Source organism: Hermetia illucens, chromosome 4, assembly GCF_905115235.1.
Source record: "Hermetia illucens chromosome 4, iHerIll2.2.curated.20191125, whole genome shotgun sequence".
NCBI lineage: Eukaryota > Metazoa > Arthropoda > Insecta > Diptera > Stratiomyidae > Hermetia > Hermetia illucens.
This window is the reverse complement of record NC_051852.1, coordinates 160,607,530-160,751,708: the sequence shown is the minus strand read 5'-3', so window position 1 is coordinate 160,751,708 and position 144,179 is coordinate 160,607,530. Positions and strand designations below refer to the sequence as shown.

At 41.7% G+C, this 144,179-nt stretch overlaps 8 protein-coding genes across 11 annotated transcripts in view; 4 read left to right on the top strand and 4 right to left on the bottom strand.

Moving 5' to 3' along the window:
* The window catches only part of LOC119655496 (ubiquitin carboxyl-terminal hydrolase calypso), an 8,811-nt gene extending 3,057 nt beyond the window's left edge, over positions 1-5,754 (bottom strand). The window contains exons 1-3 of the mRNA XM_038061398.1: positions 4,969-5,754; positions 4,760-4,901; positions 4,658-4,678 (exon numbers count right to left, since the gene is read on the bottom strand). Of these exons, the coding sequence (XP_037917326.1) occupies positions 4,658-4,678; positions 4,760-4,901; positions 4,969-5,669 (864 nt within the window). The 5' untranslated portion in view covers positions 5,670-5,754. The remainder of the gene's footprint in view (positions 1-4,657; positions 4,679-4,759; positions 4,902-4,968) is intronic.
* Positions 5,755-5,985: 231 nt separating this feature from the next.
* On the top strand, positions 5,986-6,620 carry LOC119654559 (28S ribosomal protein S36, mitochondrial). Of its 2 annotated transcripts, none has more exons than XM_038060007.1 (2): positions 5,986-6,286; positions 6,361-6,620. In XM_038060007.1, the coding sequence occupies exons 1-2, from the start codon at positions 6,134-6,136 to the stop codon at positions 6,481-6,483; spliced, it is 276 nt and encodes a 91-aa protein (XP_037915935.1). In that variant the 5' UTR covers positions 5,986-6,133; the 3' UTR covers positions 6,484-6,620. The 2 variants fall into 2 exon arrangements, with proteins under 2 accessions (XP_037915935.1, XP_037915936.1); XM_038060008.1 differs by having other exon boundaries at positions 5,992-6,256.
* Positions 6,621-15,347: 8,727 nt separating this feature from the next.
* Positions 15,348-37,976, bottom strand: LOC119653514 (clustered mitochondria protein homolog). The gene is made up of 7 exons (XM_038058181.1): positions 37,532-37,976; positions 24,645-27,153; positions 23,747-24,578; positions 23,566-23,691; positions 23,289-23,504; positions 23,010-23,221; positions 15,348-17,143 (listed from the first exon to the last, which is right to left on the bottom strand). The coding sequence occupies exons 1-7, from the start codon at positions 37,671-37,673 to the stop codon at positions 16,897-16,899; spliced, it is 4,284 nt and encodes a 1,427-aa protein (XP_037914109.1). The 5' UTR covers positions 37,674-37,976; the 3' UTR covers positions 15,348-16,896.
* Positions 37,977-38,018: 42 nt separating this feature from the next.
* On the top strand, positions 38,019-39,391 carry LOC119653515 (PRKR-interacting protein 1 homolog). The gene is made up of 2 exons (XM_038058182.1): positions 38,019-38,557; positions 38,719-39,391. Exons 1-2 carry the CDS (start codon positions 38,420-38,422, stop codon positions 39,334-39,336), a joined length of 756 nt encoding a protein of 251 aa, XP_037914110.1. The 5' UTR covers positions 38,019-38,419; the 3' UTR covers positions 39,337-39,391.
* Positions 39,392-50,464: 11,073 nt separating this feature from the next.
* Positions 50,465-110,858, bottom strand: LOC119654399 (lissencephaly-1 homolog). Of its 3 annotated transcripts, none has more exons than XM_038059780.1 (9): positions 110,708-110,858; positions 60,893-60,988; positions 60,536-60,836; positions 60,314-60,470; positions 60,055-60,232; positions 59,859-59,994; positions 59,637-59,792; positions 59,379-59,574; positions 50,465-50,708 (listed from the first exon to the last, which is right to left on the bottom strand). In XM_038059780.1, the coding sequence occupies exons 2-9, from the start codon at positions 60,928-60,930 to the stop codon at positions 50,635-50,637; spliced, it is 1,236 nt and encodes a 411-aa protein (XP_037915708.1). In that variant the 5' UTR covers positions 60,931-60,988; positions 110,708-110,858; the 3' UTR covers positions 50,465-50,634. The 3 variants fall into 3 exon arrangements, with proteins under 3 accessions (XP_037915708.1, XP_037915710.1, XP_037915709.1); XM_038059782.1 differs by lacking the exon at positions 110,708-110,858 and adding an exon at positions 97,218-97,419; XM_038059781.1 differs by lacking the exon at positions 110,708-110,858 and adding an exon at positions 96,996-97,154.
* On the bottom strand, positions 68,436-68,932 carry LOC119654400. The gene is made up of 2 exons (XM_038059783.1): positions 68,523-68,932; positions 68,436-68,456 (listed from the first exon to the last, which is right to left on the bottom strand). Exons 1-2 carry the CDS (start codon positions 68,836-68,838, stop codon positions 68,443-68,445), a joined length of 330 nt encoding a protein of 109 aa, XP_037915711.1. The 5' UTR covers positions 68,839-68,932; the 3' UTR covers positions 68,436-68,442.
* Positions 110,859-111,183: 325 nt separating the features above from the next.
* LOC119656018 (spermatogenesis-associated protein 5-like protein 1) lies at positions 111,184-142,150 on the top strand. Its single transcript, XM_038062270.1, has 6 exons — positions 111,184-112,107; positions 139,733-139,953; positions 140,021-140,278; positions 141,133-141,301; positions 141,364-141,564; positions 141,620-142,150. Exons 1-6 carry the CDS (start codon positions 111,204-111,206, stop codon positions 142,132-142,134), a joined length of 2,268 nt encoding a protein of 755 aa, XP_037918198.1. The 5' UTR covers positions 111,184-111,203; the 3' UTR covers positions 142,135-142,150.
* Positions 123,704-124,188, top strand: LOC119656019 (chymotrypsin inhibitor Ani s 6-like). The gene is made up of 2 exons (XM_038062271.1): positions 123,704-123,870; positions 123,942-124,188. Exons 1-2 carry the CDS (start codon positions 123,798-123,800, stop codon positions 124,130-124,132), a joined length of 264 nt encoding a protein of 87 aa, XP_037918199.1. The 5' UTR covers positions 123,704-123,797; the 3' UTR covers positions 124,133-124,188.
* Positions 142,151-144,179: the final 2,029 nt, after the last annotated feature.

The following is a 144,179-nucleotide window of genomic DNA, read 5'->3' as shown; positions in this document are numbered from 1 at the left end:
TTGAACAGAAAGCACGGTGAGATTGATTACTTCCTTACCCAACTTCTAAGTGGGCATGGAGGTTTTCAGTCTTACTTGCACAGGGTTGGGAGGGCGCGATTTGCTGATTGTGTGTTCTGCAATAGAGTGGCGGATGACGCTGAACACACCTTTTTCTCTTGCGAGAGGTGGGACGGCCTCCGCCAGCAGCTTTATGCAGACACAGGGGAGCTCTCTCCAGACAACATTGTCAGAGAGATGCTGAAGAACGCTGGCAGTTGGAATCGTATTGCGCAATATGTTCGGGCTCTTCTTACTACGAAGAAGAACAGCAACTCCCTTCCTCCCCTCCCCTCCCGTTGGTGAAAGGAATTCCCTGACTTGAAAGCTCCCAAAGTCGGGAGAGCAGGAGGGCTAGCCCGAAGTAATGTGTCAAACGGTTCCAGGCTAGTTCTCTGATGACAGGGAGGTGTTTAGTTGGTAGTCCGCCAGCGTGCTGTTGCGGGAGTCCAACACTCTGTGCGTAAACGCATTCACCTACCCTACTCCCAAAAAAAAGGGCTAGGAAGCAAGGTTACGCAGCAAAGTAGGAACTGAAATCGTCTGCGCGTAGGCAGATTATTTGCAAAAGTCCAGTGTGGCGATAATGTAGGGAGAAATCACAATTCCAGCAATATATTGTAAAAAAATTCCAAGAGGAATGATGATGTCAATCGTCCTATAAGAGACTGCAAATGGGGAAGAGGGGGCGGATCCCGCATCCTATGCAATACGCAGGGTGATGTGACTCAGTTTGAAGGGGTCCGCAAGCTACAAAGGTTTATGCTCATGCCACAGCTTTCATTAGTGACTGCTATCTGCATGAAAACTAGCAAGTATTGACTCCTTGAGGAATCCATGTAATTCAAAAAATTGTTTATAGATTGCTTAATGACAATTCTTATATTTTTCATTAAAAGATTTGCCCGATTTTAGCTCCTACTTTTCTGCGTCACACTACGTCTCAACTTGCGTCCGGCCTAGCATGCATCTCAAATTGCGCGCCACAGGAATTAAAAAGGCAATCAAAGGAATAAAATCGTACAATAGGACCTGACGATATAGCAGCTGAGATCTGGAAAGCGAAGAGCGAAGATGTCACGACATCCACGGGTGCACAGTCACACTTTAGAGCAGAATATGGTGGGTAACGAAGTTTCATAGTCGCCCGGCCAGAATAAAATTATCCATTTTCGAAAATAGCCAGCAAAACTGTATGCCTTTGTGAAGGAGCGTGTTACAAAAATTTTGCACTTTTGATATTCATATAATGTGTGACCTACCTACTGCCATTTCCGTCCACCTATTACATCGCATGCGAGTGCCAAGCCTGTGCATCGACCAACTTCTCAATTTGAGATAGTGTCAGGCCAGCGTACTCCGATGATACGACGCAAACACGTAATGACGAAAGGGCTACTACTTATAGCAACACAGAAAGAACACTTTCGACTTCCCTAGTGCCCTTGAGGCGACCCAATCGTCTGCCATCTTAGGAGGGTGGACCCATGACCTAGCCCGCAATGCATTTTCCGCTCTCCTTTAATGTGTGATCTATCCACTGCCACGTCCGCCTTCCGATTGCAATACGTATGAGGGCGTTTGAAATAGTATTAGCTTCATGATGATATGACGCTGACAGGTGGGGTTCACTTTAAATCTGCTACTCCCATACAGCAACACAGAAAGAACACTAGCGCAGAACAGCTTCAACTTAATCTTGATATTGAGGTAACTACATTTCCACATTTTATATAGGGTAGCGAAAGCGAATCCAGCATTGTTAATGGCTCGCACAACATCTAAACAGCGCTTACTAGACATACAAGTTGATCGAGACTTTCGATACTCCGCCCATTAATGCAGATAGGGAGAGCGCGATGACCCGTCAGGCTGAGAACCTTGGTTTTGTTTGTGTTTATCTTTAGTCCAACTTTATTTGCCTCTCTTTCCAAATCCAGAACCATTTGGCCAAGGTCCATGACCGCGGGAGAAAGAAAACAGATGTCATTAACGTGGTCGAGGCGTTTAAGGAAAGATGTCATCATCCATTGAATTCCTCCACGTCCTCCGGGCAAGCCAGCATGAAGAACATCACCGATAACAAGAAGAAATAATGTTGGGGACAGGATACAACCCTGGCGGACTCGGCTTTGGACCTCAAAATCCTCCGAGATTTTACCTCGGTGCAGCAGGGGCATTTTGCGCCATCACATATCGCACTGATAATAGCTATTAGTTTCTCCGGAATGCCCCTCCTATGTAGAACCTTTCAGATATACTCCCCGTTAACACTATCGAAAGCTTTCTCGAAATCGATGAAGAGCAGGTGCAGCGTAGATCTAAATTCCGCGGGTGTTGATGTGGTCGATGCAGTAGGATCCGGAGCGGAAACCAGCCTGCTGTCTATCGATCAAGCTTTCGAAATGTTCTTTGATGCGTTCCAGGATTATTTTAGCTATTGTCTTTGCGACGGCAGAAAGCACACAGATACCCCTCCAATTGTCAGAGGATCCTTTTTTGGCATCTTAACGATCATCCCCTTCTCCACTTTCTGGGAAAGGTTTCGGATTCCCACTCTTTGAAAAAGGTCTCGGATTCCGAAAATTTCCGTAGGAGTGGAAGCAGGAGATCTGCAGTAACTGCATGTGCAGCAATAAATAACTCTGCAGGGAGACCGTCAAACCCACCGGGTTTATTCGATTTGAGTGCATTGATGGCCGAAATGATTTCTCTTTTGCTTGGAGGAACAGTCTGTTTCCGCATGTTACGGTGACTAGCCATTTCATTCACAAGAGGAGGAACCTCACCGGATGTAATACCGTTGTGGTGAAGTGTTCTTTCCACCTTTTTGTTGTTGATTATCGTGGATGAGAAGCCGTTGACGTATCGAAAGATTTACGAACATATGTAAGCTCTTTTGTGACGCGGTAGAGTTCTGAAACCATTGTGATCTGCGACATCTTCCGCTACCCTACGCTGAAGTTTTCGGGACGCTCGGTAATGGAGTTCTAGGGCGTCACGCCCGCCAACGCTCACAGCGATCGGAATTTTCCATGACTCCGCAGTCAGCCAGATCGTATGACGCCCCTTCGGGACGTGGCCGAAGATCTGTGCTGCACCCAAGAATAGAGCATTTTTGATGGCGGCTCAATGCTCATCGATATTCTCAGGCGTGTCACTCAGTAGATCTGCCGTCCGATCAGCAAGATAACTCTAACACTGTCGAGCGGCAGCTGGGTCGTACAAGCGGACGATGTTGAACTTAGGGGGTCACAGCACCCCAACCCTGCGAGAAATGACAAACGCAACATGAAAGCGAACGTAGGCGACCATCAGATGGTCATCCCTTTCAAGGCCGATGTCAGCGCCTCTCTTGTTACGCACATCCAGAAGACAATTCCTAAATCTACTGCTGATCGCAAAGTAGTGGATGTGATTGCCCGTATGGCGTCGGTCAGTTAAAATCCAATGGTCTTATCGCAGGCTCTGTTCTCGAACAATGTGCCACCAATGGCGAGGCGGTGGAAATTGCAGAAATCCATGAACCTCCCACCATTACCGTCACGGTCGCCCTTCTTCCCCATCACATGTCCCAGCAAAATGTTGTCGCACCTTGGCATTCAGATCACCCATCACGATCGCAATGTCACCTTTAGGAAGCCTCCCTTGAACTACGTTTAATTGTTCGTAGAGAGCGTTCTTCCCCACTACATCCGAAGTCTCTGTTGGTGCGTAGCCTTTTACAACTGTGATGCTCCTTAGCTTGGACCGAAACCTTGCAGTTGGGAGTCTATCAGACACCGCTCCATTATCTTACTTCGCTTAGACCCAGAATGTCCAGTTGGAAGCTGGAATTCCCGTTCAAGATGGAGAAAGCGAGCATTCTAAAGACCCTCGCTACCTTTGTCGAGGAGCGTGTGCATATTCCGGAAATCAATCATAGTGCGTTCTCGATAGCCAAAGGTCGTTGCCGTGGGGTCTTTCCCTATCCGAGGCACTGTTGACATTTGCCTTTAGTTGCCTCTTACGTCAAGCAGTGCATACTGTCACGCCGGATCAAACTCCGGCTAACTGCTCTTTGCTGATGATTTTTTCCTAACGTCCCACACCGAAGGTGATCTGGAGCAATGTTGAATTGTGCTATGAAATTACTTCACAAACCAATGCAACTTGAATGAAGTGGCATTCTCTGTGATTAATGCGCCAACAAATGTCAAATTATCCCCCCTGTTGCCCTCTGTTATTCTGAATGCTGGGTGACTGCCAAAAACAATGAACGCCGACTCACGGTAATGGAAACCAAAACTTTACGACGGATCCGTGGCGTAACGCGCCGCAATCTCATTCGAAATGAGGCATCTGCGTTCGACATGGATTTGCGTCCATCGTGGAAAACTTGCAAGAGAGGTGTCCTCGATGATATGGTCAAGTAATTCGAAACGGAACGAAACGATCCAAAGGTCGACAGAACAGAGATTTGAGAGCCTCTCGCCTCAATCCGGACCAAGCCTATAATCCAAGATAATAGCGAATTCGAACTAGAAGAGCCGATCTCGCTATTGGACGCAGCAAAGACCAAGGAAGCAGAATAAGGCACACATATCACGGGAATATCTACTTCAAAATTTCCACTTACCACATTTTCTGATGATTCTTCCTGCAAAGCAAAAATTTTCCATTATTCGATTATTCACCAGTTATTTCTTCCAGAATTCAGAAAACGAAAATCAAAACAAACCTTTTTCTTTGCGTCCGGGCCCTTATCAGTCTTGAGCAATTTTTCCAACGTTGCCGACACAATGGCTTTGTTAGTTCGGAGCATTTTGAGTTTGTGCGTGATAGCAATTCGTCGATCAGGGACAACTGCCATGAGGTTAAACCTGCGAATTGTTTAATCATATTGAAAAATCACTGTCATCATAAATATTTGATCTACAAAAGTCTCACCTTATATCCTGTTCCCCTGTCGAAATGCCCAGTCTCTCCGTCATTACTCTGCGGAACTTATCGGTCCAATCTTCCTTTTCATCCCAAGGACCGTGGTCCATTGGGAACGGCTTTAAACCATCCAATTCAAACAGGTGACCGTTGATTGGCACAAAACTAACAAAGTGGAATGCTTCCCCTGTGAATCTGCCAGTGCTCACTCCACTGCTCTTGTCCAAACGGCGTCTTGCTTGTGGCATTGCGTGGGAATTATGTGCGCAGGCTAACTCTGGGGTGTTCCCGATCGCCCAACCCTTATTTTCAGGACACATCCCCTTCGTGTGTACCTTGAGCCGACCAAGTGTCTCCCCCAAGTGTAAGTCCGCACAGTTCAGGAGCACCGAGAGCAAGGCATGAGTGGCACAGCTGTTTGGAACGACTTGTTGTGCGAAGAATATGCTACTGACCGCCTCCTCATCCTTCACGAAAATCTCGGTTGTATCAACGATTTTGCGACGAGCACGGCGTTCCTCTATCCACCGGAAGAGGAATATAAATCCATAAACTGGTCCTTCAAGAGATTTTTGAAGGTCGTAGATTTCCTCAACTTGTACACCTTTCACGCCGAAATCTTCCAGTAGCAAAGTGAACAATCCTGGATCACTTTCAAGCTCAAGCCAACCTTCGGTTAAGCGATTTATATCTACCGGCATTTTTGTCATTAAATTTCACTATTTTACTTATTAGATCAGGAAATGACAATAAATGCCGATAACAACCACCCTTCGCGCAATACAAAACAATTATTGACAGATGAATTGTACACAAATGTGAAGTTGTTTGCAGTTAACTTTGCTTATATAAACTTCGAAAAATGTAATGATCTGTTTTATTCTATTTTTTGAAAGAACTGAAATGAAGCAGTGAAACCTCTTTTCACTATTGCTATAAAATAGTCAAATAAAACGATAAACATACTTGAAAGAATCAGCTATGGATAGTCAGGTGCAATTCACTTTCTCCAATTCTTTCTATTTCCGAAATTTCGAAATTCAGTTCTGCTGCAGATGTCAAAAACTTCAGTAGTGATTTGACGAGGATTTTGCATGTGAACGATATTCCGAATATTCGACCTAAACTTCTGATTAGACAACTAGAAGGCAGTTGTTTACTCTTATAAGATAACATGGTTTTTATAACCGCTCTTCGACAGGCCTCCAAGCGAGTGCCCATGATAAAATTCCGTAAAGGAGGTCCGGTTATGTCAGCATCCGCTGGTTCACAACCTCAAGCAGCTGGATCGCCTGCGGTGAGTTCACAAGCTACTGCCCCCCATCCTGTAAGCTCTCTCCTGCATTGCTTCGGCAGAGAAGGAATTGATCAGTTTTGAATTGACAATTAATGGTTTTTCAGCATGCTGGTGGCTCAATACCTGGAGTAGCAATTGAAGACTGGCAACTACCACCTCGTTACCAAAGGAAACCGATTGATCCTGTCGAAATGGAATATATTAACAACGGCGGCCCGCCGGCCTAAGATAAACAAACTAATTGCTGCGTTATTTTTAAGCAGTAATACTTCATTGTATGCTAGTATGTAAATGATGCTCATATCCTTAATAAAATTATGCTGCTGCCTTGTTATCTAGTCACGGCACCGTTTGTATTACAAAAGATCAAGCCTGGAATTGCTTAAACCCACACCTGAGATATCTGTAGTTATTTAGATAATTGTGGCTCCAACAAACAAGTCTTTAAAAATAATCTTGAATTAGCTTTCCATGAAGTCTACAACATAAATTTCATTAACCGGAACAGGATTCAGTTAAAACTAAACCTAAGGATGGGAATATGCTACATATTTTCCGCCCGGTCGATTAATTAAGGAGTCCAAGGAGGTGCTCTTCCGAAAACATATTAGTTACGTAACAAGTCTTATGAGCTAAACAAATCCAAAGTACGCTACGAACAGATAATTTTCGTGATAAGAAACTCATCTTCAGTTGTACGTCGGTAACCATATGAAGACCTGGATGCTAAAGGTCGTTGGTTTCGGAAGGAGAATAAAAAATAAGAGTATAAATGAATACATTTTAACGTGGCTTAATCATCACCGGAGCAACGGAACGGAAGAATGCCGCATACCGAGTAATGTTGCATTCTCAAAGAACGCGGGCACGCGCAGAGACTTATCACGAACTCCGTCGAGCGGAGAAGCGACTTCACAGACGGAAAAAGGAAGCCTGGGAGAACCAACAAGTCTGTGAACTAGAAAAGTACAGGGAGCAACCGCACCAGGCGCGCAAGTTTTACCAACAAGTCAGCAGGATGAAGCCTTATACACCTCGATGCTCATCCTGCCGAGACAAGGAGGGAAATCTGATTTCCGACAGAATGGGCATATTAGAGCGATGGGTTGAGTACTTTGATGAGCTACTGAACAACCAGAACATCGGCGAGTTGGAGGTCCCGCCAACTGAAGACGACGGACAAATACTGTCACCACCAAGTTTAGGAGAAACAGTCCGTGCAATTCATCGGCTAAAAAATCATAAGTCGCCAGGTGCTGGTGGAATTACAGCCGAATTGGTTAAATATGGAGGCGACCAGTTACACCAAGTGGTACATCAACTTGTGCTCAAGGTATGGGACAGCGAATCAATGCCTGACGATTGGCAACGAGGCATAATCTGTCTCATACATAAAAAGGGAGATATCACACAGTGCAGCAATTATAGAGGTATCACGTTGCTGAGTACCATCTATAAGATATTCTCCACTATCTTGCTAGGCCGGATAGCCCCATACGCTCAGAACATCATTGGCCCATACCAAAGAGGCTTCACTCCAGGCAAATCAGCAACAGATCAGATTTTCTCTCTGCGGTAAGCGATGGAAAAACTGTTGGAATATGGACAACAGTTGCACTATCTGTTCATCGACTTTAAAGCCGCCTATGATAGCATAGCCAGGGTAAAACTGTACACGGCCATGAGAGAATTCGGTATCCCCACGAAATTAATAAGACTGACTAGGCTGACCCTGACCAATGTGCGAGGCCAGATAAAAGCAGCAGGATCACTCTCAAGACCATTCGACATCAACAACGGTCTACGACAAGGGGATGCGCTATCATGCGTCCCCTTTAACCTGGCCCTCGAGAAAGTGATCCGTGATGCTGAGGTGAATGCAAGAGGTACGATCCTCTTCAAGTCCACCCAACTACTGGCCTATGCTGACGATATCGACATCATGGGAAGAACCATCCGAGAAGTACAAATTGCCTTCATCCAGATCGAGCAGGCGACAATTGGCGTGAGATCTTGGGCTGCACATCAATGAAGGCAAGACAAAATAGATGGTGGCAACGTCAGCACCGAAGACGAATCAACCAACAACATCAAACCGCACTGGTCAAACACGAAGAAGAATAAGGATAGGAGAATACAACTTTGAGACCGTTGATAATTTCTCCTATCTAGGGTCGAAAATCACAACCGATAACAGTTACGATGATGAAATCTGCGCGCGGTTGTTGTCAGCCAACAGAGCCTATTTCAGCTTACAAAGACTGTTCCGCTCGAAACGTCTCACCATAGGGTCAAAGCTCTTACTGTACAAGACTATGATCTTGCCAGTCCTCATGTATTCCTCGGAAACTTGGGTTCTTAGCAAGAAAAATTGTGAACTCTTGGCCGCATTCGAGAGAAGAATCCTCCGAAGAATTTTTGGCCCCCTACATGAGGATGGACGATTCCGTAGCCTACACAATGACGAAATCTATGAGCGATACCATGACCGTCCGGTTGTGGATAAAATCCGGCTCAATAGGTTACGGTGGGCGGGTCACTTAATCCGTATGGATGAGGATGATCCCACCCGGAAAGTCTATAAGGGCAATATCTATGGTAGGAAAAGAAAACGAGGCAGACCCTGCCTAAGATGGAGCGATGGCGTGGGCCAGGACGCCAGACAGCTTTTAGGGATATCGAATTGGTGGAGCTCGGCGCAAAACCGGGATGTCTGGAGTTCCTTATTAAGGCAGGCCTAGACCGGACACCGGTTGTTGCGCCGTTGATGATGATGATAATCATCACCGATAATATATACTGGCTCGAAATGGAACTACTAATTTGTACAGAATATAAAGATCCGAAAAACCAAGATTGGAATTAAATAATGATGATTGATCTGCGCTATTTTCAACTAGACTAGAGCTACTGACGTCGACGCTTCACGGTTGTGAATTCTGGTCAAATGGTAATGTGCACCGCAGGGTTTTAACGATTGGCACTCACGAAGAAGTAATAAAATCTGGGAATCGATTCCTGAATTAACACCAACAACTCTGCTACCAAATCTCATTTCTACCTTCACTTGGTCATTGGAAATTCTTTCCCAATGAATGATTACAGACACAAAAGAAAGGAGGCAAGTGTCCTATGTCTAAAAACCAGACAAACTTTGCCAACTGGTCCTCCAGGTTAGGGATTGGTGTAGCGACAACCTTACCCGGAAAAAATGGAACTACAGAACAACTAGCTGGTACGCTATACCAACATCAGGCTCATGTCACCGTATTGCAAGGAATCTGCTGGACTGGTTTCATGAAGAAGAGCGACTATACCATATATTGTAGTTACCACTCAGTAAACCATGTACTCCGAGTAAGTTTTCTAGTCAGCTAAAAAGTGCATTTTGCTGTTATAGACTTTGAAAACATAAGCAAAGGCCTAAGCCCTGTGTGGATTCATGGAAAATTTTGAAGGATCACTTTCATTAATGTTCATACCCCTACAGAAGAGACTGCAGAGTCGGAACATTCCCCGACTTTCTTTACCTTTTATGAGGCAGTGAAATGAACCCTCGAAGAATGCTTCAGGTATGGTGTCAAAACTATTCTTGGAGATTTCAAACGCCCAATTAGGTAGTGAACTTCTATTTAGGCGATACGTCGGCTCCCATAGCTTACATAAAATTACCAATAACAACGGACTGCGGACCCCCATTATGATGAATGCCACATAATAATGGATTTGTTCCGGACAAAATAAAGTTAAAAGCAAAGCAAGAAGTATTCTTGTCAGGAAAACTCAAAAACGGAAGCATTTTCTTTTTAAAATAGAACTTAAATTTTTTCTTCATTTTATAACAGTATATAATTAACAAAAACTATATTATTCAATCTTCAAAGTTTTATAAAAAAGAAACCAATAAACGGTGCGGATCCTGTATTTCAAGGAGGATAAAATAAAATGCAAAATAAGAAATAATCTGTTATGTGTTCCCTTACTTTTTATCACCTTTGCTAGTCTTTTTGGAACACCGCTAACTATTTTTTAGGGTAGCTCCAGGTATTTTTAACCTTTCTTCTTGCATGCTTCTCCAGAAGGAATCCAGATTCACATGTGCCTCTAATGCATTTCTGTTATCTAGAATGATCCACAGATGCTCAATCGGATTCAAATCTGGTAATAAAGCACGTTACTCTAAACGCTACTCTAAACGGCATTGAACCGTTTTCGATAAAAAGCTGTTTTGCAATTTTACTCGTGTGCTTGAAATCATTATAAAACATACAGGGTGCGGCAGCATAACTTCCTTTTTTAAAATGCGCGCCACTCACTTAGTTGATGTCATAGCGGAGCGCTGGTGGACTCGTTCAAGAGGGGATACTGTAAAGTTTTGTCCCGACACAGTTCAGTCGCCATCATGCGTTGGAATAGTGAGGAGCGTGCCTTTGCCGTTGAGGTTTACTTTTCAAGCGGATGTTCGGTTATTGCAACACAGCGTGCATTTCGGCTAACAAACAAAACATGCGCTACTGGGCTGACACCAACCCTCGATAATTGCATCAAAATCCTTTGCATTCACCCAAAGTCACAGTGTGGTGTGCAATTTCCTCAGCTGGAATTATTGGTCCCTGGTTTTTTGAAGAAAATGAGGTTACAGTGACAGTGAATTCGGACCGGTATGTAAACATGCTACAGAATTTTTTTTCCCACGGCTAGAAAATTTGGATTTGGGGGACACTTGGTTCCAACCAGACAGTGCAACAGCACACACTTCAAGAGCATCGATGGCTGTTTTGAGGGAACACTTTCCGGAGCGCCTTATCTCAATTAGAGGCGATTTGGAATAGCCGGCACGCTCTCCCGATCTGTCCCCTTGTGATTTTTTTCTATGGGGTTTTTTGAAATCCCGTGTTTATGTGAACCGTCCAAGAAGCCTAGAAGATTTGAAGACCAACATCCAAGAAGAAATTGCCAACATAACACCTGCTATGCTAACAAGAGTCATGACAAACACAAAGACAACAAAGAAATCGGTTTACGCAATGTATGGAGAATGGAGGACGTCACCTAACAGATTTGATCTTCAAAACAATGTAAATAAAAACTTTAGACATGGACCTACATTATAAAAAATAAATAAATATTTTCCGATGCATACAATAGTTTTTATTGAGTTTTGAAAAAGGAAGTTATGCTGCCGCACCCTGTATATCACCCAAGCACAAGTCATCTGCACTTTTCGCGAGTTTTTTTTCTAAAATATTTATATAATGCGCTCTTGCCATTTTTTAATTAATTTTCGCTGTCCGACTCCTACGGCAGAGAAGCATCCCCATACTATTAGGGAACCGCAACCGTGTTTAACCGTAGCTATAATATTTCTGGTTTTTAGCCTCTGGGAACGCTCACACTAAACTCGATTACATTTTTTTTTAATGTTTCAACTCAAATTTTGATTCATCCGACCAAATTATTCCACACCAAAACGATTCGGGCATGTTAATATATTTTTTGCAAATGAGTGTCGTTTCCTAATGATTGCACGCAGTAGAGGCTTCTTTTTAGAAAAATAACTCCTCATTCCTGCTTCAACTACTCTTTTCTCAACTGTATATGACGAAATGTACAAATTATCTATCAACATTTTTCGGTCATCCACTCCAGTGGTTTTCCGCTTTCGGCCACACAATTTCTTAAAACTTTAGGTTGTTCTATGTAATTTATATTTTTTGCCTATTTTTCTTGTACCAGAAATGAAAATTTTATATTTCGCTGCCAATTCTTTGTATCTCTGGCCACCAGCGCGATTATTTACAAATCTTTCATTGATAACTTTATTCGTATGGTCACAGACATATTTGATTTTAGCCGCATGGAAGTGGGAACGTTTGGTTCGATGGTGATTGAATGCTACCAATAGAATTGTTTTGGGGGGTTGTTTGCAATTTGTACACATATATGTACATATTTACAAACTTGTTGGCTAAACATTTGTCTGTCTGATGTCTGTTACAGGCACAGAAGACGCAGAATATGTCTTTGTTTCAAGTATTTTCTCTTAAAAAAAAACAATTCTTGAGGCTTGAAAATATCTTTCGAGTTTATATGTACATACTTTTTTATCTACACCTACAACGCCTTTTAATTTCCTTATTAGATATTCAGTGCGACTCCACCACACATACGTACAACACGATTAGACCATTGAGATTATTACCCTGGTTTGACTCAGGCACTCATTCACAGTCGATTGGTGGCCGACGTCAAATCATGATACAGATCCTATTGCCACCAGGCAGATTTGAATCGGGACCTTCCCTACGACAGCCTTGTGCTCTAACCATTCGCTATCCAAGCGAATATTAACATTTCAATACAAAAAAAGTCGTATTCACACTTGGAAATACTCGTACTAATCCAACAGAATTCGTATTCATACTCGTTAATACGAAAACGTTTGTATTCACTTTTGGACGTGAAAATACGGCCGTATTCGTATTCACTTATGTAAATACCAAAATATTCGTATTAATAGAAAATCATCATACGAATTTGTTCGTATTCATATTTACGAATACAAATATGCCCAACACTGGCTGTAGGCCGAATTTACAAAATGTTTAGGCGGCTGTTTTTGGAGACCTGGTTATTCGGTGAGGATTGGCAAAATAGACTGAAATGGATTGTTGATGGACTAAAGATTATCCTTGGTGGCCGGAGTTGGTCTAGAGAAGAGAACTAACCCGAAAACTTAAAAAGTTGGCGAAACAGACCATGAATATCCGCTGGCAGATACTGAAGCTCCATTGGAGTGCTCGGTCAACACGCCTCTGTGCTAGCCACGCTCGGGAATGTGGAGGTTCCTTTGAGCGTTACGATCCCTCACGTGTCATTATTCAAAATTCACGTGTTGTACCAGTACGTGGGTCCTCACCGGATCTTGAAGATAACTACACAAATATAGGAATTCGCGTAAGCCTGACGATTTACACCAAAACGCGATTTGAAAAATGAAAATAAAAAAAACGGCGGAGTTCCACGACGGATTAGTCTTGATCCCTGTTCCTTCTGCCTCAGATGGTTATTGAGCCGCGGCCTCTGACGTTCCCTCCTTTTCTTGACATCCTGCGGTCATGATTCTAGAGGATGTCCCTAATGTGTTAGAGTTTCTCGGGGTTAAGGAGGAGGGGAAAAGAAGGAAGTCCTCAAATTGAGTAAAGAGTTAATACATTATATTGAAGCGTGAGAAAATATGAGAAGTACAATCATGCAGAAAATAATATAAAGTAGAAATATTTATTTAATATAGCCAACATCCAAAGAAATGGAATAAAAAGAAAGTAGGTTAAATAAAATAAAGGAATAAAATTAAAATAGAAAGAATAGAAAGAACCACTTCAAAACGAAAGAAAGAAAATAAATATCGCAATAAAGAAAAATATCAAAATAAAACCCTCACCCAGAGCTCTGGTGATCACGTAATTTTGTTATCATAAATATTTCCCAAAGATCTCAAAACGTTGCTTGTTTCTTTTTTACAAATCAAAAATAAACATAATAAAAGAAAGAAAATCATATAGTCCTTAGAAAATGTACACGCTAATTCACTTTTGATTTACGTGTTTGTCTATACCCAGCTCGAGAATTCCGACACTTTATCTACGTCTCTGATTACTGTCGTAGTTCTTCTGAAGGTTTATACTCGTCTTTGATTTGGAATTATTTTCTAAATTTTCTTTTTTTAAACAAAGTGCACTTGAGCCACGGTTTATCCCAATGCGGTATTAGATTGACCGAATAGAATCCTAGATAGAATTGGCCTCTCACTTGGACTTAGACTTTCTTGGCCACCTCCTCCAGGCCGCCTGAGCGACACACTGAACAATCACGGTAGAACTCAATTTGACTACTTCCATAATGCTGCTATAGAAGTTTTTCAAATCTTCCTGCTCTTCACCCGTATATATCCATGCGACTCATTGCCGTACGAAACACCAAACATCTTGACACCAGGCTGGCGTAAGGCCTCAATTCTCCCTGATAAGTGAATTCTCCTGGGATCACCGAGGAACTTTCTTTTTTCGCACTTCCAACAATCGACCAGATAACAAATCCGCCTTTTTGTCACTCACAATTCCTTGTCTAACAAATCATTTTCAAGCGAAACTGACGCAGGAAAGAACTCAATACTGTAAGTGCCCTTTTAGCGGTTCCAGTTTTCCATTCGACCTAGACAAAATTTTGTACTTTCATCACGCTCGGTGGCTAACTTTGCAAATTTTCCGGCTATCACATTCACACAATTTAGAGAAAACCGCACGAAACAATGAATTATGGAAAATCCGACGAGCTACAATTTTTTTCAACAAATTCTCCTTCCGTTCGATGTGATACCGTTGTCAAAACTCCGTCCTCCTTGTTCTTTTCTTCTCCCTGCCCATCAGCCAGCCCCGCTAAACACGGTTTTGAACTTCTGGAGTTCATTGTGCCAGCAACATGCGCAGCAGCGTTGGTGGATGCGACAGATCATTCCCCACTGTCACGATCAATTGGCCCGAAAGCATTCAATAATGTGCAATATGCGGCGAATTTTAAGGTAATTGTACACTATAGAATGCATTATTTGAGCAAATTAATCCCGAACAAGGCGAATGAAATTCCGTACCCATCGTAAAGCGGCGGCCACTACAGAATATATGTAGCCTATAATCTTCAATTACGAAATGAAGTAGAACGACCTTCAAAGTGAGATAATATTATAATCTACTGACAATCGTCCCTAATAATTGCACCCACAAAAGGATCTGTTAGGTAGGAATAGTGGACTGTATGTAGGTTGGCTTGGAGGGCAAGGAAAATACCGGTATAAACTTAAAAACTTAGTTTATTAAAACAAAATTAACAGCTACGGAAAAAATGCTTTAGGCCGGTGGTATGGCGGAGAGAAAAAGAAAAAAATGCCTGTCTCTTCGGAGAGTTGGCATAGCGTTAAGTAAACTCACGGCGCAGCGAGCGCCTTCCGGCGATCATCGCGCCACAAGGAAGCGCGAGTCTGATTCAAATTGAAATATGCGCAAACAGGATCATAGAAGAATAAAACACAATATTTCACAACTAGTGATTTTCTTCAATTTTTTATTAATAAAATCTAAATGCTATCTACATTTGCAACAACTACATAATATTCTATATTGACTACATGATTTTTTTCCATCGTTCAATAACGATTCGTAATCATTATTGTTCACTTTACAAAACTTCATCCCAACACACTCTTATCATTTGCAATTCGAATAACTCTTTCATTTGGTTTTTTTTTCTTGATATTATTGATGTATGGTAGGTTTGGATACAAAAAAAATGATATTTGTATGTATATATATATGATGAACACTATTAGGCTCATCAATATTCGCTTTAACATGTATAATAAAAAACAAGAAACAACAAAAATATACGTTCAAGTATTATGTGGTAAATGTGCATTTGACTCACTTAAGCCTATTTTCGGTAGTCATTGAGCCTTGGTTATAGGGCCCTTGCTGCAAAAGAAGTCAAACTTGTGAAATTCGCTAAGTAGTGTAAAATAAAAATTACAATAGTACGTATGCACTGTTATGTGAGCGTCAAGGTTGATCAATTTCATAATATAAAAGGATTCTATTTCTGACAACTTATTAGATTGGTTATATTTCCATTATAAAGAGAGAGGGATAGCGTAAACTTATTCTTTTTTGTGGATTTGAGAAAGTTGGACCATTCTAAGCATTACGAACCCATCATTCACAAGAACAACTGCAAGAGGACCCAGAAAGTGGAGGCAGTTTAGATCCAGTCGCAGCCTGCTTCAGTGAAAAAATGGGCCACTTTAAAACCATGAACTTACTCCCATGTGATCATAACAGCCAAAAACAATAGACAATCAGGCTATTATGCTGTAAATAAATTCAAGGAATTGCTTGCGAAATGGTTTTGGTGATTCAATGTGGGTACTAAACCTAACGATACGGTCGTATGACTATAGGAAAAAATGAGAGATGGCACTAGAAATACAACTACTAACAATAAGTTGATTACAAATAGATAAATTTATCACATAATCATATTTTGGATCAACTGTAACAAGGCCTGACACTGCTGCAAGAAATTTTCTCTTGTGGAAGAATATCTCATCACAAGCGTTTTATTGCACTGTTTTTGTAAAAAAAATTCTGTGGATTAACCTAAATCCTTCACAATTGCCTGCATTTGTTTCGAAACCTTTAAATCTTACGCCTGAACAAATTTTCAAATTATTTATTATGCCCAGCTGTATACGTACATTTTGTAATCTTCAAAAAGAGGCACATTTATTGTTTTCGTTAGCACACATGAGCTTCATTTTACGACGATGCACAATTCTGACAATTTCATTATGATTTCTTATTTATGCCATTTACTTTTTTTTAAACTAAATTTATTACTTAACATGACTTTAAAAAGATAATGCAAACGATGATTTTTTTTTCGTAATAATACACAATAGATAACATTTCATCACTCGCCCTCTTTTCTCTACGACGGAAAATTTTTTTTTGTATGTTCAAATAGTGCCAGCACCTATTGTGTATTTTTATGAAATTCTAGTCTACTGGCTTCTGACAAGGTTGCGGTATTCAACTTGCGGCTGTGGCTGTTTCAATGGGCTGGGGCTGCTCTTTCAAGGAACTTCCAATTGCCTCCAATTTACTTGTTCCGTTGGTTGCTACTTTTTCGGTGTTGTTGTTTGGATTTGCGTCAGTCTTTTTGTCCACCGAATCTGGGGTTGCGGCAGTTTCGTCGCCGTTTTCTGTTGGATTGTTATTGCTGCCATCTTTTTGGTGTTTTTCAATTTCGTTTCTTAGCTTAGCAATATCCTTAGGACTGAAATTGTAAACCAATTTTGATTAGTTTTGAAGGTGTGTTGATACCATACAATATTGAGGGGGTCGAATACTTCCGGGGTTTCAAAAAATCTATTTTTTTTGTTATGCACATTTTGGTGTTATCAGAAATGAAGGATGAAATATTTGTGAAATATCCTTTCCTTCGTAAAGATACATGGAACTTGAAATGTGGCTATCTTGGGACTTTTCGAACGCATTAGCGGCACGCCACATTCCATTCTTTCAGGCCCGTTTTCCGGTATAAATCTTTTCCTAGAAGGACTTAACCTTCGACTGTTGACAAACCAAAAACAACGAAGAAGTGGAGCTCTACGACTTTGCCGATTAAAATGTAAGTTTCTCCAATCAGATTTTGTGCCAATATTTATCCTTAAACGCGATTTACCAAAAGCTGCATTTCTTAACTTTACGGTATGATAGCTATTGAAAACATTTGAAGAATTTGATAAATTGGTCTTTCCGTTATTCAGTGGATATGTTGAACCCTGTTTGATAAGGGCGTGTACGATGAAACTTGTTGTTGCAAACTGTTAGAAGGATAGTTCATATATGAGTAAGTTGCGAGCCCTTCTTCTATCATGCTTTGCAAAGGAAGGACACACTGGTGCGGTGTTTGCATCCGAAAAGACCGAAAATCAGTTCAATTTAATGAGACCCACTACAAAGCTAATAGAGCGAAAGCGAGAAGAAAGGACAAGATAGGAAATTTATTCGGGAGTTTGATAAACATCACCTGAGCTTGTTCGTATCACAAGAAACAGACTTGTCGAAGCGGGTACCATAATATTAGAGCTCTTTCTTAAATGTTTTCCGTACAATTATGAAAATAATAACCAAATTCACAAATGAATGATTTTTGCTTTCTGCGTAGGTATAGGGAACTCAAGGTGTGATCTTCGTGATATGCCGAAGAATATCATCCCAATTCTGGTCGTTTGTGAAAGTCCGATGACAGTTGACAGTTGAAAATGTCTCTGAAGATTTGTTGACGACAAGATTTGGAATGCTTTCTACTTTAGCCTTGATTTCTGGTGGCTTTTTGCATCTTAAAAGCTTCAGTTTTCTCGCCAGGATTGCTCTTTTTCCTCGCTTTTCACATTCAAAGGCCAGCTGGACTTTATCGATGATGTCCTCTATAGTTCCTTTCTGTCCTGAAGAACCTTTATCTAGTAGGAGGTGAATACTATAATATATGCTTTTAGCGTAAGGTTAGAAAGTTTTTTATAACAATCATTGATGCTGTTCCTTAGAAGAAGTTTTTCTATTATTATTTTTTGGCGATTAGGCCCGGGTAGTTGCGGGTTGACTTTGGTTTAGCGGCTTTTTGGAGTAACGTCGTATTTAACGCAAAGTTTCCAAGGGAAGAAATCATCATCGACATTGAAACTGCTATAAAATACGAAAAGGAAAAGGAGGAGATACGAATATCAATAGTGAGATAATAGAAAAGCAGTAGAAAGGAAGGTAAGGAGCATGGAAGAAATAATTGAACAGCAAACCTGTTTATTACCCCCAAGCCGACAAAGGAAACAAAATAGTGATTATGAACAGAAATGTATATAAATGTATTGCCTACATTTTCGTTAACATCGACTTGAATGCTTTTAAAATTTAACAAAGTAGCGCATCCTATCAAAAATCGGCAACCGCAATGTGTTGGTTTACACAGAATAACATTGTCTTCTTAGACTGGTCGACCCAGTCCCAAAATCTGAACCTCATTGAACACCCTTAGAGTATTTTAAGGCGCAAAGGAAAGGAGCATAGCATTATATCTGAAACAGTGTTTAAAAACATTTAAATTCAAGAATGGAACGCCACATGCGCGGAGTAATGTGTGAAGCTGATACGGAATGCAAGGTTAGATAATTAAGTAATGAGACTGATTTTATTGCCACGCTTGTGGTAAACCTGCAACCTTTAAATTTCCTTCCCCTTCTCCGGCATCCTTCCCCTCTCCATTGATATATTCACCATCGCTCTAGCTTGTTTAGTTCACCTGCTGTGTCGTGTTAAGTAGACGTGTGTTGGTGATGCTCGTCACAAAAATGGAGAAATGAAATCTAGAGCAACGCGTCGCAATAAAATTTTGCGCCAAATTGGGTGAAACATCTTCGGAAACGTACGCTAAAATTGTAAAACTGCATGGTGATAGTGCTCTTAGTCGTGCCCAGGTGTTCCGATGGCATAAAGAGTTTAAGGAAGGGCGTGAAAGCGTGGAAGACAAGGCGCGAAGTGGGAGACTAGTCGAGGTGCGGACTGACGCGAATGCTCAGCGTGTGCGCGCTCTAATTCGTGAAGATTGGCGTTTAGCAGTTCGAATGTTGGCCTCGGAACTGGGTATGGACCGTGAAACAGTCAGAAAAATTTTAACAGGCGATTTCGGGATGAAAAAGTTGTGCGCGAAGATGGTCCCAAAGAACCTTTCTGAGTAGCAAAAGCAGCATCGAATGAATGTCGCAGAAGACTGTTTGGAACAAGTGGAAAACGATCCCACCCTGCTTGATCGAGTTATTACAGGCGATGAGAGCTGGTTTTTCCAATACGACCCGGAAACAAAACGCCAAAACTCACAATGATTGTCTCCGCGCACTCCCCGCCCGAAAAAAGCTCGCATGAGCAAATCGAAGGTGAAAGCGGTGATTATCTCCTTTTTTGGTAGCCGTGGAATCGTCCACAAAGAATTTGTTCCACTAGGGCAAACCGTAAATCAAGTCTACTATCGCCAAGTAGATTGCGAAAACGAGTCAACAGGATGCGCCCAGACATCGCTCGTAACTGGATCCTTCATCATGACAACGGGCCGTGCCACACCGCCCTCAGCATGTCTCAGTATTTAGCCTCTAAAGGGATCGCCGTGTTGCAACAGCCGCCTTATTCGCCCGATGTCACCCTATTACTTCTTTTTGTTCCCGAGAACAAAATCGATGGTCAAAGGATCCCATTTTCGGACATCCAAGCCACCGTAACGAGGGACGTCGAAGCGTTCCAGAAATGTTATGAAGAGTGGAAAACGCGCTGGAATTGCTGTATAGCTGCCCAAGGGGACTACTTTGACTTTGATTTTGACGGGGATGGCAGAGTTGTAGAATGATTTTTAAATATATGGTTTTTATGGAATAAGTCTCATTACTTAATTGCCAAACCTCGTATAATAAAAAAAATAGTTGCTGTAATAAGGGCCAGGACACTAGAAGAGTGTTGTTCGACTGGTTTGCACTGATTGCCGTGATACTCTGAAAGTAAAAAAAATCCAACTTCCTTATAATCAATGAAGGTTTATTTAAACCCGTATACGTATTTCGGCAGCCACTTGCTGTTGTGTACCGCTGAATTCATTGACTATAAGGAAATTGGCATGTTTCTACTTGTACCATGTGGACAACCATGAAATGAGATTCGAGAAAACAGGTTTCGCACCAATGCAGTATGTGTTCAAAAGCACATACGTGGAAAAGTCTCTGCATAGTGTTGTGTTTAATATGTTGCATTTAACACCAAATAAGGAACATTCGCGGATATTACTTCTTCATTTGAAGAAAACTGCTGCTAAACTGTATCCATTACAAGATTCATGTGAAAATGGTTTCGGCGTTTTAAAAGCGATAATTTCGGCAAGGTCCGCGGAAAACCGAAAAAGATACAAAGATGTGAAATCGCAGGCATCATTGGACGAAGCTGATTCCCAAACACAAAAACAAATTGCAGAGTAATTGAGCGTAGACCAATAAGCTGTTTCAAAGCGCCTACGAAAGGTGGGGAAGATTCAGAAGATCGTAGATGATTACAACATGAGTTGATTAAAAAAGAGAAGGAGAGACGCAAAACAGATGTGGAATTTTGCTTATACGAAAAGTAAGTCTTTTTTGAATCGAATCATTACTGATGACGAAAAGTGGATTCTTTTCGAGGATATCAAGCGGAAAAGTAATAGGTAGACCCAGGTGCACCATCCACCACCGACCGAATGAATTTGTCAGGAAGACGATGATGAGACCAGAAAGACGTGGTTTATTATATTAGATAATTTCAAAATAATGCTCACTCGCCCCCTAAACTCTGTTTGTAACACGTTACAAGCATTAATCTAGAAAGTTTTACCCTACTGACAAGAGGTGGCTCTTCCCGATTAACACTTGTTTGTATCGATAAGTTACACACTGGCTGAGCAGGTTTTTGGCTCGTAGAAAGATGTGAAAAAATGACTTGATGAATGGTTCACGGCGAAGGGGGAGTATTTTTACTGATGTGATATCCACAAATTGCCCGAAAGATGGGAGAAATATGTAATTAGCAATGGAACTTTTTCTTTTTCATTAGCATTTGTCTCGTTTACAAGTAGGATCAGCTCGTCGTAATCGGTTGCGCTATTTTGTTCTATCAAAGGCCTGATCTGGATGGAGTCGCGAGGTTTTCAAATCCACCTCCAATGTATCAAGCCACCGGCCGGCCTTTTGGTCGTTTACTTTCCGCTTTGTTGTTCAGACCAATTTTGGCAAGTGAATTTTCGTTAGCGTGAATTACATGACTATCCCCTTGAAGACGCCTCTCTCGCACATCGATCGCTGATATCCTTATTTCAGATGTGATCAAGGGGTTTCATGCCACAATTCCACCGCAACATCTTCATCTCTATTATCGCAAAATGCAGTTCATTGTCTTTTAAAGTCAACCAATACTCGCAACCATAGAGAGCAACAGGACGGACGACATTGCGGTAAATTTTATATTTGAGACGTTCGTTGATACGTCAATCACAAAGAACACCAGTTGTAGATCGCCACCTCATCCAGATTGCGCTAATGCGCAGTTCTCCATTGACTGATAGCGTTGACCCGAGGTATTTAAATCGCTCAGTTCTGGGCAGATCACTGCCACTGACAGTGATTGTGCCTGTTTCATGGGGATTGGACGTCAAAAATTCAGTTTTGTGTAGATTCAATCTGAGACCGTGTTGCATGAGGCGATCATTCCATGGACAAGTTGTCCGAGATCATTTTTGCTATTAGACGCTAGGAAAACATCATCTGCATAAAGCAGTGTGTAGGGCGCTGGACGTTGAATGTCCCGTGTGACAGTGTCCATAACAAGAACAAAGAGGAGTGGGGAAAGGGCGCTTTCTTGATGAACACTAACAGAGACACCAAGCAGTTTTGATACACCCGCCATACTTCGAGCTTTACTTTTCGGATCGTGATAGAAAAATTGAACTCAGCGCATGAGTTCTGCTGGCACTCAGTGTTGTCGTAAAACATACCAGATGAGTTCGTGTAGCACACGGTCAAACGCTTTCTCTAGATCCAGAAATGCATTGTAAAGAGGGCGATGCTTCTCACGGTGTTTCTCCATCAGTAACCGCCGTGTATTGCGTCAGTAGTTCCGCAATTTCTGACAAATCCGGCGTGGTTCACGGTTATTTAAACGATTTCGCGAATACGGTTGTTAAGAATGCGTTCAAAAATCTTCCTGGTATGGGATAGTAACTTAATTGAACGGTAATTTGAACATTTTGCTGGACTACCTTTCTTTTTCCATATTAGAACAGTGGCACTTTCTTGCCAGTCAGATGGTGTTCTTCCTTCCTGAATTATTGCGTAATTTTAGCAAATCCATTTCAAACTACCGAAATTTTACCACAAAGTCGCCTGTGACACTTGTGCAGGACATTCCAAAGTCGTCGGTTATCATTAATTTTCAAAAATAAATTTTTAAAAACGAAACAAAAAAAAAAAAACAAGATTTCAATATTATTTTTGATAATTCCCCCGCAAATAATTCCCAAAAATATGCTTGAAGTTTCGACTGGAAAGTAAACAACCCCCTTAGTGATCTAAGATACTTACCTAATTTGAACAAATAAAATTCCATTAATGGCATTAAGCATATCGAGCACTGAACCCATGGTTGGCGGTTGGATGTGAATTGGTGGCAGACTCGTTGTTAATTTTCCATTCGAATAGATATCGTTCATCTTCTTCTGTAAGAATACAGCCTGCTGTGTTAGTACCCGCAAGCACTCAGAAGATTCTTGTGTCTTTTCGTGAGTTTCACCCAACTGAAATTTGAATTCAAAACAAATCGATCATAACAGACCTTCATCAGGGATGAAAATCATAACTCACCTGTTGCTTGTAAATAGCATAAGTTTCCTTTTCATTGTTAAGTGCCGATCGGAAATCACCCATGCAACTTTGAGTTCGCGCAATTAAATGATAACTTACAGCCACCTTAAGTGATTTTTTACCAAAGTATTTAATATTAAGGGCGAGAGCATGCTCGAGGAACCGGAGAGAAAGTTCATATTCGCCGACAGCGTGGAGTATCAAACTAATGTTGCTCTGTTGGTCAAGTATTATTTCATTAGATTAAAAGATATAAATATTCAAATAGTTAACTCACGTCCAACAGTGCGATCTCTGGATGGTTTTCTCCACAAATTACCAATGCCAGATACCTTGCCCTGTACAGGAGTTTTAATGATCTACTTATTTGTCCATTGGCGAAGCTGTACAAAGCAAGATGCGACTGAAAATAAAACACAACTAAAGACTGCTTGAAATTTATAAAGCAAAACGCATACATATTCCATAATAGTGCATGGGTGGTCAATTCCGTTAACGCGTTCGCTCATAAGAACGGCGCGCTGTTGGATTGCTAACGCTTCTTGCGGATCACCCATAATATAGCTTAAACGCGCTAACATACGAAGACATTGAGCATTTTCCGGATGCATGGCACCAAAGACATTATTCAACAAGTTCAGAGCTTCGCTAATCAGCTCATAGCCCTCTTTGAAGAATCCTTGTTGAATTTTCGTCTGTCCCGTTGTGTAAAAATTGTATGCGTCGGAAGCTCTAGGATTAATGTGCTTGACTATTGGGAAAACGTTTACTATATCCTCATCACTGAATGTAGGTTTGTTGCGTGATTCGAAATTATATTCTCGTAGTAGAATTTGAATACCGACTTTCAGGCAAAAGGCACGAAGCATGCTGATACGTTGCAACTTATACGTTTCAATCACTGCCTCAATGCTATCACAGCCTAAATCATAGTCCCAGTATGATTTTATCTCTTTTTTTATTTGCTGCCACAGTGACTTTTGTGTTACTAGAGTCCATTCATTGTTATCACTACCAAATAAGGCATTCTTGCCCTTTCGCTTATTCCTACGTTTATTAGATTTTTGTAGATCATCAGATCCCGCCTGCGGGGTCGGCACGGGTCCAGATGTTAGGAAGCAATTGAGGAAATGACTTATCGCTGCCGCTAAGCTCATCATTTCGGTATTCTGCATGTATGTGTAATAAATGTGTTTTGTGGCTCGCAGGATAAGTTCTTGGACCGCGATTTGATGGAGATAATCAAGTGACTTTATTTTAGCTAACAATTGCACGACCTTTCCTAAATATCTGAAAAATGAAAGAAAAAATCCTTTGTCAGAGGACAAAAGAGACCTCAAGAGAAATTCCACTCACCTTATATTAATACCGCGATTGTGTAATGCTTCAGTTAGTGTAGTTCCATCCATCGGCGCCGATGAATGATCCAGATATTCATGCACGAAGCTTGGAATCTGCCGCGTAACCAAAAATTCCGCCGCATCAATCACCAACTGCTTCTGTTTCTTCAGTGAGTAAGGCGTATCTAACTTGTCAACGTGTTTAATTCCCGGTGAGAAAACATCAGGATTAAAGCGGAAATCAAACTCGTATTCCTTCAACGAGCCTACGGCGGCACATGCTCGTTTAACAACATCGGCTGCCTGCTTTTCGTCATGTGCATTTTTCTCATTAATCGTCTCGGTAAGTTTCTTAGCTTCTTCAGTATCGACTTTATCATCATTGGCGGTGGTTGATTTTTCTGGAATATCAGTCTTCTCTTTTTCTTGTTCATCGGATTGCAATTCTGAGTTGATCTTTTCTTTTTTCACATCTACTTGTTCCTTTTCTGTAGATTTCTTATCTTCTGGTTTTGTGGAATCACTTTCCTTATTTTGGCCATCTTCAATGGCAGGTGCCCCCTCCTTCTGCTTCTTCAACGCATTGATTTGTTGCAAATGATGTGCGGCATATTTAATGAACATGACATAACGGTCTTCCACAAAGGCTTCGAGCAATTCTTGTCTCAAGCAGCACAATTTGTGTTTGTGTTCAATAGGAAAACCGAGGCTTTTCACTTCCTTTCCAAGTTCAACGTCAGCCAGTTTCAGGAAATTAACATCAGGAGGGAAGGTTCTTAGCAGATCAAGAATGTAATGTCGTCCATCGTTGCCAATGATTCCCTTGCATTCAACGGATGAGCACAATTCAACTTCTTCATCCTTTTCATTGATTACGGAGTGCGACATTATCTTCAATTGTTGACCAGCTTGTGTGAGTAATTCCAAATACTTTGGGTGACTAAGGACCGTTTTGCCGAAATCAATGGAACCGTACACAACCGATTGTTCCTGCTCCCGTTCAAGAATACCAGGAATAATGGATTGTGCTGTCACGCGGTAGCCACGATAATCTATCACTACAGTTCCTAATGTATACAGGCCCTCGACATCAACGGCACTATAAACACGAACTCCATTCAAATCATTCCGTGGTGCAACGAAAGCTGCGACGTCTCCGCCCAGTTCTTTGTAATGGTCACGAACATCAAAGCCTAGTGAGAAGAATATATTGTTCCAAATGAACATTTGCATTTTTGCATCTTCGCCCGGATTTATAGCCAACACATTTCCGTCTATAACCGCCATCGCTCCCCTGGTCGCAGCTATAACAAAATCTCCATGAACTTTGAAAATAGCTCGTTCCCTCAGGAGTCTTTCAGGCAAGTTCTTTCTTGGCAGTTCTCTTGTCGTTTGGAGTTCTTCGTTCCAGTCCCTCGTCTGGCCTGGGATATGTTCCTCGTAGCCCAATTTTGACGAAAATGCATCTTCAGCTCGAATCGCGTCGATTGTGTGTTCTAGTTGAGGTGCTGCCCATGTGTACACTTGATAAGGAGTGGCAACACGTTCAAATGCATGTCGCAATGTCCGTTTCTTTTGCATTTGAGCGAAACATCGCTTGAAAGTGGGTGAAATTTGAGATAGTAGATCGATCAACGAATGGCATAAATGGCTAGGAATATCTGGCTTTGGATTGAAAACCTCGTCAGTCGATTGGTTTATATAAAAACCTTTCGGACATGCAGAAATATGAAATCGTTTGTCCTCCATCGTGACAACCGTTAAATACATCAAATCACCATGCAATTTACGATGTCCTGGAGGTGGATTCCACGGTGAAGTAGTTAGAACTTTTAGGGCTTGAGGTCCTTTAACGTTTTTGGCTCCAGGTTGCAATGGTAACAGAGGTCGGTCCTTTGCCATTGGCATGATATACTCTGGTGGGGTGCAATCAACACAATCAGGTCGACTTTTCTTCTTATCAAGATCTCCGTTTGTAATTGTTTGCAAAAATGTTAAGGAATTGCAATCGACCCCATTATACGCATCAGCGGGATCCATTGACTTGAGGAGATCGCGAACGTGACGAACATGTATACGAGCTTCCCGCATCGTGTACGGCTCTTCGACTACTTTAATAATCGAACCATCTTTCAATCCTTCAATGTTCTTCAATTCCGCGAAATTGTCCAAAGTAACACCGTCAAGCTGTAATGAAAAGCATGTTCGGTGGCATGTATCCTCGCGATCCATTAGCAATTGGTGTATTTCTTGGACCATTTCCATGCTCGACACTTGAATTGACAACATTTCCGCCCCAGGACTTTGAATGTGAATAGTAATGCCTTCTTGCAAGGCATCCAATGAATCATCATCCGTTGTGGTTTTCTCTTTGTCCTTATTTTCACTTTCATCGTCTGTTTTTTGTCCATTCTGGCATTCGGAGTTTTCTTTGGCTTCGTCTGACTTTTTCATTTCTCCATTGCATGTAGTTGATAATTCGGGTGTTGTTTCCTTTCCATTTGCTTTGTTTTTCTTGCCGGCTCCTGGTGTGAAAAAATAAGTTGAAGGAATATTGAATAAGGATGAATATAAACGACGGACAGAAATTAGTTGTCTCATCAAATGTGAAATTTTCACATCGTTCAAAAGAAAATACGTTGTATGGTTTCGTCTGGAATTCAGTGGTTACAGATTAAAGGCAATGTTGTAAAGAAAGGAGATGTGGAATGTGGGGACGTAATTTTAATGCAGAGAGATAAGCTTTGGAAATATTTATGTTTTACAACTACTCTGTCATTCGCACTTTTAATTGATTAAGTTAGGTTTAAACTTTGGTATAGCAAGCATTCGATTATGTACATCATTCGGGACGAGGACCCGAATGTTATATGAACAGCTAAATAACAAATTTAGTCATAAGCATTTAATATGTCCCACGATTAGTTATTTGTGGACAGTCAGTCAGAATCATAGATGACTCCTTCGGAAATGATAAGATTTTATGGTGCACCACGATAAGTAAATTGAGAAACTAAGCGCTTATACGTCACAAACATGACTAACGCAAAAGCACGAAATGGTTTTAACAAACAAAAAAATAATGTGGATAGAAATGAAAACCTTAAAGCGTCAAAATTGTACGCTCAATCTGTGTAAGTTATTCCTATCCTAGTTCGGGTATGAGATAGCACTTTAAACAATGCAAACTTTCAATTTTAAATGGATAAATATGTTAGCAAGGGCCACGGGGGGGGAGAATGGCGTGATTTGTTGATAAAAAAAAGTAATATAATAATGATGTCTGTTTTCAGATTCCGATCAAGAGAACGAAATAACACTGAAAAAGTGAGTGTGCTCTACGCATGTGTGTATCTATACATTTAGATCCATTATATACCCTTCTAAAGGAGAGATATCTGTCGTTGAATAGTAAGCGAGAAATTTGGTTTTCAATATAATTCCATTTCCAACCAAATGGAAGCTATTCCCGTGCACGGTCAGGGTCCGTTTTGCAGTTCTCCCAGTCTGCATCTCAGGCTTGTTGGTAGGGATCGCTACGTCGTTAACCAGTGAAGTTTCTTTTAGTTCGTCCCTTCCACGAAGTCTACTCCTGCTGTTAAAGTTAAGATAATTTACGCGCGCTCATACAAAATTACTCAATAGATCTCGAACATAGTTCGCTTATGTTTGTGTTGCAACCTGCCTTCCTCCAAGAAATTTTTACAAGTGCTAATCCTTATAGAGCCCGATTGTTCTTGCAGAATGAAGCCCACAAAAAGTTTTGACGGATTTTTGTAACACCCGCGTGTTTCCTTGCGACGGTCAGGCTCGAATGAAAATGCAATTAATTAAACCTTACTGAGGCCACCAAAAAGTATATTCTTGACCTTGAGTAAACCTTTTCACTTCCAGTCAAGCTTTTCAGCTTTCGATGGTACCGTCAGTTTTATATTTGTTCTTGAGGATATTTCAACACTTGATCATCTCTGCGTTCTCGCGGCGGTCGATGATTCCACAAGTTTCATTAGTCTCGAATTTATGCTAGAATCGCTTCCTTCCCTTCATTAGCGTCAAGATCAAAAACAATTTTGAAAAAGGATATCTCAGAGGCAAGTATGACTGTCTGTGAAAATTGCTCATCCGATTCGTTACTTCTGATCCACGTTCACGTTTTGCCTGCCCTCCCTCGTCGTTGAGATTTTCAATATCGTTTTCTCAATTGGACACGTTGTGAACCATTACCTCTTCGTCGTACATTTTGACGGAACGGCCCCTTTTCCCCATGCATAGTTTTCACAGACCACCCACCTCAATCTTAGTGTGACCGCTTGGGAAAGTGGCTTACGCTAGCGCACCGCACTGATATTGTTAGCAAGAAGAGAATATCTTCCGTTTTGAGTACTTTTATCAATAATATTTTTGATTTCGGGAGCCAGATTTGAAGATATTCTTAACTTGGAGATGCTTCCATCCGTTCGCAGGCTTGCAATCACGCTTCGGTTTTTAGTTTGCAACCCTATTCGCTTCCGCCCAGAAGTTCAATGACGGTCTCAACCGCACGAGCTTTCATTGAGCTGCCTCAACCAGGGTCCAATCCCATGACTCAACGACACTGTTTTGTTGTGAAATGTATGGGGCCGTGGAGTGGGGATTTTTAACATTTCTGACTTTATCTTCCTTTTTCGGCCGTCATTCTTATGCTAGTGTGAAAATCTTAAATTCGATAAATGTTGTAGTCGCTTCAGATTTGCTTTTGAGAAAGAGAACCTTGCATTTCTTGATAAATGTCATGAAATATCAAACACCACCTTTCGAAGCTTTCAAAGAATCACCGATTTTGGCGGCTAACATTAAGTTGGATTGCTGGCTTGGTACGGAAGCTGCAAAATATATTTCTACAACTAGAATTTTCTTCTTGACAGCCCCTCTCCTTCTTAAAGACAAAACATTGCTAAATGGAGCAAATTTCGAGGGCTGCATCTTTCAATTTGTGTGAACAGTTTATGCTTCTTTCAAATCTTGTAACCTCGAACGATTCCGCCGGCGATAAGGTCTTTAATCGTTGGCGTGACAAGCCAGTTGAATGAGGGCCTTGAAGTGTGTTTGACTACTTCATTCAAGATCGTCACGGTACACGACAGGATTACAATAGCCTGTAGAAGGCAGTGTGGTCAGCATTGTGATCGCGGGATTCCTTGGTACATCGAAAATTATGGGAGGTGGCCATAAAAGAATAAATAGATCTCTATACATGTTGACGTCCATAGATTCGACATTCTAAACAATTAGAGGGGATTTCTGAGATTAAGTAGGTAAACCTTTCAATCGGGGCCCTTTGACACGTAAATAGATTTCAACCAATTCCATATATTTTAGACATCTTACAACCTCGTCCTTTTTTTAGTTTGGCTGGGCTTATCGTTAAAATTAAGGCTGCTTCTCTAAGTCCTCTTTGCGATAGCCTTTTCGTTTTCAGATAAGGCGACTCCTTTACTTTAGATTTTTATAGATAGAGTTGTTCTCGATAAAAAAGACCTCCTCTCTCATTTTTCGCATATTTAGTAATCGTCCGCAAAGGTCTTCGTGTAAATAATAGAAACTAATTTCAAATCGTCTGCATAGGAAAAGGAGGATCATTAATAAAGAACGAAAATAGCAATAGAACAAGCATGGATTCCTGGAGGACATCAGATGAGGAAAAGAAGAATTGAAATACAACTTTTGATAGAGACTCTACCTACTCTGCCCCTAAGGTAAGACTTCATTCAAGAGAGAACAGATGGTGAAAAGCCATACAGGTAGAGCCTTTTGAGGAACTAGGTGTGGTCAACGGAGTAAAAAGGCTTTGAAAAAGTCAGCTTAGATTATGTGCAAGTCTTTTCTTTCCTTCAGGGACTTAGCGACAAGGATGGTGAACTCTAGTCACGCGGTAAGACCATAGCATGAGAACATAGAGCAAAGGAGTGATATGAGGCGATATTTTTCAAATAATGAAATTTCGTTTTTTTTGTGCAGAAAATTATTAGCCTCCTTCCAGATGAACTCTTGTTAAACATTAACGAAAAGGGAAAGGGAGAGCGAGAAGGAAAATGTACTGTTTTAATTAATTTTTTTTAAAAAATGGATTACGAAGTCCATCAGAAGAGGAATGAAAAAAGTAGATGGATAGGAAGGCGAAAAAAGTGCAAAAATAGGTAAGAAGTAAGTTCCGAGACGCTCACATCCAGAATTAGGGGAGTATCAATTGTAATCATTAAACGGAATAAGCATTCCTTATTAAGGTTGATCGTAAAGGTTTGAAGTTAGCTAGATCAGCCGCACTTTCTGTCTGACAGAATCTCAATCAAGACTGGTATTTCGCACGTAAGGCCTTACAAATTTCTACTATGAACCAGTAGAACTTAGGGGCACAAGTTGGAACAAAGGGAAGAAGGAATTTAACAAAAAGCCATCAAATGTCAAGACAATCTGGTTTCATGATCAGTTTTGGAGAGACACTGTGCAGTCAACCGAGGAACGAAACTCGTTTATGGTTAGAAAGTTGGCGTTAACGAAGTTGAATTTCAAAATCTTTGGTTAGGGATGTTGGAAAAAGTCAGATCGAGGGCACGGTTATTCTGATTGTGATAGATGTTATGAGGTCGCAGTGATAATTAGAAACGAGGAAGTGAAATTTCTAGAGAGCATGGATAGACCAAGATATGTCGTTCATTCAATTGAGGCTGTCCCGGATATCTAACCCGGAACAAAACCTACGGCGTATTGAAAAATTCTACAACTGGAGAAGGCTAATTCGAACATGGACAAGAAACAAAGGAAATAATGAATAGGACGCAATTTGAAGGTGAAATGTGAACAGTGAGCGACTCTTATCGTCGGCACATTGCGATCGTAACGGGGAGTTGCATCCCCATCGAGAAGCTCTGAATTAATAATACTATTATCAAACCAAGCTTCAGTGAGAGATGACATCTTGTATTACGGATGCGACAGATATTCACCACTCTGGCAATTCAATGTTAAGTACTCTTACTTTTAGGTAATATATTGTAAAATTCAGGAAGGTTCTGCTGGTTAAAATTTTTGGTGTCATGGCTGGCTAGAATTTTTGTTCCTAGGTCGGTTTCATACAAGCAAACGGAGGCGACAAGTACCCCGTCTATATTCGACTTCCACGGTAATCTTGAAGGGGTAGGTAGGTAGGTATCAGTGGCCGCTCCGAGGAGCCCAATTAGCACTTTGTTGCGCCGTTTTGATGCCACAAACTCCTAAGACCGTGACTATTGTTAGGGGAGCAAAGAGGCAGAGTAACATTCACGAAGGAAAGCAGCTCTCCGACCCTGCAGCTAGAAATCTCTCTGAGGTCCCCGAAGAACCTAATCTTGAAAGGAACAAATGTTTGAGAGCATGACAACGCGAAAATTTGAAGCAGCTAAGGGATGAGCTGACGTTAACACCTTTAGAGAAGTTTGGTAATACGGTGGTAAATGATCGGATAAGCCTTCCTTGCTATCAATGCAATATCGCTAATCAATGTTACCGGTAATGGTTCATTGGTGAAGTTTCTTTTTTTATTGCATTGACTTGGGGTTTTTTTTAACTCAATACAGTTTTTTTTTAAGTAAACCTTCTGTTCAGGTGTATTCCTAGGAGTTTTACCTCCTTAGACTGTGGAATGGAGACGCCGTTAAACTTAACTGGGGGACATGTTCACTTCTTAAATGTGAAAGTGATATGACCACACTTTGTTTCATCTAATTTGATTCTCCAGCGATCTAACCATTGTTCAACCTCTCCTATGTGATTCTCGAGGTCTCGACATGCAACACTATGTGTAAAGAGTATCGCCATATCGTCAGTGAAGGTGGATGTAAATAGGCGCTCGTTTGTGGGGAAATCTGCGATACATATCAAATAAAGCAGAAGGTCGAAACACTGCCTTGGGGTACCCCCATTTTCATGTTCAACAACATGGCCATTCGAGAACCTTAGAACTTCGGGAATTTTGAAATGAATTGGTTGGTGTGCATCTCTGGGAACCGAAAATGATCATTTTTCCTCCGTAAGTTGTGGGTTTGGATGAAAAACGCCTCTCTAATGTTGAGTAAGTTCTCACCATTACTCCTTGTCCAACTGCCATCCGACAATCCGATTATAAATTGGCGCAGATTTGACCTATTGAGCTTCTTCACAGCCCCCGCCCCACCTTTGCCCTTCGGCCTAGTTTAGGTCTGAACATGCGACGGATTTCACTTCAATATAATTCGTACTCTCGATTATATATAAACGGAGTGATTACCGCCGGTTTCGGTCATGCTGCTCCCTGGACAGAGGTGAGGCAGCGTCTGATGAATGGCCTCTGCCTTGGGCTAAACTGTCAGTCAACTTTTTTCATAGAACACCTGATGAATTATGTTCGCGAAAGTACCAACAAAGTACGAGACCCCATCAGGAAGCCTGACATCATTGGATACATTGCACCAACATTTGATATCCATCTCAGTATTCTGCCTTGAGACAATACCGAATGCGAAATTACGTCGGCATTCAGATCACTGAGGATCAGAAGGCGGGCGTGGAGTGGATAGGTCATATATTATGGGCTACGATATGCAATGGAATCCATTATCCCAGAGGAAAAATGGAAGAATAGGGCAAATTTCTCGTAATCCTTGGAGATACTGAAGTCTACTTGCTGATTGGACGCTTCTTTCACAGATAGAATGCATATAACATTTTCAAAAATATAGATTCGCCCGTTACGCTAGATGATGATATTAGGTTGGGGAAAAGTAATGTCGTATTTTGTCAATAGATGGCGACAGTTAAACATATCTTGCGTTGTACTTATCACATCGGGTCATACTATACGGCAACTTGAAGACGACAATCTAGGCTACAGGTGTCTCTTTGACAATTTCATGATCGTAAGTTTCAGTCTCAAGTTATAGCGCGCCAAAGATGGAGTCCATCAAACAAGAAATTCGTCATATTTTACATTTTTACTACCTGAGAGGTAAAAATGCAACGAAGGTGGCCGAAAAAAATTTGTGAAGTTTATGGGTCCGATACTGTAACGATTCGCACAGCACAGCGTTGGTTCGATCGATTTCGTTCTGATGTAGTGGATGTCGAAGATACACCCCTTACTGGTCGTAGAAACCGATAAAATCGTCGAAATCAGCCAAGTAGACCGGCATGTGAGCATTCGTTCGATTGGCCAGGAACTGGGTAAAGACCATAAAACCGTTTGGAACCATTTGCAGAAGATTAGATTCCAAAAAAAGCTGGATGTTCCGGTGCCACACGAGTTGACGGAATAAAATCTCTTGGACCGAATCAACGCCTGCGATGCACTGCTGAAACGGAACGAATTCGACCCATTTTTGAAGCGGATGGTGACTGGTGATGAAAAGTGGATCACGTATGAAAATCTCAAGCGAAAAAGATCGTGGTCAAAGCGCGGCAAACCGGCCCAAACCATCGCCAAGCGCGGATTGACGACCAGGAAGGTTTTGCTGTGTGTTTGGTGGGATTGGAAGGGAGTCATCCACTATGAGCTGCTCAACTATGGCCAGACCCTCAATTCGGTCCTCTACTGTGAGCAACTCGACCGTTTGAAGCAGGCGATTGACCAGAAGCGGCCAGGATTGGTCAATAGGAATGGTGTTCTGTTCCATCAGGACAACGCTCGGCCTCACACATATTTGATGACCCGCTAGAAGCTACGGGAGCTCGGATGGGATGTCCTATCGCATCCACTGTATAGCTCCGACTTGGCGCCAAGTGATTACCATCTCTTCCGGTCCATGCAAAACGCTCTTGGTGATACTAAGTTGACCTCAAAAGAGGCTTCCGAAAAGTGGCTCGTCTGAGTTTTTTGCAAATAAGGAGGAGAGGTTTTATAAGGGGGGATATTGAAGTTGCTTTCTAAATGGCAACAAGTTTGCGAACAAAACGGCCCATATTTGACTTAAATCAGATAATTCTAAGTATGTTAAATAAAGCGTTAAAATTCGATTACAAATACAACATTACTTTTCTCACAACCCAATATGAGGGTCTCTCGACTCCACTTCAATCAGGTCTATAAGCAGAAAAAGGCCAGACCTACTACTCGGTGCATTCAACGCTTGCCTGAAAGAGGGCATTTTGCCTGCTCGTTGGAAAGTTGCGAGGCTTGCGCTGATCCCTAAAGGGAAAGGCGATCCCGAACTACCGTCTTCATACCGCCCACTATGTGTATGCTTGATACTGCTGGGAAAGTGCTCGAAAAGCTCATCAGAAGTAGACTCGCTGAAGCGATACGCGCTGCCGGAGATTTATCTCCCCGGCAGTTTGGTTTTAGGACAGGGAGATCGACAATTGATGCTGTCATGCAGGTCGTGGACGCCGTTCGACGAACAGAGGCACATAGCCGCCGAACTCGACGGGTGGTGCTCCTCGTAACGCTTGACGTCAGAAACGCCTTCAATTCCGTAAGATGGAAAGACATTCTAGGCACACTAGACAATACCTTCAACGTGCCGAACTGTCTCTTACGGATTTTGAGGGACTACCTGAGGAACCGCTCCCTGCTCTATGAAACACTAGAGGATCAAAGGTGGATGGAGGTCACGTCGGGGGTAGCACAGGGATCCATCCTAGGGCCGGACCTCTGGAACGCTACCTATGACAGTCTGCTTAAACTCGACATGCCAGAAGAGTCACGCCTGGTCGGCTACGCAGATGATGTTGCAGCGCTTGTTACTGGACGCCCTGTCGAACAGACGCAAAGCAGACTCGGCATATTGATGCGACGGGTAAGCGGATGGATGACTACTCATGATTTCAACCTTGCATTGGAAAAAATCGAAGTAGTCATCCTGACTAAAAAGAGAATTCCGACCCTGCGTCCCATATCGTTCGGCGAGTCGATAATCGAGTCAAAATCAGCGGTAAAGTACCTGTGGTTGACTCTTGACTTAAAGATGAGCAAATCCAAGCAGCAGCGAACAAGGCTGCGGCTGGAGTTTCGGCGTTAAGTAGGCTAATGGCAAACATTGGGGGTCCTACGTCTAGTAGGCGACGTCTCCTGATGAGCTCAACGCAGTCTGCCCTGCTCTACGGCGCAGAGGTATGGGCTGGCGCTCTTAACAAGGAGGTATATCGTAGACGCCTCGCGCAAGTACAGAGACAGGGAGCTTTACGGGTGGCGTCTGCGTACCGCACAGTCTCTGAACCGGCCGTGATGGTGATCCCGGGAGTTATCCTCGTTGCCCTTCTTGCTAGGGAGCGTCAGGCCATATACAAGCGCAAGGGAGATGAGCCAAGGGAGGTGGTTGCTCGCGAAGAACGGCAACACACTCTAGACGCGTGGCAGCTCTCTTGGCAAAATGAAACTAGAGGCAGATGGACTGCGCGGCTCATCGGCAACTTAGGTGCGTGGCTGAATCGGAAGCATGGTGAGACTGACTATTTCCTTACCCAATTTTTAAGTGGGCATGGAAGTTTTCAGTCTTACCTGCACAAGATTGGAAAGGCGCGTTCTCCGGATTGTGTGTTTTGCAATGGAGTTGTGGACGATGCCCATCACACTTTTTTTCTTGTAGAAGGTGGGATGGGGTTCGTCAGCAGCTCTATTTAAACACAGGGGATCTCTCTCCAGACAACATTGTGGAAGAGATGCTGAGGACTGCTGACAGGTGGAACCGTGTTGCCCATTACGTTCGGGCTCTTCTCGTTGCTAAAAAGATAGAACTCGACCGGTGAAGGAGCCGGATGGCAGGGGGCTCCTTGAACTGACAGTTCCCTTCCTCCTCTCCCCTCCCGTTGGTGAAAGGAATTCCCTGATTTGAAGGCTCCGCAAGGCGGGAGAGTTCGGGGGCTGGCCCGAAGTAATGTGACAAACGGTTCCAGGCTTAGCTCTCTGACGATGGGGAGGTGTTTAGTTGGTAGTCCGACGACGTACCGAATCGGGAGTCCAACACTGTGTGCGTAAATGCATTCACCTACCCTACCCCCCCAAAAAAAAAAAATAAGCAGAAAAATTGGCGAGTTCGACCTAGGCGGATCGACGCAGCTATCGAACGATCAAACACTCCCCTAATAACTCCAATGAAATCCTTCAACATCAGAAACTGGTTTTTGAACTTTGAAAAAGAACTTTTGCTTCCTACCATTTTCCTAAGTACGAATTTCGTCATTAATTTAGATTTTTCAAGAAGTCCCTTATCACTCTCAGCCACTCCAAAAAGCGAGTATTTAATCCTCATCGATACTCTTTACGAGCATTTACTCCAGCTAAACTCAGCCACCCGTAAAGACCAGAAACGCGAGGAGCAACGGCATGGCTTTGCATTTGATAAGAAGACAAACAATCGAGGAGTGGGAGCGGGGCCATTACAAAGTGCGAATTAGAATGGAAACTATTTCATGAGAGAGGGTTGCTAAGTGTGACCATCCCCCTAGGTCTAGGGGCGACAATCGCACAAAACAAGCGAAGAAGCAAATTTCATAACAAAAGTCGTGCATTCCCATTGCCGACACTTCCGATCACATGTTGAGATATTTTCGTAGCGCCAGTTCGCTGTGTTGAAAAAAAGAAACAATGGTCAAAGGTAATGGTTGGGATTTGGTTTCAGACTATTCGTAGCACGCTATGTCTGCTGCGAAGTGCTATCACCCCTTTGGGCTTCAGCCAGCACGTGTTCTCCCCATTACGACATAAAAATCATACAATCTTACAAGACATGAAGTACCTCCAGCCGAGAGAAGAAATACACACGATACTCGACAAAATCACATTACGTAACGTGTTATATGACTTGAAAGAGAATTCAATTAAGAACTTTTCCGAACTACATTCTCGCCATTAAATCACACTTTGCACCGCACTAGATACCCAAAACATTCATAATTCTAAACGAAACATCACTTAACCTTTTTTCTTGCCTCCTGAGTCGGCGGTGCCGGCTCCATTGGCTGCAGAATTCGATGCAGTCTCATCCTTTCGTTGCGACTGTTGCTGGTTGGAATCAATTGCCGCTGCCGACTTCGTATCTATCTCCGGTTCTGGGGCCATTCTAGCACGATATTTAGGTCGTCCGTTTCCCTTTTTAGCACCGATATTCAATGTACTATCTCGTGATATTCGATCAAAGGGATTTTACGATATTTATGAATAACTATCCGCACAATTTATTGAAATTAAAAAACAACCTCTACCGAACGCATGCACACCGAATGGCAGAACACACAACGGACTGTCGTCCACCCGATTCAATTGTGGCAATTGAGAAACGACCGAATCTGAACATGCATGTGAACAAATGCCAAAACTAATGGAAATGGGACATGTGGAATGTTTGGAGACTTTTGGAGACAATTCTGATAAGCTGATATCGGGGACGTTTTGGGAGTATAAATCCGATTTCTGTCTATTAACACACTATCATATGGTGATCTGCTGTTTGAATAGGAAATGAATATAATGGATTTCTTCGAAATTTCCTACACTAACACTAAAATTTAGACTTATAGACTATCGGCATAAATACGTTCAAATTTGATATACTCCTAGGCAAACACTTATGACATAATAAACATCTGATTGGGTCAACTAATCAGATTAAATCAATGTTTAGCCGATTGCATATAATTTTCATGGAATAATTCGGTAGCGGGTGGATGTTTCCTGGTATCCCCAACTTGTCAAGCTCCTTCTGAATGCACTTTTTCCTTCAAGAAGAAGAATCATTGACAGTTGAATGTTGATACTCTCGTTTGTAGATTGTTTAGGACTCGACTTCAAGAGATTGCCTGGGAAATATGGATATGCTGGACGCGGAGGAGTTTCCTGTGGAAGCTGACAGCTCTGAAGGGGATAAAGAAAAGAAACCTCGCCCGATCATTCGCACCGCCGTCGACCTGCAGCGTTTGAAACTGGAGAAATTAATGAAAAATCCTGTACGTTGATTTTCTTGGTTTCTGGATAAACTTTGATACGACTGCCATCATTTACAAATAAATCTATGCAATAAGCAAATTTGCCAACTATTTCCAATAGATACAGTTGTTTCCTCCAAATCCAAGCAACTTATTTTTCATTTAATCTCCCTCCATTGCAGGACAAACCAGTGATCATACCGGAAACACCCAAAGAAAAAGATTTTCTCCAATCAGTCCCAACATTTGTACGAAATGTGATGGGCTCAAGTGCAGGCGCTGGTTCTGGTGAATTTCATGTATATCGCCATCTGCGTCGGAAGGAATACGCCCGCCAAAAATTCATACAGGCAAAGAGTCTTCGAGAACAATTGGATGATGAATTCCAAGCTAAGTTGGAGAAGAATCGTCTCGATGCAGAGAGTAAAACTGCGAAGAAACGGGCAAAACGCCAGAAGAAGAAACAAAAGATGAAGCAACGCGGCAAGAAACCAAAAACTGATAATCAAAATGAGGCAATCGGGGGTGGAAGCAGCCATGATAGTTCAGAGAGTGAACAAGAGGAAAGTGATGAGGGAAAATCTGGTGGAAATGAAAGGTGCGATAATGAAAAAACAAAGGATGAAGCCGCGAGAAAGCTGAATGATGTCGAAAATAGTTCCGAAAAGCTCAAAGATACAATTAATGCTGAAGACCGAGAACCGAATGATGACTCTGAACAGCCTAACAAATTTGATGAACTCAAAGATAATGAAATCGAGGCGGATAAATGTTCGCCAGGGGATAACAAAAGTGATTGAATACTATTAAGATGTTAGGTTTAATAAAGTGTTTAAATTGATTTCTTTCAATTAATTATCTTTGAATATTATTCTATTTATTATTCCTCTGTTATTTGAAAGACTGAACGAAAATAAGAGACGAAGATGGCTCATGGTTTCATCCATCGCAAAGACAACTTTTCAAACATTGTCCCATCTCTGCCCTGGGAGGAACATGATCGAAGTGGATCTCAGGTTTTAAGGCTCCTTTTTATTCCTTCGCAAAACACAATGGAGGTGCAAATTATAACCGAAGTTAATCCGCCATAATTTAGACCAAAGTTTGGTGGAAGTTAATTTTTGTTTAGGGATTGGGGAGTCCTAAGTCCGTGCCCACTTGTTGTCGGGTCGGACTAAGCAACGCGCTTCACAAAGTCCCGCAAGCCACCTTCATATCTTTTTAAGGTTTTGTTTGCGTTGAGATTAAGGAGGGTCCCTGTACATGATAAAGGCGGGAGTAAAAATTTTTTTTTTGATTTAGAAAGCACTATTGATAATAGTCAACCTCACACGTGGCACACTGGAAATGCAGCAAATGTGGAGAATCCATCTACAACACATATAAACAAGTCGGGAAACCGGAAGCTTGACGCTTCAGGTATAAAAGGTTTTGTGTTTCCCTATGTGAGGAGCATAACGTAGTTCTCCATTGGCTTATAGCATTGACCCGAGATATTGAAATCGTTCAGTTCTGGGCAGGTTACTGCCATTGCCAGAACTCAGCGATTTAAAAATCTCGAGCCAACGCTATCAGCCAATGGAGAACTGTGTAATGAAATTGTTTCACGCATTAATGCAATCTGGATGAAGTGGCATTCCCCAACTGGTGTTCTTTGTGATCGACGTATCAGTGCACGTCCCAAATCTAAAATTTACTGCAATGTCGTCCGTTTGCCACTCTCTATAGTTCTGAGTGTTGGCCGACTATAAAGGACAATGAACGGCGTCTTGCGGTAATGGGGACGAAGATGTTGCATTGCACTGGTGGCGTGACACGTTTTGATTACGTCTGAAATGGGAATATCCACGATCGATATGGGTTTGCATCGATCGTGGAAAAACTGCAAGAGAGGCGTTTTCGATGGTGTGGTCACGTAATTCACGCTAACGAGAATTCAACAACCAGTATCGATCAGAACATCGAAAGCAATGGTAAGCAACCAAAAAACCGGCCAAAACAATGGTGGCTTGATACGCTGGATGGGCATTTAAAGGTCTCGCGATTACATCCTGATCAAGCATTTGATAAAATAAAATGACGAAACCGATCATCACGAGCCGACCCCGCTTGTGAACTGAAGACTAAAAAAATTTAGTACACTTAGGATGAACTTAAGGGGAGTTTTTTAGTCTATTTCTAAAAGTTGATAATATACTATTAGTAAATTTTTTGAGCAGATACCGGAATGGGACATCTCTTGAAGATTAGATTTCACATAAGTGTTTTACACAAAACCTTAAAAAGGGCTGCAGATAAATAGATTCTTCATAAATGTGACTTTAATATTCCACGCGAATGTCAATTATTCCGGGTAATTATGACGTCAGCATCTGATTTGCATGACTTTGGAAGCGGTAAACTCGCGCGAAATTGCTAAGTTTGAACTGCTATAACTTTGGCGTTAATTGCCGGATTTCCATGAAATTTAGCGCTTATGTACGAAATATTGTCCCCTATGCTGGTACAAAATTCGGAAGTCCTAAGATGAATTTAAGGGGGGTTTTTCAGTAAATTTCTAAAAAGTAGTAATATACTATTAGTAAGTTTATTTGAGCAGATATCGGAATGGGACATATTTTGAGGCCTAGATTTCATCTAGGCTCACCACCCTGATTTTTTTCGGATTTTTAGGTTGGGTAGTTTCCGAAAATGAGTCCTGTCTCACTCCAAATGCGTACATTTTGACTCCTTACTCACGCACTTTGCAATTTATGCCAAAACTAATGTCAGTTTCGGAACGTACAAATGGAGACCTTTCATTTGATACCCTACACAACTATATCCGGTGAAAAAAATTTTTGAATCCCCCCTTTGCATGTATGGGGAGCCCCCCTTTAAACTCCACCTAAATTTATGCCACTCGCTGTATGCGTGGGATTTCATAGTTCCCATCTGTCCACCAAATTTCGTTCGGATCGGTTCAGCCGTTTTGGAGAAAAATGCGTGTGACAGACAGACAGACATTGAATCGATTTTAATAAGGTTTTGTTTTACACAACACCTTAAAAAGGGCTGGGGAAGAGTAAATTCTTCGTTAATGGAACTTGAATGTCAATTATCCTCGTTAATTATGGCGTCAGCATCTTATTTCCATGGCTTAGGATGCAGTGAGTGTCCGGATAGCTCAGTGGTTAGAGCACAAGGCAGTCGTACGAAATGTTACGGTTCAAATCTCACTGGTAAGAGTGGGATTTGTATCGTGATTTGACATTGGATACCAGTCGACTCAGCTGTGAATAAATACCTAAGAAAAAACAGAGTAATAATCTCGGGCGAGTGCAATGCTGACCATAGTGTACCGTGACGGTCTGGAATGAATCCTGTAGTATACCATTACGGCCGTCGATGAAGTGCTCTAATACACTTCAAGGTTCTGACCTAATTGAATTATTTTGCCAACGGTTATTATTATTAAGATGCAATAAATAGAGATGGGCAACTCATGAGTGAGTCGACTTCACTGTGCTACTCATTTCATTGATGTAAGTGAGTGGAGCACAAAAGGGGTGAGTCAACAACATCGAACCGCCTCAGAAGAGGCAACGGCATCTAACCGCCTCAAAAGACGACGACAGCACAATCTCAACAACACAATGAGCACGTTACACATCAGGCAACAAGATAAGATAATATGTACATATATGTATGCTATTGAAGGAAGCAGGAGCAATGTGAGTTATGGAGTCTCGAATGAAACAACTTGAATTTTGGAATTGAATCTTTTTTTATTCACAGTTTGAATGCAACTAATTACAATTTCGCTTATTAATTAAAGTGTTACCTCGCAGCGGAAACGCACAGGTGCGAATTTAAATAGGTCCTTCTTTAAATAAAAGTTACGTTTTAGGTAAATTTGATATAATAGAAGTTATTCGATTGCCGCTAAAGATCTCTAGGGAAATTCACTTGAATTTTATGGTCTTTGGAGTATGCAATTGGATCGGGTGATTGCATGTTGGTAGAATTGGGAAATATTGCTTTCTGAAATTGAGAAATGCGCTTCCTGAGTTTATGGTGTTAATTACAGGGAAGTGCTGACTCGAGGAGTGTGTTTATTGGGGTAGAAATAGGTATGTGTTAACTTGAATATAACACCAGAGTCTTATTTCCCATCACTAGCAGTGAATTTCCCCGAAATTGATTAGTTTCAGCTGCTACAATATTGATACTGATAACCGGATTTCCACGATACTGTCCTCTGCTGATGAAATTTAATACTGCTAGGGTGAACTTAACGTGGGTTTTCAATCCGTTTTCAGTAAATACGACGATGTTCCTGTGTGCCGCGCAAGCGCATGAAAGGACAGAAGTGAAAGATTATGTTTTGAGTTAAATTCTTTATAGGGTACATTTCTAGTAAATATGATGTGGAGTGTAACGTTATGAGAGTTAGAATATCTCACTGTCGGGAAGAATGTAGATTTGCATCAAATCAAACTATCATTGCAGTTTCTTTTTACAAAAAGGTATACGTTTTTGGTATTTTATTATTGATTTTTAAGGTTTCGTGGAAAGCAAATCGTGTCTGGTTTCTTGTCTCCATGTCGCATGCACTTTTTTGCAACGATAAAATCTACCAACACGAAATTCGATGCAAAGGTTAGGGCTGTGAACTTATACGTTTAGGGCGAATGCAAGATTGATGGGAGGGGGAGGAAATGGTGGATTTCCCCCTGAATCTGAAATTTTCTTGATCGATCGGAATAAAAATTTCAATGAAAAAAAAAATTAAAAATGGAGTTCAGACGAGTTCGGCATTTTTGAATTGTTTTGAAGTGATAAGATTACTACTTAACGCTCTCAAACCTACTTGGCCACGGCTACAGACTGTGATGTACCTGTCCTTCGATCACCCTTTAGCTGACAGTGTTGCAGCTTTTAGGATTGCATGTATTTCAACCTGGGAGATTGATGATTGTTTTATTCTGCCTGAAATGCTCACTTCTTGTTTTTATGCGATGGGTAGGCCCCTGCTGTCAAACCTTATTTTGTTTCTGAGTAACCGGACCACCCATTCTTCTGGCTTTTCTTAATTTCCTCTATAGGGCGCTAACTTTTATATCTTCTACCAAGCAAATTTATGGGATCTGACAATCAGAAGGCATTATAAGAGCTGAATTCTGTGCTCTGCACTCCACATATATGTATACATTCAAATGTTGGAAATTGAATAGTGCATCTAGAGCTGTGCCGGATATGGTTGTTTTTGAACCGATTGTATATTATGGAGTTCTTTTTAGTCAGAATAGCTTACGGTGAAGATACTGCCATTCCCTTCATCCACTTTCATTTATTAGGTGCGACCTTAATGCTGCCTCGCGAATGTGACTCCTTATTAGTTTCGCCACACATTTCAGCAGAAATTATGTTAAGCTAATTTGTCCGGATAGCTGAGTGGTTAGAGCACAAGGCTGTCGTGCGGAAGGTCGCGGTTCAAATCTCACTGGTGACAGTGGAATTTGTATTGTGATTTGACGTCGGATACCAGTCGACTCAGCGGTAATAATCTCGGGCGAGCGCAATGCTGACTACATTGCCTCCTACAGTCTACTGTAGTGTACCGTTACGGTCTTGAATTGAAGTGCTCTAACACACTTCAAGGCCTAGATCCAATATGGATTGTTGCGCCAACGATTATTATTATAATTTGTCCGAAGCTCTTTAAATAGTCATTCTTGTCAGGTTTTTGCCAACAAGTAGGCATGTAGTCCAAAACTAGACAACCCAGAAAAATGTTTCTAAGAATACGTCTTCAGGTGCCTTCAGCATAGTGGTATAGACGTTATCCATGTCAAGTGCTTTGAGGTCCATTAAAGATATTATAGCAGTTTCTATTTTTTCACTAAAAACAACCGCCTTTGTGGTGTTATAGTTCCTCTTGAGCCCCTTTCGCTTACAGAAACTGCTAAATTTAGTCTCGTCCAATTCTATCCTCCTCTATGCCATGAACTCTAAAGAAAGTCTCCACTGTCTCAAATTTGGGAGTCTGTGAAAGTACCATTTAGTTTTCTAAGAGAGTGAACTTTGGCCAACTCCTCCTGTATGTTCTGTACAGGCTTGTAAGACCCTCTTCTTCGCTTTCTAGTTTCTCATTACCCTAACTAGGGAACACAAATCTCTTGCTGGCAGAAACTTAGACAGAAAAGAAGAACTTATAGTTCAGATTTTTTCCTGAATATTCGTCGATACCTCCGACATTCCCGCAGGTGCTGCTCTTGACCAAAAAATGAACTAAATCTGGCAGCCATTGAGCTTTTTCTCCAAACAGCTCAAATCTCGATCAACGGAACAGCACCTATGATCGTGAGTTACTCGCCCCGTACCTCGCAATTAAATATTTCCTTGAAGGCAGACCGTACAGGGGTCAAGATCCCCGCCACTGTCGATTAATTATTTGAAATGATAAAAACTTGTTGTTTCTTTTTCGTTGGTATGAATATTTATTCTTGCAAATACCGATATGTCGGGAACCACTTGTTCCCTTCATCAGTGCTAACCCTGCACTGATGAAGGGAACAAGTATCGGTATTTGCAAGAATAAATATTCACACCAACGAAAAAGAGACAACAAGTTTTTATTATTTCAAACTTGGGTACTTTCCCAAAGATAAGGGATCCGTGGCCCACAACCGAGAAAATGACATTTTCAACTGATCCAGTCCGCCATTAAGTGGATGGCGGACTTATGAATCCCTCGATTCAATTTCAGGTATTGCTTCACAATCATCGATAAGTTCACGTGGTGGCTGAGGCAATACCCCTGAAAGACATTACTACACAATTTTGTACAGAGGCAATCTGTCGAGAATGGATACCACGCTTTGGTGTGTCGGAAAATATAATCGTCGACCAGAAAATGCAGTTTAAGTCCTTGCTTTTCTCATAGTTGGGCAAACTCCTCGGCTTTAAACGCCACTGGATGCTGAAGGCCGCTTTAATGGTTCAAAATGACCCTTCTTGGTCGCAGTTAGCGACACTCATTCTACTTGGCATTTTGGACAGCCAATCGAGAAGAATTAGCTGCAAATCTGGCGGAGCTGGTATACTGGGAGATAACTTATGAGAGCCCCTTCGAAGTCCTCGAGGCCGACATCATTATAGCATCAACGTCGGGGGGCACGGTCAAACGGGTCTCCTTTGTTCGATTAAAGCCCCTCGTCCAACAAGAAAACGCGACCAGGGCGAGAGCGCGCGTCCGTCTTGACATGCGGCAGCAGCACGCAAGTGCGAATCGGGATGGCCATGGCATTAGTCTCGTCCAATTCTATCCTCCTCTATGTCATGAACTCCTAAGAAAGTCTCCACTGTCTCAAATCTGGGAGTCTGTCAAAGTATCACCTAGTTTTCTAAGAGTGTGGATTTTGGCCAACTCCGCCTGTCGGTTCTGTATAGATTTGTAAGTCCCTCTTTTGTTTCGGAACATAAATCTGTCCCCGGTAGAAACTTAGAAAGACAAGAAAAGTATATAGTTCAGATGTTTTCCTGAATATTTTTACGTGTGTCCACTGAATTTTGTTTTATATCCGAATTGTTTCGCATTCGGTTTACAGTTTGTCTAGAAAATGAGATTTTCCTTCTTTTGCGTTAGTTGGTCCATATTGAAAATTTCATACTTTTTCATCGCCTACCTATGGCACACTCTGCTATTTCTGACTCTGCCTTTAAGTCACCTTTGTTCAAATTCAATTTTCAAACAATTTACCACGATTTCAGTTCTACATCAAACAAAACCCAGTTTTTCTCTTCACAATGAACTGTTGTAAAGAACTTACTTGCTAGCAACGTCGTCCCCTCTTCTCGTCACATTGTGATCTTATCCCAAATCACTTATTTTAGATTCAATGATATGTAGTTGAAGCATTGTTCGAACAACAGCAACTGAACAGTTTTCGAGAGGATAACCTGTGCAAAGCAAAACAAGGATTGCATAATGGGGCACGGCAATACTGATTTATTGAGAAGTCGAACATTATTTCCGAACTTGTGAACGGAACACGACGCTACACTCAATTCTTATCAAGAAATTTTACTGAACAACAAACAACAAAGAACCGTATCCGCCAATCAATTTTCCAGGAAGCTAAGCTAAGCTAACTGATTTCATATTCTTTAGATTAATCGATTAGGTAATGCAGGCACAGATAGATAATTCGAAAATGAAACTACTCGAGAATCAGTTTCAAATGTTGCTCCTCCTCTTTCTTTCTCTTATTTATGGATAAAAATATTTCTACAATGTCATGCTAGTTGGTTTTTTGTTTGTTCATCTGGTTCAGTTTCAAGTACATTGTAACGAATTTCATTGCAAACATTGTTTTTTTTTGTTGTATCTTTTCTCTCAAGTATATTTCTATCATAATGAGAAATCAGTTGAAATGTTTCATGTATATAATATACGAAAATAAATAAACACTAGCCTAAACTAATCTCTAGGTGCTTTAGATGTACATCAACATAACTTTTCAAGGTTTTCTACTTAGGAGAAGCAGTGTAAAGGATAAGTTAATCAGAAGAGGACAATCGATAGTTAAGATATATTGAAACGAAACCTATAAAAAACGAAAGCCCATTGAAATGTTCGTGTTCAGTGAAATCGTCATATTTATTTGTTTTCACTTTGCTGTTTAGCGAGAGAATGTGAATAAAGAATATAATTGTAATGATTATAATTCGAATTGAATACGAAAATTGCTTCCATTATTTCTTGATTAAAAGTAGAAATCCATTTAGCAAGTAGGAAATGTTAAGTATTAGAATGAATATTTATTTTGAACCTTGCATACGTTGCTGCCAACTTGCCGGGTACTGGTTCTTTATTGACTCTTCTCCGTTGAATTCTTGTCTAAGTTTCAAGATTGTTTTCCGTAACTATTATAGCAGTAAAATGTATAATTGTTTTACCCTTAAACATATTGTTGTAATAAAATACGTTTTATCATGTGTAAGCAATTTTTGTTTACCGTTTTTCAGCTTCTTTTCAAAGAGAGTGTATTTGTATTTCCGCTATGTAGTAAACTTGTGTGTCCTAGAGAAAGCGATTAATATATTGTATGCAATTTTTTTTTTGTTGAATAATTCTATGGAACAAAAACACTGAGCTTCATAAGCACTTAATCAATATACAAATTAGAATACAATATATTTATAGTAACATTCGTGTGTTGTCTATTTGTCGTAATTAACCACAAAGAAATTGTCAATTAGATTCGTATTTTTCCACTCACTAATGAGAAAACTAAAGCAAAAATTTAAATTACCGTATCAACTACAATATAAAATATATATTTATATAAAAATTGTTTTATTTAAAATAAATAAACATTTTCTATTAAAAAATATCAGCTTTTTTCTCAAAAATGTTCTCTTCGCAAGAAGAGAAACAGAAAAAAAGGATGGAGAGATACGTTTACACGAAAACTGGTCGTTAATAAATCAGAATAATTATCAAAAGTATATCTGATCAATTAAGCATATTTTCTCTTTGTTGTTTGATGTTGTATTGAGAACTCTTAAATGTTTTTCATTATTTTTTATTATTTTAATAATTATTATCATTATACTACACTTAAAATATTTTTATGTTTTGTATATATTTTTTGCTGTGTATCAATGCGGGTGTTCTTCCAAACCAGCTCTGCAACTTTCCTTTAAAAAATATCCAAGCACAGTTTGAAGTTAAATTTATTCTCTTTAGATGTCCAGATGTCTACAAAAAGGTTTATTTTCGTCCTATCAAACATTATTGTATATAAACGAACACTCAATTCGCTACGGTAGCCACTGACACGTTAATGTTTGTAGTTTTGACTTTAATCGCATTGAAAAACAAAAATAATATAAAACGTGATGGATATGGAAAGGAATAACTTAGTTGAAATCCACATATAAGGCCTACAAATAAGTTCTGTCCGTTTTCACAATAGATGGCGTAGCTTGTTTTTTATTCCATTGATCCACATTTCCAAACATTCATTGGAAATATACTGTCAATAGGCACAAACGTCAGTATAAATTATTCAATTGAAGTGTAAACAACAATACTTTTTTCATCAACGAAAATGGCCAATTTTGTACCAAATAATCTGTTTTTGCGGGGAGTTCTACTTCATTATTTCAATATGAAGGAAAAAGCAACCGAAAGTCATCGCATTTTGGTGGAAGTTTATGGTGACCATGCTCTATCTGAGCGAAGGTGTCAGAGGTGATTTGGACGGTTTAAAAGTGGCAATTTTGACTTGGAAAACGAAGAACTGTCCGGCGCGGACGGCCAACAATTTTTGAAGATGAAGAATTAGAGGCATTGCTCGACCAAGATCCATCGCAAACGCAAAAAGAACTTGGAAAAACACTTGGAATCACTCAGCAAGCCATTTCCCATCGTTTAAAAGCAATGGGAATGATCCGAAAGATCGGAAATTGGTTTCCGTATGAACTGAAGCCAAGAGACGTCGAACGCCGTTTTTTCACATGCGAACAACTGCTCCAACGACAAGAAAGGAAGGGTTTTCTGCATCGAATAGTTACTGGCGATGAAAAGTGGATCCATTACGATAATCCCAAGCGTCGGGCAACGTGGGGATACCCCGGCCATGTCTCATCATCGACGGCCAAAGCGAATATTCATGGTGAGAAGATCATGCTGTGTATATGGTGGGACCAACTGGGTGTGATATACTATGAGCTGCTAAAACCGAACGAAACGGTCACGCGCAAACTCTACCGACGTCAAATGATGCGTTTGAGCCGGGAACTCAAGAAAAAAAACGGCCGCAATACCAGCAAAGGCATGATAAAGTTATTTTGCAAAATGACAATGCACGTCCACATGTTGCATAGCCCGTTAAAACATATCTAGAAACGTTGAAATGGGAAGTCCTACCCCACCCGCCGTACTCTCCAGACATTGCTCCTTCTGATTACTATTTGTTCCGGTCGATGCAGCATGGCCTGGCTGACCAGCACTTCTCCAATTACGACGAACTCATAAAATGGGTCGATGAATGGATAGCGGCCAAGCCGGCCAATTTTTGACGCGATGATATCTATGAATTGCCTGAAACATGGAAGAAAGTTGTGGCTAGCGATGGGCAATACTTTGAACAATGAATGTATAACCAATTTTTCACAATAAAGCTTCAAATTTAAAAAAAAACCGACAGAACTTATTTGTAGGCCTTATATAAACACCTTCGAAAATAAAACTGAACTATAACTGGTGCAAATGATATTCAAAATGAAACTCATTTAACCGCAAAAAAAAACTTTTAAACACAATTATAGAAGTAAAGAACTTTTTGTAAAATTTAAAAATATAATAAACTCCCGACTGTGCAGTACAATGAAAATAAAATTACAGGAACATAGGAAAATTGTATTGTACCGTCCCATATTCTCATTTCCGTGTTTTTTTTTTCTTTTCCTTCTCTTAAACCGGTTGCTAATAAGGAACCATCACTACATATAAATTGAATTTTTCCATCACAATTGGAACAGCTCATCCATAGCTTTAAAAATACTCAAGAATCGCTTTTCACCCTAACATCTATCATACAGAGCTGGTTCGCTAAAATTCATGTGTTCATGATTTTCACAATTAACTGCACGACGGCGAATTATTTCATATTTTCTTCAATACTTTTGTTTCACAAATGGTTGAGAGAATTGAGTTTGGTTTTCTTTCTTTTTTTCTTTCTTCATTCTTCAATTAAAGAACTGCTGCTGCTGCTGCATTTTTGTGGTTTTGTTCTTGCAAATTTATTTTGATTTCCAATCTTCTGTGATCTTCTGAAAATTGCCTGTAGTGATAATTTACTAGAAAATATAATCAGTGAGTAACACCCAACTTTCGCTTGAAATTATTCTTCACAAAAAAAAAAAAAACCGAAGTTTGCCTTCTTGTCAACCAATGTATAGTCGTAGTTTTATGCAATATTTTACGGAATATTAAAGAAAAATGAATAATTTTAAATAATATGTATGCTTGTTTGTATGTATATTTTTTTTTACTCTTGTTGAATTGAGGTGGCAAGGATGTTGTAAACTGCACGTTGTGCATTTTAACGACATTCCCACACTTTCACTTTGAGGTCTACGCCGCCCGAAATCACATATGGATGCGTTCTATGGAAATCTGCAAAGAAAGAATAAATTCGTTTTTACTACTGTCATCAAAAAGTAAGGTGAATTTGCTTATAAAATGTTAATTCTTTATCTATTCTTCCAAATCAATTTCATCCTCTACAAAACAATCCCCGTCCGATAAAACGCACTTTTGCCAACGCCGTTTCCAGTCTTGAAAACACTGAGAATAGCCAGTTTTCAGTATAGCCTTCAAGACCTTCTTCGATTCGGTTTTTATCTCTTCAATTATGTCAAAACGGCGTCCCCGCATTCGCATTTTGAATAGCTAGAAGTCTCACGGAGCCAAATCAGGCGAATACGGTTGTTGCGGAATGATATGAGCCGAGTTTTTGGCAAAAAAGTCGCGAAGAACTAATGCAGTATGACATGGTGCATTATCGTGATGAAGGAACCAAGAGTTGTTCGTCCATAATTCTAGCTATTTCAGACGAATAGCTTCACGCAAACGACGCATAACGCTCAAATAATATGCTTTGTTGACAGTTTGGCCCGGCGGAAGGGATTCATAGTACACCATACCACGATAATCAAAGAAAACTGCCAACATGACCCTGATTTTCGATCGACTTTGCCGTGGTCTTTTCGGTCTTCCTTCACCTTTTGTACGATATTCGTTGGATTGGTCGGCGGTCTCCAGTAATAATGCATTTCAAGTGGTCCTGATAGTCAGACAGCAAAGTTTTACATACATCAACGCGACGCTTTTTTTGCCAAAAAATAGAGCGATTTTGGCACCAATCGAGACTTGACGCGTTTGAGGCACGGAACATCCTTCACAATGATTTGGGCTGAGCCAAATGATATTTCAACACTATCAACGAGGTCTTTAATTGGCAATCGACAATTTTCAAGTACCAAATCTTTGATTTTTTGTACGTGGCCTTCGTCGGTAGACGTTGATGGTCGTCCAGAACGTAGTTCGCCTTCAATGCGTTCTCGGCCCGCTTTGAACTCGTTGTACAGTCTGTTACCTAAGAGCGTGGTCACTGTTACACGTAGATAAAAAATCAGAGCGTCCTGTTTCTTTTTCTATGACATAGAGGGCACCTCAGTCCTTCATGCTTTTTATAAAAAGTCAGCTCTCTGTCAAATTTAGTCTTCAATTGAATGGTTTTTCGAAATGAGTGCTGTTTACGCCTCTCGCTTTGAGGCAATTTTTCTATGTTTGCATGAAAAAGGACCCAAATTAACGCAAACTGCTGCTTCGAAGCAGTTCGTTAGCAAGTGGATAAATCGCTATAAAAAGGTCGGTAACGTTGATGACTTTCCTGATCGCGGAAGTGCAAGCAAAATCTCAAAAAAAGACGATAAAAAGATTCTCGCATTGTTCTCGAAAGATCCAACTTTGACTTTACGTAGAGCTGCTGTGAAATTGAAAGCAAAAGGTGTTGACGTATCTTACGGAACGATTCGCAGGCACTTGCTTGCCAATAAACTGAAATATCGCAGTACTTTGGAAAAACCAATGTTGAGTGCAAAACACGTTGAAAAACGAATGGAATGGGCGAAGGAAAACTTGGACCGCGATTGGAGCAACGTAATTTTTTCTGATGAACCCTCCTTCTGGGCATTTCCGAGCATCAAACACGCCTGGACAACCTCCACCAGTAGGATGCTTCAACGGACTGTTAAACACCCCGTCAAGGTCCATGTTTGGGGATGCTTCTCAAACAAAGGTTTCGGTACTTTGTTATTATTTACCGAGAATTTAAATGCCGAGAAAATGAATAAAATATATCAAAAGGCTTTGTTACCATCTGCTAAGCAATGGTAAATCAAGAAAAATGAAAGCTGGATCCTTCAAGAGGACAACGATCCGAAACATCGGAGTCGAGCGTGTAGCGAGTGGAAGGCGCAAAACGGAGTTGTCACTTTAGATTGGCCATCTCAGTCACCGGATGCAAATCCCATGGAAAATGTGTGGGCTCTGATGAAAATGCAGCTTCGCAGACGCAAGCCATGTAATTAAGATCAACTTTCTCGACAAATTCGGAGGTCTTTCCCGGTAGAATATTCAGAAAAACTAGTGGAAAGTATGCCCCGACGGTGCCAGGCCATAATTGACAATGCAGGAGATTGGATTTGCTACTGAGGTATTTGCATTGAGTATTGACGACCAAATTATCAATAAATTTGCGAATTTTCGAAAAATCAATTGTTATTATTTAACAGTGACCACGCTCTTATGTAAAAGACTGTACCACTTATAAACATTATTTTGTGCCATAATTTGATCACCAAAGGCCTCCCGCAACATTTTCAACGTGTCCGCACAAGAATATTCGTTCCGGAAACAAAATTTGATGCAAGTTCTTTACTCAACAAAATCACCCATTGTAAAAATCGAAGAATTCACTTTTGGTTGCTTACAAAAACACGTGTAACTCGGAGATAATTAGACTTGTTGACGAACAGACGCCTGGCAAAGGTCATAGACAGTCCTACCAACCTAGGGGGAAAAAATGTACTTGCCTTCTTAATGCCCGGGAGTTTCAAATGACAATTTCACCTTACTTTTTGATCACAGTAGTATGTTAAGTCAGAAATATTGTGGCGAAATGATTATTATTCAGAATAAAATAAATATCAAACAACTTGTTATGAAGCCGCGAAAGGAGCCTCAGAATGGGCAACGACGAACCAAATCGAACGAAAATGGACGAACGATTTGCGCATCTTTTCATGGAACTTGCGCTCCCAGTACAGAAAAGGAACTGCTAATCAGCTAGTCGATATCCTAACTCAACGAAAGGCTAATGTAAAAGCGTCAAAGGTGATGCCCTGGATAGGGACCGGTTTCCTGGAGAAGGGCCACTACATCTATATATATAAAATATTGTTGGAAAGGCGTTGTAACTTTATAACTCAAGAAGGCACGAACCGATTGTCAAGTTTTAAGAGTACTTTTATACAGGGCTACAAGATAAGTCGACTTACATCCGTTAAAGGCGTGTAGTATCCATCATTTCTGACTGATTTTACTATGAAACACCCTACCCCAGAACCGTTTTCAAAATGCCCGAGTTTTAATTTTTTTTTATAAAAATGGCCGATTTTTCGCCTATTGAATTAAATATTTTGAAATATGTGACTCTTATTATTTTATATAGGGGGCAGGTGAGGAAAGTGTAGGAACTTTGTAGTCTTGTAGATTACTCACTGAGGAAGCTATCCCCACACTTGGTAGCTAGATAAAATGCACTACCAAAAATGAGAAGAAGAAATTTGAGGTCTGGTACGGATAACCGGCGGGAGTCGTCTGACTTGGTGACTGGGTCGGCCTCCCGTAATGGACAGCACGGCGTCGAATCCGACGCCGCGACGACCAGGAACATTGCTCCGCCTGTTGCATTTGTTTCGCCACAATTTGTAGCGACCACTTCAGCAGGTTCGCATAGGCAACGGATGAAGTGGAGTGAAGAAATGAACCTCCTCATCATCTGGTCCTACTACGAAATAACGGTGGGGGCGGGTACAACATCTTACCGCCCCTTGTTGCACCAGAGATTCGTCGAACATTTCCCGAAATTCGCGTACGTGACTGTGCAGCGAGTCGCATACCAGCAGCGCTTTATTACTCGTAGCGACACATTCCCGGCCACCATTAGGGAGCGTGTTCGACTTGAGGTCATCGGGGAAACTGGTGATCGAGAGTCGATGGGAGGAGAGGCGGCGGCATCAACAACACCACGCCGCACTGCAGGCAACAGTTTCAGTACTCGCCGAAACACTCTTCTCCACCGTCTAGCTGAGGTTTCCGCTTAGGTTCGAGACGAATTCCAAAGAGCGTGTATAGAATTCTCGGATATGGATCCTTTGCATAGACCAGGTATTCCCAGGTTCTATGCATATCCAACAACTCTGGGAATTCTATCTCAAAACAATGATGAGATTGCGGCTATCAGATTGCACGGTCAGAAGATTCGCTTTCGTGTTATTAGTTTGAGTGACCAAAGAGATCTACCGTGGAAAATTCGTCTGGAACGTCGGCGGGACTCACTAAACCAGGACATTGCTAGACTGATTCAGATCAGCACTGGAAATGCCAGCAGATGGGTGAGAAATAAAGTGCAGAGGGTTTACCGAAACTATTCTATCCCCAGTGAGACACCCGTAGTTGAAATTCTGGACACACTAAAGCAGAAACTTTCTGTCATATGCAGTTGGTTACAACGGCATGGCGAAAGTCATTCCAGACGTGTCCAGGATGCAACATATGCGAGGAACCTCAACGAATCCCAACAGAGTGTCCAAACAGTGCAGTTTTAGGTATTGGGGTGGACTTTGGGAGTTACCCGCCCAGGATGCTGAGCATACTGAGTGGAACACCGCCGAATGCCAATACACCTGGCATGAATTTTGCGGATGTAACAATCATTTGATTTTTTTTTTGAGAATTGTGGGGTCCTAAGTCCGCATCAACTTAATGCTGGACCGGACCAAATGGGGAGCTACTTACTCCCTCTTTTTTTTGGTCCACGGACCTCTCGTTTTGAAATTGTCAGTCCGTGAGTCAACTGAAGACATCAAATAGAATTCGTAGCGTGATTTGAAGGCCACACCTTCTTCGGCTTACGCAAAGTGTATGGACGATTGGTTAGCTGTTATCACAACTATTTTGAAGGAGAAAAAAAATTTAAATTTATGTTTTCTTTTTTAAATTAATTCCGGGTACCTTTTACACAAAAGGTATGTGTGAAACGAGCCAGAGAGGTACTCCTGCGTGAAAAGTTTCCAATATAATATTAAGGTACGACCGCATTTGCACTATGGGATGCCACACTACATTCAGCACAACTACCACAACGTGACATGCCCTGCAAACAACTGCATATTTTAACATTTCCAAAGAAGAATACAAACAAAAATTGGCAAAATCTCATCAGTCCACTATATAGAAATGACAAGCGACACTGTGAAATATTCTCTACCTCTTGTTGTATTAATAAAATTCTGCATCCAAACCCTATTTCAATGAGATTCAATTGCTGTGACGAGATTGCGCTCTGAGGAAGACGGGGCCACATTCCTGTCTGCTAAACTAAATTAAAATACCGAAAAAATCTCCACGTGGTGATGGCGCGAAACGCTGTACTTAGTTTAACTTCCTGATCGTGATGCAATAGGCGAATGATCCAAGGCTTAATTAGGGCGATCAGACTAAAATCTGCATGGGGACTCTGAAGTGGGTTCGATCACGAAACCTTACCAGGGGTATACCGGTGCCATGGGAACTGGGGGAGCCCTCTGAATTTACATATATCAGCAGAATTCTTGGTTCATGTACTTTCAGCTCAGTTGTAGTGATTGGCCCCCTAGTGGAAGTTTCATGAGGGCTGTGGTTACGTCCAAGCGGATAAAGAGACCATCGGACCTCAAACGAGTTGTATTTCAATTATGGTGCCGTACTCCTTAGAGATTTAGGTAGCTATTGCATCCAACAATATGAATGCTGAGCCATGCACTCAGAAGAGACTTCTATCGCTTTTGTTTTTCTCAGCGGGGCTCTGATCGTGGTCATAAAATCAATCCGTGTCTTAAGAAGACCGTGGGGTTAAGTATACACGATAGGTACACACGTAAAACCACCAAGGATGTAACTGTTGCTATGAGTGTTGTAAGATTATGCTCAGATCACTGTTACTGCAGATAGCGGAATCCTTTTCTCACCGTTAAATAGTGTAAAAATGTTGGTCTGTGACTCCTATAGTGAAAAATACCAGACAACACAGAATTCATAAGCAGCTCAAACTTACATAATTGTTGACCTCAAAATCACCTCGCTTTTGCAATTGAGCTGCAATGACTTTCAACTTTTATGGTAGCTACCATGCTACCAACCGAAATGGCAGAATGACCAGCAATCATTTCATTGAAGCTCAGATTATAATCATCCAATCCGATGGCTGATTGCTTATAGCTGTTTACAAACTTAATAACGAAGTTTACTGGTAACATGTTGTCACGCTTTCTTCCGACCATAGCCAATTATCATAAACTGCTGAGTACAACACCTTTATTAATTATAATAGAGGTGACTGGGTTAGTTTTAGAACTGATACGGATGCGTTTTTCATAGTTTTACCAAGAATTCATGGAGTCACCTTTAGACGAGTCTTATTAAAAACAGTTGTAAAATATAAAATATTTCAGTAGAAAAAGTTCCCAACAATCAGCCAAATATTACCACTTCAGCTATCTAATTGTCAGATGAAAAAAGCCGTATCCGGAACAACTCTGACGATGCAGGAATTATCTACTTGAACTGTGACGTTTGAAAATGTTCGCTGAGCTTAGAAGATGTAAATCAAGTACATACCTGAGTAGTTGACTTCTCAGATCAGATCTAGTCCCCTGTTAGAGATTTAGCTAATATTGCTAAAAAATTCGGCAATAATGGAGCTAGCGAACCCAAAAATGGGCTGGTCACTTTAGCGGCTAGTTTATGGAATATATCCTCTTGCCACATTCTACACATCAAAATTCGAAACCTAACAGCTGCCCAGCCATTTCTCAGCCTCAGCAGGAAAAAGTCAGTAATGCTCTAGAAAATTACCATGTTAGTTATCAAGTACCTCACGACCACCCTAATCTTTCCGATGCTCCTGATTATTCGCGAAATATGGATGAGAATCTCATAAAGCCAGGGAAGAACGCCATACTAAGTAAGTTTTTCGTCCCATCACCGTCTTTCCGCCTGTTGCCATAATATTCGAACCATTCGCCAATCATCAACACAGCTGCTGGTGGATGCATAGCACCACGATGAGCTCGTATACTGCTAATGTCCCAAATGAAGAGGCCATACTCTTGTATTCCAAAAATGTTGATAGTCTTTGATCTATCAAAAGCCGTACAACTTCTGAATGATATTAGACGTCCATCAATACCGTTAGAAATAATCGAATGGATCGCCAATTATTTGGCTGGCCGACAATTTTTTACAAATTTAGATATAATTAGTCCAAATTTCGTAAAATCAAACTAAATCCCCAAGGAAGAGTGTTATCGCCAAACCAAGGAATTTATGGATTCCTGCACCACCTGAAGATGTTCAAATATCCAGATATTAGGTTGGGGAAAAAGTAATGTCGTATTTTGTCAATAGATGGCGACACCTAAACATATTTTGTGTTGTACTTATCGCATCGGGTCATACTATACGGCGATTTGAAGACGACGGTCTGGGCTACAGGTGTCTCTTTGACAGTTTTATGATCGTACGTTTCAGTCTCAAGTTAAAGCGCGTCAAAGATGGAATCCACCAAGGAAGATATTCGTCATATTTTACGTTTTTACTACCTGAGAGGTAAAAATGCAACGAAGTCCGCCGAAAAAATGTGTGAATTTTATGAGTCTGATACTGTAAAGATTCGCACAGCAAAGCGTTGGTACGATCGATTTCGTTCTTGTGTAGTGGATGTCGAAGATACACCCCGTACTGGTAGGCCAATCGTCGTAGAAACCGATTAAATCGTCGAAATCATCCAAGTAGACCGGCATGTGAGCATTCGCTCGATTGACCAGGAACTGGGTTAGGACCATAAAACCGTTTGGAACAATTTGGAGAAGATTGGATTCCAAAAAAAGCAGGATGTATGGGTGCCACACGAGTTGACGGAATTTCTTGGGCCGAATCAACGCCCGCGATGCACTGCTGAAACGGAACGAATTCGACACATTTTTGAAGCGGATGACTGGTGATGAAAAGTGGATCACGTATGAAAATCTCAAGCGAAAAAGATCGTGGTCGAAGCGCGGCGAGCCGGCCCAAACCATCGCCAAGCCTGGGTTGACGGGCAGGAAGGTTTTGCTGTGTGTTTGGTGGAATGGGAAGGGAGTCATCCACTATAATAATAATAATCGTTGGCGCAACAATCCATATTGGATCAAAGCCTTGAAGTGTGTTAGAGCACTTCATTCAAGACCGTAACGGTACACCGCAGTACACTGTGGGAGGCAATGTGGTCAGCATTGCGCTCGCCCGAGATTATTACCCTGATTTGACTCAGGTACTCATTCACAGCTGAGTCGACTGGTGTCCGACATCCAATTATGATAACAAATTCCTCTGCCATCCTCTGTCATCCACTATGAGCTGCTCAACTATGGCCAAACCCTCAATTCGGTCCTCTACTGTGAGCAACTCGACCGTTTGAAGCAGGCGATTGTCCAGAAGCGGCCAGGATTGGTCAATAGGAATGGTGTTATTCCACCAGGACAACGCTCAGCCTCATACATCTTTGATGACCCGCCAGAAGCTACGGGAGCTCGGATGGGATGTCCTATCGCACCCACCGTATAGTCCGGACCTGGTACCAAGTGATTACCATCTCTTCCGGTCCATGCAAAACGCTCTTGGTGCTACTAAGTTGGCCTCAAAAGAGGCTTGCGAAAACTGGCTGCCTGAGTTTTTTGCAAATAAGGAGGGTGGTTTTATAAGGGAGGGATAATGAAGTTGCCTGCTAAATGGCAACAAGTTTGCGAACAAAACGGCGCATATTTGACTTAAATCGGAGAATTCTAAGTATATTAAATAAAGCGTCAAATTTCGATCACAAATATCTTTCTTTTTCCCCAACCCAATATTTTATTTGGCCTTAAGTTTACCATTGAATTTGATTAAAAGTATTGATAATATGACAATAAAAACACTTACCAACTGATGTGCAGAAATGTTGATGAGCATATAGCGTCTTCATGCATCGCTTATTACGTAAATCCCAAACTCGGATTGTTTTATCATCACTGGCAGAAATCATATATTTGCCGCCAGGATGGAAAGAAATTCCCCTTACCCAATTGTCATGGCCAGTTAATGTGAACAAACATATGCCAGCGCCTACGTCCCATATCTGTTGAAAAGTAGAAAATGAAATACAGTAAAACGAAACATCCAACCTCGCATAAAACTTACCCTAATTGTTTTATCTCGAGAGCCTGATGCAAGGAATGGCCCTTGATGTATGCCTTTTTTGTTGTCTGCCCCAGCTGCTTCATTAATTGCAGATGATGCTGATTCAGGTGCCCAAGCGATACATTCGACAGTGTGATCATGTTCTCTTAGCTCAACCTAGAAAAATGATAATATTACCAGTTAGCTACCATCCCTTAATTACCTATTTTAAGTGAATCCTACCTTGCAGTCTTTAGAATTTGTATTCCACACTCGTATCGAGTGATCGTTTGAGCATGACGCAAATATGGTACCATCGATATTTACTCGTACCATACGGACCCACTCCCTGTGTCCTGTATAGGTCTTTACACAATAGCTAGCGAAAGAGAGATGTAATAATTCATTTTAAAAGCTTGAAATATTGTTTTTAACTTACCCTGTTGCAACTTCCCACATTTTGATAGTTTTATCGCGTGAAGCGGACAAAAGAAAATCACCAGCAGGTACAAAGGCTACTGAAGAGACATTGTGATCATGTCCATGCATTGTCTTGATACATTCGTATGATTGCTGGAAATCCCATAGCTTAATTGATAAATCGGCACTGCAGGACGCTATTGAAAAGATTCATTTAAATTTAAAAATTAATGAATGACTGTTGAGTGACATAAACATCTTCTGCTTTCGCAACTTACCCAGCATTTTCCCTTGAGCATCGAATGCTATGTCTTGTACTGAATCTGTATGACCTTTAAGGGTTCTTTCATATTCGCCTGTTTCAAAATCCCAAATTTTTATGGTAGCGTCTTCTGATGACGAAACCATCAAACTAAAAATCGGATGAAAAAGAACCTGCAAACCGACAACATTAATTCAATCAAACAAAACTTCACAATATTTTCGAGATTTCTACATACTCTCGTTATGCTTGCTCGATGACCTGTTATATCGAATTTTTCTGGTGGTCGTGGTATCCACTCTGTTGGACTTCGTTTTGATTTTGTCGGAGCCCCTTCGAGAACTTCTTTTTCTGCCTCAGATAGTCGTGCTTCTAACTCCATCACTTTTTTCTGTAATCGTATGACTGATGTCCATTTCTTTTCAAGAAGACCACCATATTTCTTTTCGATTTCTGTTGAGATATCAGCTTCCTTACGGAAAGCCTCCAGTGCGTCACAATATCCATTAGAGCCTAGGTAGTCGGCAATCGCTTGGTTACTGTGAGAGATACAATTGTTATTCGATAATTAAATTTCTCTGTATTGAATACTCACAGCTCCTCGCGCTGCCGTTGCGACAACACCATTTTCATGCTGTTCTGGAATATCCGAGGAATTTAATTAGAGTAATGATTCTTCCCGTTTAGTTATCTGCAATATGAAATTAAAAAAAAAGCTTGATCAGTCCATGTAAACAAAGATGATGTACATTATTTTACGGATTGCAATAAATGTTCGAGATTTCTTCCATAATTAAAAGTAATAAAAGTCAAAATAGGCAATTAACAATTATATTCAACTGATAACACTCGATTTGTCGTTCGTCTACTCTAGATTGTTTATAAATGTATATTGAGAATTGTGTTTATTTTATATTAGGCTATCAAACAAATTCTTGCGCTGTTCCTTTGTCTGGTTTTAATTGCCTTAAATGGCAAATTGAGGGACTTAGTGAAAATGAAGCGGCCAACAACTGTTTGGGAGGTTGTTCTTGAAGCAGAAGTAAATTATACGATGGATTTTAACTCCATGCAAAAATTTGGAAAAACAAAACGTTTTGAAGTTGCGTCTTCGCACACTTTGTTTAACAATGATTCCCTTCTCAAACGCATTGTTGCATACGAAAATGAGTGCTTCTCTACAACGAACAATGCAGCTCCGCGACACTTTCAGAATTCGAAGTTGCATAAGATTATGGCAACTGTTAGATGGTCTGCTCTCGGTCTTACCCATCCAAGTTTCCTGAATCCGAACGTAACAATAAATCGACAAATATATGGTCGCGTTAACCAAACCTATGCCTTGCGTCAACCAAGACTGTGCGCCATCTTTTGCGGTTATTTGAAATGCGCTTGAGCTCCCCCAGGACTTCTCGCAATGCCTGCACTCCTCAACTGTTCTGTGACAGTCCTCTTGGAGGACCCACTCATCAGCTATTTATCGCTATTTCTTAATGTGTAACCTATCCACTGTCATTGCCACGTTCATCGCCTCGGGTACGACTGACAAATCTGTGCGTCGGCCAAGTACTTCGTACACGCCAGCCAAGAATTTCCAGCGCATCGTTCAAAATTTTACGGTGGAGAAAAGTTATTGCACATCTTTGACCGTAGACGGTAATGGGATGAGAAAAATTACGCTCATTAGGTCTGGTGTTAGTGCCGTGTATGTGATGCAATCGATTGTGGTTGCGAGCATTGCACCGTTGTTTATAGCTTCGTCACATGGGATCAGGAAACACAAACAAGATAGCCATCTAAGTGCTTAGGCACACCATAGCACCAATACATTAACCACATAGATCATTGGCCAGTTATCTAGGTCTCTACCTCAAAGATGCACAATGACATTCCCTGCTCATTTGCCTGTGGATTTGCTCCTCCTGTATTCAGTCTTCTTGAGGCTAGCGTACTCCGATGATACCGACGCAGACAGGTGTTGAAGAAGGGGGGCCAAATCACGGAACAATACTCAAGAATACGAGGGAGTTAAAGAGCATTATGGAATGTTGGACCGAGGTAAAAGCAGTAAAGGAACGCAGTATTAAATCTGATATTTTGGAAACACGATTAGTGATATCGAAGTAGTGGTTGTCAAAAAGGAGTTTATCGTCGAAGGTTACGCTCAGGTAGAGGATAGAGTTCAGATAGGACAGAGCAACCACCAAGAGAGTAGGAGAAACGGGTGGGAGAGGTTTCAAGCGAGTAACACATCGAGTGGCATTGCTGACATTAAGCGCAAACTTAATCACTATACACCAATAAACTACAGTATCCAGATTTGCCGGCAGGAAAGCGCAATCCACTGGGGACGAAACAGAGGAAACCAGCTTGAGGTCGACGACGTAGCAAGCAAGGACAAGTGAGGAATGAGAGGGGAGGTAAATAAATAATAAAAATAAAAGAGGTCCTAGAATGGATCCTTGTGGCACACCAGAGAAGGGGGGGGGGGGGGGGGGCGAGGAGGGAGATTAAAAGGTAGGAGGCAAACCATGTAATAAGAGGTGGAGGAATATTGAGAGAGGCGATTTTGGACAGTAACTCGTGGTTAACGGAATCAAAGTAGGGCCTTCGAAAAGTCCGTGGTGTGATAACTGCATTTCCAGATTTTAGATAAGGCAGAAAAAGTGCATCTAGTGCCACCAAGGGCAACCACCACACTTCCAAGATATACAAATTGATCGACATCTTCAATTTTATTCCCATTAATGCAGATAGGTAGAGTATGATGACCAGTCAGGCTAAGAATGTTAGTATTGTTCGTGTTTATCTCCAGTCCAACTCTACCTGCCTACCAGAGACAGAGCAAACAGATTTCATCAGCGTAGTCGAAGTGTTTGAGGAGAGATGTCTTGTCCTTTGAACTGCTCTCTCACCGATAACTATACCGGCCTTGGACCTCAAATTCCTTTGAGAACCTCGGTGCAGCATATTTTCCGCCATCATAGATGGCTCTGATTATAGCTATTAGTTTCTCTGGAATGCCCCTCTTGCGTAGAGCACCCCAAATACACTCCCTGTTCACGCTATCGAAACGTTTCCCGAAATCGATGAAACGAAGATCTAAACTCCACGCACTGTTCTAGAATGATCCATAGAGTGTTGATGTAGTCAATGTAGGAGGATCCATAGCGGGAACCAGCATGTTCTCTATCGATCAAATTTTTGAGATGATCTTTGATGTGATCATAACAAGCTATTATCTGTGTGGATTAATTTAGCTATTATCTTTGCGACGACAGGGAACACCCAGATACCCCTGAAATTGCCACATTCAAAACGGATGTCTTTCTTCGGAATCTTAAGGGAAAGCAGGCGATTTTACCGTGTGGAAAATTGACTTAATATATTTGAGAATATACACACAAATTTGCAGAGTCTAATACTCAACGTTTTCGTAGTAAACGAGTGACACATCTAATATCACGGCCCTTGCCAGGATGATGCGGAACATAGGTTGGCCAAAGCAATGTAGCAGGTTACTGATAGGCGGGGGCGTGCCGTCCATATTTTTGTACGTGTCGCCTGTGTAGACAGAGGCTTTGAACAACGTACAGCACTGGTGGAAGATAAATTCTGCCTATCGTCTGATTGCACTGAGGGTATGCAACGCATTTCGAACTAGTTCGGATAATGCGGTGTTCGTAATCGCAGGGATGGTCCCTATTGACCTATTAGCGAGAGAGATGGAATGCCTGTATGGGCGGAGGCAGGCAGGTTCATTAGGAACGTAAACAGATCACCGGCGAACGACAAGAGAAGAGTCGCATAGACTCTCGCAACGACGGTGGGACGAGTCGTCGAAGGGTCGGTGGACACACAAGCTTATTCCTGATATTATGGAATAGCTTGACTGACGACATGGGGAGGTGAACTATGAAGTTTCTCAATGGACACGGTGGTTGCTACCGAACGTATCTGCATCACATCGGTGTGGATCACTACCCGAACTGTAACATATGTCGTGGGATTCCAGTTTGAGTGCCCGAGATTCCGGAAGGAGAGGAGCGAGGCCCTGGAAATCGGTGCGAGCCTCCAAAAGTTAATCCAGGAAATTCTCAGATTGGATGCAAACTGTATTTTGGTCATCCACACAATTGTGCGGATAGAAACCCAGCTCTTGAGAAAAGCACGCGCAAAGAAATGGAAACGCTGTACCCTAAACACAGAATGGAGCTGCTGAAGGAAGCAAAGAAACAGAAGACTACAGAGCAAGGCTGCCCCCGAAATAATGCCTAAATAGTGCTCCCATGGGGCAAGGGCAGGAGACAGGTGGGGTGCCTTTTTAGTGGGTGCGAATCCCACACTACCTCAATGCCAGCTTTGACGTTCGCACGGCAGAGCTGAAATGGATGTGTCTTTCTAAGACTTTTTAACATCTCCTCTTCATTTTGAAGTTTTAAGGTCAGTTTTGTCTGTTATGGTTTGGCAACTAGGAGGATTCTTAGTTTTGTTCAAGAGATGATAAATGCCAAAGGCGGATCATTATTGCTCCACAAATAAACCTTCTCAACATGAAAATTATCCAGCAGGAGCCGACAGCTGGTGCGAATAAGCTGGATTCTCCAATGCATTGAAATCGTTCAAGTATCATGTTTGACTGACCGACAAGAAGTTGAGAAACACAACGGTCCAATATATGTAGACTTCTCCAATGATGAATTTTAGCAAGGTCTCACACAAATGAAAGATTCAATTGGACAGTATGGCGCATAACTTTAAAACATTTGAATCCAGGTAGAAAAACAAATGAAATCGCCTCTTATAAGGCTGCAGGACTGTTCAATGAAGGATATCCTGCAATTTTGAGAACCATGCAATTATTAGATCTGAAAATTGGCTAGCAATGCAAAATTTTTGTCGATCAGATGGACACACGTGACATTCATTGTCCAGCAAGGCCCGCAGATTAGAGCATGCATGTAAATCGATTTTTTGAGGAAGGACTATTATATGGATCAGTAATAGCTGATAAGCGGATAACCACTGTAAGTATTCGAAAAATGGTACTTCAGTACTTAATTATTTTCTATAATTTTTGAACTAAAAAAAAATCGGGAAATTTTTTTTTACCAAGCCGAAGTGGGTGTTTTTCTGAAATTCCATATTTTTCTTTTCAGACTTTCTAAAAGTTGAAATTTTTAGATTTTTTGAACAAACCCAAAAGAAAAAATTGTAATGAAAACTCTACTCGCTTTTCTCGTTCCACAGAAGAATTACGACCTGGATTAGGAAATTCCAGCGGGGCAGTGGTCTACAAACTTCCAGATTAATCAAATATGAAATATTTTAACTGAAAACAAATTTTGCTGAAGCTTTCAAATATAGTTTTGTATTTTCCTGCGCTCAACTCATTTTTTCCTTCTAAGAGGAAAACCGAGAAAAAACTTCTCGAGACCTCCTAAAGCAGACTCCCTCCTTAACGATCATCCACTCTCTGGGAATGATCTTAGATTTCCCAGATTACCGAATGAATTTAAGTAGCAAATTTGCAGTAACTGCAAATGCAATGATAATAACCCTGTGAGGAGACGGTCAAACCCAGCAGCTTTACTCTGTTTCAGTGAATTGATGGTGAAATGATTTCTTTTCTGCTTGGAGTAACAATTTTTATCAGCGTGTTATGATGAGTAGCCATTTTATCTACAAGAGGAGGAACCTCACTAGATATGACAGGATTAAGAAACGTGGCGAAGTGTCCTTCCCACTCTTCAGCTGCTTGTCATTTTGAATGAGGGGTTGACAGAAGATCATGGTATCGCAGTTCCCTGAATACCGGCGACTAGGTATGGCAGTATTATTATGTTCTCGGAGAAGTCCACTAGGCCGGAATCCATACTTCTATCACTCGGTTCAACATAGCATAATCAACCATGCAGGAGTTCCGACGAGCTGGGCTATAAAACTGCTATATCCAGAATACCTGGTAGATCTGCCAACCACCGATCACCACTTTTTCAAGCATCTTGAAAATTCCCGTCGTAAGAAACTTTCAAAAACTACGACGATGTCAACGACTTTATTGCTTTCATGACATCATACCTGGTAGATCTGCCAACCACCGATCACCACTTTTTCAAGCATCTTGAAAATTCCCGTCGTAAGAAACTTTCAAAAACTACGACGATGTCAACGACTTTATTGCTTTCATGACATCAGAATTTTATGTAATTGGAATAAATAAACTTGTGTCTTGTTTGCGAGTGCGTATTGATTGCATTGTTTGGGTTGATATATATACATTTGAATTTAAAGGTTATAAACCGCAACGAATTTCTTGACAGCCTTCTTCAGTATGACTAATTATGTTTGCTATTTGCAACTAATAACCTCTAAAAAGGAAAATATAGTGATAAGAAAAGACAAGGTCGTTATCAAAACACTTTGTACCGGATCAGCTACAATCAAAATTATTAAAATGTCTGTTTGTCTCTTTTATGCAGGAATGGACTTTGCACTTAAGTACGCGATTGTAAATTCAGCCGTAGACATATTATATTATGACAAAAGAACACAAAGAATTTTGACAATTTAACCAATTGCAAATTGTTGATGCTGATTTGAACGAAATATACACTGAGGTGATATTTCCATGAGTACGAAGAATATCAAATGTTCAAGGTCAAGGATCAGCGGAAGACGAGATTTATTGAGATATTTCTGCTCTGAACAGTATCTAATAATTCCCTTGTCTTTTATATTAAATTATTCATGAGCGGCCTGTTCCCAGGCCTTGTCATCATAAGAAAGAAACAATAGCTTTCCAGAAACACATATGAGTAAGTAAACACTAAACGCACATTGCAATCTTTAACATATTCATATGACGTTTAATGCAAAATATTTAACTGTTGTAATATTCCCCATAGAAACACAATCGACAGTAATCTTTCTACCTGTATAGCGATTGAGTAAGTAACATGTGGGTAGATGATGTTAAACACACATGAATTACCAGTTTTCTGGTCGATGATTCATCTGGAAGTATACGTTCCCATTATAGTGAGTGTCAGTGGTATGCGACTTGACTATTAATAAGAAGGTGATTGATTCGCGCGTATACTCTTTTATTGCTCTGGCCAATAAAGTGAGCATTCGCTTGCAAGTTAATCGAGCAGGCGATTGAAATGTGTTTGATGAAATGTTTAAAAGGTTCGTAGTTTTAACAAACAATACAGGATATTGAAAAGGTTCAAAAATAATTACCAACCTCCATTCTTTCATACGCTTCCAACAGTGCATTTGGCTGGACCCCAGACGAAATGCTGGCAAAAATAACCATTATTATGAATTTTGAACATGTGTCCATTAAATATTTCATAACACTTATATTAGTAAGTTTGCGATCTCTTTTAATCTTGGAACCAAAATCCTAATTCATTAGGCTCTAGAGGTGATGTGGCAACTCTTCAAATAGAAGAAACCCATTTAAGTGAAACTATATTTGGTATAAGCTTGGTGGTAGTTGTTTGAAAGTGAATCTATGTCACACTGGTGTAACTAAGCAAGTACTGAAGATTGTGGTTCTTATAACAGATCTATCTTTCATCAGCGAGTGTTTAAAAAATAATTGATCTGCAGATGAATTATGAATGTTTATTGTACACCACCCTTAGAGTCAAGAATATTGAATAGAATTAATCTTAATATAAGTTTTTCGTGTGAAACTAGACCTTTTGTTGCTGTCTTTGAGAAGCGTTTTTCTTGGCAGTGGAATGATACATCCAAAATTTCAACTTGCAAAATCATGCACAATTCATTTTTATTTGAAGTACAGTAGTTTAGTTAAAATGTTAACATGGCGGCCAATATCCTTTAGATGGAGCTTAGCGTGTCCACCATGCCTAAGTACTATCGATGACGGTTAGACGAAATAGGTTTAGCTCTCTCCTGGTTTTCCCGAGAAAGCTGCATTCCTGCTCTACTCTTCTGCTCCATGTGTTTCTAGGGCGACCTACTCGTGCATTCATCGTCCTTTCTTAAAGTGTGTCTGATCAATACATTTGGAGATACTTAGCCTGTGTGCCGAGTCAGGTAATAGTTCGAAATTTCTCAAGGCAAAGCACACCGATGACATAGTGGTGACGAAAATTTAGAGCTTTTGTGTCACTTTTCATTTGCTGCTCTCATATAACAACACAGAATGAATATTGGTGCGAAACATCGTCAACTTGATGCTGAAGTACCTGCATTTCCAAATTTTATGCAAAACAGCGAATTGGGATCTAACATTGCATCGAGTGACATTAACCTCGGCGCCGTCGTCGGTGAAAATAACGCTACAAGATATACAAATTGATCGATACCCTCGATATAATAGGAGGAATGCGATGAGGGAAATTGGATGTTATTGGTTTTTATTTTTAGTCCGACTCTGCTTGTCTCTCCTTTCAAATTCAAAGCCATTTGGCCAAGATCAATGACTAGATGAGAGAGCAGAGAGTTGGACCATTGAAATGCTCCACGTCCTCTGGACAAGGCAGCATGGAAAACGTCACTCATAATAAGAAGAAATATTATCAGCAGAATGCAATCTTGCGGAGTTCTGGCTACAGATTCTTGAAAGAAATTTTTGCCTCGATACAACGTGATATTTTGCATTAATACATCGCTTTTCTTCTCCGTCATTTCATATCCCTGACAAGGTTTCGTTGCACAAAGCCACTTTAGATCAATCCCCGTGCAGATTCGAGTTTGATGGCCCTTATTAAGCCTTGGAATATTCACCCATTGCATCATGGGCAGCAAACCATAGTGTGTACAGCGTTTCTCGATGCCACCACATGGAGGTTCTTCTTGACCACTCGGTTTTGATTTGGCCGACAGGGTTGCTGTCCCGTCTTCCTCACCGCCGATCGATTGCGCCACTTTGCTCGATTATAGGCTTGATCTGTATGTAGTCTCAAATCGCCACCTAGCGTATCAAACCATCATTGTTTTGGCCGGCATTTTTTCGCTTCCCTGTGACTTCGATATTCAAACCAATCTTAGCAAGTAAGTTTTTGCCAGTGCGAATTACATGTCCATACCATCGAAGGCAATCCTCTCGCAGCTTTTCCACGGTCTGTACCCCATATCGATCGCGTGTTACTTTACGGGTGCAACATTACATCTATCGATATATATATATCGATTATCGCCCGGTGCTGTACAATGATTTTGTTAGTCGGCAAGCACTTTGAACCGCAGGATACTGTGATAAATTTTGATTTTGAGACGTTCGTTAATCTAAATCGTTGGATACTATCTCAAAATCAATGCTCGATCCGTTCTGGATCCTCCTGCATTGACCACATCAACACTAGTGCCAGAGCTGATTTTCGATTTTCGCTCCAAAAGAATAATCTTGAAGCCAGAGCTCCTATACAGGTTCGAGTTATAAAGCACCCTGAACTCAAAACAATAGATAAATATCTTGTGGAGCGATGAGACGAAAATAAACCTTTTCGGGGTGGACGAGGCGCATGTTTTACCTTGACCAATAGCGCAGGCTTCTAATCCACGATAGGTAAAATCGATAGTTGAGCATGAAGGTCATAATGCGAAGCGGATTTTTTAGCGGGGCAATTGCCCAATTTTTTTTATCGATGGCACTATAACAAAAACGCTTATTTGGACTGATGTAAACATACCAAGACTTTCCTAGTAAGACGACGATTTGAAATATTCAGCGAAAGCCACTATCCAATGGTTACTATCGGACCTTTTCCGGCATGATGTCATAGCTCAATGCTCAACAGTGGTAAAAGGGACATCACGCTAGGTATATCCGTGAATCGAATGCAAGATGAAGCCATAACTTTGAAAGCTGGATTGACAGTCAGTCTTCTTGTGTTCTCCAAGACAACGTGACTCTTTTTTACGGCTCTCGATAGTTAGACATATGTTAGAGACAGAAATACGCTCACTGGTTACTGGAGACAACACTTACGTTCATTACTTATCAAGATAATGAAACTCAGCTGACAGGTTTCGTGGTCGAAAAATGTACAACCGATGACGGGTATACCTTAGACCAGTCATCGTTGTTGTTACAGATAAGTAAGACGGGAACCACTTTTCCGGACTTCTTGCAATGATTTGAGAAGCTGAGGATCTTATGCGTATAACACGTGGTATCGCCAGCAGACAAAGAAATTATCTACGAATAGCTAGTCAAAGAATGATTAAAATCGCGAAAGGTGTAAAACTGAAGGGGATGAAAATCCATGAGCTATGGATATTTAAGTTTAATAGAATCGTAAACTGCAAGAGCAATTGAAACAGCGAAAATGGCTCAGCTGTTTTTATTGGACTTCTAATGGCCCAGCGATGAATTACCCAAGTATTTTTGAGGTCGCACTCTCTGTACTTATTATGCATCAACGCGTTAGCTGCGGTACTCGGAGGTATGGCCTCTTACACCAGCGCCTAAGTGCATTATTATCATTTAAGTATGGAATTCAGAGACTAGAAAAAATATCTTCTATGGTTCTGTATTTGAATTTTCCCTACTTACAATCGTTGCGTAGGTTTATACAAAACGCTGGTTTTCCGTAACCAAATCTTGTTGGTGGTGCCCTGTGAGTTGGGGCTTAAGAATACACTGAAAGTCTTCCCTGCTTTTCGTAAAAAGCAACTAAAAGGGATAGAAATGTGTGGGCTAGCAATCTGCAAATTTTAAAATTTAATTGTTACTGAAACATCAGCAACGCCTTGAATAGGGGCTGACCCCACGCCGAAGATTTTCGGCTATAGAAAACGGATTATGATTGGTTTCTGGACAGTGCGACCATCTTCGACATCGATAATGAGTGTCCTCAGCATGCTCGCTTTCTTCAACTCGAGCGGTAACTCCAACGATATAGGCTGGATATTCTGGGCCTAAGCGAAGTAAATCGATGAGACTCTGGAGTATTCCCCTCCCTCTTGCCGCATTAACAATGTGGTTTTGTACTTTGGAAAGCCAAGTGATGGCAGACGCGAATCAAGTGTCGGGTTGTTTCTGATAGTTACCACAAGGCACAGAGCCTGCCATAAGGTCAGTTGGGTCTCAACTAACCGACACCGCACGAGCAATCAAATAGACGACTGCGATTAGCGGTTGATATAGGAGTTATCTCCTCGATGTGCGTAACAAGAGAGGTGTTCACATCGGCCTCGAAAAGGATTACTATCTTATCATCACTTGCGTGTTGAACCTGAAATTTCTCGCAGGATTGGAGAGCTACGACCCCCAATTTCAACATCGACCGCTTGTATGACCCAGCTGTTGCTCCACAGTGTGAGAGCTATCTTGCTGATCGAATGGCAGATATACTGAGTAACCCGCCTGAGAATATCGATGAGCATTGGGCCGCCATCAAAAATGCTCTTTTCTCAGGTACTACACGGGTCGTCGGCAACGTTCCGAAGGGGAATTTGTGGAAGCGGATTGACGAACGGAAGGGGCGAAGTTCTTTCGACCGCTGCGAGCGAGGGCGGGCGGGACGCGCTCAAACATCGATATCGAGCGAAATCCCGAGAAGTCCAGCATAACGTACCTCATGAAAAGGGAGAATTTATTATTACGCTGGTTAGTGAAGCGGCAGAACGCAATGATTTCAGAAGTGTGTGCCTCATTACGAAATAACTTGTATGTGGTGGCAAACCTTTCGATGTTCCTGTGAAGGACGCTAAGGATAGACTTTACCACGCTTCTTAGCCATATCACATCCGGGGTCCCTGCCCGTGTCTAGTCACATTACCATGCGGATATGGATCCTTCCTCCAAGCAGAAGAGGACTCAATTCGGCCATCCATTCCGACAGCCAAGCGCTCTAACCACTGAGCCATCCAGACAGGCAATCTGAATAAAGTCCCTCGATTTGCATTCATTATAAGGCGTATTAAGATCAACTTTCTTGAATTCTACATTTATCGGATTACATCCAATTTTTTTAACATTAATTAAATGTCTCACATTCTCGGAGAAATCTTACCAGCTTTTCAACATTTGTTCATTGTTTCTGCGCAGATTCTAATTTATCGTCTCGCGAATACAGGAGACTATATTTTAGAACACCGAGTGAAAATCCGGAAATAGAATTTCATAATTCTATCAATATTTTCAGTCTCCTGAAATCGGTCATAACGAAAAGATGCTAAATTCTAAATTACACGTTTTATTATATATTATCTCTAAACGTTAAAGAAGGCGCCATCAGTAATAAATATAAATAGTTTATGAGGTCAACAATTTCTGCTGCAAATTTACCGTGTTATATAGAACAGAATAAATTATTTATAAGAAAAAAAAAACAACGAGATAACTAGTTTTCAGATATACGAGCAGATCGATTTGTACAGTCGAATGTATAAATTTTTCATTCAAATTTGTCTCGAATGCAAATACCATCATATATGCGTAATCTCTTGATTATCAATACACGGTAGCTATGACAGCAAATAAGAGAGGTCCAGCAACCGCTTATCCATTAATAGGAATGACGGAAGCACTAAAAATTATGTTAATTTCCTTCAATCTTCCGAGATACTATATGTTTGCTGGTTTGCTACGCTTGTATACATAACTACTTTTAGCTAAAAACTTATCGAAACCATCAATATGCCGTCATGTGGAGAAAGACGATAATAAATAGTTAACACAAAAGCATCTCAACATTGCCAATATCTTGATATCGTGGAAATTTGTTGTGAGGTGTTACTGAGAATGTTGAATTACTTGAAATTCATTAAGGGGGTCATCCCGTGTGTCGGATCCGTGGAATCGAATTTTTTTTTGGCATCAATTGTATCTAGATATAGTGTAGAATCTATGGCCAAAGTGATTTTTTGAAATTCGGAGTCATTCGGAAATTATAGTGTTAAACACGTGATAAGTCACATGCTAGATTTATGTCAACCGCCGTAATAAAGCTCGTGTTTATCGATCCGAATAACGTTCGAATGACTTCGCTAAAATGACAAGAATTGAAACCAATTGAAACCTAAGGTTTCTGGATTAGGTATAGCAGATTAATGGTCAGTTAAGGTTTTATAAGTGGTTCATCAACTTGTGCTCAAGGTATGGGACAGCGAATCAATGCCTGACGATTGGCAACGAGGCATTATCGGTCTCATACATAAAAAGGGAGATATCACACAGTGCAGCAATTATAGAAGTATCACGTTGCTGAGTACCATCTATAAGATATTCTCCACTATCTTGCTAGGCCGGATAGCCCCATACGCCCAGAACATCATTGGCCCATACCAAAGAGGCTTCACTCAGATCAGATTTTCTCTCTGCGGCAAGCGATGGAAAAACTGTTGGAATATGGACAACAGTTGCACCATCTGTTCATCGACTTTAAAGCCGCCTATGATAGCATAGCCAGGGTAAAACTGTACACGGCCTTGAGAGAATTCGGTATCCCGACGAAATTAATAAGACTGACCCTGACCAATGTGCGAGGCCAGATAAAAGCAGCAGGATCACTCTCAAGACCATTCGACATTAACAACGGTCTACGACAAGGGGATGCCCTATCATGCGTCCTCTTTAACCTGGCCCTCGAGAAAGTGATCCGTGATGCTGAGATAAATGCAAGAGGTACGATCCTCTTCAAGTCCACCCAACTACTGGCCTATGCTGACGATATCGACAATGACGAAATCTATGAGCGATACCATGACCGTCCGGTTGTGGATATCCGGCTCAATAGGTTACGGTGGACGGGTCACTTAATCCGTATGGATGAGGATGATCCCACCCGGAAAGTCTATAAGGGCAATATCTATGGTAGAAAAAGGAGACGAGGCAGACCCTGCCTAAGATGGAGCGATGGCGTAGGTCAGGACGCCTGACAGTTTTAGGGATATCGAATTGGTGGACCTCGGCGCAAAACCGGGATATCTGGAGTTCCTTATTAAGGCAGGCCTAGACCGGATACCGGTTGTTGCGTCGTTGATGATGATGATGACGAAACGTGGTGTTTCCGATATGATGCGGAAACAAAACGTCAAAGAGCTGATTGTAGGCCACAAAACGAGCCAACAACTAAAAAAAAAACAACAAAACAAATTGGAGGCAAACGGGGCAGCAACCACGTTGGCTGAGTCAACACCAAACGGCCCCAAAGGAGAATCTCCTGGAAGTGGCACCGGGAAACGCTGTATTCATATTGACTTGCTGGTCGTGATGCAGCAGGCGAATGCTCTGAGACCTAATAGGACGATCAGTCGATGGAGTCTACCTGATACTCATCCCACCACGAAACCTCACCAAAGTTGAGTTGGAGGATAGTCTTCCGAGGGCATATGTCTCAGGAGAATTCCTAGGGGATCTGTTCTCGGCCCGGTTATTTGCGACCTCCCCCTTGTGGCAGTTTCATGGTGGCTGAAGTTGTGCCCACAACGCGGACAGACCTCCTTGTGGCTCAAGCGCAGAGTTGCGCTGTACAACTCCGGCGCCGTACCTATTAGTTCCGGTAGGTGCTTTGGGTAAGCTTGGCATCCACCGGTATGAATGCTGACCCTGCATTCAGTATAAACAAGTAGCGTGTGCATATAGCAGCGGGGTTTTGGCTGTGATGTCCAAAAAATCTGTTTCAAAGAGGACCGCAGCCTTAGGTCGACACGACGGGTACTCAGATAAAACCACCAGGACTTAACTGTTCCCCTAAACTGGGATTGTAAATAGCTATTTTTGAGAACAAGACGCCACATAATATTTGGAAGGATTGAAGGGATGAGAGTATCCCTGGGAGAAGTGCATAGAAGAGAGGTTAGGAAGAAAAATCAAAATAAATTTGAAGAATAGTTACTCTGGGAACTTTTCAAACAGAATTTTTTCATCCTTCCAATTATAAACGAAATTTATCAATATTTTCCTGTTATTTTTTAGTTGTTAGATGTTTGAAAGTCGTTACCTATTTCAAGTAACTATTTTCGCCATCAATCCCGGGGGCTTGAAAATATCTTCCATCCTAACCGGAAAGTTTGGTGAAAACCCTGCAATTATTAACAAAGTTCTAATAGGCCTAAGTTGCCTCTTTCGTATGAAATTACTGCATAATAAGGCTTTCGCACGTATACGATTCCATTCAGTTCAGTTCATTTTAGGTTCAATTTTGATCGCTGCCGATAAGTGTGAAACGGTGTTTCGGCTTCAATTCGGTGTTTATTCGGCACCTAATTGAAACTGTATAGAAGAAGATTAAAATTCGAGTGCAGGGAACAAAAAGCAATCAATGCTTTCCTACACGCACGGTTCAGTCTAGGTTTTAACCTCTCAGTGAGAGGATTTTAATGAAGAGTGGTATTCGGGTTTTATTTAGGTGAAATGAGCAGTTTATCGAACAGGGGCCTTGTATGTGTCCAAGGGTTTCATTCAGTTCGGTTTGTTTTAGGTTGCGACCGAAAAAAAACTAAACCGAATGGAACCGTATTTGTGTGAAACGGGCCTTAGAAATACAATTTAAGTATCACACTGAAGTTAATAGTCGAACATACTCTACATGGATATACAAATGGAATCACTGTACACCCAAATATTCTTACATAAAGTATCTATAAAACCTTTTACACGTGAATCGTCGAACTTTCGGTTTCAGACTTATTATTATTTTTCCAATAAACGTACGATTTGATAAGGAATTTTATAATTAAGTAAATAAACTTGAGAGGTGAAAATTCTCCAACAAAAACATGGTTAACACCCTGATGATGATGACTGCTCTAGTGCTTAAAGTAATTTTCATAGGGAGTGGTGATGACCAACAGCTGGAATTGGTGAACCTCGGCGCGAAATCAGGATGTCTGGAGTTCCATATTAAGGCAGGCCTAGACCGGATACCGGTTGTTACGCCGTTGATGATGATGATGATAAGGTTTTATGGTTAAAAATCGCATTCTACTTTTTAAATGCGTTTTTCTCGAAACCGCATGTTGAAAATCGGCTACCACCATAGCCCAAAATCTATCCAACCAAATTCTTTGAAATTTTCACGACTTATCCAGAACATATTTGTACGGTCCGCAAACTAGGATAATTGCGATTCATTCAGTAGTTTTTTTTTTATTCATTGAAGGAGCCGTAAAAAACGCCAAAATTCAAAAAAAAAAAACGGTTTACACAACACCAAAAATTTAGTTTTTGATATTTTTTAATAATCCTAGTTTGCGGACTGTAGTTAAGTCTGTACGTTAAAATGCCGTTTACTGATCGCAGCGCCCTTTAGCGTGGCAGCAGAAAAACACCTTTTTTGGAGATGGATGTATAAATTGCTCTGTATTTGAATAACGAATTATATGATCGGGCTGGAAAAATTACTATGCACGCTCAAGATATTAATAAATCTATGGTGAAAGATTCGTATTTCCATCTTTCTCCAGTTCTTCACAAAAAATTTCTAAAAACAGTAAAAAAAACGGCCTTCACACGGGATGGCCCCCTTAAGGAAAAGTCTGTGTGGCAAGGAACATTTATAAGTTAAAACCAGAAGATTGTTGGATTTTAAAAATTATTTTTTTTTAATGCCTAGGCAGAGTTTCGGAGACCATTTATACCCTTTTTCAGTGCAAGATCTTGTACAGGGCGACAAAAAAATAAATAGGTTAACAATAACAAATACACTCCATATTTAGCAATGATGGCGCTTATAGCAATGTAGGAGGATATTTTTATCATTATGTTTACTTCCCATCAATCGATAAAAGATATTATTATGTAGGAATTTCTCCATCGAAAATATGTTTTAAATGATTTGCATATTTCGCAAGTCAAATTGGCAGCACCAGTCCAGCGGCCATCTGCTGCAAAGTGAATGGCATTATCCACCTAAATACTTTATAAGAAATTTCGTGAAATTAAAGATGAATCTATGTCACGGAAGACTTTTTTTTTACAATTTAGAATGGAGTTTCGTACACAATAGTCGAGAAAATAATGCTTGGTCTTTGGCGAGCAGACATAGTGTCTGCGTCACACAACGAGCCAATTCACTACGATCCATCTATTATGCTGAAGCTGCAATCATATGGGCAAGGAAAAACGTTTGTGGCCGCAAACTTGTACGCTACTTTCGCTTAGTCCAACAACATTTTCTCTTTTTTTTTTATTATTTCTATTACGTAGCATATTTGCATCGCTATATTGTTTTGGCTTACTATGATTGTCATTATTATAGTAATCTTGATCGTAAATACCCAAACAAATCTCATCATCGTCAACAACAGGTGGCCAGCCAAATAGTATGCAAGAGTCTCGTTCTCTTTTCAAAATTAAACAAACACTATGTTGTGGGAAAACATATGATCTTGATAATTGCAAATACGACTCATTTTCGTTTGTTGAATAACATATGGCGGCTTTTTCAGAAAGCATGCAAGTGTTGCAATAATAACAATTACAATATCGTTATTTGAAGCAACAGCAATTTGGTTTGTTATAATTTAATGGCTTTATGAATTATAATCGATTTTATCATAACACATTGCCGGGCAAAGTGGGCAATCTGTTGAAACCAGACGTTAGTCTCATATTCGGTGATTTTTTGCGAGTAATAATATTTGTGGCAAACACATCCATAAGCCCAATTTTAACGTAGGAAAGATATATTCAGGTCAGCGTGATGAAGCCAGTCATATGGATGGGAGCTAGCATTTTAGGAAGAGGGAGTTCCACTTTTGCATCGATTTTGATTTGAATAAGATATTCGATACAATGCCATTATTATTAATGAATAAACGGTGTTCGAAATTCCCTTCACCGATTTATTTCCTTCAATATCACAAGTATTTTTAGATAAATCGAAAACTTTATTTTTTATTCATAAAGTGTAAACTTTAGGGCTATGAAGGGAAAATTGTATCCTTTAAACGACCTTTCAAACCACTTCTGTCAGTACTTTATTAATAATATAATAATAATAATCGTTGGCGCAACAATCCATGTTGGATCAGGGCCTTGAAGTGTGTTAGAGCACTTCATTCAAGACCGTACGGTACACTAGGAGGCAATGTGGTCAGCATTGCGCTCGATTATTAATAGTGCAGCGAATATTGGATTTTTGCTCTGAATTTGTTTGTGCTTCCTATAAACTACATCCTTGGCATGACCCTAAAGAAAACGTCCAACGAACCATTAATGCTGACATTTCGAGAAGTTAAGTGTTCTGACCACCGAGTCTATAAAATGTTGATGTTCTGTGTGCCGTTGCACTGTCTTGTTGTACATTTCATTTATGTGTACGAAAGGTATACGAACATCTCGTGATACTGTGGCGCGGCATTCGAAATTTATTTCGAATGTCGCGAATGCTAGCGGACAGATGACGTCACCGGCGCTCTCCACTCAGTTCAGACCTCGCTACAAGAGTGAAGAACAGAGTAGGTGACGAGAAACGTCAGATGAAAAAATAATAATAATAAGAAAAAAGACAGTTGGCGGTCATTGTGAGAAGAACGAGTTTTGTGCAAAAAGAAAATAGTTACGGACGGAAATCAGTATAATTTCTAATATCTCGGAGTTATAATAGGAGTACTTTTTTGAAATTGTGTATTGAACTTTGTTAAATACGAAAAACATGTCAGAAACCTATTTCGAATTATAAAAGAATACAAGCTCCTAAAATACCATGCTGCATTGACAATAGCTTCTTTGTATTATCATTAGTAGTAGCGCAGCCCAATGACGCCACTGGACCATAGACCATTCAATGCATAGGTTCCTGTTCGATTGTTTGCCGGTTGTTGAAACCTAAATCAACAATTTTGTTTGTTTACATACCGGCCAAGATAGAAATGTAATTCGTAACTGAAAATAATTTCCACTGTCTATTGCTTCAGACCATGTTCTTCTCAATATAATCAAGTCAGCATCAAATTACTCTCTTACCGAGCCACACACTTTGGCTAAAAGTCTCTGGATTTTAAAAAATAGGCAGGCAGAGTTGAACTGTAGATAAAAACCGACAACTCTTCTTATTGCATTAATGGGCAGAACATGGAAGGCATCAGACAGTTTGTATATCTAACTAGTATTGTTTCTGCTGATGACGCCACAGAGCTTGATGTCGCTCGACGTGTCCAAAGCTGGAAATGCAACTATCTCAACATCGAGTTTAGATTGTTCTGCGCCAATTTTCTCTATCCCACTATATTGGAGTAACAGGTGGAAACTGACAACTACTGTTACTCGGGATATTCTGACCTCAGACAATAACTAATGAAGAACTTCGGTGACAATGGACCAAACATCAGTGGATGTATCAATGAGAAAGCAAAAGTGGTAGTGAGAAGGTCACATAATTCGGGCAGATGACAACTCCATTGCGGGTTATGCCATGGAATGAGATCCTCTATTTTAGGGGGGCCGCGTGTGGTCGCCCTCGAACTCCGTCTCGGGAAATAGCCGGAGAGTTAAAGCACATTGTCATCTTCGGTAGCACCATGGTTTTTTGTGTACCCTGCTCCTTAGGTGCCCACCAAGTAGTACTTGCCGTTCATTGTATGTAGTCTCTTTAGGCAAGTAATCAATTAATAAAACTCCCTTGCTGTCCCAGAAAATGGTAGCCATAATCTTCAACGCCGAATTTTCCACTTTCGATTTCTTTGGTGACCCTTTTTAAGGTTTTGTGTGAAACAAAACCTTATTAGAATCGAGACGGTGTCTATCTGTCTGTCTGTCACACCCGATTTATTCGGAAACGGCTAAACCGATTGTCACGAAAATTGGTGAGAGTATGTAATCTGGTGATCCCTTTACATGCAGTAAGTGGCGCCATCTTGTGTTAAGTTTAAGGGGGGGCTCCCCGTACATGTGAATGGAGGGTGCAATTTTTTTTTTCACAGAATGTAGCCAAGTAGGGTATTAAATGAAAGGTCTCAATTAGTACTTTTCGAATCTGGTTCAATATTTAATATTAGATGAAACATAGGGGAGTGAGGGTTGAAAATATGACCCACAAAAAGTGTAACAGGTCTCGTTCTCAGAACTTATCCAACCGAAAAATCTGAAAAAAATCACAGTGGTGCATCTCTACGAAATCTAGGCCTCAAAATATATCCGGTTCCGATATCTGCACAAATAAAGTTAATAATAGTATATTTCCACATTTTAGAAATTTACCCGGCACCCCCCCTTATGTTCATCCCAGAAGTACAAAATTTGGCATGCATGTAATAAAGAACATAATGCACAATTTGGTCAAATTTGAAGATAATCCAATTATTGTTAACAAAGTTATAGGGAGTGAAACTTTACAATTTTTTGTGAATTTCGTGCACTCTACAACCTGCATGACGTCATCATCACATATCAATTCGTCAATATCACAACGAAATGAGTTCTTATGAATTGGGTCGCAGAGAATTATTTGCTTTTAGTTTTGTTAGTTATTTGTCTGCCAGACATGTGTGTATGTAGGTATATAATATATGCGTGCTAATGAACTTTGCGGGTAGTGCCTAATTCAAATAGATATAAGAAGTAAATCGGAAATATGGGTACGATCAAATTATATACGTGCATATATGTGTACAGTATTCGGAAATAGGCAGTTTGTTTGTTTAGGGTGAGCGTAATATCTATGGCTGTAATATGAAGGTGTGTCTCGTAGTTTGGAAAAATATGAAGGATTATGTTTGATTTGTGGCTATATACGGATAGAAAAATGTGCGTTGAAATTTCTTACATAAAATGAACACAAAACCTTTATATCCGAAGCGCGAGCTTCCGGTATTCCGACTTGTTTATATTTTGTGATTGTGACACTTTACTGCTAAGTGAGCGAAAAATTTTCTCACTTTGATTATTTACGATACCGAGGAGAAGACGACCTGACTTCGTCGTCGCGGTCAATCAAATGTGCAAAGAGCTACCTCACGTGCTAACCGCACTGATGACCAGAGAGAGACAGATCAAGAAAATAGTCGTATTGCTATGTCAGAATTGCGTTATTTAGTGAGTGATAATGAAGTAGATAGGCTTAGAATGCAACGAGTTCGTGCACATCAAACACTACAACAGCAATCACGACATAATAAAATTGATCGAATCCGCAGACGGAATGCTTCACAATATCCTTTTTTATTAAATACGGATTCGTTTTGTTTGTTTTAAAATTATTTTATACAATAGTTTAGGTCTTTTATTTATCGATTGAGGCAGTACGAAGTCTGTCGGGTTAGCTAGTTATTAATAAATAAACGATGTTCGAAATTCCCTTCACCGATTTATTTCCTTCAATATCACAAGTATTTTTAGATAAATCGAAAACTTTATTTTTTATTCATAAAGTATAAACTTTAGGGCTATGAAAGGAAAATTATATCCTTTAAATGGCCTTTTAAACCACTTCTGTCAGTATTTTATTAATGGTTTCTGCTCTGAATTTGTTTGTGCTTCGTATAAACTACATCCTTGGTATGAGCCTAAAGAAAACGTCTAACGAACCGTTTACACTGACATTTCGAGAAGTTAAGTGTTCTGACCATCGAGTCTATAAAATGTTGATGTTCTGTGTGCCGTTGCGCTGCCTTGTTGAGACGACTTGCTACATAAGCAAATATGTACATTTTCATTCTGTCTTCAAAAGATATTCCAACATATCTCGAGATGCCGTGTTGCATTGACAATAGCTCCTTTGCATTATCATTATTAGTAGCGCAGCCCAATGACGCTACCGAACCATAGGCCATCCAATGCATAGATTTCTGTTCGACTGTTTGCCGGTTGTTGCAACCTAAATTAACAATTTTGCTTGTTTACGTACCCGCCAAGATAGAAATGTAATTCATCACGAAAGTTATTTTTTTTTCTTTCATGGGAAAAAAATGTTCCTGTTGAAACATCCTGGCATTCATGCAGTGAAATTGCTACGTTGTCTATTGTGGTGTATCGCCAAAAGTTTATATGCCAAGCGCACAACAAGGAGAGAAGAGGGACACTAAGTTAGGAGCAATTTCTAAAGCCCGCCAGCCATGTTCAGTTCGGTCCGCCAGTTACGCCGGAAGAGTTTGGAGTGCATCCGGCCGCCAGTTGAACTGAAAGCACCATCCACGCACCGAGAAGCCGTAACATCATTAGTTCAACTCTGGGCGTGGAAGACGATGAGATATTTTTGTGCCTGAGCATTTATAAAAAAATGTTTAAGAGCGATGAAGATGTCCATAAAATTCTCACTGGCAGCCTAAACAAACGTAAAATTCTCCCTGACAGCCTAAACGAATATATCTGGCCGGTTGGCCTACTATAGTCATTTTTCATTCGATCACCAACCGCCTGAACAGTCAAAACTGACAGGCCAACTATATCCCGTCCACGCTCCGGCCGCCAGTCAACTGCCGACTCTTCAGGCGCAACTGACAGGTAGAACTGAACGTGGATGGCGGGCCTTAGCAACGTCCTAAACCCCCAATGCACCCGGCTGTGAGTTGACCTGAAAACACTATTTAGGTCCTGACAATCCGCAACTCTGGCGTGGAAGGCCAGCGATGAAGCTGTCCATAAAATTCTCGCTCATTTCTGAAATTTCGGTTTATTTCTTTCTTTACAACCCCCTTGGAATAGAAATTCCGAGATTGCAAGGATTTTTTTTAATTTGGAATGCCATTAAATTTATTATTTATTCTGGTTCTCAAGGGAATTTAGGTCAGCTTTCATCATTTCATATTGAAGAAAAATGTTGCTTAGCGTTCGAGATTCGATGTTAATGAATCCGAGTGCTCATATGCTATTTTTACTACTTATAAGAACCAACACTTTACTTTCCCCATAGGTAATCGTCTCTTATCAGCAGTCAACTAGCAGTCGAGCTCCAAAATGAAGAGGTTTGATAACATTTTTTGTTTGTACCTTTAATGAAGGGATCAATTTCTACAAACATTATCATGTGCTACCTACATTGAAAGTCAAAAAAAATATGACCTCAAAATAATCTAAGATTAAGACTCATTGGAAGCTGCCCTGCAACCGCTGCCTCCAGTTAAGCGAACGTAAAAGACGATAGGCGCGGCAGCAGTGGTGATGGAGGTAAGTCATAACGATAATTCCAGTAGAATAATCAACAGAAGTGGCCCCAAGAAAGGAACAAGTCGGGATACATGAACGCTTCGGGTTTGATGGTTTTGTGTTCATCTTATGTTAGAAACGCTATAGGCACGATTTTCCATTCGTACATAGTTAAGAGTACAAAATATTCCTTCATATTTTGCCAAACCCGAAGAACATATGTATATACATATCACCGACATAAATATTGTGTCTATTCGAAATAAACAAACATTTTCACTTTACCCCGTGCACAAAAGCATACGTATGTATGTTACATTTCTATATTAAAAACCGCTGGTAACCAGGTACGCACATGTCTTATTATATTAGTTACTACCCGTAAGCTTCATTAGTACATACATATCCCTCGGGTAATTGACACTAAAAAAAGCCAAAAAACCAAAACATCCTCATGGACCCTACCGTTCATATAAGAACACTTTATATGATGATGACGTCATTAATAATAGCTTGATCGAGTTCAAACTTTCCAGAATTTTGTCTTATATTATCGCCAATGATGTTAAATTTTATTCACCATGGATGAACTTAAGGGGGGAGGGGGTGACTTTAAGGAAAATTTCTAAAACATGGTAATATACTATTATTAGCTTTATTTGTGCAGATATCGGAATGGGAAAAAAGGGATGTAATTTTGAGGATAGCTCAGTGGTTAGAGCACTAGGCTGTCATACGGAAGGTCGCGGTTGAGATGAGATTTGACTGGTGGCAGTGGAATTTGCATCGTGATTTGACGTCGGATACCAGTCGACTCAGCTGTGAATGAGTACCTGAGACAAATCAGGGTAATAATCTCGGGCGAGCGCAATGCTGACCACATTGCCTCCTAGTGTACCGTTACGGTCTTGAATGAAGTGCTCTAACACACTTCAAAGACCTGATCCAATATGGATTGTTGCGCCAACGATTATTATTATATAATTTTGAGGCCTAGATTTCGTATAGTTGCATCACTGTGATTTTTTTCAGATTTTTCGGTTGGCTAGATTCTGAGAACGACACCTGTTTCACTTTTTGAAGCGCCCATTTTGAGCCCTATCTCCCCTATGTTTCAACCAATATCAGACTGGTTTCGAAAAATACTAATCGAGCCCTTTCATTTGAGACCATATTCGGTGAAAAAATTACACCCTTCTTTCGCATGTATGGAGAGCCCACTTTAAAACTCAACCTAAAATAGCGCCACACGCTGCATGTAAAGGGACACACACCACATCTTCTCACCAAATTTCGTGACAATCTGTTCGGGCGAATTGATTCTTTTTGTAACAATGTTTTGCTCTTGTTTCGTTTTTGATGATGGCAAGTTCAAGTGAGCAACGTGCAGCTGTGGCATTTGGTTTTCTATCCGATACAAGTGCCGCTGAAACTGTTTTACTGTTGAAAACAGCAGCAGATGACGCTATTGGAAAAACTCTGGGTACGAGTGATTTGCTCGGCTTAAAAAAGGCGACATGTCGATCGATAATAAACGTCATTCCGGACGTCAGCGACTGGGTTATCCTCGAGGTCGATTCAGCGAATTTTAAGAAAAGATTTAGAAATGAAAGGGTTGCTGCCAAGTTTCTTTTTCAAGCTCTGACTGACAATCAAAAAGAATATTGAGTTGAAAAATATAATGCTTTCAATAATAGCTTGAAAGTAATCCGGATTTTCTGTTGAATATCATTACTTATGCTATATTTATGCCCCAAAAACAAAGCAACAATGAAGCCAATGGAAGACAAAATCGTTATCTTGCCCAAAAAAAGTCAAGTCAAATCAAACACGAAAACGTTGCTGTTGACTGACTTCTGAAGTTTATTCCCCGTCACTCAAACCTTTTATTTTGAAGTTTTAAGAAAATTTCACAATTGGTTTCGGCAAAAAAGACTCGATTTGTGACAAACAGAAGACTGGACCTTCCATCACGACAATGCATGTATATTGATAGCCATCTCTGTTAAACTGGTTTTGGCAAAAAAAAGTCCCTCGCACCTTACTCGCCTGACCTGACTCTATGCGACTTTTTCCTATTTTCGATTTGATAATATTATAATAAGAGGTCAAGGAAAAACTGAGGAGGAGTTTTGAGATGATTACAAAGAATGTTCCAAAGAGTGAAACAAATGTATGAGTTATGATGGAGAGTACTTTGAAGGTGTTAGGATGGTTTTATAAAACAAATTGAAAATAAATGGTCTTTAAAAAATAATTCCGGTCTTTTTTCTGGGTACCCCTTCGTATACGAACAGGACTTCCGCAAAGTAGTAGTATGGGTTCGTTTCGAGTACAATGGACCACTAGAATTTGAGTGCTCAGAGATTTTGCCTTTCCCCTACCTCAAATACAATAGTGTGGATTTCGTCCGGTATCTTATTTTCACTTTAGATCTGACTACAAATAGTACCCTGACAACCTTGAAATTCGCTGACGATACAACAATTTTGAGCACGCATTCCAATCGACAAACTACAACGAAAATGCTTAACGTTCACTTCAGGAGAATTAAGTGCCCAGCGTAGAAATTGAAGTGAGTGGAGCAACAAAATTATTACTAACTTTAAACGAGAGTGAGAAACATGCCCATGCCTTACCATTAATGCTGTCACCTAAAAATTAATGATATAACATATATCGGGAATGCATTTCACTACCCAGCTGGCATGGAAGAAACACATCGAAATGAAGAAATTGCCACCAGTTACCAACTTGTTGGAGTGTCCTTTGAAATCAAACATATAATTGCTCCCGAGAATTGCCCCCAATTGCTGTTATGACACTTTTATGAAAAATGTAAGACGACCACATAGTTTTGAAACTCTACTTCTAATTGAACAGTCACGAAAATAATGAAAATAAAGTTCAAGCCTCAAAAACCATCTGAGTGTAACTTGTTAGCACTGATGAAGGGAAGAAGTGGTTCCCGGAATATCGGTTTTTGCAAGAATAAATATCCACACCAACGGAAAAGAAACAACAGGTTTTTATTATTTCAGCTCAAAAACCATTTTCACCTATATTGTCAGCAAAGAAATTCAATCTAAAATATTTTGTAGTATTCGGAATATACTACTAAGTTTCTGTGCGTAATAAGCGTATGAGAAACTTTGTATCTGAAATTATTGCTTTGAATCATAAAATTACAACAGAAACAGCCGCATAACATTATGCAAACGACTTATTGTGTGTAATTAATGTGCAAGAATAATTAAGTCTTCAGATAATTCCCGAAAGTATGTTTTTTCAAAACAATCCGGAATATCTGTTGGCTAACATTAAACAAGTCTTCACTGAAAAGATAGTTTATCATTTGATGTGTGGCAATGAAAGGTTGCTTTTTGTTTAAATTAAAGGGTGGCGACAATTATTTTTTATTCGATATATGCTGCCCTACAAGAAGTTATCTTTCATTCAAATTACCTACAAATACTATCAATCGAATGAATATAGATTCACAAACTTTACACATGATGTTATTCAACACAGGAAACTTTCATTGTTTACGTTATAAGAAGCATCATAGCACTGTGGTAGAGGACGCAACGATGACATATTAGAGACATTTGCTCTGACGTGTGTTTTTAAATATTTTTAGAAAAATATTGTAGTTCTATCTTTAGACTCCAAACAGAAGGCGGAATGAATTTCTGAAGGTGATGGGCACTTTATATTTGTCAGCAAGTCACATGTTTGTTATGGTCGTGTGTTTAGGTTTTGAGTTCAATAAAGAACTCAATACATTTGTATAAACACTGAATGAACATCTCATTCAAAAACGTTGTTTGTTCATTACAAGTTTCCGAAGAAATTCTAAGATATGTGCATTATACTAACCAGATGATGTGTGATGAGTATAATGCTACCAGTTCACATTGGCGGCAAGTACCACCTAGAAGCCATGGTATTTCAAAGACCCAAAAGGCACATTTTTGAATCGTATACAAAGGAACTCTCCAACTTGATGTAAATATAAATGGTTTAGAAAAAAACCATCAACACAATCTAGAGATTTCAAAGATTCAGCACTTCATATCGGACCGAAATGGTACTTTACGAATATGGTCAGCATTACGCCGAGGAGCTTATAGTTGAGCCGATTGATATCCTGCATGCAGCCTACCGTACAAACCTCTCTGCTAACATGAATTTGCGTTGTATGCAGTCAACAAGTAATTCGTTAAAAGCAGTTACAATGAGATTTGAAATGTGAAACTTTTCTAATTTCCATGAGTTTTCCTTTTAAAGAACGGAGCCGTATTCCCACCACTTATCCCTCTGAAGTCCACTGTACTATATAGTATTCTTTGATAAACACATTCGTGGTAGCAATCGACATTTGAACGCAGGCTATCAGAAGCCATATATTGAGAAATGGTTGGCGGATCGGAAAGCGAAGGTTACCAAGGTAGGATATGTTGTGAACATATCATAAGGATCCACACATACCACTTCACATGGGTATCGAGTCTACTTACAGTTAATGGAAAACAATAATGAGGTTTGGTTTTGGCTTCTGTATTTTAGGACTATCTTGAAAGAGGAAAACCGATCAACAGCCAGCCTGTTTCCAAGACTCAAAAGAATGTTGCAGAGAAAAAGATTTGTATCAAATGACGAAGTAATCACTATCCCTGAATCATTTTTAAGGTTTTGTGTAAAACAAAACCTTATTAAAATCGATTCAATGTCTGTCTGTCTGTCTGTCACACGCATTATTTTTCTCCAAAACGGTTAAACCGATGGGAACGAAATTTGGTGGACAGATGGGAACTATGAAATCTCACGCATACAGTGAGTGGCATAAATTTAGGTGGAGTTTAAAGGGGGGCTCCCCATACATGCAAAGGGGGGATTCAAACATTTTTTTCATCGGATATAGTTGTGTAGGGTATCAAATGAAAGGTCTCGATTTGTACTTTTCGAAACTGATATTAGTTTTGGCATAAATTGAAAAGTGCGTGAGTAAGGAGTCAAAATATACGCACTTGAAGTGAGACAGGACTCATTTTCGGAAACTACCCAACCCAAAAATCCGAAAAAAATCAGGGTGGTGCGCCTAGATGAAATCTAGGCCTCAAAATATGTCCCATTCCGATATCTGCTCAAATAAACTTACTACTTTTTATAAATTACTATTACTACTTTTTAGAAATTTACTGAAAAACCCCCCTTAAATTCATCCTAGGACTTCGGAATTTTGTACCAGCATAGAGGACAATATTTCATGTATATGCGCTAAATTTTATAGAAATCAGGCAATCAACGCCAAAGTTATAGCAATTCAAACTTAGCAATTTCGCGCGAGTTTACTGCTTCCAAAGCCATGCAAATCGGATGCTGACGTCATAATTACCTGGAATAATTGACATTCGCGTGGAATATTAACGTCACATTTATGAAGAATCTATTTATCTGCAGCCCTTTTTAAGGTTTTGTGTAAAACACTTATGTGAAATCTAATCTTCGAGAGATGTCCCATTCCGGTATCTGCTCAAAAAATTTACTAATAGTATATTATCAACTTTTAGAAATAGACTAAAAAACTCTCCTTAAGTTCATCCTAAGTGTACTAAATTTTGCACCGACATAGAGGACAGCCTCGTGCATAATGATGTCAGGTTTCATGAAAATCCAACTATTAGTGGGAAAGTTATAGCAGTTCAAACTTATCAATTTCGTGCTAATTAACAGCATTCTAAGCCATACAAATAAGATGCTGACGTCATAATTAACGAGAATAATTGAAATTCGAGTGAAATATTAAAATTCCATTAAAAAAAAATCTAATTCTCCCTAGCCCTTTTTTATATTTGATGTTGGTTAAATTGTTGCCATTTGCTAATAATATTAAACTCAGAGTGTGAAGCGTATGAGGTTGACCATTATCAACACAGGGCTTTCCATCAAATGATTTATTTAAATCGCTTTCTAGAAAATAGAGGGCAATGGAGTTTTTAGCTATATTACACGGAGCTGTCGTGCACTCGTCGCTCCTCACATCTTTTTCTTTTTCTTCAGCCTTCAGTTCACAAGCGGGGTCGGCTCGTGGTGATCGGTTTCGTCGTTTTATTTTATCAAATGCCTGATCAGGATGTAATCGCGAGACCTTTAAATCCCCATCCAGCGTATCAAGCCACCATTGTTTTGGCCGACTTTTTGGTTGCTCACCATTGCTTTCGATGTTCTGATCGATACTGGTTGTTGAATTCTCGTTAGCGTGCATTATGTGACCACACCATCGAAAACGCCTCTCTTGCAGTTTTTCCACGATCGGTGCAAACCCATATCGATCGCGGATATTCTCATTTCAGACGTAATCAAAACGGGTCACGCCACCAGTGCAATGCAACATCTTCGTCCCCATTACCGCAAGACGCCGTTCATTGTTCTTTATAGTCGGCCAACACTCAGAACTATAGAGAGTGGCAGACGGACGACATTGCAGTAAATTTTAGATTTGGGACGTGCGCTGACACGTTGATCACAAAGAACACCAGTTGGGGAATGCCACTTCATCCAGGTTGCATTAATGCGTGAAACAATTTCATTACGCAGTTCTCCATTGGCTGATAGCGTTGACGCGAGATATTTAAATCGCTGAGTTCTGGCAATGGCAGTAACCTGCCCTTCGAGATACTTAAATCGCTGAGTTCTGGCAATGGCAGTAACCTGCCCAGAACTGAACGATTTCAATATCTCGGGTCAATGCTATAAGCCAATGGAGAACTACGTTATGCTCCTCACATAGGGAAACACAAAACCTTTTATACCAGAAGCGTCAAGCTTCCGGTTTCCCGACTTGTTTAGGAGTAATAAGGCAATCGCTTTATCATATAGATGTATTCATTTTAAAGGAGCTTTGTGCTTCTTTAAAGAAACTGTATGAAGAAACACATATTTTGTTTGCTCTTATATTTGTCTAGAATTCTTTCTGATGACGATGAGGTTAGTCAACACCAACAACTAAACATAAAAGTATATTGAACAAATCGTTTCTGATATGCTCTTTTAACAATTAAATCAACTGGCCTTATTGGAAGGTTCATAATAATGGCGAGTTCTGCCAATATGCTACATAACTACTGCTTTGTCAGTGATGACGCGAGCGTTTAATTTGACTTAGGCCTTTTATATTGAACGTAACATAGTGGAGCGGAAAGTTTTTGATTGTATGTTCGTGTTCACTATTGTGTACAATGTGTGCTCTATAAATTAGCATCCTTACCAGAATTCTGCACTTTCCAAATTTTCAGTGCAAAACGACGAAGCGGAACACAACAAATATTTTTCATAAAATGATGTCAAAATAGATATAAACCAGAAAAAAATGGTCTTAAGGAAGTATGGAAAATTGGAAGCATTGTATTGGCATTTCAAGAAGATACTCTGAATAACAAAAAATTGAGCATTGGATAAAGAGATCTTGTTTTGATATTATACTTAGGCAAAATTTACCATTAACTGTTGCGATGATAATTTCATGTGTATCTTTGTTTCGCACCCACTACAAACTTTATCAGAGTTTCATCACCATGCATTTGAGCTGCGTAAAATAACAGAAATTCCAAAGATTTTCAGCGTGACTTTAATGAAATTTGCTTATTGGAAAACTAACATTTTTGAGTCCATTCAAAAGTACTGCATAATCTGAATTGTCCCGGGATATTTCAGTAGCTGACGCTATTAGGAAATGAGCGTGATTCATTTCCAGAGGTTTATTTGTCTCTAGTTTATGTGCGAAGTCTCATGATATTTCGTCCATTCGCTTACAGGCTACTGTCGTCCACATGTAGCAACCCTTGCGTTGGTGAAGAAAATGGAAAAACAAGAATATCGCATATTGATCAAACTTTGTTTTTTGATGCGACTAACTCCTTAACAATCAACGAAATGGTTGACGAAATGTTACTCCACATTTGTTCCTTCGAGAACAACCGTTTATCTGTGGATCGCATTCATGATTCAATGGCCGATTTGGCTTTGTTGCTACGTAATCGAGCGGACTTTTCTGACGACGAATGAAACTTGGATCTATTGCTATACATCTGAGTCCAATAGCAAGTCTGCAGAATTGCTCAGAATCCACACGAAAGCCGACCAAAGCGGCCAATTGACCAACGCTAGGACAAAGACAGTTTTTTTTTAGGATGCGCCCGGCGTATTCTCCATCGATTACTTGCAGAAAGGAAGAACAGTTACCAGAGAGTATAATACAACCCTGTTGGACAAACTGAAGGACGAAATAAAGAAAGGGCGAAGGAAAAAGTTCTGTTCCATCATGATACCGGATCGTTGAAAGCAATTGCCCAATTGGACCAAGTATGAAGCGGTGATTCCAGGGATAGAGAGTCCCATTGAATGAATGAACGCTTGGACGTTTCGTTCTACAGAAAAATTGGAAAGTCGCTATGCGAAATGTATCAGCCTCCGTTCAAGAATGAATGCAACTTTTCCCAAAAATGAGGAGGCATGCGTCATAAAGGCACAGTATAGATCAGCAAAAAGGAGACTCTCATCATCATCATCATCAACGGCGCAACAACCGGTATCCGGTCTAGGCCTGCCTTAATAAGGAACTCCAGACATCCCGGTTTTGCGCCGAGGTCCACCAATTCGATATCCCTAAAAGCTGTCTGGCGTCCTGGCCCACGCCATCGCTCCATCTTAGGCAGGGTCTGCCTCGTCTTCTTTTCCTACCATAGATATTGCCCTTATAGACTTTCCGGGTGGGATCATCCTCATCCATAAGGAGACTCTGCAGCGCAATAAATGAAAGCAAAGCTCACGGCTAGCAGAACCTGGCCAACGAGGTGGGGCTTGGCTATAAGCTTGTCACCGGAAAATCGATTCTCTGCGGAAGGCCTGCATGCTAAGTATCGACCAGACGGACCGCATTGTAAGGGCATTATTCTCCAGAGATTCTGTACGGGTTGATTGGAATAGCGCGGAAAGCGTCGAGGATTACCCCCTTTTCACAATGAGAAAGCTCGAAGAAACGGTTCTCACCAAGAAGGCGCCAGGTCCTAATGGTATCTCGGCGGAAGTTTATAAACTGGGGAGGCACACAGCCTCAGAGATTATATGAAATACCGCTTCCTGCTCTATGAGATACTAGAGGGCCACCGGGTTGAAATCACGTCGGGAGTAAGAGGGATCCATCCTAGGGCCCGACTTCCGAAACGCTTCCTGCCTGCTGAGATTCAATATGCCCGAAAAGTCGCGCCTGATTGGTTATGCAGACGACGTTGGGGCACTTGCTGCTGGACGCACTGTTGAACAGACGCTACGACTTGGTATATAGCTAATGGCGAATGATGGGGGCCCTATGTCTACTAGGAGACGTCTCCTTATAGGAGTAACGCAGTCGGTTCTGCTCTATGGCGCATAGGTATGGTCTGATGCCCTTGACAAGGCGGTGCATCGTAATCGCCTTGCTCAAATGCAGTTTTGCAAGGGCGTCTGCGCATCGCACTGTCTCAGAACCGGCCATGATAGTGATCGCAGGATTGATCTCCGTTGCCCACTTTGCCAAAGAGCGTAAAGCTATCTACTGCCGTAAGGGCGAAAATTCAAGAGAGGTGGTTACCCGTGGAGAACGCCAACGGACCCTTACCAAGTGGCAACTCTCTTGGTAAAATGAGCCAATAGGCAGATGGACTGCGCGGCGCCCTCTCCTTATTCAAATTTTAAGCGGGCATGAAGGTTTTCAGTCTTACCTGTGCAGGATTGGGAAGGTGCGGTTTCCTGATTGTGTGTTCTGCAATGGAGTGGCAGACGCTGAACACACCTTTTTCTCTTGCGGAAGGTGGGACGGCTTTCTTCAGCAGCTTTATGCAGATAAAAGGGAGCTCTCTCCAGACAATATTTTGTCAGAGAGATGCTGAAAAGCACTGGCAGCTGGAGTCGTGTTACGCATTAAGTTCGGACTTTTCTTATTGTGAAGAGTATTCACCGGATGGCAAAGGGTTTCATGAACTCCCTTCCTTCCCTCCCCTCCCCTTGGCGAAAGGGATTCCCTGACTTGAAGGCTCCCAAATCCGGAAGAGCGGGAGGGCTAGCCCGAAGTAATTGGTCAAACGATTCCAGGCTAGTTCTCTGATGACAAGGAGGTGTTTAGTTCGAAGTGCAACGTACTGCTGCGGGAGTTCAACACGCTGCGTGTAAACGCGTTCACCTGTCTTACTATAAAAAAAGTGCCCCAACGATAACCATAACCTCCGGCAGGGAAAATGAAGGCGACTGCTTTCTTGGATGGTCATGGGCTAGTCTTAATTGATTACTTTACAAAAGGAGTTTTCCATTGCGAGAGCTTATTATTTGTAATTGCTTAACCAGAGGAAAAGCATATAATGCCAAGACCGCATTTGGAGAGAAAAAAATTGTTCCGTCAACAAAACGCGATATGCTAACTTTAGCCACCATGGTGAAAACCAATGAGCTACAGTTTAATTGTTCGACTATTCACCATTTCTAGATCAAGTGATTTTTTTGTTCCCTAAAAAGGATGCGACGAGGAAAACGGGGCGCAGCTCTTTCGGGCAAACCAAAACCAAGTGGCTGAAGAGAACCTCCATGAGATGGAACCAAGAAAGTTGTATTCAATTTGGCTTGCTCTCCGTGAGGCAGCAGGCGAAAGCTTCAAGGCTTAATTAGGGCGATCAGACCCGAATCTGCACGGGGCTCCTTTCAAGTGGTTTCGCCTATGAAACCTTACAAGGTATACTGGTACCATGGGAACTAGGATAGCCCTCTGAGAATTCCTGGTAGGAGGGCTGTGATTATAGTCATAAAATCAATCCGTGCCTTAAGAGAACCTGGGGGTTTAGTTTACAAGACAGGTACTTACGTCAAACCACCAGGACTTAATTTTTTCCTAAATAGGAGGGGCAGTAACTCTGTCGGTTGAGTTAACACCAAATGGTCAAAGGAGAACCTCCTATAAGTGGCACAGGGATACTCTGTATTCACATTGACTTGCTGGCTCCGGTCACTAAGCCTCACCAGAGGTTATCTGGAATCATGGAAACCGGGATAGTCCTCCGAGGACATATGTCCTAGGAGGATTGCTGGAGGTTGTGTTCTCCACTCTGCTATTTGCATTTGGCCTCCCTTCGGGAAGTTTCATGGTGGCTCTAGCTGTGCCTATATTGCAGACAGCTTATGGGTTCAAGCGTGGAGTTGCCCTGTACAACTCGGGCACGCTTAGTTGCGGTAGAAATTTTAGGTAAGCCTCGCATCCACCAGCAAGAACGCTGAGGTTGCACTCAATACAAACTGGTACCGGTATGCTAGTTATCGCGGGGCTCCGATTTTGGGCTCGAAATCAATCTGTGTCCGGGGTTAGGACGATACAGTGGGTACTTACATTATAAACGAAATTTATTAATATTTTGCTGTTATTTGTTAGTTGTTAGATGTTTGGAAGTGATTACTTATTTCAAGTATCAATCTTCACTATAAATCTTGGGGTCTTGAAAATACCTTCCATCCAAACCGAAAAGTTTGGTGGAAACCTTGCAATTATTAACAAAATTCTAATAGGCCAAAGTTGCCTCTTTCGTGTGAAATTACTGTGCAGTAAGGCTTGTTTCGTACGTACACGATTCCATTCAGTTCAGTTCATTTTAGATTCAATTTTGATCGTTGCCGACAAGTATGAAACGGTGTTTCGGTTTCAATTCGGTGTCTTTTCGGAACCTTATTGAAACTGTATAGAACTGAATGCTCCCACGACACGAATAGGTATTATCAGTTTGGAATTCGTGTGCAGGAAACAAAAAGGAACCAATGTTTTCCTACACGCACGGTTCAGTTTGGATTCCGACCTCACAGCGAGAGGATTTTTATGATGAGTGGTCAAAAGTTGTTGGGTTTTACTTGGGTGGAATGAGCAGTTTGCCGAATAGGGGCCGTGTATGTGTGCAAGGGTTTCATTCAGTTCGGTTTGTTTTAGGTTGCGACCGAAAACAAACTGAACCGAATGGAACCGTATATGTGTGAAATGAGCCTTTAGAAATACAATTTAAGTATCACACTGAAATTAATAGTTGAACATACTCTACATGGATATACAAATGGAATCACTGTACACCCATATATTCTTACATAAAATATCTATAAAACCATTTACACCTGAAGCGTCGAACTTTCGGTTTCCGACTTATTATTATTTTTCCAATAAACGTATGATTTGATAAGGAATTTTATAATTAAGTAAATAAACTTGAGAGGTGAAAATTCTCCAACAAAAACATGGTTAACACCCTGATGATGATGACTGCTCTATTGCTTTGAGTAATTTTCCACTTTTTCCTCCTCTCTCTTGAGTCATGGAATAATTTTTGGAGTGTGGACTTCATAATCAAATCATATCTACATTCATTCTGGTGTTCAGATAAAAAAAATCCATACGTCAGACTGCTCAGATACATATCGTAATTTTATCATCACTTTACAATTAGAAGTGTTTTGCGACGGTAAACAATCAAGCCTCAATGAAGTAACTCTTGAACTAGGTAAGGATTGAAAACTTCATGTCAGAAATTCCCAAAAGGCTTACAAAATGCCAAATTGTAACATTAGTTATATAAAAAAATAGCATGAAATCTGTTTGGTACATTACATTCAGCTTAATGGAGTAACGCTCCCATCTCATCATATCATAATCATTTTTTTTCGTTTAGTTGAGGTGTTTTGTAGTACTATCTCGTGGTTATGTATTTTTCTTGCGTAAGCATAATGAGGCAAAGATTACTTGATTGGATATGATAAGCGCTTATCATTTTGATGTGAAGTAACTAAAATAACTATGAAAGCCTCTCTTCTAGCTGAGAATTGTATAAGTGAAAATTGCCTATGTGGGAGCTTCTGTATTTCAGAGGATGAGAAGAAATATTCTAGCATTCACTCGTGGGTATGCTAATTTTTAATAAATACACAAACTACATAGTTTACGTTACACATAAGACACAGGTTTCTTGCAGGACTGTTAATTTTTGCTGATACTGAACTTGTTCAAATGAATGAGTAAAGAAAACTCATGTTTTCTCCCTTAATTTTCCAGAATATGATTTATTCTAAGATCCAAAATTCTCGATAACGTTAGAGCTATAAAAATTCTGCCCGTTTGCGTCCTTGAAAATGCAATTTGATGTGAAATGTTAATTCTATAATGACGCAAACGTAGTTTTCAGATAATAATCAATAACAAACCATATGCCGCCCGATATCGCGACATTGAAAAATACGAATATGGCGAATTGACCATGTAGTTGGGTTTTATGGGGCAGGTTTGCTATCCAAGTGTATGTTCTTCATGGGTATTCTGAAATTTTGGTTTTTCTTCACTAAAAACTTCGTCTGGAGTTATATTCAATATCGATTTGATGAGTAATTCGGAACTATAATAAACACACTTTAGAGACGGGTCTCTCACATTTGAATCTCTTCGTGAAAATAGGGATGAAATGACGTCTAATGTTGACGCATGTTCAAAACTAGTCCAACACGGATTCCTTTCTCTTTCCGCTTTAGTACAGAGAATGCTCGCTATAAATAAACTGCAATAACAAAAACACCTCCTTACAGCTAGTATAGCACACTATTGCGATCACATTATATCATGTTATATTCCACCCACCTCCCACACAATTTCTAAGGGAAATCCACCCACATACACCTTTTTACATGCGGCGTCGTCTCTCTTCGTTCAGGGAACTACGTCAGATTCATGAAACCGGTCAAACAAAAAACATAAGTGACTGCTAAAGCAGATCTTTCACAATAGACAAATAGACAACCAACGGAATTTCAATTCTTCTCACAGGAAAAAGTACACAAAACACAAAGTACAAGCACTGACCGAAACGAGTGTTCGCAATTAAAACGATGGCGAACGTGCTGATAGTGTAGCACTTTTCGAGGAGTAGGATTACTACGACATCATAGGAAAAAACATACTATTATCGACATGATTAGCAACAACGTTACTATTTCCCGTTTGCAAGATTATCGTAACAAACCACAACACATATTGAACTATGCGAACTCGAATACAGCGCAATGAAGACTGAAGCCAAGTTTTTTCCAGCATAGTCGAGGGGCAGCAGTACAACCGCCAGCCGTCATCCAGATTACACTTCACCACCGCTAACCATTCATACTACCAACTCCAGTAGTTACAGATTTACAGTAGCTTGTTAAAATTTTATTACATCGGAGTTAGAAACTTGTACTGAGGGTCACGCTTTTAACTGAGAAACTTACAAATCCCTAATGAGAATCATTAATTCATGCATTTTATAGTTGATACCGAGGTTGCATTGACAATATAAAAAAACATGTTACAAATTCCGTAACGAATTTCAGCTCCAAACCTATCAGGGCTCAAGGGAGAAGTTCCTGCATTCTTTGCCTGATTAAAAACAATATTTTCATTGGACTTGTGCAGACCATAAAAGACATCCTAAAACGCAGCTACTTGGCAGCTCAAATCGTATGTTTCTTGTCGCCGCCAAATCAATATTTGAAAACAATATTTGTTTCCAGACAAAACGGCATTAAAAGGGCTGAGTCATTTGTGTTTGTCCACACGTTCTTTTAAAGAGTCTGCTGGCGCCTTCAGGGGATAGTTTAAGGCTTGTATATAGAGCCTCCGTGCCAAGAAATATTAATTGAAAGCGAAGCTACTATTTTTGTGCCGTTTATTATAGAAATAATAAAGTCCTTCCATCATTCTGAAAAATCAAATAATCAGATCGATCAAAAGTAAACAAAAACTTTTTCTTGTATGAAGAATAAAACTATCTTTATCTACTGTGAGTTTAACCTTGTCACCCAAAAAACATGAAGCCATATTAATGATTTTTCGCAATCTGATAAATAAAAAAAATATACACAATATCTTGGGGGAATTAACATTGAAAATAGTTTTGGCCCTACGGTTTCGGACGTTGAAATTTAGTCGAAAAACGAGATTATTGTAAATGGGAATTTGTTGAAAATGAATCAGAACAGTATCCTATACACTTCTCCCCCTCGGACACCACCTTGTCGTGGTGGGGGAGCCTGTAGTAGTTTACTACTACACTAAGGGTGTCCAAAAATAAGAATATGGAAACGATGGATATAAACTCTCCAAGTGGTAAGAAGTCACAGACTTCGAATCCACCCGCGACCATGAACAATCATGTCGCAGCCGAGGCGCGGATTTTGGAGGCCTCACCACATTCATACTCGCCTATAGATCAATCTGTAGAAGGCATGCTTTCCAACTCAGTGGAAAGTTTGCATTTAATGCCTACGGCGAAGTTAGCCAGAAAGGATAGTACGGAAACTCACAAATTGGGAGAAACTGGAAATCCGACTACGGCCGGCCCGTCCGCGGTACTACAGCCCAAATCTACCCGCAAGCGGAAGAGGAAGGCCCGGCAGAAGGGAACTTCGGCCACTAAGGAGGGGGGACTACAGGCTGAATCCTGCCTGTCAGAACCTTCTCCTTCATCCTTACTGGGAAGAGCGGAAGAACGGGAAGCTGGTGACGTGGATGCTACTGGTTTAACGCCAGTATGTGGAAATGGATCCAAGCGGTCCGGACACCGTGAACCTGGAAAGGCCCTAAGCCGACGGCAGAAGAGAGCACTGCGAAGGAAGATGAAGCACCTTGGGAATGAGGACATGGACGTGGCTATACCACTAGGCGCGGTAACGCCCAGAGAAATCGGACGCAAGGAAGCGGAATCTCCGGCGGAAGGTGGGAATAAACTGGAAACCCCGGTAAGATCCACACTGGACGCACCAGACTCTTCTGTCAGCGGTAATGCGCGCAAGAAGCGTAAGACCAACACATCTGCTGCGGCCAACGCTTTATTGTGCTCCGCACCAGGGCTTATATCCACGCGTCTCGCGGGGATTAGGACCGGTGTGCCCCCGTATGGGGGCTCGCACTGAGGAAGGGACTACAGAGTGAATCCTACCTGCTAGTAACTTCTCCTACACCTTCCAAGGAACAGGCGGAAGGAAGGGAAGCCAGAGACGTGAACGGAACTGCCAGTTCGAGTGATCGAATCTATGCAACCCGGACACCGCAAACCAATTAAGGTGCTAAGTGGAAAACAGACAAATGCTCTGCGGGATGAGAACATGGGAATTGCGGTACTTCCAAGTACGGCTTTTCTCAGAGAAATCAATCACGAGGGGATCGAGTCTCTGGCGGTACGGTGTGGGGAAAACCCCGCCATACGCGGACTGCCGCATACGCTTCTAACTGTTTTCCATAAGACAATAGACTAAGTTTATGTCGAAAAACATAAAGATTGGTCAAATCAACCTGCAGCATGCCAAAGCGAGAATGACAAAGCTGCAGGATTTCCCCTATATCTTTCTGGTGCAAGAACCGTGGGTTCGATTTAACAGAATCTGTGGCATTGGATCAGTAAAGAGGGCTAGGATCTTCTACGACGAAAGATCCATAAGACCGAGAGCTTGCGTCCTGATGTCAAGACGGTTAGAGGCAACTATGCTGAGACAGTATTGTTCCCAGGACTTAGCTACGGTCATCATACAATACCAGATAAATGGCGAGAGGAAAAACATCATAGTTGCCTCCGCTTATTTACCCTATGATTCTTTGTATCCTCCACCGACGCAATAACTTAGGGATCTGGTGGCGTATGCAGAATCAAGTGGTCTCGAACTCTTAATAGGTTGCGATGCGAATGCTCAACATATTTGTTGGGGCAGTAGCAAATGCAATCCAAGAGGAGAGAAGCTATTTGATTTCATCACTTCAGCTGGTCTTATGACTGCAAACGTAGGGTGCGTCCCTACGTTCGTGGGACCGAGAAGAAGCGAAGTAATTGACCTAACAATCTGTACCCCAAAATTGTTAGAGTTGATTACACACTGGCGAGTGCTAGACGAGGTCTCACTGTCAGATCACCGATATCTAGAATTCAATCTGACTATTGTGGGCGAACAGTCTGCAGTACAAAGGCGGAACCCTAGGAAAACGGATTGGGCAAAGTTCAATGAACTTCTTGGCAATAAAGTACAGTTCCCTAGGCGACTAAGGACTCCTTTGGTGCTGGAAGATGAATTGAAAACTCTGAATTGCACACTTTTAGAGTGCTATGAAGAGGCTTGTCCTATTTCCCGAGGCCAAAGCGGTAAAACGGTTCCTTGGTGGAACCGAGAACTGCAAAAACTCAGGAAATCAACCAGGCGACTTTTAAATCGTGCTTGCAAAAGTAACAAGAACGAAGACTGGTTAAATTTCAGGAACTCACAACGTGAATATAAGAGGCTCGTGAGGTGCTCGAAACGAGACTCCTTTAGAGCGTACTGTGGGGAACTGGAAGGCGAAAGGGAGACTTCAAGGCTGTGCAGAGTCCTCAAAAAGGATGAGTCGGCCAAGTTGGATTCTCTTAGAAAACCCGACGGTACTTTCACGAGCTCCAGACTGGACTCAGTACAGACCCTCCTGGAAGTACAACACCCGGGTGAATGGGTGAGAGAAGTGGTAGGGGGAGAGTTGACGGTTCTTGCAACCCCTTCAACACGCAAGCGTTGCACGGGGAACTGGAACACTGCGAAAGCGATTGTCACCCATGAAAAGGTGAGAGCTGCCATACTGTCCTTTGAACATTTCAAAGCAACTGGCATGGATGGCATCTATCCGACAATGCTAAAGGAGAGTATGGAGCATTTAGAGCGACCTCTAAGAAATATTTTTCGAGGATGTCTTGCTCTGGGCTACGTGCCTTCTTCTTGGCAACAGGTTAAGGTAGTTTTAATACCGAAACCTGGGAAAGATGACTATTCTAATCCAAAGAGCTTCAGACAGATCAGCTTGACTTCATTCTTGCTGAAAGGTTTGGAGAGACTGGTGGAGCGTCACATTCGTGGAAACGCACTTAGGTCACACCCACTTAGTGAAAACCAACATGCTTACCAACGTGGAAAGTCCTGTGAGTCTGCTCTTCATTCTTTGGTCACAAAGATAGGGGATGCAACTTTGAATGGTGAGTATGCGATGGGGGTGCCTTTTCAAAAACTTTATGATGCCGCCAGAGCGCATGGTGTTGATGACGCTTTAATTAAGTGGATCCATGCTTTGCTAACGCAAAGATTGCTGTGCGCTGAGGTAGGGGTCGATCGCTACCTGACTACGGAAGCAACGGAGGGCTGTCCCCAAGGAGGTGTGCTTTCGCCGCTTCTGTGGAGTATGCTGATCGACTCACTGCTATGCGAACTACAAAATTTGCCAATACACGCTCAAGCTTATGCTGATGACGTGGCTGTACTTGTTGTTGAGCGGGATCTTGGAACGGTGTGCAGGAATATACAGCGTGCCGTTGATTTGGTAGACAGCTGGTGCCTTAGACATGGTTTGTCAGTTAATCCAAATAAAACCACAATGGTTTTATTCACAAAAAGGAGAAAACTGGATGGACTTTGTCTCCCTGAGATGAGGGGTACTACCCTTCAACTCTCCGAAGAAGTGAAATATCTGGGGGTCACTCTAGATAAAAGACTTCTTTGGAACAAACATGTAGAGGTAAAGATGAAACGAGCTCTCACAGCTTATGGGCTGTGCAGACGGACCTTTGCCTTGACATGGGGACTCAAGCCTCATGTGGTAATGTGGATATACGTTGCCATCATTAGGCCGATGTTCGTATATGCATCCGTAGTGTGGTGGGTTAAGGTGAGACAAAAAGGTTTTCACCGTAAACTAGCCGCACTGCAAAGAACTGTTTGCCTGGGTATCACTGGTGCCATGAGCACGACATCCGGCGCAGCTCTGAATGCACTACTCAATTTGCAGCCCCTGGATATATTTATTCAAAGCACTGCAATGAGAGCAGCTCATAGGTTAATTCGATTAGATCTATGGGAAAACAACGGATGTGGGGGGCACAGAGCATTGGAAGAGTTACTGGGAGGACTGAATCCAGTTGTTACAATGCCTTCCGATTCTCGTGTCCCCATACATCTGTTTGGTAGAAGATATGTAGTTACCCTGAAGCGTAGAGAGGACTATGTGAGAGGACCTATGTGAATGCCCCGCCTATGGACGCATCAGATCTATGGTGCCGATGTCCTCCAATTGCGACGGGTAGCATCACATCCACTAACGGAAATCCTGCGATACGTTAACGAATCCGGAATATTCCTTTAGACGGGGGAGGCGAGTACAATGGGCCAACACGGCCTGAGTGCTCAGAAGCTGTAGCTTCGCCCCCACCATACACACACACACACACACACACATCCTATACACTTTAATAATTTGGCGATGAACATATGAGTAATAAAGTGCAATTCCCATTATTCGTATCTTCGGCTAATTCGCCGATCCCCAGAAATAATTTTCTATATTTGGTACCCCTGATATTGGTAATCCCGATAATTCGCATCAGACCCTTTGCCGTGCGATTCTACTGCAATAGGATTTTATCAATAGATGCCGACTTGATGACCTCTAAACTACACCAACCTTGCGACCGAGAAAAATAATGAACACGATCTAGCCGAACATGCCATCGAAAGCAACTAAAACGAAGGAGAGTAAGATTTTCAACAATTTTTTCTGTATTAACCTCGATTTTACCCAGTTATCCCCTCCGTCCATTAAATTCTCTGGCTCCTCAGCTAACTCTCCCAACTACCTTGTGATTTATTCTGCCGCTACTTTTCCTCAGTCTATGTTCCCGCTCCTTCCTCCAAATCCCTCCCGATAGTGTATATAGCCTGCCCCGCATCTCTTATCATTCCCCTTCTTACCCTCCTACCCTGTCGAGTACCTCATTGGTAAACTTGATGCGGACCTGGCTAATATGGTCTTCCAAACCTCTGTTTGCTCAAAACTGGTAAATCCATTTCTCTTCCCCTATGTCTTATTTTCAACAAAAGCCACGGAGAGAATTATTTTCCCGGCTTGTGGAAAGAGGCTTTCATCGTCCCCATACACAAATGTGGCGATCGTACGCTTGCCGAGAATTACTGTTCTATTTCCCTATATATATGTCAGCGACTGGTTGTCCGCCCACTTTGGTCACCACATAGTAAAAGAGCAGTACGGCTTTGTTATGCGTAGGTCCACTGCCTCCAACCTGCTTGACTTTACCAACTTTTTCGCCAACTGTCTAAATTCACGGCAAGAAGTACATACCATTTTGCACTGATTTCGCTAAAGCCTTCGACACTGTAAATCACAAGATCCTTCTATCCAAACTCTCGTATCTAAGCATTCCCACACCACTTGTTTTATGGGAGCAGCATTGCGCTCGGCCGACATTATTACCGTGATTTGACTCAGGTACTCATTCACAGCTGAGTCGACTGGCATCCGACGTCAAATTACGATGCAAATCCACTTGCACCAGGGAGATTTGAACCGCGACCGGTTATTGGTAGCCCGAAGAAATAACTTAACTCAGAATAATATACCTCAAAGCGGAGGGCATGTAGACCCGCTACGGCACCGTAGAAGAAGAAACAAGAGGTCAAGATCGAAAGAACTTCAAAATAATGTCAATAACAATCCATGAAGTACATGAGTTACACGATTATCGTGGATAAGGTAGGAGCAAGACTACAAATTGTCTTTTTGACTATACAACTGGAAGTACTCTAAAACTATAATGCGGAGTGCAGAAGAGACATCAGCAAGAACAAAGGATTTGCATGCCAAATACAGAAGGAAAGCTTCTAGAAATGCTCTTGAGTGGCAACCTCCGGTTAGCTAAGACGAGATTCTGAAAATTAAGAATGCCCGTCGATAGACATTTTGCGAAAAAAAAAGTATCACAAACCGGAAGCTGAACTTTTTAGGCATGAAAGGTGTTGTGTATTTCTTTTATAAAAACATTTGTCCTATTAATACTTAGCACGTAATATATGCATGTATTGTGTAAAAATATTCTACTTTCGCTTGATACTGACATTCAAAGTCTTGAATTTGCACAGAAACGACAAGTTTGACCACCAAACCTAGGTACCATATAATGACAGCCTCTTATTTAAATTGTTTGTTTGAATAATTTCTGAGAAAGGGTCCGTGAAAGAAATGATCATTTTCGACCCCCGGCACTCCACACCTTTCCAAGAAATGTTAAAACTAATACCGGCTTCGGAAATTACTAATCGAGACTTTGCATTTGACACATGGCTATGTACACCCCCGTTTTGTATGTATGGGAACTCCCCTTAAATTCGACGCAGAAGGATGTAACTCAATCTATGCGTGAGCGTTCACAGTGCCCATCTTTCCACCAAATTAAGTGTCAATCGTCGTCAATGTCAATAACCGTCTCCGAGAAAAATGGGTGTGACACACAGACAGTAACCCGATTTTAATAAGGTTTTTTTTTACACAAAACTTTAAAAAGTCTACTTAAAGGGGGGGGGCCTTACTAAATGAGGCGGAAGAAATCCAATTTTTTTTTCGCCTCAATCGATTCTCAATATATATATGAAAATATACACACAGCCTACAGCACGCTGACCTCTTTCATACTGGCTAGCCCGAATTGTTTACTTGAAAAATAATTGAAATCGCTGCTTATATGGTTGCAGGAGTATTCAATGATATTCAGCAATTTTGAGCACCATACAATTAGCATTTATTTACTTTGTTTACAACGCTCAACTTTTCCAGTTCATTTCAAATGTGTTTACATCATCACCGAAATTTTGCTGAGATGGCAACTGAACCTTTTGGGTCTCAGAAGTCAAAAGGTTATTTTTATGAGTATGAGAAACGTTGTCGTTCGACCTGAATTTTCTCCAAAAACCGTCACCTCAAGATCGCTGAAAAATGTTAGAACGAACCATGTGAAATGTCCAAATTTCAGGCTAGATTCTGGGCTAACTTACGCAAATGCAATACGCAGCCAAGAAGCCGACCAAGCAATCTGTGTAAAACAAAACCTTATTAAAATCGATTTACTGTCTACCTCTCTGTCCGTTACACACATTTTTTTCGGAGACTGTTGTAGCGATTGACTCCAAATTTGGTGGAAAGATGGGAACACTCACGAATACATAGAGCTACATTCGTTTACGTCGAATTTAAGGGGAGGTCCCTATACATGCAAAGGGGGATTTATTTTTTGGAAGATGATAAAGGAGGAGTGTTTGAGGGATCCTCAGTAAAACAAAAATAAAATGCTGAGATCAGGGAAGGAGATAAATAAAGTATAGTTAGAGTTATTCCACTATGCTAAATCCTACCTGATCTCTCCTGGTGACAGGCCAATGGGCAAGGGCTCTTGACGCATGGACGGCGTCAGGACGTAAGTCAGAGCAAAACAAATACGTGTCTGCACGCCAAATGTTGGCACCCTAACTGGAAAGACCGAGGAACTCGTAAGAGCCCTTCGGAAAACGCGCATTGATATTTGCGCTCTGCAAGAAATCCACTTCTTCATCGCGTACGCACCACAGGCAGTTTGGTCATGTGGGTGAAAAGGCACACGGTAACAGGTGCCATGGGGGAAGGGGTTCGGAGCGCGCAATGAGGGTAACGAGCGTGTAATCGATTTTGCAGACACCCATGACCTTATACTTATGAATACATGATTCATCAAACGATTGTCTCATCTTCCTACATTTTATTGTGGGAGCAGTGAAACGCAAATCGACTATATTCTCATAAGACGCCAACATTTTACCACTGTCACTGATTGCAAAGTCGTTCCCTATGAGACCATCGCACCTCTACATCGGCCGTTGATTGCCGTCCTGCGAATTAAGCCACCGATAAAACAGCGTGAAGAACGCACTGGCCCGCCGCGCATTAAATGGTGGCGATTTGGTGAGAAGAAAGAAGAAACGGTCTCACTCATACGATTGCCAACCATTACGAATGTGGAAGAATCATGGAACCAAATGAAAGACACGATCCACAAAGTGGCCTCTGCAACCCTCGGGGTCACCAAGCCGGATAAGCGGTACATCAACCGAGATACTTGGCTTTGGAATGATGATATTGAAATGAAGGTCCGTGAAAAGAAACGCCTCTGCCACAAATTTCTCGACGATAAAACACCTGTTAATTGGCCAATTTATAAGAATGCCAACCGGGAAGCAAAAAAAGCGGTCGCCGTCACCCGAGAGAACCATTTCAAAAATCTTTACGATAAACTGGACACTCGGGATGGCAAAAGAGATCTGTATCGACTTGCTAAAAGCCGTAGTGAACGCACACAGGATATCGAACACTTCTGTTGCGTTAATGATAAGAACGGTACGTTGCTTACCAACCGTCGAGCCGCAACGGACAGATGGCGAGAATACTTCGAGCAGGTTCCAACTGAGAAAGTTGCTCATCCTCCACTTCCACAATCATTGCCGACATTTGGAGCAGTTCCACCTGTCAGCGCAACTGGTGCTCAGAGGTGGCGGTGAGGAAGGCGGAGTGGCACCGGGAGACGCTGTATTCACTTTGGTTTGCCGGCCGTGATGCAGTAGGCGAATGCTCCAAAGGCCTAATTAGGGTGGTCAGACCCGAGTCTGCACGGAGACTCATCTGAAGTCGCAAATTGGTCACGAAACTTTACCAGGGGTATACTGGTACCATGGGAACCGGGAAAGCCCCTGGACTCTCATACTTCGGGTGAACTCCCGTTGTATGTGAGTACAGCTCGGTTATTTGCGGTTGGCCCCCCTAGTAGGAGTTTCATGGTGGTTGTGCTCAAGCGAGAAGAGATGGCGTTTCAACATGGGTGCCGTACTCCATAGTTCGGTAGAGATTTAGGTAATTCTTGCATCCACCAGTAGGAATGCTAAGCCATGCACTTGGTATAGACTGGTACCGTTGTTGCTTGTCTCAGCGGGGCTCTGATTGTGGTCACAAAATCAATCAATAAAGAAGAGGACCGTAGGATTAAGTCTCCACGACAGGTACCTACGTTAAACACCATGGGCTTAACTGTCAGCGCAACTGAAGTTTGAGGAGGCAATAAAAACAAATGAAGTGGGGGAAAGCAACAGGACCTGACGACTTCGCATCTGAGCCCTGGAAAGCGAAGAGCTGGGACCCAACACTGTGGCTCAGTGAATTCTTTAACCTGGTTATTCAGGAAGGAAGAACACCATCTGACTGGCAAGAAAGAAACACGGTTCCAATATGGAAAAAGAAAGGTAGTCCAGCAGAATGTTTAAATTACCGTCCGATCCGGTTACTTTCCCATACCATGAAGATTTTTGAACGCATTCTTGACAACCGTATTTGAGAAATCGTTGAAATAACCGTGAATCAAGCCGGATTTGTCAAGAACTGCGGAACTACTGACGAAATACACGCTGCGCGGTTATTCATGGAGAAACACCGTGAGAAGCATCGCCCTCTTTACATTGCCTTTCTGAATCTAGAGAAAGCGTTTGACCGTGTACCATATGAACTCATCTGGTATGCTTTACAACACTTCGTAGTGGTTGGTAGAGCAACCACGATCCGAAAAGTAAAGTTCGAAGTATGGCGGGTGTATCAAAACCGCTTCGTATCTCTGTTGGAGTTCATCAAGGAAGTGCCATCTCACCACTCCTCTTTGTTCTTGTTATGGACACCGTCACACGGGATACCCAACGTCCAGCGCCCTACACACTGCTTTATGCAGATGATGTTTTCCTAGCATCTGATAGCAAAAATGATCTCGAGCAACTTGTCCAAAAATGGAATGATCGCCTCATGCAATACGGTCTCAGATTGAATTTAAACAAAACTGAATTTTTGACGACCGATCCCCATGAAACAGGCACAATCACTGTCAGCGGCAGTGATCTGCCCAGATCTGAGCGATTTAAATACCTCGGGTCAACGCTATCAGCCAATGGAGAACTGCGTTATGAAATTGCTTCACGCATTAGCGCAACCTGGATGAAGTGGCGTTCCACAACTGGTGTTCTTTGTGATAGACGTAACAACGAACGTCTCAAATCTAAACTTTACCACAATGTCTTCCGTCCAGTCGCTCTCTATGGTTCTGAGTGTTGGCCGACTATAAAAGACAATGAACGGCGTCTTGCGATAATGGAGACGAAGATGCTTCGTTGGACTAGTGGCGTCGCACGTTTAGATCACATCCAAAATGAGGATATCCGCGATCGTTATGGGGTTGCGCCGATCGTGGAAAAGTTGCGAGAGAGGCGTCTTCGATGGTATGGTCACGCAATTCGTGCAAACGAGAATTCACTTGCCAAGATTGGTCTGAACATCGAAGTCGATGGTAAACGACCAAAAGGCAGACCAAAACAACGGTGGCTTGATACGATAGATGGAGATTTGAAAGCCTGGAGATTGCACCCAGCTCAGGCATTCGATGGAGCCACATGGCGAAGCCGATCACGACGAGCCGACCCCGCTTGTGAGCGGGACAAAGGCTGAAGAAAAAGAAAGAAGAATTGCCTAAAGCACTTGTTTATCGTTTCCTATTCACTAAAGGAGTATAAGGAGCGCTGAATCGATTTCAGTCGGTGTTTCCCAACCTGCAAAACTGAAAACACCTAAAAGGCATCTGTAATCTTAGAGATTCATAAATTTAAATCCAATTTCACCCACAAAACAAACTTGTTTTCTCTTCACTAAAGCAAAAACTTCAGCTACACAATGTATATTGACAGAGTTAAATTGCAGTGAAAATATCGACCGCAAGCCCAGCGTACATCTCTTCAATCCACGCTGCTCATAGCCCAATACTACATACACTTCACGATTCCAGTCAGGGACCCAATCTGCACACACCATACAACTTGTCTGACAACATATTTTTGACTCATCGCAAAAGATTTGGATGCAATCCATAGATGCTAAGCAGAGAGATGGCTACGCCGGTCAGAGCCATGAAGCTTCAGGGCCAGGCGGCACCAAAATAAGAAATTCCATTCGAATACGGGTTTGGGGTTCAGCGGCGCAATGAATAGTGGAGTGCACGGCACGAGTACACTTTACACAAGCCAGTGATTGGCATTATGCAACGCAATCTAACGAAAACGCCAGCTCGTGAGCGATGACGACAATAGACCCAACACGCTGAGGTAGAGGAAAAACCTGAAGCACAGCATGAAATGGCAGCAATCTAACGGTACGAGATAACCAAATAAACGATGTCTTCATGAGGAATTCCACCTGAAAGAGGGCAAAGGTGACCTAAACTAATGATTCGCTCTGATCGTAAATTCAGCTGGATGCACAGGGAGAAAGGCGGTTTGGGTTAGTGTAAAGATGTTGTGGATAGAATATTGTGAACGTGGGTTATTCCGTTGCAAAGAATGCCATGGAAGTTGGATGGATAAAACGTAACCCAGCCTTACACTTGAGCGGGAGACGCTACTATTGAACTTGCACATAAACTTAGGGTCACCGGAACCAGGCACGAGTCTCACACGTCTGGGCGTCACGGAACAGCTTGGTGTCTAGATAAGGCGTCTGACAAACAGCTGACCGAGTTATTTTTGCAACTATGACGGCAATCGGACGTCCAAACCGGAATCACTGTTCAGATGAAATCATCTCCGTCGAAAACCGGAGTCGCGGGTGTCGCACTTTCATTTTTCTGCATTTCAATTAAAAACCGAACTAAGATCTCGTACTTTCCACCAGCCAAGGAGGAAAGCTAGGCCCAAATCCCATCATTCTGGAAGGAGGCCTGGGGGAGTCTTGTGTCCGCGTCAACAGCCACTCGAAGCAGCGACAAATGCCTGCGCATGTGTTGGCACTTGCTTGCGTCGCATTTTCGCCCGTTGCGGAGTCCATCTGGCTGCTGATTCTCTCATTCCAGCAAACAGCACCAGTCTATTGGCCGAGGAGTCATACATTTCAGCGAAAAGTTAGAAACCCCTGCGAAAAATCGATGCTCAACAAATTCAAAGTTGTTCATGACCAGCATCGAACTGTTGGCAAGTGTCACCATTCAAGAGCTCAGAAGGCAAACGATGCGTCATACACAGCAGTGATCACTCTATTTTCTTAGCCAAAGTAATTATCAACGACCATCTAACTTTGAATTTTAAACGCAACTGTGTCCGCGCTGCCAAGGCCGTCATTACGGATCGTGCAAATTTATAGCCTACAACTGATTCGTTACACCTTATTGCCACCCACTGCTATCACACAGTTTTTCTATAATTCGTTAGCTAGCATCAATACGCGCTTTTAATACACGAAAATTGCGTAAAACGACTTTTCATAAACGTACCAAGTCCGGCCATCTTGAAAATACAGCACAGACCAAGAGAAAGAAACGGGTCGATGACGAGTTTTATTGCACAATTTCCAGACGTTCACGTACGCGTCTTGCCAATTTTCTTAAGACCGAGACTACAGGGCTCTAGATTGATTCTACTTACGTTGATAGATAGTTGGCAAATGGAAGTTTTGCACTTGAAAATCCAATTTGAAAATTGACAAGAGCTCAAAGAGCAAGACTATTTTTTAACACGCACGACACAATAAAATCGACGACGACAAACGACAACTGGCCGTCGCGTACGGAGAAACAAAACGGACGTCAATGAACTATTGCGTTATACGGATTAGGGGCAACATGAGATTTTCTCTTGGGCGAGCATTACGACATCTAGAGTTTGGTGCAATCGTAAGATACGCTGTAGAACAAAATCAATCTTTAAACACGCCTATTAGATCTTTAAGTTCTTCAAATTTGTTTCCCATGTTCATCAAACTGCAACAATTGAGCAATCAACAGAGAACACAAGTTTTTCGAACACTAAAAATTGCCTCCTAAACACATTCAAAAAATTTCCAACACGAGAATCGCCCTGCAAATTTGACATTTAACTCCCAACTCCTTGCTATAACCTCACTTCAAACAATAACATCAACATGATCCCGGAGGCATCTAAAAATTTATCATTTAACGTTGAATTAAAATTGGTACCCAACCATTCAAGCATCGAGAACTGTTCCCAGAAGTGCCTTCTACCTAGTGAGAAATTCCCAGCGGGTGTCGCTCCCGGTAGTCTGAGCATTTGCACTATAAACTCCAAACAGTATGTTTGCTTCCTATTCCCCATGAACAATAATTTTCCGGTGGGATATTGTGCAATAGACAATTGTGTTTCAATTAAAAAGTCTTCTGAATGTCCTGAAAATGTAGCAAACACCCTAACCCATATAAGAATAATCGAAACACCAGTGGAACCTTTCCGTGAAATTAAAGTGAAAATCAATCTAAACAAATCATTGTTCGAAACCTCCCAAAGATTGACTCGTTCCAAACTAGCCCAAGCAGCAAGGACTTTCCTTTCTCTATACTCATTTACGGCAAACTCAACCATAGAACTTTATGACCGCGCCAATAATTTCGGGATTGATTCTATCGAAATTTTATCTGGAGAGTGTGATTCGGTCGTAGGCAATATTAGCGCTGAAACAACATTTTTCGTAGAAAGTATTCGATACCTTGGAACTGCATCCTTTTTAAATACCGTCGAAATAGCTGGAGTCGATAATGTGATATGTGAACTGGACAAAGTAGCTACGGAATGTTTCCTACACGGAAACTGGAAAAGTTCAGGAATCAATCAATCCCACAATGCTTTGATCGTCGGCCCAACAGGTTGTGGAAAGACTTCAATTTGCCATAATTTCGTGATAAAAAATAAATGCAATGTGTTCGCGATTCAGTCCAGTGATATGATGAAACCTCTCCCCGGCGAAACTGAGGAGGCGCTAAGAAAGGTCTTTGCGGATGTTAGGTATTTTGTGGAGCATTTTCAACCGTTGGGTAAGTTTCTAAATATTTTTATTGGAAGTTGTATGACAGCCAACAGAGTCTATTTCAGCTTACAAAAACTGTTTCACTCGAAAGTCTCACAATAGCGTCAACTCAATCTTGCCAGTTCTCATGTATTCCTCGGAGATTTGGGTTCTTAACATGAAAAATTGCGAACTCTTGGCCGCGTTCGTTCCCCCGAACAATTTTTGGCCCCCTACACGAGAATGGAGATTCCATAGCCTACATAACGACAAAATCTATGACCGTCAGGTTGTGAATAAAATCCGGCTCAATAGGTTACGGTGGGCGGATCACTTAATCCGTATGGATGAGGATGATCCAGCCTGGAAAGTCTATAAGGGCAATATCTATGGTAGAAAGAAAAGACGAGGCAAACTTTGCCTGAGATGGAGTGATGGCGTAGGTGAGGACGCCAGACAGCTTTTAGGGATATCGAATTGGTGGGGGTGTCCGGAGTTCCTTATTAAGGCAGGCCTAGACCGGATACCGGTTGTTGCGCCGTTGATGATAATAATGATCAAATCTCAGACAGTTCCAGGCCGATATTCCATTTCACTCACCCATGATTTTGCGCAATCGCCAAGGCGTACCACCAAATCCCTATCGCTCTCGCAGACATTCCGAAAACGGCTACCTGCACACCTTTCGGACTCTTCGAGTTCACTAGCATGACTTTCGGCTTGTGTGAGGTTTACCCACTCTCTCTTACGGAACTTGAACTTTGGTTTTGTCTACGTTGATGATGTTTTGTTTGCTTCTTCTTCAGGATCTGAACACTTGGAACATCTCGAGTGCATTTTTCAACGTCTCCTCAAAGTCGGACTTGTCCTAAACGTTGAGAAATGCAGATTCCTCCAGAAGCAGGTAAAATTTCTCGGCCATTTGATAACCTTTGCCTGGTATCCAACCTGACCTATCCAGGACGCCTACTTGCCGCGAGGTTGCGTGGTCTGCTGAACCTGTCCATGCAGCACTGCTGGCATTCTCTCAGTCAGATGCACTCCTAGCTGTGTTCGTCGATGTTTCAGATACAGCGGTAGGGGCCGCTCTTCATCAACGAGTGAATCAAATCTAGCAACCGTTAAGCTTCTTTTTAAAACAGCTCAACGGAACTACAGCGCCTATGATCGTGAGCTACTCGCCGCATACCTCGCCATAAAATACTTCCGTTTCTCCCTTGAGGGCAGGCCGATCACCGTGTCCACGGATCACAAGCCCCTTACTTCTGCGCATAGATAAAAATACGACACAGCGTCCCCTCGCCAACTTCGGCACTAGAGCTATATAAGCCAGTTTACTTCTGATATCCAGCACGTGTCTGGAAAAGACAATGTCGTTGCAGCCACTTTGACTCAAATCTCGGAGGTCACACTTCCCACCGCGGTCGATTATACGGCAATCGCCGAGGCACAAAAAGACGACGCAGAGCTTCAGAGCCTGAAGGCAAACTCCAAATACAAGTTCCAGGAGCTGCCTACTTTCGGCTCAAGCTTCTATTTACTCTACGAGACCTCAGATAAAGGACCCAGGCCATTCATTCCGGCCGATTTTCGCAGGAAAGTATTTCACGCAATACATGACCTGGCACACCAAGGCTTCAGGACGACGAACCTTAGTCACTGAAAAATATTTCTAGCCGTCTATGAACAAGGACGTAAACTCTTGGGCCAGACAGTGCATCATGTGCCGAGGCCCTCTGTCGAGAGTGAATTCCGCACTTTGGTATACCAGCCATAATCAGCACCGATCAGGGAATGCAAAACGAGTCTACTCTTTTCGCGGAGTTAGCTAAGCTTCTTGGCTTTAAACGGCATCGGACTCCTGCGTACCATCCACAGTCCAATGGTATGCTGGAACGTAGGCTGCGGACGCTGAGGGCTACCTTAATGGTTTGCGATGATTCGACGTAGTCGCGGTCCTTGCTTTTGGCCTTCCTTGGCCTCCGCACAACCCAACGAGAGGAGTTCACGGGTAGCCCCGCGGAGATGGTGTACGGGGAGAATCTGCGCCTCTTCGTCGACCCTGTTTTGGATATCGGAGCAGGGTTAAGCGTCTCTGGAATGCGTGTTCGCTTAGAGACACGATTTCGAAATTGCGGCCAATTCCACCATCCAGACACGCAGCAGTGGAGGTCAAGACCCCCAAGGACCTTGAGACGTGTACATAGGTCCCCATTAGAATGGACACTCCTCGGAAGCGGCTGCAAACACCATACGAGGGCTCCTTAAGAGTTTTGAAACGAGGCAAGCATTCGTTCAAGCTCGACGTCCGAGGCGGACCAAGTGGGTCTCCTTGTCATCATCATCATTTTAATTCGTCACGCCCGCTTAAAGTATGCAGCCAAGTAGATATGTTGATAATTTCGGTGACGCCCCCTGCCTCTATTTTTGCTGCTTTTCATAAATTATGATTTAAATAAAAGAAACTATAACTTTCACTGTATGTTCTTACGACAAATGTAAATGATATACGAAAAACATTACTTGACAACGTCTTACGGTAATTGGCATTTCAGTATGTGAGAGAGACATATAGCTCCCGACCAAACTACTTGCTCCAACAAAACCATTTCTTCATTTTTCGAAACGAAACACAAGCTATTGTAACACAACTAATGGCTGAATCTGAGGTTAAAAAAGGACTGGATGATTGCAACTATATTTCAGTTACGACAGACGCAATTATGGATCACAAAAATTGCATCCTGTTTTAGTGAGTGATAGTGAGTTTTGGTACTTGACCTGACGGCAATGGCCTTTGGCTATCGAAAACCGATTATGATTGGTTTCTGGAATGTGTGCACGCTCGTCGACAACCGTAGCGACTTGAGCGGGAATTCCAGCGATATAAACTGGAAATTTTAGGTCTAACCGAAGTAAGATTGTGGGACTCTGGAGAGCATCTCTCTCTCTCTCTTTCTCTTGCGGCAATGTGCTTTTGTACTCTGGAAAGCCAAGTAATAGCAGACGCGAATTTGGTGCCGGGTTGCTCGTGAAGGCTACCGCAAGGCGCGCTCTCTTGACCTGGGAGCCGGTGTCTGACAGACTTCTAACTGCAAGATTTCGGTGCAAGTTAAAGAGCATCACAATTGTACAATGCTACGCACCAACGGAGGCTCCCGAAGAGCCACATCAACTTCCTACGGATCATTTTGGAACAATGTGCGGAGTATAGAATTTCGCTGCATATGCTGTCCATTGGTTTCGAGAAAGCTTTTGGCAGCCTGAACAAGGAGTGCTGCAGGGGAGGCATTTCGAAGAAGCTAGAAGCTATTATCAGAGCGACATATGATGGCGCAAAATGTCACGTGCTGCACTGAGGTAGAATTTTGGAAGATTTTGCGGTCCAAAGCGGAGTACGCTAGCGTTGCATCCTTGCGCTGATATTATTTATTCTTGTTATGGGCGACGTTGTTCATGCTGCCTTGTCCGGAGGATTTTTTGGAGGATTCAACGGACGATGACATCTTTCCTCAAACACCTCGACAATACTGATGACATCTGTTTGCTCTGCCACCGTGTCATGGACCTTGGCTAAATTTCTATATTTAGGAAGCGGTGGTGGAACTCGGTGATAGTCGCATTAATTAAAGCGGATCTACCGCTTTCGCTGCCCTGCCTAAAATCTGGAAATGCTGTTATCTCAACACGAAGGACAAGTTGAGACTATTCTGTCCTAGTGTTTTTCCATATTACTATATGGGAGTAACACATGGAAGGTGAACTCCACTCTTACTAAAAAGCGTCAAACTTTCGTCAGTACTCGCCTGCGTCTTATCATCGGAGTACGCTGGCCTGCCACTATTTTAAACTATAATAGGCACAGGCTTGGCACTTGTTTGCGATGTGGTAGGAAGACGGAAGTGGCAGTGGATAGGTCACACATTGAGGAGGGGTGACAATTGTATTGCGGGCTATTCCATGTAGAACTGTAGACACCCCGGTTTTGTGCCGAGGTCCACATATTCGATGTCCCTAAAAGCTGTCTGGCGTCCTGACTTACGCCATCGATACATCTCAGGCAAGGTCTGCCGAGTGTCAGTAAATTCCTCAGGTAATAGTTTAGCCTGCAGTGACCAGTATTCCTACTATGAATTGGAGGCTCTTCAACCATCTTTTGAGCGCTTGGGTTCGTATTCCAGTCATGAGAACCTTAGACTTTTCCATGTTGTTGTATGTTCGCCCAGTAAAGTTCCCTCAGCCGTTCCTTTTAATTTTCCAACATCGTAGTCATGAACCGATTTCAGCCTCCACAGAATTGGTCTGACCCGTATAGCTACGTCCCTGCTTCTTTCCCGACCAGCTCGATCACTGCTTCATTCCTTCATAATCCAATGTGGCCTGGAACCCGGAGTATCCACACCTTATTGAGCAAGCCGAGAGGGGGTCATTTTAGTGGGAAAAAATTCTACACGCTGGAACATGTGTACCAGTGTCTTTGGCAGATTTACATCTCTGGAAAAAAAGAAGAAAGACAGACAGTAAATCGATTTTAACAAGGTTTTGTTTTATTCAAAACCTTTACAAGGACAAGAAAAATTAAAATTATATTGACTGTCCTGGAAACAATATCCGCTATTTCAAGCGACCTAATGTTCGCTATTTCGAGTATCTAATGTAACAAAAACTGTTGTTCGCTATTTGGGATTTGGGACTGTTCGCGTTGGAGAGCTTCGTTATTTCGCGAACCTAATGTAAAATCTAAATTGTTCGTCTATTCGCAGTTTTTTTTCCTAAAAATTATTCATATTAGCGCTTTCTTCATGGATGTGTACCAGGTTTTGTCCGGTCGGCTCAGTATATATTACACAAGTGAGGTTTGCAATTTCCTACGTTAACCATGATTACCGCGACCCTTTCACCAACTGGTAAATGTTGATTTGGCTGGGATTCAAACCAAAATTTAATGTCGACGATTCCAAAAGGAAAGCAACAAAAACCTCGAATAAACAATTACGTACGGGCGTCCATAAATTTTTGAATCACCTTCGTATGTTATCATATTATATGCACAATGATCTTTTCCAAATCATGGCTCTTGATCGCTCCCGTCATAGCCATGGTAATGAAAGATTGCGGCTCGACTGATGCAATAAATTCTTTAGACATTCATATGAAGAACATGCAAATATGAGCAACGAGAATAAAGGATATAAATGATTGTCCTAAATAAATGGGAAGTCAAAGAACCTAGGCCGATTATAACATTCTTTTTCAGTCAGTGTCTAACTGTGGGCTGCTCCCCGCTTTCTTGGCTCCGATAAAGAAGGCTTAGGTCTATCCTGTTTTCAGATAATGCAGGTACCTGCATGCGCTGCGCCACTGAGTTGTCCTGAGCTTGTCTCCTTCCTGATCTCTGGTAGTCTTTGTTGGTTGTAGTCGCAGTATGCCAATGTTGACCTCAGTGTTTCGGAGATGCGCCTTTGCCTGATTGCACGGGGAGGTGTTTTTTGACTCCCTAACCTAGATCCGTAACGTTTTGTTAATATTAGAATCACCTCGTACTGGGTGTGGCTGTCATCATATACTAATGATTGCGGTAGACAAAAGGCTTGGCTCCTGGAAAGCCACATATCACCTTTGAAGAGGGATAGCTCACTCTCGAACAGAGAGACACATTGGCCCCAGGGAGCTATATTCAGCGTTGGTCTATCCTACAGTGCACTGCTTGATCTCGTGTTGACCTTTTGGGACACGGGACACTTTTTTGAGTCGACTCAACAAAGTGAATGAATCGCAAAAAGTCGGATCACCGAAAGGAAGCATATTTCTCATAAACACTTTCGACAGTCTAATTAGGTAGGTTATCTGGAATGCCCTAGGCAGGAAGGAAATTCCGGAGAAACTTACCAAATGTCACGTGCTGAATCGATGTAAAAAATCTCAGAGAAATTTAGAGCTCAAAGCGGAAGCTTGCATCTTATCATCGATACTTTTTCTACTCGTTATCGATGACGATCTTCTTGCTGCCTTGTCCGGAGGAAGTGGAGGGCTACAATGACTATCTTATCTCACACTCCTCGATTATACTGATGGCATTACTTACTCTTTCAACTAAATTCTCGAACAATTTTCTCGAATACGAGGGTGGTCTGAAAAGTTTCCGACCTCAGCGTAAAGATGGCAGCAGCGTCAATAAAAGCTAGGGAATCTTATTGCGCATCTTTTGGTAAATACTCACCAAAATTTCAGCTGTTTTCGCCGCGCAGTTGTTGTTTGACAATCGCTTGAATGAGTCGACGTGAGTGTTTTTGTGAAAATGGAAAAACGTGTATCGAGCTGTAATTAATTATTTGTTTTTGAAGGGCAATACGCCTACGCATCAAAGATGAGTTGAACGTTGTATACGGGGACTCTACACCATCATTTACCACCGTGAAATTTTAGGCAGCTGAATTGACACGTGGCCGTACAAGTTTGGGAGGCAATGAACGTTCGGGACGTCCATAAAACGCAATCACTGACGATAACATCGCTTAAGTTCACCAAATGGTGCTAAATGATCATCGAATTAAAGTGAGATAGATAGCAGAGGCTGTGAAATGTTGTAAGAACAGACTTAGGCATGAGAACGCTGTCCGTGTGTTAGGTGCCGCGTTTGCTCACGTCAGACCAAAAACTTGTTCGAATGAACATTTCAAACGGTCTGTTAGCGAAGTTTAGGTGCAATAAATCAAAGTTTTGGCGAAGATTAATTACTGTAGATGAAACTTGGGTATACCATAATACGACCGGAATAAAAATACAGTCAAAACAGTGGCCTGCGAAGGGGGAATCGGCTCCAAAAAAGCAAAAACTGTTTGTTCGGCCGGGAAAGTGATGGTGACTATTATTTAGGATATCATGCAGTTATCTTAATCGATTATCTTCAATCAGGAAAAACCATTATAGCAGCATGCTACATATCGTTACTCTACAAGTTAAAGGCAGAAATTGCGGAAAAAATGGGCTTCACCAGGACAATTCGTCGTCTCACACCTCTGTGGTTGTCATGGCGAAAATACACGAATTACGGTTTGAACTGCTTGACCACCCTCCTTATTCACCAGATCTACTCTAAGCGGCTTCTTTTTATTCCTTAATCTAAAAACAAAGATTTTCATCAAATGAGGAGGCCATCACCTTCGTAAATAATTATTTTGCAAAGAATGATGCCGAGAGTATGTAGAAAAATTAAAATAAATTTAAAAAAAAATGTATTGTATCATTGTTTGGTCGGAAACTTTTCAGACCACCCTCGTAATAGACGGAAAATTTCATCACCCGCATGCAACAACAAAAAGTGCATGCTGTGCTTCTCCATACAAATTGGGTCGAATATAGTTTTACAAAGTGTCAAAGAGTAGTATAGGTCCCAGGGGGAAACGTGGATTGGTACCCACGATGGAGCATAAAACCTGGGAAATGCCTGCTGAACCAACACCAACAGCTCTACTACCAAACCCTATCTCCACCTCCACGTGGTGACCGCTGGGAGCTCTTTCTTAACGAAAAGCTGCAGACGCAGAAGGATGAAGGCGAGTCTCCCGCGCATAAAAACGGGACAAATTGTACCAACTGGTCCTCCAGGTTGGGGGTTGGGTAGGGCTGACAACCCTACACGGAAAACAACTTGTTACGAAGCCACAACAGGAGCCTCGGACAGAACGGATTTTAAAACGACGGACCCGGCAACGAACACGGAATAACGATTTGCGTATTTTCTCATGGAACGTGCGCTCCCTGTACAGAGATGAAGCTGATGAGCAGCTAGCCGATACCCTGTCCCAATATAGGGCTGATATAACAGCGTTGCAAGAGATGCGATGGACAGGGACCGGTTTCCTGGAGAAGAGCCACTACACCATATATTATAGCGGTCATCCAGTAAACCATGTGCTCGGAGTAGGTTTCTTAGTCAGCCAAAAAATGAAACCTGCTGTTATCGGCTTTGAAAACATAAGCGAACGACTATGTACTCTGCGCTTGCGAGGCAAGTTTAGAAATATAAGCCTCATAAACGTTCACGCCCCTACAGAGGAGACTGCAGAGTCGGAGAAGGATACCTTCTACGAGGCAGTAGAACGAACCCTCGAAGTCTGTCCCAGGTATGATATCAAAATCATACTTGGGGATTTTAACAGCCAAGTAGGGAAGGAGCCCGTATTCAGGCGATACGTTGGCTCCCATAGCTTACACGAAAAAACAAATGATAACGGACTGCGGACTATTCAATTAGCAGGGTCACACGAAAAGGTTGTTGGAAGTACCTGGTTTGCGCGGAAAGCGGTCCACAAACATACGTGGGCCTCTCCAGACGGGACCACTTTCAACCAAATTGACCACGTGTTGATCGAACGCCGCCACCTCTCAGCCTTGATGAAAGTCAGAACATATAAGGGGGCCAATATAGACTTGGATCACTATCTCGTTGGCATGGTGCTCCGAGCTCGAATAACAATACCACCTAGAATCCCCTCTGACAATCAGGTGAGAGTGAACACTGAAGCCATCCACAACACAACCCTCCGCGACACCTATAAGAGGGAAATGGATGCCGCAATAACCGCAGTCAACAGAGGACCTGGAGATGAAGCATCAACAAATGATCTTCACAACCACCTGAAGAACGTTATCATGGATACGGCCACAAACATACTTGGCCCCAGCCGCAAAAGGAGTCGGAAGGGCTGGTTTGACGATGAATGTAAGCTAGCAAGGGAACGGAAGAATGCCGCATACCGAGTAATGTTGCATTCTCAAAGAACGCGGACACGCGCAGAGACTTATCACGAACTCCGTCGAGCGGAGAAGCGACTTCACAGACGGAAAAGGAAGCCTGGGAGAACCAACAAGTCTATGAACTAGAAAAGTACAGGGAGCAACCGCACCAGGCGCGCAAGTTTTACCAACAATTCAGCAGGATGAAGCCTTATACACCTCGATGCTCATCCTGCCAAGACAAAGAGGGAAATCTGATTTCCGACAGAATGGGCATATTGGAGCGATGGGTTGAGTACTTTGATGAGCTACTGAACAACCAGAACATCGGCGAGTTGGAGGTCCCGCCAACTGAAGACGACGGACAAATACTGCCACCACCAAGTTTAGGAGAAACAGTCCGTGCAATTCATCGGCTAAAAAATCATAAGTCGCCAGGAGCCGATGGAATTACAGCCGAATTGGTTAAATATAGAGGCGACCAGTTACACCAAGTGGTTCATCAACTTGTGCTCAAGGTATGGGACAACGAATCAATGCCTGACGATTGGCAACGAGGCATTATCTGTCTCATACATAAAAAGGGAGATATCACACAGTGCAGCAATTATAGAGGTATCACGTTGCTGAGTACCATCTATAAGATATTCTCCACTATCTTGCTAGGCCGGATAGCCCCATGCGCCCAGAACATCATTGGCCCATACCAAAGAGGCTTCACTCCAGGCAAATCAGCAACAGATCAGATTTTCTCTCTGCGGCAGGCGATGGAAAAACTGTTGGAATATGGACAACAGTTGCACCATCTGTTCATCGACTTTAAAGCCGCCTATGATAGCATAGCCAGGGTAAAACTGTACACGGCCATGAGAGAATTCGGTATCCCGACGAAATTAATAAGACTGACTAGGCTGACCCTGACCAATGTGCGAGGCCAGATAAAAGCAGCAGGATCACTCTCAAAACCATTCGACATCAACAACGGTCTACGACAAGGGGATGCGCTATCATGCGTCCTCTTTAACCTGGCCCTCGAGAAAGTGATCCGTGATGCCGAGGTAAATGCAAGAGATACGATCCTCTTCAAGTCCACCCAACTACTGGCCTATGCTGACGATATCGACATCATGGGAAGAACGACCCGAGATGTACAAATTGTCTTCATCCAGATCGAGCAGGCGGCGCGAGATCTTGGGCTGCACATCAATGAAGGCAAGACAAAATATATGGTGGCAACGTCAGAACCGAAGACGAATCAACCAACAACATCAAACCGCACTGGTCAAACACGAAGAAGAATAAGGATAGGAAAATACAACTTTGAGACCGTTGACAATTTTTCCTATCTAGGGTCGAAAATCACAACCAATAACAACTACGTTGATGAAATCCGCGCACGGTTGTTGTCAGCCAACAGAGCCTATTTCCGCTTACAAAGACTGTTCCGCTCGAAACGTCTCACCATAGGGTCAAAGCTCTTACTGTACAAGACTATGATCTTGCCAGTCCTCATGTATTTCTCGGAAACTTGGATTCTTAGCAAGAGAAATTGCGAACTCTTGGCCGTGTTCGAGAGAAGAATCCTCCGAAGAATTTTTGGCCCCCTACATGAGGATGGACGATTCCGTAGCCTACACAATGACGAAATCTATGAGCGATACCATGACCGTCCGGTTGTGGATAAAATCCGGTTCAATAGGTTACGGTGGGCGGGTCACTTAATCCGTATGGATGGGGATGATCCCACCCGGAAAGTCTATAAGGGCAATATCTATGGTAGAAAAAGAAGACGAGGCAGACCCTGCCTAAGATGGAGTGATGGCGTGGGTCAGGACGCCAGACAGCTTTTAGGGATATCGAATTGGTGGACCTCGGCGCAAAACTGGGATGTCTGGAGTTCCTTATTAAGGTAGGCCTAGACCGGATACCGGTTGTTGCGCCGTTGATGATGATGATAGTTTTACAACTTTGCACACAAAAACACTTCAGTGCCCGAGTGGAACCGTTTGAGGGAAATGCATTCAATTGCATGCTAACAAGGGCATGTGCGAGTGGCGAGTACTACAACTACTTTATGTATATTTATTATCTGGAAAGAAAAAGTTCACCATTATTGATCATCTTAAATAATTTTCATTAAACAGCTGAGTCCATTAAGTACAAAACCAGTTGACTTTTTTGCTTATTGTTTCAAAAGCATATGTTTTAGGCTTTTGTTTATACTGAAGAAGAGAATTTTTACTTTTATTGAACGCAATCAATAGTTAAAATAAGTACATGTGCTTCGGAGAGGATAGTACAAAAAAAAATCTAAACAACAGAACAAAGCTAGGTTGAAACGATTGCAACTAAATCCTGTCTTAATAGGGTAATGAAGAAATGATATGCATGTACTCGTAGATTTTGATATGCCCTGATGTCAGAAAAATCGTATACATATATGGGTAGTACCTCTGATTACGAGCTTCCTCGAAAGTCCCCCCTTGAAAATTATTGACTAAGGGAACACAAAGGTCTCTAAATGTATGCTTGATGAGTATAGCTTTCGATCTCTGGTTTTAATCAATGAATTTTGGGGTCGTAAGATCCGATACCCATATTTAGGTATATGGTTTGATCTGGGTTCGCGAAATGTAAACGAATGAATTTGAATAGAATGGTTTTTTCAAACGTGATCTACAAATAAGCTTTGATGTACATACGTGATTTGAATAGTCATTTAGTCCTCAAGATTGCTAAGAAATACGATGCCGAATTAACTATGGGAAAAATTCGTAGTCTTTTATTCATATTAATAAGAATCGTAATATCTTCGGGGATTTTTTTGATATTTCCGTTTTCACTTCTGCGCCACCTTACTCTTATATAAAAATGCTTATTTCACACTAGTGATTTTCATTGTCGACTGGTACTTTGAGGTGTTAAGAACTTAACTCCACAGCTCAAATCTGAATAAAGCTGGAATATCTAAGTTGAAAAATGATGTCATTCACCTACGTCCAAGTGTTTCTAGTGGCGTGTTTGGTTGCTTTGTGCAGCGGTAGTGAAACGAGTATGTGACTAAGATTAGTTGTTTTGGTCCATATTGTTTTTATTGATATCTTATTTCTTTAATCTATCTAGAAACTTGTCCGCAGAATGAGGTTTATCTGACGTGTGGACCGTCCTGCCAAACTGAGTGTGAAAGTTTAAATAAACCTTGCCTTATCCGACACATTAGATGCCCAGATGGTTGCTATTGCATTAAAAATTATGCCCGGATATCCCCAGGCGGAAGATGTGTACCAATATCACAGTGTCGTCGGAGAAACTAAACTTTGATCGGGTCTTTTCTTTACCTAAGAAAGCCAGTTAATCGGTAGCAAGAGTGATGAGTTATTCATGGGACTTGAAATAAAAAAAGTTTATTTGTTTATGCTCCTAGGAAAAAGTTTTTTTTTTTGAGTCGTTTGGAAAGTAAAGTGGCTTTACACGATTAGTTTCCTATGAGTCTGACATCAGACCGTAAAGCAATGACTGGTAGACTGATAAACCAGACCGATGGAAATTATTCAAATTTTCAAAAAAATCTGTCTGACTGATGCCAGACTGGCCGTGTAATGGTAGAAAATCGAACAAAAAAAGACAACCTACCATAATTTTTTTGATAACGTCGTAAAAGATTTTTTATGTCTCATATACGGATATTTTGAAGACCAGTTGTCCTTTTTTTCAGTGACTTTTGTTGGGTAGCTCATGAGGTTTTGTTTAAAATTTCAAATCGGTTTAAAGTCTATTTCACAACATAGCTATTCTCACCGATAACCAAGCAGCGATCAAGGCACTTAAGTCCAACCAGGTGAACTCTAAACTGGTATGGGAATGCCTTGAGAGACTGAATACACTCGGCTCGTCCAACAAGGTCTGGATACTTTGGCTTCCAGGCCATGCTGGGTTGGAAGGCAACGAGGCAGCGGACGAGCTAGCCAAGAAGGGAGCAGGGACGCCTTTACACGGGCCAGAACCCTTCTGTGGAATCGGAAACGGTTTCATGGCTATAAATCTAAGAAATGAAGAGGAACGGTTGAGAGAACTATACTGGGCGGACCTACTAGGGATGGAGCAGTCCAGGGTGCTTATTGAGGGATACGAACCCATGCACACAAAGGATTGCTTAAACCTCACCAAAAAGAACCTTAGAATCATAGTGGTCACTGGTCACTGGACGCGGTGCGACTTTCCCTCAAGGGGGTCATGCATGAATTGTATCTATATATAGTGGAGAATATGTGGGCAAAGGGATTTTCCGATATTCCTAGTCGTTCAGAAATTACAGTGTTAAACAAGTAAGGAGTTTGCAGCCGCGGCTAGAGTACTCGATGAGAAAGAGCATCGAATCTTTTTTACCTGTTAGTTTTTTACTTGAGCCTTATAAATTCGTACACAGGTACAAATATAAAAAGATGGAAAACCAATCAATTGTCTAAACTTATTTGCTGTTTGGAATAAAAAGGATAATCCAGTCTAAACTGAGCACTGAAAGGCTTTCAAGTTATACTCAGTTATATTTTGTTGTAAGTATTGTGCTGTTTGTGTGTTCAGTGATTTTTTTAAATGGATCGTACGAAGGGAGATCGAGTATTTCATGGGAATCGATACTTATCAGAGAAGAAAAAGGACTTCGCATCAACATCAGCAAAGAAACTTTTAGCAAGCATGAACATGGATGTTTCAATTGCGGCAAGTTTTGTATATTGTATATTGGATTTTTCTGGAGTTTTCTCCGGTATTTCTGCAAATAATAAAATATACGTGGTAGTAAAAAAGGAATGCATAGGACATGTTGAGAAAAGAATGGGAACGCGACTTAGAAATTCAAAGAAGAATCACAAAGGCATTGGTGGAAAAGGGGCTGGCAAACTTACTGATAAGGTTATTAATGACCTCACTACATTTTTTGGGCTAGCTATTCGTCGACACGCAAATTCGATAGAATGAAGCAAGAAATTTGGGCAACTTTCTTCCATAAATGTTCTACAGACGAAAATCCTCAGCATCAAAATTGTTCAGCAGGCGAGGACAGTTCGTGCAAATGGCGCAAAGCGCAAGCTAAAGGAGAACTGGATAGTTTCCACCACGAGAAGGCACCTTTGACTGAAGAAGTTCAAACAGTCATCAAACCAATCTACGAAGATTTGTCACGAGATGATCTCTTGAACAGATGTTTAGGAGCAGAGACCCAGAATAACAATGAGTCGTTAAATGCATTGATCTGAACTTTCGCTCCTAAACACCTTCATTCTGGGGTCAAGGTCGTAGAAATAGCCACTTTTCTGGCTGTAATTATTTTCAATGAAGGATTCAATGGCATTCTCAAAATCCTAGTGACAATGGGATGTCAAATTGGTCACATATGTGAAGTTTATGTCGACCGCCGTAATGAAGCGCGAATTTGGCGGTCCGAACGATTATCGACTGACCTCGCTAAAAGAGCCAGAATTGGAACCAGAGAGCAACAATCGGCCTTACAAGACTTTTTTGAAGAAATGGACGGTTCTCTCTATGGACCAGGTAGAGCAGATTAATGGTGAGTTAAAATTTTACTGTTGATAATCACATTTAAATTTTCAAATGCGTTTTTCTCGAAATTGCATCTTGAAAATCGGCTGCCACCATAGCTCAAAATCTATCCAACCAAATTCTTTGAAATTTTCACGACTTCTTTAATACATATTTCTACGGTCCGCAAACTAGGATAATTGCAATCGAACGGGTCGTTTTTAAGGTTTTGTGTAAAACAAAACCTTATTAAAATCGATTCAATGTCTGTCTGTCTGTCTGTCACAGCATTTTTCTCCAAAACGGCTAAACCGATCCGAACGAAATTTTGTGGACAGATGGGAACTATGAAATCCCACGCATACAGTGAGTGGCATAAATTTAGGTGGAGTTTAAAGGGGGGCTCCTCATACATGCAAAGGGGGGATTAAAATTTTTTTTCACCGGATATAGTTGTGTAGGGCATCAAATGAAAGGTCTCGATTTTTACTTTCCAAAACTGATATTAGTTTTGGCATAAATTGCAAAATGCGTGAGTAAGGAGTCAGAATGTACGCATTTGAAGTGAGACAGGACTCATTTTCGGAAACTACCCAAACCAAAAATCCGAAAAAAATCAGGGTGGTGATGAAATCTAGGCCTCAAAATATGTCCCATTCCGATATCTGCTCAAATAAACTTATTAATAGTATATTACTACTTTTTAGAAATTTACTGAAAAACCCCCCTTAAATGTATCTTAGGACTTGCGAATTTTGTACCAGAATAGAGAACAATATTTCGTACATACGTGCTAAATTTCGTGAAAATCTGGCAATTAACGCCAAAGTTATAGCAGTTCAAACTTACCAATTCCGAGCGAATTGACTGCTTCCAAAGCCATGCAAATCAGATGCTGACGTTATATTATAATTTCCCGGAATAATTGACATTCGCGTGAAATATTAAAGTCGCATTTATGAAGAATCTACTTATCTGCAGCCCTTTTTAAGATTTTGTGTAAAACACTTATGTGAAATCTAATCTTCTTAAGATGTTCCATTCCGGTATCTGCTAAAAAAATTTACTAATAGTATATATCAACTTTTAGAAATTTACTAAAAAACTCCCCTTAATTTCATCCTACACCTGCACCGACATAGAGGACAGCCTCGTACATGCACATGCCAAGTTTCATGAAAATCCAACTATTAATGGGAAAGTTATAGCAGTTCAAACTTATCAATTTCGTGCTAATTAACAGCATTCTAAGCCATACAAATAAGATTGTGGATCTTCAGGGATAGGGTTGAATGTCGTTCCTCATTTTCGGCGTCATCTTAGCGGTATGCTCCTCACATAGGGAAACACAAAACCTTTTATACCTGAAGCGTCAAGCTTCCGGTTTCCCGACTTGTTTACATTTTCGGTGGTTGCAGGTGGAAATCTTAGAACGGCACTACTGCGACACGATGCAGTGGTATTCGCGCTTCACACTCGCTACAACAAACCTCCCTCTTTATCGAAAAACTGCCGTAAATGCACCTTCCTCGCCTTCGGAAGGGCTGCGATTTCAGCGACCCTACTTTCCGTTCTCCATACTTTTCTTGCAGGTTCTGCCAGGAAAAGGGCCGAATTTAGCTTTTATATAAAAAAAAATCTTATTCATTGTTTGGAATTGCCAGGTTAGGTTGATAGCAAAAGTTGAATGAAAGCCGTGTCTGTATATTTGATTGGCTTATTTAAATCCAATATCGATCCTGCTTCTCATTGTGGTATTCACAAAGCGAGTGACTGCTCTACTTAACTCTCTAGCAATTGGCTAACTTTTAGGGGGTATATCACTTCCGTAGAAAAGAAAGGTAATTAAAAGTTCTAATTCCAGACAAGTGTCTGGAAGTAATTGCCACCCCTACAGTACTCCCCTGCTATTAGGTTGTTGCAAATGAAATGGCTGTTTTGGTACTAAAATGTAAAACGACTGTAAAGCTTACAAAAACTTATTTGTCTGATCAAAATAGGTGCCAGTCGATTCAAAATACTTCTCCCAACGAGATTGTATGCCAGTTTCGTAGAGGTCCAACCGTCGGGTGTTGATAAATTCATCGAAGGCAATTTTGACAGCCTCTTCGTTCCTAAATTGTTTTTCCGCCAAAAAATGATCCAAATGCTTAAAAAGTGGTAGTGGGTTGGTGAAAGGTCCGGTGAATATGGTGGATGAAGCAGAGTCTCATACTGCAATTCGTTCAACTTTTGAACCGTTGTTCTGGATACATGAGGTCGTGCATTGCCGTAAAGGAGTGTTACACCATCTCTGTTGACCAATCTCGCCCGTTGAGTATTCAATTTTTGGTGCATTTCCTCGAGTTGGGCATAGTAATTCTGTGCATTTATCGTTTCTCCAGGTGCCAAAAAAGAATAGTGGATAACTCCAGCTGTAGACCACCAAACAGTCACCATTACCTTCTTCGGATGGAGGCTCGGTTTCGGCATATGCTTCGGTGGCTCATCAGCATCTATCCATTGCCCTGATCAGCGACGATTGTCGTATAATATCCACTTTTCATCACATGTCTCTATTTTGCGCAAACAGGGGTTGCTTCTGTGGCGGGAGAGTAAAGAATTGCAAATGTCCATTCGAAGCGCCATGTTTTGCTCCGTAAGGGCTTGTGGTACCCATTTGTCGAACTTTTTCACCTTTCCAAGTTGTTGCAAGAGCCAGGAAACTGTCGAATAGTGTACGCCCAGTTTCTCTGCAATGTCTCTCACAGACTGACGTGTGTCGGATTCGCCTAGCACACGCAGCTCGTCGTTATCAATGGATGGTCCTGGATGTCCATGTGGCTCACTTTTAAGGTTTATGTCGCCTAACCGGAATTTTTCAAACCTCCGCTATGTGGTTCGTTCGCTTACCGTATCAGCTCTAAATGCGCTGTTAATGTTCCTGCTCGAATCCGCTGCTTTATGACCGAGTTTGAACTCATACAGAAAAAGTGTACTTTTTTGGCTCTTTTTCCATCCGGTTTTCCTTTTCATTCACTGTTATCACAACGATGGTCAAAACTGAAATGACTCCTTGATTAATACTTCATTATCCGACACCAACAGCGCCAACTGGTGGTGGTTTGATGCAGCAAAATCGCAACTAACTTGACTTGATTGCCAAATCCGCCATTTCATATGCAAAAACCTAATAGTAAGGAGTGTAAGGAAATAACGATGGTTCAGCTTGCCGTGTCGAGACGCAGCTGTGCACCTGTGGTTCTGTTATTGTTAAATTATTGAAGGCCTGCCTGTGAACGGGCCAAATTTCGTTGATTTTGCTACTTCAGGTTGTTGAACGGGAATTTGAACGATTTTTCGGATGTCTCCCTCGGGAGTGGGCATTGCCACTGAGGCTTCCTGTTGTTGGTCCGAGATCGGGTTCAATTCGATATCGTCGGCCATTGCATAAGCAGGCTTGAGTCGATCAATGGATACTTTAATGGTACGTCCGCCCACTTCAACTTTAAAGAACTTATCCGTTCTCCTGGCCACCCGATATGGGTCCTGGTAAGGATGTTGCCGTATTTTCTTTGGACCATGGTTACAAATAAAGATATGGCTTGTTGTTGTCAGGCCTTTGAATATGAAGAGTCTTTTGTTGTCATATTGACTCCCATTGACTGCACGTAACATTTGGGAATGCTGTCTGAACTCGTTGGCGAAATTAGAGTATATACCTGCTCGTTGTTAGACTGTAAGTTGAAAAATTGTTATGAATGACCATATACCATTTTTGCACGTAGTTGCACCGAGGTTTTCCTTCGAAGCTGTGGGAACACCTAGTAACACGACAGGCAATGCTTCCGTCCAGCGACTATTGTGACACCTTATTGTTGCTTTGAGCTGACGGTGAAAACGCTCGACTATGTCATTAGTTGCCGGATGGTATGGTGTAGTTCGTTAGTTTTGAAAGAACCTCGATTCAAACTGTAACTGGTAAGCCGAACCTGGAGATCCATGTGTCAAGGAATACTCTGGCAACTGTGATGGCTTTTTGATTGGAGGTTGATACTATTTCTGGCCAACGTAAGAACCGGTCTACCATGGTCAGGCAGTAGCGTTGCCCCTCGCAATAAGGCATAATGATAAGATCCAGATGGACGTGTTCAAATATAGATAATGGTGGCGCAAAGGTTCCGACTGGCGCAGCTACATGTTGAGCCAGTTTTGATCGCTGACAATTATTGCAACCAACATACCTCTGCGTTACCAGTTTAACGTGACGTTAGTTCCTGGGTGGGATAAGTAGTGTAAGCTGTTGAAAACAGTTTGTCGGAATGGGCGGGTGATGTAAGGCCGAATGGTACCGGCAGATATATTACACCATAGCTTGCAGCTAACCCCAGGAACCTGATATTGATTTAATCGAAGCCCTGCGTTTCCTTGTAGCATTTTTTCGTCCCCGGACTGAAATACTGCAAGCTTTGCATAATCGAGAATTGATTGCAACTCATCAATGTGCGATAATGCGTCCGCGACAACATTGTCGCAACCGGATACGTGCTGGATACCGGTGGTAAACTGCCCAATATATAATAATTTAGATGGCGAAATTGAAGTAGTGAGCATTCGTTCTTTTTGTGGAAGGAGAAGGTTAGCGGCTTGTGATCCGTAAAGGAGGTGAACTCCCTTGCCCCAACCATGTGACAAAAGTGTTTTATCGCTAGGTACATAGCCAGTGGTTCCAGGTTGTACGCTTTGTATTTATGTTCCGCTAGACAGAGCTTTCTCTCGTGAAGTTAGATGCATCGCAGAAAATGGATGGATGCGCAAGCAGTGAGGTGAGGTTCCTCCTCTTTTGATGAAATGGCTAACCACCGTATCATGCGGATACGAACTGTTCCTCAAAGCAGAAGAGATATCATTTCGGTCATGAATGCGCTCAAACAGAATAAAACCGCTGGCCTTGATGGTCTCTCCGCAGAGTTATTTATCGCTACCCCTGCAGTAGCATTCTACTAGTATCTTGGAAATCTGAGACTGTTCCTAGAGAGCGGAGAAAGGGGATGATGGTCAAGATCCCAAAGAAGAGCACCCGTTTTGACTGTGACAATTGTAGAGGTATCTGTGCGCTCTCTACTGTTGCAAAGATAATAGCTACAAAAATCCTGGAAAGCATTAAAGACAATCTCGACAGATCTACAGAGAGGAGGCTTGTTTCCGCTTCGGGTCTTGACCACATCAAAACCCTGCGGATAATTTTGAAGTAGTGCGCGGAGTTTAGATCTTCGCTTCATCTGCTTTTCATCGATTTCGAAAAAGTTATTGATAGTGTGAACAAGGAGCGTATCTATTTCGGAGAAACTAATAGCTATTATCAAAGCGACATATGATGGTGCAGCAAAGGCATGTGCTAGAGTGAGGTAAAATTTCGGAGGATTTCAAGGTCCAATTTGGAGCCCGTCAGGGTTGTCATTTTGCTCTTATTATCGGTGACGTTCTTCATGATGCTTTGTCCAGAGGACGTGGATGAGTTTAATGGACTATGACATCTCTCCTCAAACACCTCGATCAGCCTGATGACATATGTTTGAACTGAAGATAATATTAACAATAATAATATTCGTTGGCGTGACAATTCAATTAGATCTGGGGTGTTAGAGCTCTTCATTCAGGACCATAACCGTACCCTACAGGACTACGTACCCTGTAGGAAGCAATGTGGTCAGCACTCCCACTGCTACCAGTGAGATTTAAACCGCGACCTTCCGTACGACAGCCCACTCTAACCACTGAGCCATCTGGACCCTGAAAATGCCAACAAAACCACGGTTGCATCCAACCGAATGTCGCCCGGCGCATTAACAATGCTATATCTGCTTTCGTTATCCTGTCTGGAATCTCAAAATGCAAGTATCTCAACACCCAGATCAAGTTGAAACTGTTCTATGCTAGTGTTCTTTCTATGTTACTATATAAGAATAGCACATGGAAAGTAAGCACCACTGTAACTCGAAAGCTCTAAGCCGTCATGAACATCTGCCTGCGTCGTATTATAGAAGTACGTTGGCCTGATACTATTTCAAATGAAGATCTTGTTTGGCGCGCAGGTTTGTCACCCGTACGCAATGTCATCGGAGGGCGGAAGTGGAACTTCGCGCAGGAGAGTAGAGGAATAGTGCAGGCGTCTGGAGAGTTCTGGAGAGAGTTGAAGCGTATGGCATATTTCAATGAACCGTGAACTATGACATATAGGTGTGGTTGATGCCCTATATCCCACTGAGGGATGAAGGTCAACAATATATACACCGCCCAATATTGTTGTCCTTTGTCAATTTATTATGTGCGAGAGCAGACGGCAAATATCCCAGTCTGCGTTCGATATACCTTAAATTGTCATCGGTAACTCTTCGCGTATGGGTAGCTGAATTGGTGATGCAGAGTCAGGTTAAGTAACTCTGATGTAGGAACACATTACAGATGGCGACATGGGACTATGAGTGAAGTACCGACGATGCCTGAGGAACATTTGAGGCAAAACTGTTAAGCACAGCAGAAAGCGCATTTTCTGCAACAGGATGCGATAATGTCAACTTAGTTGATGGCGGGATTTTGGACACTGAACCAGTGTTACGATTTACTTTTTCCAGGACATTTGGTAAATTGCTGGACTTGATTAGCACGGGGTTAACAGAAGAAAATGATGAAACAGTCGAAGCGGGATCCTTGTGTAAACTACACGTGTCTTAAGGATGACTATGTCTTTCGGCCAAATTTTTACTCTGAAGATACGGTGTTTTGCTGGCGAACCAGATGGAAACTTTCTCGAAGAGTGCGTCCTTATGAAAATCTCACTGGAGGTGTTACTCTAGCAGGTTGACTTATTTAACACCACATTCACCCTGAGTCCTACGCCATCGTTGAGCACATACCGAAGCATGCCCGGTCCATTACTCAACTCTGAGGTATGCAGTTTTTATAGACTCCTCTTAAGCCGGTTCAATGGTCCGTTTAATTCATTTAGGGATGTTGTTGGATTCGGAGCGCACTCCAAGGTCCACAAGTTTATGCCGCCCAAGGGTAAAGCGTCGTTTTGGCATGCTTGGACACCGTGTGTGTATTGGTGGTTACACATTTGCAGTATTCAAGCCTTGTCAAAACTCCCTTCTACGTTTAATGGAAGGAACAAGTCACCCAAGGAACAATATGTGTACCCTGTGCGAACACAAGCGCAACTCACCTACACCAAATCCCTCAAATTTTAATCAAGGTATTGGTTCAGCATATTTCTGCTGCTGTTAGCTGAAGTGTGAGACCTCACATCCGCCTATTGCATCACGGCCAGCAAACTATAGTGAATACAACGTTTCCCGGGGCCACCCCATGGAGGTTTCACTATGGCTATTTTGGCGTTGACTCAGCAGACGGGGTTGTTGCCCCCGCAAGTAGAGGGATACCTTAAGGCACGCTGAATGGCGGCCAGTTAGTTAGTTAGTTTAGTTAACTGGGGGGAGCCGCAGCCCCGAGCACTCAGGCCATTATTAGGCCCATTGTACTATCCCCGTAGTTGCCTATTCAATGGCTTCCCGTCTACGGTGTTCGCAGGCTTTAGCGAATCTGAGAACATTCTCCAGAGGCAGAGAATATGCAGATTCTTCATTGAAGAAAACCTTGCCAAGGTGTCTTCATCTGAGATCTGAGGATGCCGGGCAGCTGCATAAAAAGTGCAGGGCCGTCCTCCTCCTCACATTGGCTGCACACAGCCGAAACCACTACCCCAATCTTTTCCATATGGTAGTTTAAGGGGCAGTGTCCCGTCAAAAGCCCTACTAGGGTTTTCATGTCTGACTTCTTAAGAGACAACAAAAATGCCGCTCTAGTGGCTCTAGGCTCCTTCACAAGGATTTTCGCTTGCCGGCAAGAGTCCAAATTTTTCCACTCGGTTGCGTGAATCCTTGCAATTTCACTCGTCAGAGTAGACTTGACAGTAGATGGTCGGATTCCAAGAGCTGGTTCTGGCCCCACCATTGTGGATCCAGACCCTCGGCGAGCTAGTCTGTCAGCCTCCTCATTGCCGGCGATGTTAGAGTGCCCCGGCACCCACATCAGGAATGTTTCGTTCAGTCGGCCAAGTTTCAGCAGCACCTGATGACAACTCCACACCAACTTGCTTGATATGTTATTGCCATTTAGCGCTGATAATGCCGCCCGACTGTCGGAACAGATTCGAATGGTGCGACCCCTCCATTTCTGTCGCAGACATTCTTCTGCTGCCAATGAAATGGCATATATCTCCGCCTGGAATATGGTCGTCATTTTTCCGAGAGGTCGGGCCAGTTCTATAATCGGATTCTCCGAGAACACCCCTGCACCTGATCCATCCTCCATGACTAACCCGTCGGTGAAGATTATTAGGTCTGTAATCTGAAAAGACTCATGACCACTTGTCGACCATTCTTCTCTTTCGGTGATTACGACAGTATATGTCTTTTCAAAGACGAATCTGGAAACCATATGATCGGTCGGCATCAGGGCTACCGGATGTCTTTCAAGGAATTTCCAGATAGACGCATGCCCATTGGATTGGCCGCCTTTCCACGCCCCAATGGTATCGAGCCTATATGCGTCGTTGGCCGCTTTCCGTTTCACCTCCAAGTGAATGGGGGGTAAATTTAGGATAGCTTCAAGTGCCGCAGTCGGCGTAGTACTCATTGCTCCAGTAATACTTAGGCAACCAAGTCTCTGAATCTTCCTGCTGTTAGCAAAGTTCAGTCTTGGCCACCAGACGATGCATGCATACATCAAAATGGGTTTTATTATGGATGTATACATCCAGTGTATCCGTTTAGGTGAAAGTCCCCAGGTCTTACCTATCGCATTTCTACAGCACCAGAGCAATCTGCAGGATTTCTGATATTGTTCCTGGATATGATGCTTCCACGTTAACTTGGAGTCGAAATGTACTCCTAAGTACTTGACTGTTTGTGCCAGCTGGATTTCCGCCCCTGCTAAGGTGGGTAGCGTATAGCTACCCCACCTGACGTTCCTAGTGAACATAACTAGTCCAGTCTTCCTAGCGTTCACCGTGAGTCCATTGCGGAGGCACCGGCTGTGGATTACATGCAGAGTTGAATTCAAGCGGTCACATACTGTGTCCGCAAACTTGCCGGTAATTATTACGGCTAGGTCGTCCGCAAATGCTTGCGCGAAGACTTTTTCGTCTTCTAGGAGCCACAGCAGGGTATCCATTACCAAGAGCCATAACAGTGGAGAGAAAACCCCTCCCTGTGGGCAGCCCTTGAGACATCCTGCTTCAATAGACTTCTGGCCGACCGATATGTGGATTTTTCTCCACTCTAGCATGTGAAGGATCCAACTGATTATCAGCGGTTCGATTCCATGCTGTCTTGCCGCATCACAAATTGCCGCGAATGAGGCATAATTGAAGGCACCTTCGATGTCTATGAATGCGCCTAAGGCGTATTCTTTTTCGGACATCGCCTTTTCAATTTTTGCCGTAAGTTCATGGAGTGCTGTCTCCGTGGATTTGCCTTTCTGGTAGGCGTGTTGCCTATGGTGAAGTGGCCACTTAGGAATGTGTGTGTCCCTTATGAACCGATCTACTAGTCTTTCTAGTCCTTTTAGCAGAAAGGACGTTAGGCTGATCGGTCGAAAGCTTTTTGCGTCTGTGTAGGTGGGTTTTCCTGGTTTGGGAATGAACAACACCTTCACATCACGCCATTTAATTGGAATATAAGCGTGTGCTAGGCATGCGCGATATATATTCCGAATATGTAGACCCATGGCATCCATTTCTTCTATTACTAGCGCAGGGATGATGCCATCCGGACCTGCAGACTTGTATCTACGGAACGAGTTAAATGCCATTTCACTCGCTTCAGTGATACAGCTTTGCATGCCAGATTCCAGTCTCTCGGTTGAGGGCTGTATGCACCTGTTGGCCCCGAGATTAGATTTTGGATGCTGCCTGGGAAGTGTACTTCAAGCAAATGACTTGCCGTTTCTTCATCGCTTTCTGTGTACTTCCCATTCTGTAAACGTAAATAACCCAGTTTCTGGCTATGTTCTTTAACCAGAATCCGCTTCAGCTTTGAAGTTGCCTCAAGAGAGTTAGTCTCTTCGCAAAAGCGTCTCCAAGATGATCGTTTGGCCGATCTTATGCTCTTCTTTAGAGCCTTCTGTGCCTCTTTATAGCGATTCCAGCTAGTGCTTGATTCACCCTTCAGAGCACGATTGAGGAGCATCCTTGTCGTTCTCCTCTGTTTTGCCAAATCCGAGTTCCACCATGGTGTCTTACCCTTCTTTGGCATCTTGAGTGGACAGCTTTCTTCGAAAGCCTATCTCATGCTAGTTGTGATCATCTGGGTTGTCTTCTCAATTCCAGTAATGGATTTGATGCGCTTCCCAGGGATCGTGATTCGGGCACTCAATTCTGTTTGATACATTACCCAATCTGTCTTCCTCGGATTCCGAAATGGAGTGGGTGGAGGTGGATCCATGCCCATAACGAAATCAATGCGTCTGTGATCCGAGAGTGTGATATCGTTTGATACTCTCCACTCTCCGATCAGAGCCGCGATGTCAGGAGATGCCACCGTGATGTCGATGACCTCTCGCCTGACCACGTTGAAGAAAGTGGGTTCATTACCCACATTTAGATCTGTAAATCGGTTCCTACTAGATACTCCAGTAGTCTCGATCCTCTTGCATTAATGTTCGAACTTCCCCAGCATATGTGGTGAGCGTTGACATCACATCCTGCTATTACCCCCATGCCTCTACTTTTGGCATATTGGATAGCTCTGATGAATGTTCCACTGGGAACGTCTTCTGCGTCGTAGGGGAAATATGCAGAGCACCATAGTATCTCTTTATCTCCCTGTTGACTTTTTACGGTTAGCTTAGCCGATGTGGTGTCGCCATCACATAGGTCGTTAACCAGGTTAGCCTGGAAGTCTTTGGAGACTACCATGCAGGTGCGGGGTCGATCGCTTCCATTGGCCTACAATAGGTCAGCATGTTGGAAGTTTAGGCCCCTGACTGCCCCACAAACAACCCACGGTTCTTGTATGAGGTATACTCGTATAAATGTCTTGCAGCTATTAATCCGACGACTGATAAGTGCAGTCGCCGCTTTACAATTCTGCAAATTTACTTGGGAAATGTGGCACCTCATCTACGTTTTAGGTGTAGATGCCGGGGGCTGCATGTCCCCTTCAATGGTTTTAGGAGCCGACACTTGTAACGTGACGGTCCCCAGCCCATAGTAGAGCCGGCAACCCGATTTTTCCCGAACCTTCTTAACATCAGGTTCGGGAACGCCGATAGGGAGAAAAGTTCCCGGCCTATCGGTTCTCTCTCCTGTTTTGCTGCCTAGCAGCAACCAGGTGGAAGTGTTAAGGTTGTTCTGTACACCAAGTTGTTCCAGAACCCCAACGCCATTTCGCTCTTCTTCTGGAAGCCAGAGAAAGCACTTTTTGATCGATGGAAGCTCAGAGACCCTTTTCAAGGTTAGTCGCGCACCCTCCCACACATCGTTAAGGGAGGAGCAGTACTGCCTGGGCCACTCGTTCGTGTCTTCGTCGGAAAAGTTCAGCCGTAACATTTTACGGTATACACCTACCGACTCAAAGCAAAGCTTAATGCCTTGCGCGGACGCAGTCCTTACAGCTAGAAGGAGTTTCCTCCTAAGCTGTTCGCACTGCTCAGTATCGTGGCCGGATGGATTAGAGTCGTCATACAGGACCCATTCATCTGCTTCGATAGCCTTGACTGCAAATGAAGGCCTAGCCGTTGCCGGACGCGCCCTCTTTGCTGCCTTTTGTGTCGAAGAGTTAGGATCATCCGAGGATCGCTGCCGCTTCGGTTTCCCCTTAGCCGCAGGTGCCCCGAACGCTCCTTTCCCCTCAACCTTGGCACAGCTCTTTGGTTGTGCGTTGCCCGGAGGCGGTTTGCCCGAAGGCGGTTTGCCCGGAGGCGGTTTGCCCGAAGGCGGTTTGCCCGAAGGCGGTTTGCCCGAAGGCTGTTTGCCCGAAGGCAGTTTGCTGTCCGTAGACAAGTGCTTACCCATGGGCAAGACTTTAGCTTCAGCAGGTGGCGCCGATTGGAGCCTGGGGTCAGGAGTACTGACAGAAGGGACCTGCTTCGGCTCCTCCGTTAAGGACTGGGTCCCAATTGAATTGGTTCCCACTTGAATAAGTGGGGAATCTGAGTCTAGACTCAGGTTCTCCATCGATGAGCTCAGGGTTGCCCCTTCACTCGGGGTTGGATCGTCGCGATCGAAGTTTAATAGTGTTTGCTTTATAGGTTTCTGTTTTTGGTTTTTTGTTTTTTCATAGTTGGCTGCCATGGCCTCAATTTTTCCGGGGAAAGTAAGTCGATCTCGGCAGAGCCCCTTTTTGCCGAGACAAGGCTAGTTGAAACTGGGGGTCGCCTGGTACCCAGAGTTCATCGTTTACGGCCACATCTTAACCCCTGTGACCATTCAGCCCTCGGCACGGTAGTCACACCTTGGCTTGGGGTTTTGATTACCGCTTGGCTTCAGGTGTCACCTCCCGTTTCCTAGAGGATCTTCCTTACTGAGCTCCCTCACCACGACAAGGTAGGTAATCGTCGAGGGAGAATGCCTTGCAGAAGGAAGAAGAAGGTCCTCTCTTTGAACTCTACCCTCGGAGGAAATAGAAGTGTATGCAGGAGGAACCAAAGATTCCTCTCGGTTCTCTGAGAATTCCAGCGGAAGTCCTTCCTTAAAACAATATGGCGTCTAAAAAAGATGCTATTTTTACATCGTTAATAGACTTATTGGTAAGGCAATTGGCAATGGTTGTTGGAAAGATGGACCGTTGAGAAGAGGGTACTGTAACTTTTTAACAGGGACCGACCGCAGGGAATTTTTTAGCGGGATTAGAAAGAAAGCATCTTCTTTCTACTGCAAATTTTTTCTACCTTTTCGAAGCGACGAAGCGAATTGATGATATAACGGGATTGGAAAGAAATGACCTCTTGCTTCGTCTTCTATACCCTCTTAATTCCCTAGATGTGTGGGGTTTAAAATTAAACCCTATCGTTATGATATCAAGATAATCCGACTTTGAGGTGCTTTTCCTGGGATGGGGCTGAAAAGTGAGCCTGGGTTTCTGTTAAGCTTACCTAACGATCATCACTCCTGATAACCAGGAACATAAAATTATTTTTCATGGATGATTGGAAAATGGAATTCGAAATATTTGTTGGATGTCATGTACTTAAAAAGAGAGAGTAGTCTGGGTGTAATTGCGAACTTAAGAAGTAAAGTGCGACACTCTTTAAGTGAATTCACAAAGTTGAGCAAATTGTTAATGTTAATATGAATACAATGAAGTAATTGGAAACTTTCCATCTTCTTTTCACAGACTTGACCGTTATCCTCATCGAAAATATCGATCTCCTTTGTCCAGCAGATGTTAAAACATCAAATGATAAGTCCCAAACAGCAAGGATATGCGGACAATTCACATCTTTAGTAGATGATTTGCAACACATACAAAATGGAAATGTTTTGATTTTGGCTACTACGTCGAATTTGGAGTTGGTCAACACCGCATTAAGAAGGCCGGGACGATTTAAAAACGAAGTTAGTAATACATCAATAGCAATCATGATTTTGGGTGTTAAATTTTCTTGTTTTTGTTAATTTTCAGATTTTTATCCATCCACCGAATGAAAGAGAGAGGGAAGAGATTTTGATATTACTTCTACGAAAGGAAAGCGAATTAGGAAGTGAAGATAAGGTGGAGCTAGCTAAGTGGGTAGCTTCACGGACACCTGGATATGTAGGAGCAGATTTGGTGTCGTTGGTTAATTTTGCTAATCGAGAAAGATGTAAAGGAGGAGCGGTATCCAATAATTTAACTTCTCTACAATTCTACAAGCAGTTATTTACCGATGCTCTTAAAATGGTAAACATAGTTAATCTTTGATATTCGTATTTGTACTTTTTGCTGATTAATAGCTGAACCGTTTTTGAAAGTAGATAAAAAGTAGTTGTTCAATGACACCCGCTTGATTAACCACTTTGAACTACTGCCGATATTTAAAAAGCTTGATTTAGTGCCTTCAACATAATCATTCGTTATAGTTTTAGTTTTTTCTGACTGCTTACACTTGACATTATTTATTAATACAAATATGCACGATTCCTACCCATTTTTGAAAAGTTTCAGTGCGATTCAAAACAGTTACGCCCTGAAGACTGATATCTGTCCATTTGATTCGTTTGTCGTCATTCCGAGTTGATAACTTAATATTTTTGATAATAAAAGCTAACAAGACAGTCCATTTTCTTAACACTAAAAGAGGGTTGGGCAAATTTAGTTTAAGGTCTGAGTAAACACACATAAACAAAGAAATGTGTTTATATCAAGACTTATCTTTTAATTTTCACATATTTTTGGAAATAAGGGGTTTATCAAAAGGTGTGTTTATGAAGTTTGAAATGAAAAGCTAAAAGCAAACATTTACTACTTAATCCAGATAAACCTACTCCTGCCCGTAAATGAAGCATTTTAAATCTATTTCGACAAGTGATTTTCCAGCTCAGCGGGATATCATTCAAATGAATCGAATGCAATCCGCTGGAGAAAGTTTTAATGGGAATTGATTAATTCGGTATCTATCTGGATGTGGACTATGTATTAGGATCTTTTCTCAAGCCTTTTGATTGCATAAGAGCGAAGATTTGAAAAAACAGAAAAATTCCCCGAGGCACTGCTGTTCGGAAGTTATATTTCTTAACAAAATCCTCTATCTTCAGGTTAAGGCGAGTTCCCTTCGTGGTACTGATGTCTCTATAATATCAAGCGATCTTACATTTGATCATATTGGTGGAATGGAATCACTGAAAAAATCATTGTCCGTGTCGATTTTATCTTCTTTCAAAAACCCAGAAGCGTTTCGCCGATTTGGATTGCAACCACCTAAAGGTTTGATCGGTTAAATCCTTCACGAATAATTAAAATGAAATAATTTTACTGTACGATTCTAGGCATTCTTCTGTATGGCCCTCCAGGATGTGCAAAAACGATGATCGCTAAGTGCTTGGCGAATGAAGCGAATATGACATTCATTGCAACCTCAGGAGCAGAAATCTATTCACCTTATGTTGGCGATGCGGAGAAATTCATCCTTAAAATATTCAATACAGCAAGAAAAAATGCACCGTGTCTGATATTTTTCGATGAAATAGGTCCGTAAATATATCCTTAAATTTTCATATTAAAAATGTGAAAATATTGTTTCAGATGCTCTTGTCGGAAGTCGTCAAATTGGCACCTCAGGCAGTGATGTACAAACTCGTCTCCTCTCCACTTTATTAACTGAAATGGATGGAATCGGGATGAAAATTCAATCAGCCAACAGATCATCCAGTAGTCAAATTCTTATAGTAGGGGCAACAAACAGACCGGATGTTCTAGACAGCGCCTTAATGCGACCTGGAAGATTTGATCGTCTCATCCATGTTCCCGCTCCAGATCTGATGTCAAGACAGAAAATTCTCGCTGTTTACGGAAAGAAAATGCCTTTTTCATCTGATGTGAATATCGATGAGCTTGCTCAAGAAACAGCCAACTTTTCTGGTGCTGACTTGTATAACTTATGCAATGAGGCGGCTTTGAACGCGATCACGAAGAATTTAGAAGCAGATGTAATCAGCATGGAAGATTTCAGGAATGTCCTAAGAGAAATGAAACCTTCCCTGACAGTACAACAAATAAATTGGTATAAAAATTTCGAAAAACAGCATGTATGTATTTAAGATTTAATAAAAAATCTCGAAAAACGAATAGAATTTGAGTTTAATTTAAAATCAGAAAGGTTTGTTGATTAGAACACTGAACTTTCGCAACATAGAACACTGTGGGCCTTGTAGAAAGATGTTTTCTATGAGCAATTACATGGGAGTTCAAGGGGAAGATTCCTAACGGTGACAGTGTAACGATAAAGGGTTATCCAAGTGCCAAAGTCGGCTCTGATAACACCTTGCTTGGGAATGTGATGAAAAACATGGTTTTGGTGATGGTCAAACGATAGTGTATGCCCCAGAGCGAAACGTGGATTGGTACATATGATAGAGCATAAAACCTGGAAAACACCTGCTGAACCGACACTAAAAGCTCTTATATCAAATCCTATCTTCACCTCGAGATGGTGATCGTTGGGAGTTCTTTCTTAATGGAAAAGTGAGAAGAATGAAAGTGAGTCTCCCGCGCCTAAAAACGGAACAAATTGTACCAACTGGTCCTCCAGGTTGGGCATTTTTTCACGAAACGTGCACTCCTTGTACAGAAAAGGAGCTGCCAATCAGCTAGTCGATACTCTGTTCCAGCGTTGCAAGAGATGAGTTGGACAGGCACCGGTTTTCTGCAGAGGAGCCACTATAGCATATATTATAGTGGCCATCCAATAAATCATGTGCTCAGAGTAGCTGTCCTAGTCAGCCAAAAATTAAACCGGCTGTTATCGCGAATGACTATGCATACTATGGACCACTATCTCGTCCAAGTTCCAACAACAATACCGCTTCGAACACCGTCTAATGTTCAGGTGAAAGTGAACACTGAAGCTCTCCATAACCGAGTCATCCATAACACCTATAAGGAAGGAATTGATGCCGAAACAACCGCAGTAAATAAAGGTCCTGTAGATGAAGTGTCGATAAATGATTCTCACAATCACTTGAGGAACGTTATTATTGATATGGCCACAAACATACTTGGTCCTAGTCGTAAAAAAAGTTGTGCCGATTAGTTTGACGATGAATATAATATATTAAGGGAAGAATGACGCTAGTGCTACACCAAGCGGTTCATTAACTGGTGCGCAATGTGTGGGAGAGTGAATCAATGCCCAACGACTATCAGCGAGGCATTATCACTTTCGCACAAGGGAAGTTTTTAAATTACTAGCCAAGCTCGATGTGTCAAATCTGCCGGTCCTGATGGTATCTCGCCCATAGTCCTAAAAAGCTGCGTCTCTTCTCTGGCTAGACCACTGCGTAAACTTTTTCATCTGTCTTACGCTCAGGGTGTCTTTCCATCGGCTTGGAAAATTGCTCATGTTCAGCCCATACCGAAGAAAGAAGAGACTTGTGATCCCTCTAACTACCGACCAATAGCATTAACTTCCTTTCTGTCAAAAATTTTTGAAAAACTTATCAACTCTAAAAGGAAAAAAAAACTTGACTGACGGTTTTATCTAGGGCAGAAGCAACTCATCAGACGCTGCCTCACCTGTGTCCTGACAGCAACGTGACCGAAAGTGGCGTCAGGTAGTAAGCTCAGCTGGATTGACCACATATTAGGCATTGCGAAAAATGCGATGAAATGTTTGGGGTTTCTGAATCGTTGCAAAAAATATTTTTCACCATTTGACCTAGCGCAGATCTGCAAGACTCACGTTAGACCTAGACTCGAATACAACTCTCACATTTGGGCGGGTGTAAGTATAACTGCACTGTCTGCTTTTGATAAAGTCCAACGAAGAGCTTTTAAATTCATCGGTGAGGTGAGCATTACATCACAAATTGAGCCTCTTGAGCACAGATGAAAAGTTGGATGTTTTTCTATTTTCTATAGTTATTATAGCGGTCACTGCTCGCAGGAAATATCAGATGTTATCTCTTGTAGAACCTCTTCCAAACGCAACAGTCGGCTAAGTAGTCGTTCCATCCCCATACTCTAAGGGTCAGCGCTAGTCGTACCGTGAAATACCACGAATCCTTCTTATCTCGAACTATATGAATGTGGAGCAGACTACCATCTTCTGTCTTCCCGTCTGACTACAACTTACACTTCCTTCATG

Coding starts and splice junctions, on each gene's coding strand:
- LOC119656018 (XM_038062270.1), top strand. CDS start 111,204: ATGATCCCGGAGGCATCTAAAAATTTATCATTTAACGTTGAATTAAAA. Junction 139,954..140,020: donor CGGGACGATTTAAAAACGAA/GTTAGTAATACA, acceptor GTTAATTTTCAG/ATTTTTATCCATCCACCGAA. Junction 140,279..141,132: donor TTACCGATGCTCTTAAAATG/GTAAACATAGTT, acceptor CTCTATCTTCAG/GTTAAGGCGAGTTCCCTTCG.
- LOC119654400 (XM_038059783.1), bottom strand. CDS start 68,838: ATGAGTGACGTTTTCCATGCTGCCTTGTCCAGAGGACGTGGAGCATTT.
- LOC119656019 (XM_038062271.1), top strand. CDS start 123,798: ATGATGTCATTCACCTACGTCCAAGTGTTTCTAGTGGCGTGTTTGGTT. Junction 123,871..123,941: donor GTGCAGCGGTAGTGAAACGA/GTATGTGACTAA, acceptor TAATCTATCTAG/AAACTTGTCCGCAGAATGAG.
- LOC119653514 (XM_038058181.1), bottom strand. CDS start 37,673: ATGGCCCCAGAACCGGAGATAGATACGAAGTCGGCAGCGGCAATTGAT. Junction 24,579..24,644: donor AATCGCGGTATTAATATAAG/GTGAGTGGAATT, acceptor TTCATTTTTCAG/ATATTTAGGAAAGGTCGTGC. Junction 23,505..23,565: donor CAGAGATCGCACTGTTGGAC/GTGAGTTAACTA, acceptor CTTGACCAACAG/AGCAACATTAGTTTGATACT.
- LOC119653515 (XM_038058182.1), top strand. CDS start 38,420: ATGGATATGCTGGACGCGGAGGAGTTTCCTGTGGAAGCTGACAGCTCT. Junction 38,558..38,718: donor AGAAATTAATGAAAAATCCT/GTACGTTGATTT, acceptor CCTCCATTGCAG/GACAAACCAGTGATCATACC.
- LOC119654559 (XM_038060007.1), top strand. CDS start 6,134: ATGGTTTTTATAACCGCTCTTCGACAGGCCTCCAAGCGAGTGCCCATG. Junction 6,287..6,360: donor AAGCTACTGCCCCCCATCCT/GTAAGCTCTCTC, acceptor ATGGTTTTTCAG/CATGCTGGTGGCTCAATACC.
- LOC119654399 (XM_038059780.1), bottom strand. CDS start 60,930: ATGAAAATGGTGTTGTCGCAACGGCAGCGCGAGGAGCT. Junction 60,233..60,313: donor TGCTCAAGGGAAAATGCTGG/GTAAGTTGCGAA, acceptor TCTTTTCAATAG/CGTCCTGCAGTGCCGATTTA. Junction 59,793..59,858: donor CAAATTCTAAAGACTGCAAG/GTAGGATTCACT, acceptor TCATTTTTCTAG/GTTGAGCTAAGAGAACATGA.